Genomic DNA, 105711 nt, shown 5'->3' with positions numbered 1-105711 from the left:
TAATTGAAGTCTGTTATACAGAACACCGTCACAGTAGGCTGTGCTGACTTTTTCTTGGACGTCTTTGTCTCCTTTAAGGTCACCACCCTCTCCGCCTCCCCAACCAAAGTGACCTGGCTGAGAATGTGTTGTCTGTCTCTCCTATTTAGTGTTTCCTTAGTGTCTTACTGTATCAATCTGACTGATACCTAGAGTTTGTGGGGGAAGGTGCTAATTAAAACTGTGATATCAATGCCTCTAGTCACTGCTGCATTTCCCTCCTGTCCCTCCTGAATGTTGTTGTTGTATTCTTAGTTCCACAGTCTCTCATCACCTCCAGTGCCTCACCTGAATGACCACTATTGTGTGAGCCTTGACTGCATCTATGAACCATGTGAATGTCACAGCCTCCACACAAGTGCACTTACACTCTGAACCTTGCAGACTTGTGAGAATCAGTGCTTTGTGAGCAGGGATCAATAACTTGGAAAGGAATAGGACTTGAGCTGTGTTGCTCAACTGCTTCCTGGCTGCACTATGTGAGAGCTCCCAGATGCGTTTTTATAATCCACCCATCTGGATGTAAGGATTACTGTGTTCTGCAATGGTCATGGCTAGTTTTTGCCCCTGGGCTTGACAACTCATATGGGTTTAGCTCTGAATCAGAACTTTGATGGTGCCCTGGACCAGCTAATGGCCATTGGCCATGGAGAGGTTGGATCAGTGTCAGTTGGTAAGCAAATAGCTAACTGCTAAATTTGAACTCTACAATACTGTAGCAAAAGCTCGGATTCTGTGGTTTTTGGATGCCAATGTCAGAAGCAGATTCACATCTGCAGCCACAGAAAGACCTCTCTGTTCCCCTACCTACCGAAGCTCGTATTACTATTGCTCTTCCAGTCATCTTTGTGATCCCTGTGCAGCTGAGCCAATCGTGGTACGATGGACTTGACTAAATGCATCTTTCTGATGCTCTTTCATTGCTGAAATCCTTTTCAAGGTTATATGTTGCAGTACATTCCTGCTCGTCAAAACAAGTTTGCTAATTGTTAGATCTGTTATGTGACCAGAATATCTGATTTTAGGCTTCAACCCAATAATTCCTCTGCTCCATACTGAGTTCCCACAGGAGGTTTAAACCTGATGATGCTGTAAAGCATGGGTATATGCTTCACTGAAAAGACTGCATTTTCTGCAATAATTGAGACAAATGATTTTCTCAATCATTCTTATTCCATTGTTTATTTCTTAGGGTTCTTGTTGAACTCAAAGTTTTCAGATGACAATCTGCTTTATGGACATACATGCAGTTTATTTCATCCGTTTTGGGGGATAAAAAATTCCCATTCAGGAGAGAGTGCATAGGAACAGAAGTAGGTCATTCAGCCTCTTGTTCCTCATCCATTATTCTGTTAAATGGTGGATGGCCTGTATCAACTTCATTTTATCCACCTTGCTCCATAATCCCGTGATATTCTTGCCTCTAAAAGGTAAAAACTACTAATCTCAATTTTTAAAATTTTAATTCACCCCAAGCATTCACTACCTTTCCGGCTGCTCTGTGTAATGTTACCTGTACCAGTTTGCGTTTGCTTTTCCTTGAAAAACGAAGGACTGTTGGAGATCTAAGTTGGCAGCCGTACGTCTCAGTATATTAATGTTGTAACGCTCCATCGATAATAATGCATAAATAAAAAGCTTTGCAAATGTGTCAGAACTTTAGACTAACACTGTACTGCCTCTGCCTTTGACTGCTTAAGGAATAGAACAGGCCTAAGAGGTTGGACTCAAACTCTACAGATCAGTGGAAACAATGGTGGGTTACAATAAAGCACACTGAGACCCCAGGAGTTGCCAATGGATTACAATGCACTCAGCGATAAGAGCATCAGTGAGCTACATGATCCACCAGACCATGCAATTATACTAAAATTGCTTCATTTCCTAGGCCTATCATCAAACTGGATATAAAAGGCTCCTCTAGGTAATTTAGTAGCTATAGCTAGTCCAGTTCACTCCATCCAATCTGTGGCCACTTTCTTGAGGTCTTGACTAAGCACTAGTCCAAAGTATACGGAACGCATATGCATGGAAATTCAGTAACTAGCAGAGTATGCTGCATAGATTGCCCTTAATGGGCCAGGTCAGACAAATCCCAACCTGTTGCAGGATTTTATCTACAAAAGGGATCATACTGAGATGGGGAACTACTGGCAAGCTTCACTTGGTTCTTCAGCTTGTTGCAGCGTGTACACTACCCGTGCAGTCATTGGAAAAGAGCAGGCTGTATTTTGTTCAAATGAGGAATGGGTAGGGCAGGTTTTGTAGAGGATGTATACGAGTGGTGTGAGGCTCAGGAAATGCCTTGCACTATATTTATTCATTTAATTTTAGGATTAGTGCCTTATGCGGTCCTCCTGGATAAAACTGGGAGCACGTGATTAAATTCCAGATTTTATTTGAGACTCCACTTCAGTTCTGAGTAAAGACTCACTGAGCCTCACTCAACAGGTCTGAGACAAAGCTGTCAGTGTCCCTGCCATATTCTGTGCTTGTGATTTGTACGATGGCATCAAATGGGATGTTCTTGCAATGAGGCATTTCTGAAAGAATTATAATGCTCCTTGCAAGTGCTGTGTTGCTGAGATACAATGCGCTCTGAACAATAGGCTAACCTAGGATTGAGTATGTGGGTGTTCCCAAGTACGTAATGGTTTGTATAGCTCGAGGGGAATCTCAAAGGTACCAGGAGAGTCTATCCAGTCGTTGCTTCACAGGAGAAAGGGTTGCAGGGATTGAAGGTTCTGGCCTGTAGTAACCTGCCACAAATACCTGTGGTCAGTTTGGCTCTGAGATGACATGCTTGCTAATGAAGGGTTGGAAATGTCAACCCTATGCAGACAAGACTGCAGTACTCCAGGACAGTGTTGCAATGATTTTAGCCAGTTAAAGAACATACAGCAGTTCTTCATAGACATGAACCTCTCCAAGTATTAGCTTTTGCAACCTGTGCCTATACTTTCTGGGCCTGAGTAAGTGATATGTACTGCAGATCAGTTGAGCAATGCAGTCATTTGGTTTCTACACTTAAGCAGAGCTGCAGTCACCTTTAGAAGTAAAATAAGTGATTCTGGAGCTTGATGAAACTCCCCTAATCTGAAGGAATATTTTAGAATCATAAAGTTTACAGCACAGAAAGAGGCCACTTGGCCCATTCTGTCTGTGCTGGCTACAAAATGAGCCACCCAGCCTAATCCCACTTCCCGGTATTTGGTCCATAGTCCTGCAGATTACAGCACTTGAGGTGCATATCCAGACATCATTTAAATGAGTTGCGGGTTTCTGCCTCTACCACCCTTTGAGGCAGTGCTGTTTTAATCACATCAGAATTGGGTACACTCTTGGTGAAACCCTGGTTACCCTGTGTTGTGTAAAATTCTTCCTTTCCCAAAACTCTGATTGCGCCACTATTTTCCCATTGTGATTATCGAGCACTTTGGTGCTTGCCTGTAATGCAAAATGGCCCGTGGCAGTTTATCAGGCCGATGCTTTTTTGCTTCAGTGCTTGTAGCAGAAAGGTTTTGTGAGTGTCTATCATTGAGCTCAGGCCTCTACCTGAGATGATCCAGCACTTTGCATCTGAGGCAGTGAAGCCTTTTCAACACTTTATAAGGTTACCCTGATCTCTCATCTGAAAGTTCAGTTTCAATTAATTTCTTTTAAAAGGTGTAAATGGATCTAGACTGAGATCAATGTAACTTAAAACTGGGAAGGAGCAAGTGCAATAGTAAAATTGAAAGAGCTTGAGTACTGATGAATCATTCTATATATCGAATACCTGCCAGTTAGGCCAGTAAGTAAGCTGAGAGAATGAGCAACTGTTTGGAAAGGTTGGAGGGAGGGTGGTGGTGGGCCATATCATGAGGTGCTTCACTTCCCTTCCTCTTATTTCTAACTGAATATGAAAGCAGAGTTGCACACAGAGCCGTGGCTGACCATTCAATGGACTGGTGTTTGTGTAATCTTTTTGCAAAAGAGAATTCTGTTGGCGCTAAAGCTAACCTTTTGCACCACTTGACAATCTTTAGCAACCAACTTCACAAATTTCCTTTAGCTTAAGAATTGATGATGCAATAAGGTTCTCTGTCTTTCAGGGGGAGTATTTTAGGTGGTAATGTGGATTTGACATGAATCATTCGTCTCAGGTTATTGGAATATCTGCAGCCACCTTACTGTGATGTTCTGTTCATAGTTTTCTCATCTTCATTTGGCCACAATTTCCTAACTTAAAATCCTCCTGTCCCTATATTTCTATTTAGCTTCTCGAGTCTGTGCCACCATTCATGGTTGAACTGTATTTTAACCCATCCACTCGCTTGGTTCCATATCCTTTCATGCCTTTGTCTAGCAAAAATCTATCAGCCTCAGATATAAAATTATTAATTGAGCTAGTATCTACTGGTTTTTGTGAGTGTGTGTTCCACACTTCTGCCACCCTTTTGCATGAAGAGTGTTTCCTAACTCCTTTCCTGAATGGCCTCCCTCTGACTTTATCAAATCCTCGAATCTCCCAGCTTGCGGAAAAATTATCTTCCTGCCCTATTGTTTCAAAATCCTAAATCATCCCTTAACCATTTATACTTTGATCACCCTTCAACTAAACCACGGAAAATACTGATTTGGAATGTGATTGATTTAGCCTTCAATAGCTTCCCATCCTAGAATTGGCCTTTGGTATTCCATTTTGTTTAAATTTGGTCCTCATAAATTGCAGCAAGGAAACCAACAACCTAGGCAACAAAGTTCTCTGTTAAACAACATGGAGGTGGAGAGTCAGAAGCTAATCATTTTCCAATCTGATGCCACGAAACAAAGTTCTGAATATTTGATCGTGCATGTGTTTGCATGAAACACTTTCGGCCGATTTGGAAACGGATCCATTTTGACCTACAAAGCTGCTCATGAAATTTACCGCCCTTTGAAATTTCACATCCTTTCCAGAGAACCTGGGGCATTGACCTGGATCCAGGATATACTGATTGTTTAGTTGCTGCCTGCTCCCTTAATATTTCTCTGCTCCCCAGTTAAAATATATATATATATTGTTTTTATCATTGTTTATTTAATCTTATTGTACATGACAATAAAAATGCTTCTGATTACCTTACATCAGTGTGGTATTTGGGTATACTCCCACTCCCAGATAGTCATTCTCTGGTTGCCTTACAGTTTAAAATAACTATATTAGATGAATAAGGAAGTTCATTATTGCTGCCCAGTCATAACTAATGGTTTTTCCAAAGTCGGAATTTGAAGAATTTCTTTGGAAGATTTTCCTGACATTCTGGAGTAGTCCCCTTCTGAGACTCCACTGGTAAAGGCTGAGTGAACCCAGCATCAATTAGTGCTGGATGAACTAGAGCATCTACATCATGGTAGAAAGGAGAAAATCAACCAGGACACCTGACTCTTCACTGGTATCTGCTGAAAAACCCCATGGTCAATTGGGTTTTGGCTGCCATCATCCAACTTCCTTTGCTCAGCTCAAGAATGATCTCCTGGACGAGATGCTCAACTCCCTCAGCAGCCAGCTGGGAATAATTTTTTAATGAATTTCTGGAAATCAGTTGTTGATGGATACGGTTTGCATGTTGTGGCTAGTTGTGGTCATGTTGATAGTGGGGAATGGATTAATGTACTGAAGCCCGCTTACCTGTTTAAAACAAAGTGTAGTGCAATGCCAGCACTTGTGTGGAGTTTACCTTTTATAAGCTCGAAGTAAAGATGATTTAATGTGAAGCTTCACTGCGGGTGCCCTGGCACTGAATGGAAATTTACTTGGACTTGGACAATGTACAACAGGTAGCTCAAAGCATTGGAGAAGAACCACCAATGATGCTTTTGCAAGATCCTCAATCTGGTGACAAGAAAGGCTGTCTAATAGCAGCAGCCTCTCCCAAGCCAACAGGTTAAACATCAGGGCGCTAATCACACAAAACCAGCTCCACCAGCATCTTGTTTGTATGCCTGACACCAGACTCCTGAAGTAACTGCTGTACTTGAAACTCAGTTGCGACAATGGGGAGGTGATGGCGTAGTGGCATTGCCGCTGGACTAGTAACCCAGAGACCCAGGATAATGCTCTGGGCACCCAGGTTCAAATCCCACCAAGGCAAATGGTGGAATTTTAATTCAATAAAAATCTGGAATTAAAAGTCTAGTGATGGCCAACTATCATTGTTGTAAAAACCCATCTGGGTCACTAATGTCCGTTAGGGAAGGAAATCTGCCGTCCTTACCTGGCCTGGCCTACATGTGACTCCAGACCCACAGCAACGTGGTTGACTCTTAAATGCCCTCTGAACTAGGGATGGGTAACAAATGCTGGCCTGGCCAGCACTGCTCACGAATGGGCAGTGGAAATAACCCCATCGATTCATGGAAGTCCCTCTTGTGACCAACCAAAATGGAGAAGGTTCATTTGGAAAGACACAAGGCACGTTGAGAGACTTTGTCAGAAATGTGAGGAGGTGAAGTCAAGGTGTCAGAGCACACAAACCTCCAAACAACCCATCTACCCAACCCTTAAATTGCCACCTGCCCAGCCTGTGGCAGAATCTGCAAATCGCACATTGGCTTAGCAGCCGTCTCAACCCATTGAACCAGAGCAGAAGCAAGTCATCCTCGATCCCAAGGAACTGCCTAAGAGTAACAAGAAGGACTCTCAAAAGAACATGAGCAAATATAAATGTACTCAGTGTGATGTGATCATGTATGTTCCTCTAAATCAGCTTTTATATTTAGCATTGCAATTGGTCATTTTGGATGATGTGAAGGTATTCTGAAACTTGCCAAGAAGATTCTATGCTTTTGCAGTCAGTGCACACTACCTATGCTGAATCCCAGTAATCTATCCAGATGATTGTTGGCTTTCAGCTCAGATTATCGGTTTAAGTTCCAGTTTCTGATGCAACACACACTGGGCTAGAATTTGGGATTGAATATTTCAGATCAACTTGTTTCGGAGGCAATTGGGACGGTGGGGGGAGATGTGATGATTCCTGCCCGCACCCATTTTCTGCTCATCCAAGAACGAAAGTAAAATGCTATCTTATCTCTGCTGCTGGAAATCTGAAATAAAGTATTAGAAATACTCAGGTCAGGCAGTGTCTGTTAAGACAAGGACAGTTAACATTTCAGGTCTGTGACCTAAATATTTCCAGCACTTTCTATTTTTATTTCACATGTTGCTTTTGTATTAGTGTTTAATTCATTGGCGCTTCTCTTCCAAGAACACTCACCTTGAAGTTCTCTTGCTCCCTGCAATTTCCATTAGTCACTTTTACCTTGTTCACTTTCATTGCTTTCTCCTTTCCTTCTCATGTTTGATCAGGTAGCTGCAAAAAAACTGCCTTTTACAGCCACGTCTCCTTCCTTAGTAACTGTGTCTCTGCCTCCCAAGTTCTTCCAACTGAAATTCCAGCCTCGTTGTTTTGGATCCACCCACAATGACATGTCTCCTAGACATTCAGAATCCCTCGAACCGCTGTTCTTGCCTCATCGTAAGATCCGCTCAACGTCATGCGGCACATGCAAACTCTCGATCTCTCTCCTAAACAGCACTGACTCACCATCTGTGTTCCAGGTTGACAGTTTCATTTTGTCACTCGCCTAGTTCATCGCTTTAACAAATGTTTTCAACTTCCTTTCAGGTATGAAAGATTGCAAACTTCATGGGCACCCCTATGCCCCTTGATCCTTTCTTCCCCTCACTTCCCTCCGCACCCCATCTTTTCTCTGAATCTCACCCCTTGCCATGTGTTTCACGAAACCCTCCACCCCCCCCCGACCCTATACTGAGCGATCTGTCCTCAAAGGTCTCTGCTTCATTCCTTTACAACCGCATCTCAACAGATTCACTGAGCTCTTCATCATCTTCATCCCACGGCCACTTGGCCAAGAGTCTTCCGTTCAGCTGATCTCTTACCTGGTTCAAGTATTCCCACTCCGCCAGGACCCCTCCCGGTGACCCCTTACCTTCTCTCAAAATAGACGGAAAAGGTCATAGGCCTGAAATGTTAACACTTTTTCTCCCAGCATTTTCTGTTTTTATTACACTTCCCATCTGTGTGCATTTAAACATCATTATCAGAAAAAGAGCCACAGAGTATCTGTAGTTTTGTTTTCTTGTCTCAGCTCATCATCTAGTATTGCTTAATATGAGGTGGTCAGGGCCTAAGGTAAAAGCAAAAAACTGCGGATGCTGGAAATCCAAAACAAAAATAAAAATAGCTGGAAAAACTCAGCAGGTTTGGCAGCATCTGCGGAGAGGAACACAGTTAACGTTTCGAGTCCGTATCACTCTTCAACAGAACTAAGTAAAAATAGAAGAGAGGTGAAATATAAGCTGGTTTAAGGTGGGGTGGGACAGGTAGAGCTGGATAGAGGGCCAGTGATAGGTGGAGATGTCATAGACAAAAGGACAAAGAGCTGTTGAAGGTGGTGATATTATCTAAGGAATGTGCTAATTAAGGGTAGAAAGCAGGACAAGCAAGGTACAGATAGCCCTAGTGGGGGTGGGGTGAAGTAATCGAAGTAGGCTAAAAGGTAAAGATAAAACAATGGATGAAAATACATTTAAAAATAATGGAAATAGGTGGGAAAAGAAAAATATATAAATTATTGGAACTCATTTCTTGCTATCTTAACTCCATTCTCTCTCCCCTTGTTCTGTCTCTTCCCACTTATATCCGTGATTCCTCTGACACCCTACATCATATCAACAATTTCCAGTTCCCTGGCCCCAACCGCCTCCTCTTCACCATGGACGTCCAATCCCTCTACACCTCCATCCCCCACCGGGATGGCCTGATGGCTCTCCGCTTCTTCCTCGAACAGAGGCCCAAACAATCCCCATCCACCACGACTCTCCGTCTGGCTGAACTTGTTCTCACACTGAACAATTTCTCCTTAAACTCCCCTCATTTCGTCCCAATAAAAGGTGTGGCTATGGGTACCCGCATGGGCCCCAGTTATGCCTGTCTGTTTATGGGATATGTGGAACATTCCTTGTTCCAGTCCTACTCCACCCCCTCCCACAACTCTTTCTCCGGTACATCGATGATTGCTTTGGTGCTGCTTCATGCTCTTGTCTGCACCTGGAAAAATTTATTAATTTTGCTTCCAATTTCCACCCCTCCATCATTTTTACATGGTCCATCTCTGACACTTCCCTTCCCTTCCTTGACCTCTCTCTCTCAATTTCTGGTGATAGACTGTCCACCAATATCCACTACAAGCCTACCGACTCCCACAGCTACCTCGACTACAGCTCCTCACACCCCACTTCCTGTAAGGACTCCATCCCATTCTCTCAGTTCCTTCGCCTCCGTCGCATCTGTTCTGATGATGCCACTTTCAAAAACAGTTCCTCTGACATGTCTTCCTTCTTCCTTAACCGAAGTTTTCCACCCACGGTGGTTGACAGGGCCCTCAACCGTGTCCGGCCCATCTCCCGCGCATCCGCCCTCACACCTTCCTCTCCCTCCCAGAAACATGATAGGGTCCCCCTTGTCCTCACTTATCACCCCACCAGCCTCCGCGTTCAAAGGATCATCCTCTGCCATTTCCGCCAACTCCAGCATGATGCCACCACCAAACACATCTTCCCTTCACCCCCCTGGCGGCATTCCGCAGGGATCGTTCCCTCCGGGACACCCTGGTCCACTCCTCCATCACCCCCTACACATCAACCCCCTCCCACGGCACCTTCCCATGCAACCGCAGTAGGTGCAATACCTGCCCCTTTACTTCCCCTCTCCTCACCGTCCAAGGGCCCAAACTCTCCTTTCAAGTGAAGCAGCATTTCACTTGCACTTCCCTCAATTTAGTCTACTGCATTCGTTGCTCCAAATGCGGTTTCCTCTACGTTGGAGAGACCAAATGCAGACTGGGTGTCCGCTTCGCAGAACACCTTCGGTCTGTCCACAAGCATGACCCAGACCTCCCTGTCGCTTACCATTTCAACACTCCACCCTGCTCTCATGCCCACATGTCCGTCCTTGGCTTGCTGCAATGTTCCAGTGAAGCTCAACGCAAACTGGAGGAACAGCACCTCATCTTCTGACTAGGCACTTTACAGCCTTCCAGACTGAATATTGAGTTCAACAATTTTAGATCATGAACTCTCTCCTCCATCCCCACCCCCTTTCCGATCCCCCCTTTTCCAATAATTTATATAGATTTTTCTTTCCCGCCTATTTCCATTATTTTTAAATGTATTTCCATCCATTGTTTTATCTCTACCTTTTAGCCTTTTTCGATTCCTTCACCCCACCCCATCCCCACTAGGGCTATCTGTACCTTGCTTGTCCTGCTTTCTACCCTTAATTAGCACATTCCTTAGATAATATCACCATCTTCAACATCTCTTTGTCCATTTTGTCTATGACATCTTTTGGTTATCTCCACCTATCACTGTCCCTCTATCCAGTTCTACCTGTCCCACTGCCCCCCCCCTTAAACCAGCTTATATTTCACCTCTCTTCTATTTTTACTTAGTTCTGTTGAAGAGTGATAAGGACTCGAAGCGTTAACTGTGTTCCTCCGCAGATGCTGCCAGACCTGCTGAGTTTTTCCAGCTATTTTTATTTTTGTTGCAGTCAGAGGCTAGATTGCCAGTTATTTTCTGACTCCTTTTCCAATCTCGTTCTGCACCAACTGCAGTGACAACCTCACCCCCAGTCTGTGGAAATGTTCCTTCACCCCAAAGTAATGTGGCTCATTTATGTGAGCAGCCAATGTCACCGCTCTGCAGTAATGTTCGTTAATGATTCAATCTGCTCTACCCCAATATTTGAGAATTATTCTGGACTGTGACTATATTGATTATTCACAAAAGGCAGGAAACTGCCAGGAAATTACAATGAAAAAGCTAACTGCTGTAGAAATTAAACCCAGGACAATGGTTGCATTATAATTTTCTTTATTCACACAGGCTTTGTTGCACTAATGCTACATTGTCACAGAAGCAGAAGGGAGCCGATTCAGAGGCTTGTGCCCAGTCTTCTACTCTTCATGCTGAAATAGAAAAGGCTCATTAGTAAACATCAAATATGAGCAGAGTCAAGAATAACAGCTTTCAGAGAGACTGGGGCCTTGGCACAGGCAGGAGGCCTGGCCTGGCATGACTGCAGCTAAAATCAGGAAGCCATTTCTCCATGGACTTGAAGAGGAATCTAAGGATTCCAGTACACATTTAAGTGACAGATGTTTGAAGTATAAAAGAAGTTGACGATGAATCTCTGACATTGGTTAGCTCACACATGAATTTTTGATACTCTGTTACATAAAGGAAATTGGAGCAAAGGAAAAGGTCTGATGTTTTACTGGATTTAATCAGGCATGGGAGGAGTTGGTAATTAATAACAGCCCTTGTGAAACTGAAAAATCATTGACCTGAAACCTTAAGTCTGTTTCTCTCTCCACTGATGCTGCCTGACCTGCTGAGTGTTTCTGTTTTGTTTCTGCAGGTACTGACACAGTCCAGGCTTGCACACAGCAAGACTGGACAGTTTTAAGACTTGGGCTGATAGGTGGCAAGTAAAATTTGTGCCATTCAAATGCAGGGCAATGACGATCTCCAATGAGATATAGAATCTTTTAATCCCTAGATGTTTAAAGGCATTACCATCGCTGAATCTTCCTCCAACATCCTGGGAGCCACCAGAAGTTTAACTGGACTAGCCATATAAATATTTTATTGGCTTAATTGGAATGGGGAGTTGAGTATAAAAGTAGGGAAGTCTTACTACAGCTGAATGAGATTGGCATGACCATACCTGGCGTATTGTGTACAGTTTTGGTCTCCTTGCTTAAGCATATACTTGCTGATTCCTGGGATATGAGAGTTGTCTTATGAGGTAAAGTTGTGCCTATACTCATTGGATTTTAGGGGAATGAGAAATGATGACCTTGAAACATGCAAGATTCTGAGGGGGCTTGACAGGGTGGGTGCTGAGAGGATGTTTCACCTCACGGGGGAATCCAGAACTAGGACATGCAGTTTAAAAATAAGGCATCTCCCTTTTAAGACTGTGATGAGAAGGAATTTCTTCTCTTGAGGGCTGTTAGTCTTTGAAATGCTCTTCCCCAGTGAGCAGCGGAGGCTGGTTCATTGAATATATTCAAGGCTGAGTTAGATTTTTGACTGACTGACAAAAGAGTCAAAGGTTATGTGGGAACAGACAGGAAAGTGGAGATAAGGCCACAGTCGGATCAACCATGATCTTTTTGAATGGAAAGGCAGGATCAGTAGGCCGAATGCCCTACTCATGTCCCTATTTCTTATGATCTTATACTGTGGCTACAAGAGCAGTTCAGATGCTGTAAATTTTGCAGCAAGTATCTCACCTCCTGACTCCCCAAAGCCTGTCCACTATCTACAAGGCACAAATCAGGAGTGTGATGGAATACTCCCCACTTGCCTGGATGAGTGCAGCTCCAGCAATACTCAAGAAGCTCGACACTGTCCAGGACAAAGCAGCCCATCAGTACCACATCCACCACCATAAACATTCACTCCCTCCACCACCGACACACGGTGGCAGCAGCGTGTACCATCTACAAGATGCACTGCAGGAATTCACCAAGGCTCCTTAGACAGCACCTTCCAAACCCACGACCTCTACCACCTAGAAGGATAAGGGCAGCAGATGCATGGGAACACCACTACCTGCAAGGTCCCCTCCAAGCCACTCACTGCCCTGACTTGGAAATATATCCCTGTTCCTTCACTGTTGCTGGGACTGGTACTCCCTCCCTAACACCACTGTGGGTGTACCTACACCACATGGACTGCAGCGGTTCAAGAAGGCATCCTGACCGGCAATCGGGATGGGCAATAAATGCTCACCTAGCCAGCGACGCCCACATCCTATTTACAATTTTTTTTTAAGAAAGCCCTAATGGGAGAGATACTAAATGAGTACTTCTCATCAGTATTCACCAAAGAGAAGGACTTAGCGGTCGATTTGTCCAGGGAAGAGTGTGTAGATATCCTGGATCATGTTCAGATCGAAAAAGAGGTGTTAGGCATCTTGAAGAATATTAAGGTGGATAAGTCCCCAGGGCCAGATGGGATCTATCCCAGAGTGCTGAGGGAGGCAAGGGAGGAGATTGCTGGGGCCTTGACAGAAATCTTTGTATCCTCACTGGCAACGGGTGAGGTCCCAGAGGACTGGAGTATGGCCAATGTTGTTCCATTGTTTAAGAAGGGTAGCAGGGATAATCCAGGAAATTACAGACCGGTGAGCCTTACGTCAGTGGTAGGGAAATTATTGGAGACAATTATTCGTGACAAGGATTTACTACCATTTGGAAGCAAATGGGTGTATTAGTGAGAGGCAGCAAGGTTTTGTGAAGAGGAGGTCGTGTCTCACTAACTTGATCGAGTTTTTCGAGGAAGTGACAAAGATGATCGATGATGGAAGGGCAGTGGATGTTATCTACATGGATTTCAGTAAGGCCTTTGACAAGGTCCCTCATGGCAGACTGGTACAGAAATAAAGTTGCATGGGATCAGAGGTGAGCTGGCAAGATGGATACAGAATTGGCTTGGTCATAGAAGACAGAGGGTAGCAGTGGAAGGGTGCTTTTCTGAATGGAGAGCTGTGACTAGTGGTGTTCCGCAGGGATCAGTGCTGGGCCCTTTGCTGTTTGTAGTATACATAAATGATTTGGAGGAAAATGTAACTGGGCTAATTAGTAAGTTTGCAGACAACACAAAGGTTGGAGGAGTTGCAGATAGTGAAGAGGATTGTCAAAGGATACAACTGGATATAGATCGGTTGGAGACTTGGGCAGAGAAATGTCAGATGGAGTTTAATCCGGACAAATGCGAGGTAATGCATTTTGGAAGGTCTGATACAGGCAGAAATTATACAGTAAATGGCAGAACCCTTAAGTGCATCGACGGGCAGAGGGATCTGGGTGTACAGGTCCACCCTGTGGCAACGCAGGTAGATAAGGTAGTCAGGAAGGCATATGGCATGCTTGCCTTCATTGGCAGGGTATTGAGTATAAAAGCTGGGAAGTCATGCTGCAGCTGTATAGAACCTTGGTTAGGCCACACTTGGAATATTGCATGCAATTCTGGTCACCACATTACCAGAAGGATGTCGAGGCGTTGGAGAGGGTGAGGAGGAGGTTTACCAGGATGCTGCCTGGTCTGAAGGTTATTAGCTATGAGGAGAGGTTGGAGAAACTCCGATTGTTCTCACTAGAGTGACGGAGATTGAGGGGCGACTTGATAGAAGTTTATAAAATTGAGTGGCATGGACAGAGTAGATAGTCAGAAGCTTTTTCCCAGAGTGGAAGAATCAATTACTAGGGGACATAGATTTAAGGTGAGAGGAGAAAACTATAGAGGAGATGTGCGGGGCAAGCTTTTTACGCAGAGGGTAGTGAGTGTCTAGAATTCGCTGCCAGAGGAGGTGGTGGAAGCAGGTACGATAGTGGTGTTTAAGAGGCAGCTTGACAAATACACGAATAGGATGGGAATAGAGGGATACGGACCCCAGAAGTGCAAAATGTTTTAGTTTGACAGGCAATATGATCGGCGCAGGCTTGGAGGGCCAAAGGGCCTGTTCCTGTGCTGTACTTTTCTTTGTTTTTTGTTTGGATTGAGGAGGCCAGGGAAGGACCTGAAAATGGAGATGGGGAGAGAGCAGGAGTCTGGTGTTGAGATAGAGGATCAGCCATGATCATATTGAATGACGGAGCAGGATCGAAGGGCCAAATGACCACCTGTTTTCTAAAAGCAGTTTGCGAATTTTTAATTGCAGTGTTGCTTCCTGGGAGTCAGTGTAAGTCAGTGAGCATGGTGATAAGTGAACAGGATTTGATGTGTTAGGATATGACAGCCCCCTCTCATCGTTTTAAGACAATAATTAAAACCTCTCTCTTTGATCAAACTTTCTTCATCACCTGTCCTAATCTCTTATCCTTCAACCTGATATCAATTCCTGTCTGTGAAACGCTTTGGGAGGTTTTGCTACTTTAAGAGGTGTCATATGCGTTATAATTTTAACCATATGCCTCCTCATTAGCAACCCCCAACAAGTTTATGCAGGTTGGAAGATGGGAGGTTGGCCAAGAGAGTATTGCAATCAAGTGTAGAGGTAGCAAAGTCATGGATGAGGGTTTCAACACCAGATGAACCGAGGTAGGAATAGAGGTGGGTGATGTGGACAACCATATTCTACATTTTGCAATGACTGCAGTTATATCAGGTGATCTAGAAATCTCTGATCTTTCAGTACATTGGGCAAATTAATTCTGTTTGTCTAAAGTGAAGCTGCCTGTCTTTTTCATACCTTAATATCCCTGCTTTTGGCTCTCAGCTTGTTGACTTGAGATTCAGCTATCTCAGCACGTTCCTCAGCATCATTCAGTTCATGCTGCAATGTCCTGTACTTGGTTAGGTTTGTGCTGGCGTTTCCTTCCTGTGATAAAACCACACAGTTTTATTTGCTCAGTAAATTGGGTATTAATGTGACAAACTTTCAGACACGCAGGTAATACTCACAGCCTCTTCAGCCTGTCGCTTGTAACTCTTCACTTTCAGTTGCAGCTTATCAATGAGGTCTTGCATACAAATGATGTTCTTCCTGTCCTCCTCACCCTGGGCAGGGAATTGACAGGTTAATAACAGACCTACAATTTCATGGGTGAACTTTCAAAACCTTCAATTCAGTGGCAAAGGAAATGGGGACATGCTTTGATTCCGCAGTGTCTTAATTTACAGCAAGTTTCATTTCCCCAATCACCTGTTTGCGCTAAGCTACATTGGCCTTAGGTCAAGCAATGCCTCGACTTTTAAAATTCTCATCTTAGTTTTCAAATTCCTTCATGACTTTTCCCCTTTATATCTCTGTAATCTCCTCCAGCCCCACAACCCTCTGAGATCTCTGCGCTCCTCTAATTGAGGTATCTTGTACAAGTCTGATTTTAATCACTCCATCATTGGCGACTGTGCCTTCAGTTGCCTGGGCCCTAAGCTCTGGAATTCCCTCGCTAAACCTCTCTACTTCGATTTCCTCCTTTAAGACGCCCCTTAAAACTTACCTCTTTGACCAGGTTTTTGGCCATTTCCCCTAATACTCTTTGTGGCTTGGTGATATCTGATGTTTTTTAATGCCCTCCCCCCTGAAGCCCCTTGGGATGTTTCATTACATTAAAGGTGCTAAGTCCTTGTTATGGGGAAGGTAATGAGCCTTTCACACAGTTCAGCCTCAAAATGAGTGAAATTGTAGCTTTCTCCAGTGGCTGGTGTGAAAGTGGTAAATAACTTGAAGTGAAGACACTTCTGATAAAAGAATATGAAAGGGTTCGATAGGATAGATGTGGAGAAAATGTTTCTAAATGTGGGAGGAGCTATCAATATAAAATAGTCCCTCCTAAGTCCAATAGGGAATTCAGGAGAAATTTCTTTATACCCAGACAATGTAGAATTCACTACCACATGGAGTAGTTGAAGTAAATAGTATAGATGCATTTAAGGGAATCTAGATAAGTGCATGAAGGGGTAAGGAATAGAAAGATAAGTTGATAGGATAGGATGCACTAACCTAATCGCCACCTAGTGATGCCTGCGGGAAGTGCTGCTGATGGCTGTGTTTCTGTCCAAGTTGGGATGTCAATGGACTTGGGGTCAGGAATGACAGGTGAGTATTATGGAGGTGGGGTAGGAAAGAGTTGGTGGTGGTGAGTGAATGCTCTCCTTTCACATGATTGGAGCAGTGACTGAAGCAGATGAATGGGATGGGGAAGAGATCAAAGAAAATAGCCCCAGGGAGCTGATAAGGCCACATGTAACCAGGAGTACCACCATTTCTTATGTTCTTAAGGTTGGAATCTGGAGCAATGCAGGTTCCTGCTTGAGGAAATGCAGGGAGGGTGAAGAATTCTGTATAACGCGACACTGTTTTACAGGCTCCCCGAGTACTGTACCTGGTAGGTCATCTCCTTGATTCTCCGCTCATACTTTCGAAGGCCTTTCAGGGACTCTGCATTTTTCCTTTGCTCAGCCTCCAGCTCAGACTCCAGCTCCCTCACCTAGAAAACAGTAAAGAAAATTGGTCATTGAAGTAGGGTTTTACTAAAGTGTTTATGCTGCAATTCAGGTCTTGATTTTTTTCAGAGAATGGATTTTAAGAGAAATTTGTGTATTCTCACAAGTTTAAAAATAATTAGAGCCATCATTAAATGAAGTCAGTTGACCCACTCTATGGGTCATGGTGGTGTATTATGTGAAAAAAAAGTTATGTGGACTGAATCGAATCCGATTGGGGTGGGTATTTTGCCTAATTATCATACTGTGAATTTATAATCGTATCTGATTTTCTCTCACCATGTTTCCTCAGCCTGGCTGAGAATTTAAAATACAGGTATAGGGATGTGAATCTGTTTCAGATCCTCAAGGGAGAAATGTTGCATCTTCAACCCCATCATTGTACGTGTACAATGCAGATTGAAGCAGCCTATTATGGGGTTGATTATGGGGTGACTACCGGAGAAGGAAGCCGGGCAGAGTTGTAACTCAAGTTGTATTCGAGGCTGAATTTGTGATGCCATCACCTCTTCCACAACTGAATCTTTGAAACTTCTAAAAAGATTTATTTTCAATTTAGTGATAGGTCACCAGTTATGGTGAGGAAGCTGGACAACATTCTGGACCCTGTGACACAGTGAGAGAGATTCACTGGTGCTAGATATCAGCTCATCCTGCCCCAGCATTGGCCTCGTAATAATTTGCCTGGAAGCAGGACCGGGGCTCACTATTCTTTGCTAGGTGACTATGTGAACACATTTTTTTGATCAACCTCAAAAGTTTATACAGCAAATGCTGGAAGTCAAATAAAAGAAAATGCGGGAAATGCTGGGCAGGTCAGGCTGCATCAATGGAGTGAGTGGAACAGTTAACATTTCAGGTCAATGTCTCTTCAATCAATTACTGACTTGAAACATTAATCCTGTTTCTCTCTCCACAGATGCTGGTTCTCCTGCTGAATGTTTCCAGCATTTGTGTTCTAGGAAGATGCTTAAATTCTTTAGTTTCTTTGAAAGCTGTAAGGAGAAGCTCGAATTCCCCCCAGAAACCAAGGGGAAGTCTTAGACTGGCCCTAGCATAGGTTTCACTCCCTCCTTTGATCCCTCCTAATCTAGACAGACTTGCCTGTCTCCTGCAGCCTTCAGCCTCCTAATATCCCAGTCCCACCTGCCAGCTACTGACTCCTGCTGGGATGCAATGGGAGACTTGCCTAGGAGTCTTTGGCCTCAGGACCTCACTCTAGGTGAGATGCTTCCTTGCACCCCCGCCCGAGCTCCAAGCATAACTTAGGCTGAACAAACACTGGCCCTCCTTTGCCAATGCAACTCACTCTGCTCTCCAGCTTCTGAATCTGTTTCTTGCCTCCTTTCAGTGCAATCTGTTCAGCTTCATTCAGTCGCAGCTGCAAATCTTTAGTTGTCTGTTCCATGTTCTTTTTCATCCTCTCCAGATGTGCACTGGTGTCCTGTTCCTTTTTCAGTTCCTCTGCCATCATTGCAGCCTAAAAACATTAAACCCAATGATCATAAACAGAATACCAATGATGGAAAAGTATTAATAATTCACAAATTGGAGTTCTCTGACTGTATGATTAATTGAAGTCACTTGCTAGGAACTAAGTCCTGGCTGTGTGCTGTCAGTGGCCAGGGTAAAGGCCCATTTTAAGCTGATTACAGCCTTACGCTCCCAATCACTCACCAGACTGTTGGAGAACTGCACACATTAGAAGACTGGTGGGGGAGAGGAGCCCATGCCATGAGAACCAGAAACTTGGGAGTGGGTAGCATCTAGGAGAGGTTACAACTCCACCTACCTGCAAATGCTTTCACACATCTTTATGTATATAGACATAGTAATGCAGACAAGAGGTTGAATTCAAACCTCTTTATGGCAAAGTGTCATCTTGAATCCAGTAAATCTAGTAACTTATGGCTGCTCCAGAGAGAAAAGAGCAGAGCTACCGTATTGTAAAATTGCAACTGTTTTTATTGCTTATCCCTGGTCTATAACATTTCACATGAGGCTCACTTTTCATTACCTTTCGAAGTGAGCAATCACTGGTGAATTGGGCAAGTGCTCTGAGTGCATCAAAACTGGGCAATGAGAGTTGGTACAGTCACTCACCTGGGCATTAAATAAATAGCATGTACATTTCCGAGGTATCTCGACTTACATCTGTTATTGCCTTCTTAGCTTTATCCTCTGCGTTTCGACATTCCTGCACTGCCTCTTCTACCTCAGTACTCAGAGAATTAATGTCGTTCTCCAGCTTCTTTTTCTGATTAATGAGACCTGTATTCTGAACAGATGCAAAAGAATATGATTTATCTTATCCTCATGCAGCAGGGACCTTTTACTATTTACAGTCATGTGTCCACTATCTTTCTGGGTGTACCTGTGAATGCAGCAGGTTCACACGTTCAGTTGCTTCCAGTAATTCCTGCTCAGCTAGTTTCCTGCCTCTCTCTGACTGTTCGAGAACTGCACGCAGCTCCTCAAGTTCCGCCAACAGCAGGTTGCTGTGCCGCTCAGCAGCTGCAATTTGTTCCTTGTAATCATCGTTCTGTCGAATGGTTTCATCAAGTTCCAGTTGGATGTCCTACATAAATTGCACTTTATTTTAGTGTCATTGATGTTTGAGGTTTCCCCGATTGAGAATTTTAAACAACAGGAACTAAATCATCCTACACATGGTAAAGTTAGAGTTGTAGCTAAAGCTTTTTTTCTACCATTTCACTGCCGTGCATCATGTATAATTGCTTTTGAAGCTGTGAATTTGTATCCTGATTTCTTTCTGTTCTACACTCACGCCCGCCCGTGACTGACCTTAAACTGAGCCTGGAGGTTTCGCAACATTTTCAGTGATTCAGCTGCCTGTCTGTTGGCGTGATTCAGCTGCAGTTCCATCTCATTCAGATCTCCCTCCATTTTCTTCTTCAACCTAATGGCTTCATTTCTGGCCTTTGCCTCAGCATCCAGTGCTGCCTGCATCAATTCCACGGTTCGCTGGTGGTTATGCCTGAATGAACATGGCAGATTTAAAATAAATAAACTGGTGTTTATATGACACTTTTTATATTTAACAAAAAAAAAATTCTTTAAAAAAAAGTGCAGTGATTTTGTTGTGGACCAAACACAGCAATTATCGAGCATCAGAGCCACACAGCAATAAAATGGATCACTAGGTTCATCTCATGGTGTTGGCTGAGAAAAGAATGTGATCACTTTCCTGATTCACCTTAACTTGGGCCACAGGCTCTTCACTGATCACCTTTATTATCTGACTATTATGACACAGTCGATGGTAGAAACTGAGTTGTTCAAATCCTAGAGGGAAACTTGAAACAACTGTCATCACCTGTTTTTGCAATTTGTAGGTTTCGTGATGTAGGCTTTGATTTCAGTAGTAACAAGACCACCGAGTCTCGAGAGGTTTTTTTATAAAACTAAATTAAACAATACAAAGATTGTAAACACATACATATGTCTACAAAATTACTACAATAACAACAAAAATCCCCTAATTAATCTGGCTCTCAGTTACACCCCGGTAAGGCAACAGTAAAAAGCACAGATTTAAAGAGACACCTGGCAGAGCATGCTCTGGACAGTCACATTAACAATGAGTTTCTTTTAGCTCTGGGTCCTTGCAGACAGACTTGAGGCTTGCAGGCTGGATGCTTTAGATCTTAGAATCTCTCCTTTTACAAACAGCCTTCTCTTCCTTTATACATATTTTTCTCTTTGAATGCAAATTCTCATTGTCACTAGGTTTTTTTTTTAATTTTAAATCTTCTAACAATAAAACCCTTTCATAAAACCCACTTTACTAGTAAGCTTTAAAAAAAATAAACACGTTGTTTCTGAGCTTCACCTGGTTAGCTGTAATATTTCACCCGCTCTTTTTAATGGTTTCTTTCAAAATGCAAAATGCCCCCTTTACACCTCATCTTTTATTTCCCTATGTTTATCTAATTACCATTTCAAACCTACTTCTCTCCTAAACATCAAAGCCTCTAGACCAGCTGGCTTTAATCCAATGAAGACACACACACACCACTGAACTCTATTTTAAAATAATTTCCAATAACATGATAGACATTATATCTTCTTGACACTGACGTTGGACTGAGTCATGTGGTTATGTTTATCAGCAGCCTTTAGTTTCCTTGAAACAATTGTTTTTACAACTGACTGGGGGATTCAGCAATGGTAATGTCATTGAATGTTGAGGGGGGATGGTCATTGTCTAGCTCTTGTGTAGCATGTATGTTGCTTGACAGCCTGTCTGGATATTGTTCAGGTCTGGTTGCATGCAAGTATGGACTGCTTCATTACCTGAATTGGACAGAATCATCAGCGAACATCCCCACTTCTGACCTTATGATGGAAGGAAGGTCATTGATGAAGCCGCTGAAGATGGTTGGGCCAAGGACACTATCCTGAGGAACTCCTGCAGTGATGTCCTGGAACTGAGATAACTGACCTCCAACAACCACAACCATCTTCCTTTGTGCTATGTGTGACTCCAAGCAGCGGAGAATTTTCTCCCTAATTCCTATTGACTCCAGTTTTGCTAGGGCTCCTTGATGCCACACTCGGTCAAATGCTATCTTGATGTCAAGGGCAGTCACTTTACCTCATGATGGAAGGTGTCCTCAGTGTGAAAATGGGGGACTTTGCACAAAGGACTGTGCTGTGGTCACTCTCACTAATACTGTCACGGACAGATGCATCTACAGCAGGTAAATTGGTGAGGATGAGGTCAAGTAGATTTTTCCCATGTGTTAATATTCTCACCACCTGCCACAAACCCAGTCTGGCGGATATGCCCTTCAGGATTCAGCCAGCTCAGTCAGTAGTGATGCTATCAAACCACATGGTGATGGACATTGTTTTCTGGGTGGGGGACTTCATTCTGCAGCCTTGCTACCTTCAGTGTTTCTTCCAAGTGGAGGAGCACTGATTCATCAGCTGAGGGGCAGTACGTATCTGTTGTTCAGTAGATGCTAATATGATAGCTACACCGACATCTTTGGGGGTTTTTTTATTCATTCATGGAGTGAGAGCATCGCTGGCTGGGCCAGCATTTATTGCCCATCCCTATTTGCCCTTGAGAAGGTGGTGGTGAGCTTGCTTCTTGCACCGCTGCAGTCCATGTGGTGTAGGTACACCCACAGTGCTGTTAGGGAGGAAGTTCCAGGATTTTGACCCAGTGACATGAAGGAACAGCGATATATTTCCAAATCGGGATGGTGAGTGGCTTGGAGGGGAACTTCCAGGTGGTGGTGTTCCCATGTGTCTGCTGCCCTTGTCCTTCTAGGTGGCAGTGGTTATGGGTTTGGAAGGTGCTGTCCAAGTAGCCTTGGTGAATTCCTGCAGTGCATCTTGTAGATGGTACACACTGCTGCTACTGTGTGTCGGTGGTGGAGGGAGTAAATGCTTAAGGTGGTGGATGGGGTGCCAATCAAGCAGATTGCTTTATCCTGGATGGTGTTGAGCTTTTTGAGTGTTGTGGGAGCTGCACTCATCCAGGCAAGTTGTGAGTATTCCATCACACTCCTGACTTGTGCCTTGTAGCTGGTGGACAGGCTTTGGGGAGTCAGGAGGTAAAATTGGATCATCCGCATGGCACTTTAACCAAATGTCTGCGAATACTGGCCTGCTCTCCTGCTAGGCTCCATCATTGTGAGGATTGAGATATTCCTGTTTGAAACAAAGGAGACTGTTGCATTGGTATAATACACATTTTCAACACTTGGAAGCAAATTGTTGATTACAGCAGAGCTCAGATCATAGGGACCAGTAGTCAATCAGGGACCTGGGACTAAGCAGGGGAATTGGGGGAGCTCAACTACCAGGTGAATGTGTGGAATGAACACTAACAGGAAGGGTAAATTGTGCTTGAGTTGTGTCCTGGAGGGAGGAGAGTATAGGTAAGGTAGCTGATTTCTGAGCTGGGGAAAGGTAGACATTTCTGATTAATATTTCTTAACTTTTGACTGACAGATCAATTTGCTTTAATTCTTAGAGTTCCAGAAGATGCATAGTGAAGAATAATATAGCAACAAAACCATTTAGCTCACCGTAGACTATCAATTTCCTCCTCCTTTTCTGCCAGTTTCCGTTCAATTTCAGCTTTGACCTGCGAGAGCTCGAGTTGGATCCTCAGAGTTTTACTTTCCTCATGTTCAAGCGCACCCTGAGCAAGAATGGAAAGTCTGTCAATCAAGGTTTCTCCTTACATACGAACAAGGAGCTGGAGAAGGCCATTCAGCCCCTCGAGCCTGCTCCACCATTTAATAAGACCATGGCTGGTCTGAAAGTAACCTGAAATCTGCATCCCACCCACCCCTGATAACCTATCACCCCCTTGCAAGAATCTATCCACCTCTGTCTTCTTCACGGTGACACTGTCAACTCTGGTTGCTCATTGGCCCAATTCACTGTGATCTTGAGGCAGAAGGTCCTTCTATAGTTCTATATCTTGAATTAATGTTTGGAAACATGGGATGTTTTTAGTCAGTCTTTAAACACTTGCACAGTAAGTTGACTTAAATCAAATTTGACCACACTAAGTTTTTGACCACACATCAAGGTTCTTGCTGTTCTTGAGTTTTGAAATTGATCTTCCTCAACTTTGAACAACTAAGGAAGGGGAGGAACTTTCAGAGCAGGAAATTTGAAATTTCACACCAGCAGAGCTTTCCCTATGATGCACTCTGAAGATAGTATTAGACTTACTGTGGGTGAGGGCTGGTTATCACTGAAAGGAAATCATAAATTATGCCCAGGAGCGAGTCTACCTCCACTTGACCAGGACTTTGAGCTGATTTTACAGCTGTTGACCATTAGCTGGCTCAGGGTGGGACTTCTGTCCCCAGCTGGGAGGATGTCCTGGTTCCAAGAGCTGCTGGCCAATCAAATGGCTGGAAGCTCCCCAGTCCCAGCAGCACCACCAGGAGTGGTGGTCATTGCTGGGACTGCAGTGACGATTGTTGATGATGCTAGATTAGAAGCTAACTGGGGAGGGTTTCGCTAGCACCAGTGTGGTAGACCCCATGAAGTGGGGGGTGGTGTGAGGCCACCATCGGAAGGGCAGGGGGAATAAGCGGGATTGGGGAGGACCACAAGGGTGGGGGCAGCCTCTGTTGGACCTCTCCTGCTACTGTTAAAATACAAGCAGGGATGGGAAGGGGGCTAGTAAAGGTCTCGATTGGCCCAATAGCGGGTGTGCCAACCATCATCTCTTCTGCCACTGGTAAAATACCAATGGAGCTGAGTAGGCAACAGGCTGCCCCCCACCCCCTTCCATGCCACCCAATTTTATACCGCCACACCCCTGTCCCCCCACTCCAGGGGGTGGGCGGAGGTGGTATAAAATTCCAGCCTAGGCAGAATTATAAAGTACTTTCATCACAGAAACACGCCATTCATCCCAACCTATATCCATATCACCATATCCTTCTGTGCCTTTCTCCCATATGTGTTTATCCAGCTTCCCCTCAAATACATCTGTACTGTTCACCTCAACCACTCCCTGTGGTAGCAAGTTCCACATTCTCATAACTCTCTGCATAAAGAAGTTTCTCCTGAATTCCCTATTGGATTTATTAGTGACCATCTTATAAATATGGTCCCTAGTTCTTCTCTCCCCCCCAAGTGAATCATCCTCTCTATGTCCACCCTATCAAACCCTTCATACTTTCAAAGAGCTCTATCAAGACAGCCTCAGCCTTCTCTTTTCCCTGTCGAAGGACCAGCACGTGGTGACAGAGAATGGAACAACTCCATTGAAAGATATTCTTTTAGACGAAGGAGCAGCAAGCGTGTTGGTGCAGTGTTTCTCTCCACAGATGCTGCCTGACCTGCTGAGCTTTACCAGTGTTTTTGTTCATGTGAGTGAGGGTCTCTGGGATGTACAGTCAGACCTGAGATCCTGTAACTTAATGATTCTAACTTTGTGTGGGTTGTGGAGAATCTGACAAGTGTGACATTTCCCCCACTTCAAAAATTTCTTGGATACAAATCCAGGGTAATATAAATTTAAATCTGCTTTTCAGAGGTTTGGTTTGACTAATCATGTCTCAGAATTTTACAAGAATGGAAGACTGATTATAATGAGTGGTAGAAGTGTCTGAAACACAGACACATTCAGGACAAGCAGCATCAGCTTCATTCCAGAAACCAGAACATTGTCAAACAAATTGTAACAAATCAATCTTTCATCACAAGATAGTGCCTTACACAATCATAAGCAGGAGAATTGGCTCTTGTTTCTCACAACTGACCAATCTGTTTACATATTGCTCCCAAAGTCTATAGCTATGTGATTTGGGGCTAGGGTGATTTAGTGATATGTGTAAAGCAGCTCCTCTGCTCCTTTCTCTAGACCTCTTTGCACTTCAGTTGCATATAGGAGCCTCCAATTTACAATTTCAAGTTGTCTAACATCTTCATTGTTTTTCTCTCTCTTGGTCTACATCCCTCTAATTTTCACTCAATCGCCTCCTTCAACAGGTTCTTATGCTTTAGAATATGGCTAATCCAACCTTGTCTTTTCTGATGATATTCACAAACGATCGTTCCTCTTCCACCATCTCGAGAACATCTTCATTGCTCTTGTGCTCTCTCTAACTGACTCACTCCATCCTTCCCCAGGACCACATTTCACAACTTTTTAGTCTTTGGATGTTCACTTTTCTCAAGGTCCATGTTTCAGCCCTGTACCAGACAAGATGAACTCCAGATATTTTTCCTTTCATTTGTATTCTCTAGCTCTCACTCGGACCTACCTCAGCCTCCGCCAATGCTCCCTGCACCTCGCTCTTCTCCTGCTCCAGGCACTTTTTCACTTTCTCCAGCTCGTGGATGGTTTTGCTGCCTTCACTGATCTGGTCGGTCAGGTCTGTGATCTCATCTGTCACCAGAAGAAACAGAATTTAAGTTACCACCTCAGAGACCTGAGCGCGCGATCCAACACTCCAAGTGACACACCACTGAAGGAGTGCTGTAGTGTCAGAGGCACAGTACTGAGGGTGCATCATACTATCCAAGGGGAAGCACTGAGGGCGTGCTGCACTATCATCTCCGAAAATACAGCTCTCCCTCAGTACTGACCCTCTGACAGTGCAGCACTCCCTGAGCACTGACCCACCGACAGTGCAGCGCTCCGTCAGCACTGACCCACCGACAGTGCAGCACTCCCTCAGCACTGACCCTCCGACAGTGCAGCGCTCCCTCAGCACTGACCCTCCGACAGTGCAGCGCTCCCTCAGCACTGACCCACCGACAGTGCAGCGCTCCCTCAGCACTGACCCACCGACAGTGCAGCGCTCCCTCAGCACTGACCCACCGACAGTGCAGCGCTCCCTCAGTACTGACCCACCGACAGTGCAGCGCTCCCTCAGTACTGACCCACCGACAGTGCAGCGCTCCCTCAGTACTGACCCACCGACAGTGCAGCGCTCCCTCAGTACTGACCCTCTGACAGTGCAGCACTCCCTCAGTACTGACCCACCGACAGTGCAGCACTCCCTCAGTACTGACCCACCGACAGTGCAGCGCTCCCTCAGTGCTGACCCACTGACAGTGCAGCGCTCCCTCAGCACTGACCCTCTGACATTGTGGCACTCCCTCAGTACTAACCCACTGACCAAACACTCTAGAAACACATTTCTCAAGAGAAAAACTATAGAAATGATCCCTGAGAGAACAGCACAGCGCACCCTCAGGACGACTGAGTGTCGCACAATGCCCATCTGTGTAAATTATTTCATAAATACAAGAACTAACTTGAACTAAATTTTGCTTCTCGAAAAGGGAACATACAGATGAAAGAATAACAATTGTTTATGGCCAATCACTGCTTCAACAATGGTAAGTTTATAGTAAACATATTATTAAAAAATCTTCTATCTGTTTACACTTCCTGTCTACAGAGCATTGCTTCCTGTTGCAGTCACAATTTTGTATCTACTTTTCCATTATACATTCCCATATCCACGGTAAAATGACAAGCTCAATGTAACTGTCATGCTGTCATCACAGGCTTTTATCACAGGCATTGCACAGAAAATTCTCTGCCCCCACTGGTGTCGAATACCACAGGACCCAAAGACTCCACTTGCTCCCCACATGCACATTGCCATGGTGGAAGGGTGAATGCAGTATTGTGCTCGGTATGTCTGAGCTACAGTAGGTATGTAGCAGGTGAGGCAGTGTTTGATGGGGACATAGAGGGAGCTTTACTCTGTATCTAACCCCGTGCTGTACCTGTCGTGGGAGTGTTTGATGGGGACAGTGTAGAGGGAGCTTTACTCTGTATCTAACCCCGCGCTGTACCTGTCCTGGGAGTGTTTGATGGGGACAGTGTAGAGGGAGCTTTACTCTGTATCTAACCCCGTGCTGTACCTGTCCTGGGAGTGTTTGATGGGGACAGTGTAGAGGGAGCTTTACTCTGTATCTAACCCCGTGCTGTACCTGTCCTGGGAGTGTTTGATGGGGACAGTGTAGAGGGAGCTTTACTCTGTATCTAACCCCGTGCTGTACCTGTCCTGGGAGTGTTTGATGGGGACAGTGTAGAGGGAGCTTTACTCTGTATCTAACCCCGCGCTGTACCTGTCCTGGGAGTGTTTGATGGGGACAGTGTAGAGGGAGCTTTACTCTGTATCTAACCCCGTGCTGTACCTGTCCTGGGAGTGTTTGATGGGGACAGTGTAGAGGGAGCTTTACTCTGTATCTAACCCCGTGCTGTACCTGTCCTGGGAGTGTTTGATGGGGACAGTGTAGAGGGAGCTTTACTCTGTATCTAACCCCGTGCTGTACCTGTCCTGGGAGTGTTTGATGGGGACAGTGTAGAGGGAGCTTTACTCTGTATCTAACCCCGTGCTGTACCTGTCCTGGGAGTGTTTGATGGGGACAGTGTAGAGGGAGCTTTACTCTGTATCTAACCCCGCGCTGTACCTGTCCTGGGAGTGTTTGATGGGGACAGTGTAGAGGGAGCTTTACTCTGTATCTAACCCCGTGCTGTACCTGTCCTGGGAGTGTTTGATGGGGACAGTGTAGAGGGAGCTTTACTCTGTATCTAACCCCGCGCTGTACCTGTCTTGGGAGTGTTTGATGGGGACAGTGTAGAGGGAGCTTTACTCTGTATCTAACCCCGTGCTGTACCTGTCCTGGGAGTGTTTGATGGGGACAGTGTAGAGGGAGCTTTACTCTGTATCTAACCCCGCGCTGTACCTGTCCTGGGAGTGTTTGATGGGGACAGTGTAGAGGGAGCTTTACTCTGTATCTAACCCCGTGCTGTACCTGTCCTGGGAGTGTTTGATGGGGACAGTGTAGAGGGAGCTTTACTCTGTATCTAACCCCGTGCTGTACCTGTCCTGGGAGTGTTTGATGGGGACAGTGTAGAGGGAGCTTTACTCTGTATCTAACCCCGTGCTGTACCTGTCCTGGGAGTGTTTGATGGGGACAGTGTAGAGGGAGCTTTACTCTGTATCTAACCCCGTGCTGTACCTGTCCTGGGAGTGTTTGATGGGGACAGTGTAGAGGGAGCTTTACTCTGTATCTAACCCCGCGCTGTACCTGTCCTGGGAGTGTTTGATGGGGACAGTGTAGAGGGAGCTTTACTCTGTATCTAACCCCGTGCTGTACCTGTCCTGGGAGTGTTTGATGGGGACAGTGTAGAGGGAGCTTTACTCTGTATCTAACCCCGTGCTGTAGCTGTCCTGGGAGTGTTTGATGGGGACAGTGTAGAGGGAGCTTTACTCTGTATCTAACCCCGCGCTGTACCTGTCCTACGCTGAACTTCAGTTTACCTTGAAGGTTCTTGTTCTCTCGTTTGAGAGTCTCCAGTTGGTCTAATGACTCTTCATAGGCATTCTTCAGTTTAAAAAGCTCGGTGCTCAGACTACGAGCTTCCTTCTGCGATGCCTCCAGCTCAGCCTGAGCCTCCTCGAACTTCTGCTTCCAGTCAGCGATTGTCTTGTCGAAGTTGCGTTGCTTTTTGTCAAAAGCGAGGGCGGCTGAATTTGCTCTCTCCAGGTCAATGGTCAAATCCTCGATTTCTGTCTGCAGACGATGCTTTGTCTTGTCCAGGGAGGAGCACTTGGCATTCACTGCTTCCACTGCCTCCTCTGCTTCTTGGAGACGGATCGCCAACTTTTTCCTATTACCAGAAAATCAGGCAAATTTGGTTAGTTCCTGTTGCTTATTAAGGGGACACATCATCTACACTGTCCCCATCAAACTGTCCCAGGACAGGTACAGCACGGGGTTAGATACAGAATAAAGCTCTCCCTACACTGTCCCCATCAAACACTCCCAGGACAGGTACAGCACGGGGTTAGATACAGAGTAAATCTCCCTCTACACTGTCCCCATCAAACACTCCCAGGACAGGTACAGCACGGGGTTAGATACAGAGTAAAGCTCCCTCTACACTGTCCCCATCAAACACTCCCAGGACAGGTACAGCACGGGGTTAGATACAGAGTAAAGCTCCCTCTACACTGTCCCCATCAAACACTCCCAGGACAGGTACAGCACGGGGTTAGATACAGAGTAAAGCTTCCTCTGCACTGTCCCCAACAAACACTCCCAGGACAGGTACAGCACGGGCTTAGGAACAGAGTAATGCTCCCTCTACACTGTCTCTACATTTTGAGGTTTAGTCTCTGCTGGGAGGTGCAGTCACAGAGTGTAATGGTCAGATCATTTTAACTCTTACACTTTTAACAGGTCCAAAGAAAGCCTCAGATTTTGTTGATTTCAGCTCCTATGGTATGACATTAAGAATAGAAAAATAAATCTACTCAAACAGCATAAATAGCATTGTTATTGGGGAAAGTGCAGAGGTGGTTTAATAGAATAATAACCAGGATGAGGGACTTCAGTTATGTAGAGTGACTATGGAAGCTGGGACTATTTTCCTTCGGGCTTAGAAGGTTAAGACTAGATTTGATCAAGATGATCAAAATCAGGGTGGGTTGGAGGAGTAAACAAGGAGACTGTTTCCAGTGGTAGGAGGGTTAGTAACCAGAGGACACAGATTTAAGATGGTTCACAAAAGAACCAGGCAGGAGGGGATCAGAATGCTGCCGAAGTAGCCTTCGTGAATTCCTGCAGTGCATCTTGTAGATGGTGTACACTGCTGCTACTGTGCGTCGGTGGTGGAGGAGTGAATGTTGAAGGTGGTGAATGTGGTGCCAATCAAGCGGGCTGCTTTGTCCTGGATGGTGCCAAGCTTCTCGAGTGTTGTGGGAGCTGCACTCATCCAGGCAAGTGATGAGTATTCCATCACACTCCTGACTTGTGCCTTGCAGATGGTGGACAGGCTTTGGGGAGTCAGGAGGTGAGTTACTCGTCACAGGATTCCTAGCCTCTGACCTGCTCTTGTAGCCGCAGTATTTATATGGCTGGTCCAGTTCAGTTTCTGGTCAATGGTAACCCCAGGATATTGATAGTGGGGGATTCAGCAATGGTAATGCCATTGATTGTCAAGGGGCAGATGGTTAGATTCTTTCTTGTTGGAGATGGTCATTGCCTGGCACTTGTGTGGCACGAATGTTACTTGCCACTTGTCAGTCCTAGCCTGGATATTGTCCAAGTCTTGCTACATATGGACATGGACTGTTTCAGTATCTGAGGAGTTGCAAATGGTGCTGAACATTGTGCAATCATCAGTGAACATTCCCATTTCTGACCTTATGATGGAAGGAAGGTCATTGATGAAGCAGCTGAAGATGGTTGGGCTGAGGACACTACCCTGAGGAACTCCTGCAGTGATGTCCTGGAGCTGAGATGATTGATCTCCAACAACCACAACCATCTTCCTTTGTGCTAGGTATGACTCCAACCAGCGGAGAGTTTTCCCCCGATTCCCATTGACTCCAGTTTTGCTAGTGCTCCTTGATGCCACACTCGGTCAAATGCTGCCTTGATGTCAAGGTCAGTCACTCTCACCTCACCTCGGGAGTTCAGCTCTTTTGTCCATGTTTGAACCAAGGCTGTGTTGAGGTCAGGAGCTGAGTGGCCCTGGTGGAAGCCAAACTGGGTGTCAGTGAGCAGGTTATTGCTAAGCAAGTGCCGCTTGATAGCACTTTTGATGACCCCTTCCATCACTTTACTGATGGGGTGGTAATTGGCCGGGTTGGATTTGTCCTGCTTTTTGTGTACAGGACACACCTGGGTAATTTTCCACATAGCCGGGTAGATGCCAGTGTTGTAGCTGTACTGGAACAGCTTGACTAGGGGCGCGGCAAGTTCTGGAACACAAGGCTTCAGTGCTATTGCCGGAATATTGTCAGGGCCCATAGCCTTTGCAGTATCCAGTGCCTTCAACCGTTTCTTGATATCACGTGGAGTGAATTGAATTGGCTGAAGACTGGCATCTGTGATGCTGGGGACCTCCGGAGGAGGCCGAGGTGGATCATCCACTCGGCGCTGAAGATTGTTGCAAATGCTTCAGCCTTACCTTTTGCACTATGTGCTGGACTCCCCCATCATTGAGGATGGGGATATATGTGGAGCCTCCTCCTCCAGTTAGTTGTTTAATTGTCCATCACCATTCATGACTGGATGTGGCAGGACTGCAGAGCTTAAATCTGATCTGTTGGTTGTGGAATCGCTTAGCTTCCCTTGTTATAGCTTCACCAGGTTGACACCTTATTTTTAGGTATGTCTGGTGCTGCTCCTGGCATGTCCTCCTGCACCCTTCATTGAACCAGTGTTAATCCCCTGGCTTGATGGTAATGGTAGAGTGGGGGATATGCCGGGCCATGAGGTTACAGATTGTGTTTGAGTACAATTCTGCTGCTGCTGATGGCTCACAGCGCCTCATGGATGCCCAGTCTTGAGTTGCCAAATCTGTTTGAAAACTATCCCATTTAGCACTGTGGTAGTGCCACATAACACGATGGAGGGTATCCCCAAAGTGAAGACAGGACTTTGTCTCCACAATGACTGTGTGGTGGTCACTCCTACCGATACTGTCATGAACAGATGCGTCTGCAGCAGGCAGGTTGGTGAGGATGAGGTCAAGTATGTTTTTCCCTCTTGTTGGTTCCCTCATCACCTGCTGCAGACCCAGTCTAGCAGCTATGTCATTTAGGACTCGGCCAGCTCGGTCAGTGGTGGTGCTACCGAGCCACTCTTAGTGATGGACATTGGAGTCCTCCATCCAGAGTGCATTCTGTGCCATTGCCACCCTCAGTGCTTCCTCCAAGTGGTGTTCAACATGGAGAAGCACTGATTCATCAGCTGAGTGCTGATTGGGGTGTTAGTGGTGGTGGGGGTTGTGGTAATCAGCAGGAGGTTTCCTTGCCCATGTTTGATCTGATGCCATGAGACTTCATGGGGTCCGGAGTTGATGTTGAGGACTCCCAGGGCAACTCCCTCCTGACTGTATGCCACTGTGCCGCCACCTCTGCTGGGTCTGTCCAGGCCAGTGAGACAGGACATACCCAGGGATGGTGATGGTGGTGTCTGGGACATTATCTGTAAGGTATGATTCCGTGAGGATGACTATGTCAGGCAGTTGCTTGACTAGTTTGTGAGACAGCTCTCCCAATTTTGGCACTGGCCCCCAGATGTTAGTAAGGAGGATTTTACAGGGTCGACAGGGCTGAGTTTGCCGTTGTCGTTTCCGGTGCCTCGGTCGATGCCGGGTGGTCTGTCCAGTTTCATTCCTTTTTTTACTTTCTAGCAGTTTGATACAACTGAGTGTCCTGCTGGACCATTTCAGAGGGCATGTGAATCAACCACATTCCTGTGGGTCTAGAGTCACATGTAGGCCAGACCAGGTAAGGACGGCAGATTTTTTCCCTAAAGGACATTAATGAGCCAGTTGGGTTTTTACAACAATTGACAATAGTTTCGTGGTCACCATCACTGAGACTAGCTTTTAAATTCAGTTAATAAATCTGGAATTACATTCCACCAGCTGTTGTGGTGAGATTTGAACCTGTGCCCCCAAATCATTAAGATAAAAGCAAAAAACTGCGGATGATGGAAATCTGGAACAAAAACAAAAATACAAAAATAGCTGGAAAAACTCAGCAGGTCTGACAGCATCTGCGGAGAGGAACACAGTTAACGTTTCGAGTCCGTATGACTCTTCAGCAGAACTGTTAAAGACTCATTCGGACTCGAAACGTTAACTGTTCCTCTCCGCAGATGCTGTCAGACCTGCTGAGTTTTTCCAGCTATTTTTGTATTTTTGTTTTTGTCCCCAAATCGTTAGCCTGGGCCTCTGGATTACTCGAGAGGTTATTGTAACAGCTGGAGCTCAGCGAGAAGGATCAGTGATCTCATGTGTTTCTGATCAATGCTATAGATTGTCACCATATTTACTTTGCCTCTTCCAGTTCCTCTGTTCTCTGGATTGCATCAGTTTCATATTTGTTACGCCATTGGGCCACTTCAGCATTGGCCTTGGACAGTGCCCTCTGTAGTTCTGCCTTTGCCTCCTGTTCCTCCTCGTACTGTTCTCTCAGAAGGTCACAATCATGTCGGGAAGCGTGCAGAGCATGAGCCAGAGCATTCTTGGACTTTGATAGAAGCACAAACAAAATTAAACATCATGGGCTGTGCTACAGTTTGTGCTTATCCAGCACACCGTGACTTATCCAGACTGATGTGGCCTTGAGATCAAATGGAGTGTAAGCCAATCAGCTCTCTTGTGACTTCATGCGAATGTCACTATTCAACTGGTACTAAGTCTTAAAGATCAGGAAGATTCTAGACTGAGGGCCAAGTCCAATTTGATCAGATGCTTCAACTGTGAACGATTACAGCTTGTGACAACAGCCATTGACCAGAGTTCCTGGCCCTAATCACTACCCTCTGATTCACAGCTGATGTGAGGCTGTGTAAATTGTTAATGAGGATAGAATGGATCAGTCACCTCAGAGTCAACACATGAAGCTCATTGTACAGGAGCCCTTACAAATTGTTGCTACTTAGTGAAGATTACAAAAGTCTGCCGGCCTCTGGAACTTTGCACTGGCAGCAAGTGTTGTCTCCAGACAATGAGGGGGAAGTTGAAGTGATCTCAAAGAGGCCAAACATCTCCTTTTACATAACACTGCACTTCCAAACTGCCAATTGCTCACTCTTTGATCAGCCATTCACCAGGATCTTCCAGTGGTCAGTCAATCTGCTCAACCACTTCCTCACCTTCACCCTTCTTCCCAGTAAAGCCTCTAATCTCCTCTATTCTGGTCACTCCCCTATACCGTCCTCATCCATCGCTCCCTTATGTCAAAGGGCCACAAACTTGAGCGAACTTGATGGAAAATTTGTTCACTAATCTCCCACACAGGAGATTAGTAAACAAAATTAGTTCACATGGGATTGGGGGTAATATACTGGTTTGGATTGAGAATTGCTTAACAGACAGAAAACGGAATAGGAATAAATGGACCATTCTCAGGATGACATGCTGTTACTAGTGGAGTACAAGTATCAGTGCTGGGGGCACAGCTGTCCACAATCTTTATGAATTATTTGGGTGTGGGGACCAATTGTAATATTTGCAAGTTTGTTGATGACACAGAACTAGGTGGGAATGTGAGGTGGATGTATGGAGGCTTCAAGCAGACTTGGACAGGCTAAGTGAATGGGTAAGAACATGGCAGATGGAATATAATGTGAATCAATGTGAAGCTATCCACTTCTGTAGAAAAAACAGAAATGCTGAGTATTTCTTAAATAGTGAGAGGTTGGGAAGTGTTGATGTCCAAAGGGACCTGGGTGTCCTTGTTCATGTGTCACTAAAAGCTAGCATGCAGGTGCAGCAAGCAATTAGGAAGGCAAATGGTATGTTGGGCTTCATCGCAAAGGGATTTGAGTTCAGGAGTAAAGATGCCTTGCTGCAATTGTATAGAGCCTTGGTGAGACTGCATCTGGAGTATTGTGTACAGTTCTGGTGTCCTTATCTAAAGAAAGATAAACTTGCAATGGAGGTTTACCAGTCTGATCCCTGAGATGGCGGGATTGTTTTATGAGGAGAGATTGAGGAAACTGGGCCTGTATTCTCTAGAGTTTCAAAGAATTAGAGGTGATCTCATTGAAACTTAACAAATTCTTACAGGGTGTGACAGGGTAGATATGGATAGGATGTATCCCCTGGTTGGTGAGTCTAGAATCAGGGGACACAGTCTCAGAATAAGGGGCAGGTCATTGAAGACTGAGGAATTTCTTCACTCAGCGGGTGGTGAATCTTTGGAATTCTCTACCCCAGAGGGCTATGGAAGCTCAATCATTGAGCATGTTCAAGACAGAAATCCATAGATTTCTGGAGACTCATGATATCCAGGGATATGGGGATCATGTGGGAAAATGGCAGTGAGGTAGATGATCAGCCATGGTCTAACTGGTGGAGCCAGCTCGATGGGCTGAAAGGCCTACTCCTCCTATGTTCCTAGCATTCATCGTTAGATCTGGCTGGAACAAAACGAGTTCCATTAGCCATGCTGTGCTCTCCCAAACCACTCACTGTATCAGGATCAACCTAAAGATTAAAAGTACCCCACTTCCTTTAGCCCCTCTCCCCCAACTCCTCCATCTTACCTTCAACAAGCTCATGGATTTCTTGGTCACTATGATTGAGACCATCCATTCCTCTGCCTCTGCCACTTTCCTCACTTCCCTTTACCCAGCCTGCCAAACTACCCAAAAGGTACCCCCTGGACACCAGCCTAGAACCCACATCTGTCTCACCTTATGGCCCCTTTGTGCTTCTCTTATCCATTAAACCTGCCTCCTGCTCTCTCGACCACATTCTCACTAAACTGCAGACCTAGGGAAGAATTTTATGTCCCGGCCATGGTGGGGGTGGGGCTGGAAAGTGCAGTGAGCTGTTCATAAGTCCGTTGACTTTGGTGGGACTGGGAAATCCCACCGGCGGGAGAAGATGTAAAATTCTGCCCCTAGTTTTTGTTCCTGGTCTCCATGTTAGCTAAACAACGTATGGATTTTCCCTTCATATCAAAGCCAAAGTCATAATTACTGAACTCTTTTTTATAAAAAAAACACCTCAAAGTACTTGCAGAATACCACCCTATCTCCAACCTTTGACCTGGTTGACCACACCATCCTCCCCCAGCGCCTCTCTGCTGTGGTCCAGCTGGGTGTGAGTGCTCTCACCTGCTTCCGTTCTTATCTACCCAACCATTACCAGAGAATCACCTGCAATGGTTTCTCTCCCTGCCCCCGCACCGTTACCTCTGCTATCCCCAAGGATCGATTCTTGGCCCCTCCTATTTCTCATCTACCTGCTGCCCCTCGGTGACATCATCCAAAAGCACAGCATTAGTTTTCACGTGTACACTGACAACACCCAGCTCTACCTCACCACCACCACCTCTCTTGACTCCTCCACTGTCTCCAAATTATCAGACTGTTTGTCCAACATCCCGTGCTGGATAAGCAGAAATTTTCTCATTTAAATACAGCCAAAGCCATTGTCTTTGGTTTCACCATGAACTTAATTCCCCAGCTACCAATTGCACCCCTCTCCCTAGTCACAGTCTGAGGCTAAACCAGACTCTTTTCAAGATTAGTTTCCTAGTTGGTCTCCAACTGAGCTCTGACCCCACTTCCTCACCATCATTAAGACCACCCACTTCTAATTCTGTAATAACGTCATCTCAGTTCATCCCCAAGTCCCATTTCCCAATCATCCCTGTGCACACTGTCCTACTTTAGCTCTTGGCTAAGCAAGGCCTTCATTCTTATTTTCAAATCTATCTCTGTAATCTCCTCCAGCCTCACAACATTCCTAAACTCTCGGTCCCTCTGCCCTCTTGTCCATCCCCTAATCTATTTACTCCTCCAGTAGTGGGCCATGTGTTCAGCTGCCTAGGCCCTAAGTCTGAACCCTCTGCCTAAACCTTCCTATCTCACATTCCTCCTTTAAGGCTCGTCTTAAAACCAACTTCTTTGACCAAGCTTTTAGCCATCAGCCCTTGTCTGTAGCCCAGTGTCCATTTTCTCTGACTGTGCTCCTCTGAAGTGCCTCGTGACCTTTCTCTATGGTAGATTTCTGAAGTAAAGAGGTGATGAAGTTACTCACTTTGGTCTCTTCCTCCATCTGTCTCCTCAACTCATCGATACTTTGTGTGAAGGATACCTTTCCACGGCTTAGCTGGTTAATGAGAGCTTCCTTTTCTTCCATTTGTCTGCTGAACTCCCCTGATGGTTATCAAGGAACAATCTTAGAAACCCTTAAACACACAATAAATCAGCTGGCTAAATTTCCCCCTTACTCTTTCTGGCCTTTCCTGATGACACCATCTTTTGCTGGGATATTGGGATATGTTGCATTAAGTGTTGTCAAGTCTTTGGTATCTCCACAGGTCAATACTTTGCACTTCACTGAAGGTGGGATCCCATCTTTTACTTGATGTTACAGGGGTAGAGTAGGAGCAGCCATGTGAAAATTCATCACTACACCCCCTTCTTGAACCTCCCTGGCACCTGCTGTGTCAGGAGCCCTTGTTTTAACCGGTGGTGTGGGTGGTGGTAAGCAGTTAAAACCACCAGGCAGGGAACTTGCTCCTCAGGCCCTGTTCACCCCTCCAGTCCCATGTGTCCCCCATGATGCAAACATAAGAGATACAGGGCAGAGTCCTGTCTCACCGTCTACCCCACCCGCTTCACTCTCACTCCCCAGCCCCTCTCCCCCCGGCCCAGTTCCTTACCGTTTTGACTCTGCAGCTTTGCTTTGTGAGAAGCCAGATCTGCCACTTGACGCTGAAGTTCTCCAACTTTGGTATTCGCTTCATTCAACTGATCTTCATAAGTTCTGCACATCTTCTCTGAACTGGCCTGAAACATCAAAAACACTGAACTCACTTGTTTATTCTTCAGACTTTTATCAGACCACTTAAGGGACAAAGATCTTTTCAGGAAGGATATCCCTATAACTCTGCAAATTTATTTCCATCAAATACCTACTTCATCTCCATTTGAAATCAATGGTCATCTCTGCTTCCACCACCTGCGTGGGCAGCGAGTTTCAGGCCATTACCACTCGCTGCGTAAAAGATCTCTTCCTCACATCGCCCCTGCACCTCTTGCCCAAAACCTTCAATCTGTGTCCCCTAGTCACTACCATCAGCCAATGGGAACAGCTTTTCTTTGTCTACCTTATCCAAAGCTGTCATCATCTTGTCCACTTTGATCAAATCTCGCTTCAGCCTCCTTTACTCCAAGGACAACCTCAGCTTCTCCAACCTTACCTTACAGCTAAAATCGCTCATCCTGGAACCATTCTGGTAAATCTCCTCTGCACCCGCTCAAGGACCCTCACATCCTCCGAAAGTTCCGATATTGTATCCAGTTCTGGGTAACTTACTTGAGGAAAGACCAGGGATGATCCCAGGGACGAGACCACAGAAAATGAAGCTCTTTTCATTAGAAATGGTTAAGAGGAGATGTGATGGAGTAAGTTAGGATGGGTTTCAATAAAGCAAATGAGGAAAAACTATTTCCATGATTAGCGAGTCAGTAACTAGAGAGCAGAAATTGAAGATTAGCACCAAAAGAATGAAGGGGAAGGTTAGGAGAAACTTTAAATAATGGGGGATGTTTAATCAAGGTATGTTATATAACATTGGGAAGCAGAATTCATGATCAGCTTGAAAGGGCAGTGGATAAATATTCAAAAAAGAAAAGATTATAAGGAAACACCAAATAAAAGTTCATTCAGAGAGTCAGCATGAAGACGATTGGCAGAAGGATGCAGTGTCACAGTTAAGCAAAGAAAACAGAAAATTAACATCTGATGTAAAGATACACTGGTTTTAATATGTAAGAAATTTTAAATATTCTTTTAACATCAGGGAGCATTGATGTTTCAAAGTCAGTACATACAGGAATTTCACAGTTTTTTTTACCACTTTCCTCCTTCCACTAGCCCATGGGCCAAAATTCCCTTCAAGTCCCACCCTGCCCTATCCCTGAACTCACATCTTTCTCTAGTTTCTCTCCCATCTCTCTTTTTGCTCAATCTAAGCCTGTCTTGTCCATGAAATCCACCTCCCTCGATCCTATTCCCACTGAACCACTGACTATCCCACTTCCCCTCCTGGTGCCCATGTTAGCTGATATTGTAAAGGATTCTCTCTCTTCAGGTGTCGTCTCTCTCACCTTTAAATCTGTCGTCATCATCCCTCTCCTAAAAAAAATCCATAACTCCACTGTTAATGCAAACTGTCATCCCATCTCCAACCTCCCTTCCCTCTCCAAAGTCCTTGAATGTGTTGTCACCTCCCAAATCCGTTTCCATCTTTCCCAGAACTCCATGTGTGAATCCTGCCAATCAGGTTCCCACCCCATCACAATACTGAAACAGCTCATATCAAAGTCACTAATGACACCCTATGTTACTGTGACAAAGGTAAACTTTCTCTCCTTGTCCTTTTCAACCTATCTACAGCCTTTGACCACAGTTGACAACACCATCCTCCTCCAACCCCTCTCCACTGTCATCCAGCTGGGTGGGACTGTTCTCTCCTGGTTCCATTCTTATCTGTCTAATCATAGCTAGACAATCATTGCAATGGCTTCTCCTCCTGCTCCCTCACCATTACCTCTGTCCACAAGCATCAGAACCAAATGTTGAGTTATCTTTAACAAGTAAAGCTACCTTGCAGAGGCTGAGTGCCAACTCTCAGGCATTTCTTCCTACCTCCCCCTGGACCATGATCCCACCACTAAAGATCAAGCCATTGTTTCCAGATCTTCCCTCCACAGCTTCCAACCTCAGTCTCCCAACCCCACACAGCCCGCTCCTACCTCCTTCCCAAAATCCACACACCAGGACTGTCCCAGTAGACCCATCGTGTCAGCCTGTTCCTGTCCCATGGAACTCATTTCTTGCTATCTTGACTCCATTCTCTCTTCCCTTGTCCAGTCTCTTCCCACCTACATCCGCGATTCCTCTGACACCCTACATCATATCAACAATTTCCAGTTCCCTGGCTCCAACCGCCTCCTCTTCACCATGGACCTCCAATCCCTCTACACCTCCATCCCCCACCAGGATGGTCTGAGGGCTCTCCGCTTCTTCCTTGAACAGAGGCCCGAACAATCCCCATCCACCACGACTCTCCTCCGTCTGGCTGAACTTGTTCTCACACTGAACAATTTCTCCTTAAACTTGTTTCACTTCCTCCAAATAAAAGGTGTGGCTATGGGTACCCGCATGGGCCCCAGTTATGCCAGTCTCTTTATGGGGTATGAGGAACATTCCTTGTTCCAGTCCTACTCAGGCCCCCTCTCACAACTCTTTCTCCGGTACGTTGATGACTGTTTCGGTGCTGCTTCATGCTCTCGTCTGGACCTGGAAAAATTTATTGATTTTGTTTCCAATTTCCACCCCTCTATCACCTTCACTTTTCCATCTCTGACACTTCCCTTCCCTTCCTTGACCTCTCTGTCTCCATTCGTGGTGATAGACTGTCTACTAATATCCATTACAAGCCTACCGACTCCCACAGCTACCTCGACTACAGCTCCTCACACCCCGCTTCCTGTAAGGACTCCATCCCATTCTCTCAGTTCCTTCGCCTCCGTCGCATCTGTTCTGATGATGCCACTTTCCAAAACGACGCTTCTGACATGGTATTCTTTCTTTCTTTGTAACTGAGGTTTCCCCCCTGACTGTGGTTGACAGGGCCCTCAACCGTGTCCGGCCCATCTCCCGCGCCTCTGCCCTAACACCTTCCTCTCCCTCCCAGAACCATGATAGGATCCCCCTCGACCTCACTTTTCACCCCACCAGCCTCCGCATTCAAAGGATCATCCTCCGCCATTTCCGCCAACTCCAGCATGATGCCACCACCAAACACATCTTCCCTTCACCACCCCCCCTGGTGGCATTCCACAGGGATCGTTCCCTCCGGGACACCCTGGTCCACTCCTCCATCACCCCCTACACCTCAACCCCCTCCCACGTCACCGTCCCATGCAACCGCAGAAGGTGCAACACCTGCCCCTTTACTTCCCCCCTCCTCACCGTCCAAGGGCCCAAACACTCCTTTCAGGTGAAGCAGCTTCACTTGCACTTCCCTCAATTTAGTTACTGCATTCGCTGCTCCCAATGCGGTTTCCTCTACATTGGAGAGACCAAACGCAGACTGGGTGACCGCTTTGCGGAACACCTTCGGTCTGTCCACAAGCATGACCCAGACCTCCCTGTCGCTTGCCATTTCAACACTCCGCCCTGCTCTCATGCCCACATGTCCGTCCTTGGCCCGCTGCATTGTTCCAGTGAAGCTCAACGCAAACTGGAGGAACAGCACCTCATCATCCGACTAGGCACTTTACAGCCTTTTGGACTGAATATTGAGTTCAACAATTTTAGATCATGAACTCTCTCCTCCCTCTTGACCCCTTTTTAAAATCCAATTTTTATTTATTTTTATGTATTTATTTTTTACATTTAATTTTATTCTTTTATTTACTTGTTCATTTTTTAAAATCCCTTTTCCCAACCATCACCTCCCCGCACAGGGCCATTGTCACTTGTTTTTATGTTTTTCTCTGATTGCTGACCCTTGTTCTGCTATTAACACATTCTGCTCTTACCTTTACGCCACTATCAGCACCTTCTTTAGTCTTTAATATTTTGCTTTTATATTAAATTTGGTTGTTATTTGTTTGCTCCAAGCCACTCACCATCCTGACTTGGAAATATATCGCCGTTCCTTCACTGTTGCTGGTTCCAAATCCTGGAACTCCCTCCCTAACAGCACTGTGGGTGTACCTACACCACATGGACTGCAGCGGTTCAAGAAGGCAGCTCAGCACCACCTTTTGAAGGGCAACTAGGGATGGGCAATAAATGCTGGCCCAGCCAGCGAAGCCCTCAGCCCATGAAAGCCCAGAAGGAAAAAACAGTAAAAACTGGGAATTAAGAGTACTGGTCCGAACTGTTTTTTCCCACTGAGTGAATAAAAAGAAACATATCTGACATGAATCTGGGCAATTACAGCCCAAATATTCTGCAAGTCGCTCACCTTAAATTTTGTTAATTGTTCAATGCTGGAATTTAAATCATCTGTCTCCATTTTAAGTTCACTCTTTTCTTTCTCCAGCTTCTGCTTAACCCTTTGTAGGTTGTCAATCTGCTCACTCAGCTCTGCCACCGTGTCAGAATGCTTCTTTCGGAGAGCAGCACCAGTTGCTTCATGCTGCAAGGTCGCCTCTTCCAGATCCCGGCGTAGTTTCAGGAACGCGGCTTCTCGTTTCTTATTCATCTCCACCTGTGCTGATGTTGCTCCTCCTGCTTCTTCCAACCTCTCACTCAACTCTTCCAGCTCCCGGGACACATCAGCCCTCTGCTTCTCCACCTTGGCCCTTGCAGTTCGTTCTGCTTCCAACTCCTCCTCAAGCTCTTCAATTCGAGCCTAGTTAGAGGGACAAAAACGATAATCAGGGCTGCAACTTGATTAATCACATGTGGAGAATTTTCCTGTCAAATGGGCTGATTTTCGAGATCGGGTGGGTCCTCTTGTTGATTAGGATAGACTCTTCCCTTTTGGATTGAGGTGTTACTCACAATATCATTTGTGGCTCAACAGCCTTGACCTTTGTGTTCAAGACTTGGAGTGGGACCTGAACCCAGAACCTCAGGGCTCAGAAGAGCTACCAACCAAGCTATGGCTGAGCATTCCCCAATTTTAATTGCTCCACCATTGACAACCATGCCTGCAGATAGCTTGACCCCAAGCAATCCCAAGCTCTGGCATTCCCTCACTGCACCTCTCCACCTCTCCTCCTCTAAGCTGCTCCTTAAAACCTTACTCTCTCTTTGACAAGCTTTTGACCACCTGACCTAATAGCTCCTTATGTGGTTTGGTGTTAAATTTAGTTTACTTACTGCTCCTGTGAGGCACCTTGGGACGTTATACTACTTTAGTGATGCCATATAAATACAGGTTGTTGTTGTTGACATTGTTCATTTCACACCATGGCCCAATGCTCACAAAGAACTGGGCAGAAAGGTTGAAGATTGATTTCATAGGAGCCAGGAAGAAAGAGATGGGACCATTCCCCCCACGGCACGAAGTACATCAATGTACACGGAATGCCGAGGGGGGTACATCAATGTACACGGAATGCCGAGGGGGGTACATCAACGTACACGGAATGCCGAGGGGGGTACATCAACGTACACGGAATGCCGAGGGGGGTACATCAACGTACACGGAATGCCGAGGGGGGTACATCAACGTACACGGAATGCCGAGGGGGGTACATCAACGTACACGGAATGGCGAGGGGGGTACATCAACGTACACGGAATGCCGAGGGGGGTACATCAACGTACACGGAATGCCGAGGGGGGTACATCAACGTACACGGAATGCCGAGGGGGGTACATCAACGTACACGGAATGCCGAGGGGGGTACATCAACGTACACGGAATGCCGAGGGGGGTACATCAATGTACACGGAATGCCGAGGGGGGTACATCAATGTACACGGAATGCCGAGGGGGGTACATCAATGTACACGGAATGCCGAGGGGGGTACATCAATGTACACGGAATGCCGAGGGGGGTACATCAATGTACACGGAATGCCGAGGGGGGTACATCAATGTACACGGAATGCCGAGGGGGGTACATCAATGTACACGGAATGCCGAGGGGGGTACATCAATGTACACGGAATGCCGAGGGGGGTACATCAATGTACACGGAATGCCGAGGGGGGTACATCAATGTACACGGAATGCCGAAGGGGGTACATCAATGTACACGGAATGCCGAGGGGGGTACATCAATGTACACGGAATGCCGAGGGGGGTACATCAATGTACACGGAATGCCGAGGGGGGTACATCAATGTACACGGAATGCCGAGGGGGGTACATCAATGTCCATTGCCACAGAGATGAAAGATCAGCTGCCATTAATAGAATAGATGTGCTGTCCCCATCAGCACCAATGAAAACGTCAATGTTCCAACCACAGTCTCAATGTCCCACTGGAGTGTGAATGAACTAATTGATTTTCTATGATTGAAGATTTTTAGGAGCTTCCTGAGCCTACCTGAAGTTCTTTAATCTTCTTCTGGAGTTGAACAACGAGAGCCCCTTCATCCTCAACCTTTGAATTTAATTGATTTATTTCAAAATCCTTCCTGTGAGCAGAAAAGCAAATGTCCGTTCAAGACACAGTCGGGGCCTGATACATGGAATAAGATTGCTTGTGACTTCATTGCTTATATTTACCAGTATGTGTGGCATGATCAACAGGCAGTCACATGGCAAACATTCATAAAACTGATTGGGATGTGTTTGGCCAATTCCTTATGTATTTGCTGCAGTTTCCTGAGCTACCACTCTCTTGTGTTAACTTGCCTGAGTGCTAATTGTTCATGTGTGAGTCTCACTAGGAGGTATTAGAAGCTGTTTAACAATGGAGGGCATCACATGAGGCCTGCTTTCCTCACGTGAGAGTCACATGTGTGCAGGCCCTGGATAAGCTTCGATACACCAGAGGTTATGATGTGAATTGTACCGTACCCACTGAATGATATCAGGTAACTCAACACACGTTGAAGGTGGAATCAGAACCTTCCTGTGTATTTCAGAATCACAGAACGATACAGGATGTAAAGAAGCCATTTGGCCCATCAGGCCAGTGCAAGCTCTTTAAAAGAGCTATCCAATTAACCCTCTCACCATAGTCCTGCAAATTTCACCTTTTCAAGTATTTATCAAATTTTCTTTTGCAAGTTATTATTGAATGTGCTTCCATTGCTCTTTCAGGCAGTGCCTTCCAGCGCTCATTGTAAAAAAACTCCCCATTTTTCACCTCTGATTCTTTTGCCAATTCTCTTCAATCTGTGCCTCTCTGGTTACTGACCCTCCTGCCACTAGAAACAGTTTCTCTTCATTTACTCTAGCAAAGCCTCCCATGATTTTAAACACCTCTATCAAATCTGCTCAACTTACAACATAAAAGAAAGTACTGCAGATGCTGGAAACCTGAAATAAAAATAGAAAATGCTGGAAGTACTCAGCAGGTCATCAGAAAATTGATTAAACTGAGAAGTTCTGATGAGATGTCATCGACCTAAAACACTAACTTTCTTTCTCTCTCTGCACAAATGCTGCCAGGACCTGCTGAGTTTTTCCAGGTAATTCTGTTTTTGTGCTGCCAGGACCTGCTAGGTTTTCCCAGTATTTTCTGTTTTTATTTTCTCCTCTAAGCTGCTTTGAGGAGAACAATCCCAGCTTCTCCAGTCTCTCCAGGTAACTGAAGTCTCTCATCCCTGGAACCATTCTGGTAAATCTCCACTGCACAAGGACAGTGGAGTTAACAATGGGTTCCTAGGGACTGAAGGAGAATTGTTTTCAGTGTTTGCCTGTTGTACGAGTTTAAAGAGTTCAGTCTGAATGTTCAGTAATCTTGTGAGGGGACCCTGACTCCTTGTAGTGGATCTAACTAGCAAGGTTGAGGGTCACCAATTAAGAGACAGGAAAGACCCAGTAATAGGCTTATGTCATTTTAGTTACAAGGTCATGCTGTGTCATGTCAATTTGAAGGTTTAAAGCCTATTGGAAGCACCAGGTGGTGTTTTACTGTGAATGGATTGTAGAGTCATCGAATGATAACAGGAGGCCATTGTGTCTGTGCCAGCTCTCTGTAAAAGCAATTCAGCTAGTCCCAATCCCCTACCTTTTCCCATAACCCTTCACATTTTTTTCACTTAAACTTTCTTTGGAAGGTCATAATTGAGTGATACAGAAATGTCACAACTCACTTCTTCAGTCTCTCCTCCAGTTGTTGTTTATCGTTCTCTAGATCCATGACAGACTCCTGTGATAGTTTCAAATCTCCCTCCAGTTTCCGCTTGGCTCGTTCCAGATCCATCCGGACTTTTTTCTCTTGTTCCAATGACCCTTCCAGCTGCCAATGGAAATGGAAGGAAGTTAGTTGGAGGCAGACACACAGGAATCAAGCTGCAAACACACTCCAGTTGGAAAGTCATCCCTGCTGATTAGATCTGTACTGCATGAACTGTCAGCACAGAATATTTTCATAATTCATGGAGATATTGAATATAGAAATTTGAAAGTATATAATTTCATGTGACAATGTAACAAAGTTAATTCTCAATTCAAATGAAATTTACATCTCATTTGATTCTGATCTTGTGAATTTTCAGCTCTGTTCAAAAAAAATCATTTCCAGGAAACAGGACCTTTCCCTGGCTAGGTGTGAATGGCACATCACTGCCTTAACCTGCTGATGGTCAATTATGTGTTACAGTAAATGAGAAAGAGTTGTGGAAACTTTGTGAGAGAGTGGGACTGATAATGTGAGCAGGCAGTGAGGAATTGTTGGGGCGTTCCCCAACACCAGCCACCATTTTAACCCCAGTCCAGGGTCAGGATCAGATCTACAGCATCATCACAACTAGAGACAGAGGTAGATATGATTCATCCATCTGACTGGAGGAACAGGTGGACCCTGCACTGAGACCTCAGGCTTTTCTACTGCAGGCATCCAATCACTGCAAGGACATAAGGGCCAAAGCTTTTGATTGGTGCAATTTGTCCTTCAAGCATCAAAAAGGAGGGGTCCAGATACAAGAAGATTTGTTCCATTTTCTGAGAAACTGTGTTGTTGCTTAAAGTGGTTCGGATTTGGAAACAGGATCTCGTCCCAAGACAGATTCCACATCCCCATCCACTCCAAAACTCTCCCCCCCCATCCACCCCAAAACTCAGCCCCCCCATCCACCCCAAAACTCACCCCCCACCATCCACCCCAAAACTCACCCCCCACAATCCACCCCAAAACTCACCCCCCCATCCACCCCAAAACTCATCCCCCCATTCATCCCAAAACTCACCCCCCCATCCACCCCAAAACTCACCCCCCACAATCCACCCCAAAACTCACCCCCCACAATCCACCCCAAAACTCACCCCCCACAATCCACCCCAAAACTCACCCCCCCATCCACCCCAAAACTCAACCCCCCATTCATCCCAAAACTCACCCCCCCATCCACCCCAAAACTCACCCCCCCCATCCATCCCAAAACTAGCCCCCTTCATCCGCCCCCACTCCCCCCACCTCCCCCGTCCATCCTGATAACATCCTGGATGCAGCTGCAAGTTTGGTTCAGGTTTCCATGAAGACTGGGAATATGGAATTGGCTAAATGTCTGGGATAAGCAGTGGGTTCGTATTCGGTCCAGACCCAGGGAAGAATCCCGGGATTCTCACCGTTTCCACTGGAGATTTGTTAACCTTTGTTTGATTATCTCTGTGAAGCATCTTGGGAAGGTGACAAAGGAATCCATCCAAAAGTGAACACTCAGATCATTTAAAACCTCAGGATTCTTAATTAGTCTGGAATTTCAAGGAGCATCTGAAACTTTAATTTTCACTCACATCATCGACTTGTTGTTCTAGTTTGGCCTTGGCTTTGCTCAGCGTGTTAACCTTGTCCTCCTCAGCCTGCAGGTCCTCCAGTGTTTGCTGATGGGCCTCCTGAAGAGCTTTCTTCTCCTTTGTGAGTTTAACAATGATTTCATCAAGAGACGCCATTTCTTCCGTAAGATTTTTGACCTAAAAATTTCACCAAGACATTCAGAATTACAAATAACTCTTCACTGGGTCAGAGGTTATCTGCATCCATCAGGTTATCATCTGCTTACTAACTGACGTAGGTTTGAGAATCTCAGCCTTCAGGAGCAACAAGAATAATCTGCCCGACAGGAATTGCAAGTTAACAATCTATCTCAATCAATGACGTGAGACAAAGGGGTACAGTACTGGTGGAGACAGATCTGTCACTGTATAACACTGGGGTACAGTACTGGTGGGGACAGGTCTGTCACTGTATAACACTGGGGTACAGTACAGGTGGGGGCAGGTCTGTCACTATAACATTGGGGTACAGTATTGGTGGGGACTGGTCTGTCACTGTATAACACTGGGGTACAGCACTGGTGGGGACAGGTCTGTCACGTATAATGCGGGTACGGTACGGGTGGGGACAGGTCTGTCACTGTATAGCACGGGTACAGTATGGGTGGGGACAGGTCTGTCACTGTATAACACGGGTACAGTATGGGTGGGGACAGGTCTGTCACTGTATAACACTGAGGTACAGTACTGATGGGGACGGGTCTGTAACTGTATAATACTGGGGTACAATACTGGTGGGGACGGGTCTGTCACTGTATAACACTGGGGTACAGTATTGTTGGGGACAGGTTTGTCACTGTATAACACTGGGTACAGTACTGGTGGGGACGGGTCTGTCACTGTATAACACTGGGTACAGTACTGGTGGGGACGGGTCTGTAACTGTATAACACTTGGGTACAGTATTGGTGGGGACAGGTCTGTCACTGTATAACACTTGGGTACAGTACTGGTGGGGGCAGGTCTGTCACTGTATAACACGGGTACAGTACTGGTGGGGACAGGTCTGTCACTGTATAACACTGAGGTACAGTACTGGTGGGGACAGGTCTGTCACTGTATAACACTGGGTACAGTACTGGTGGGGACAGGTCTGTCACTGTATAACACTGGGGTACAGTACTGGTGGGGACGGGTCTGTCACTGTATAACACTGGGGTACAGTACTGGTGGGGACGGGTCTGTCACTGTATAACACTGGGGTACAGTACTGGTGGGGACGGGTCTGTCACTGTATAACACTGGGGTACAGTACTGGTGGGGACGGGTCTGTCACTGTATAACACTGGGGTACAGTACTGGTGGGGACAGGTCTGTCACTGTATAACACTGAGGTACAGTATTGGTGGGGGCAGGTCTGTCACTGTATAACACTGGGGTACAGTACTGGTGGGGACAGGTCTGTCACTGTATAACACTGGGGTAAAGTACTGGTGGGGACGGGTCTGTCACTGTGTAACACTGGGGTACAGTACTGGTGGAGGCAGGGTCTGTCACTGTATAACACTGGGGTAAAGTACTGGTGGGGACGGGTCTGTCACTGTATAACACTGGGGTACAGTACTGGTGGGGGCAGGTCTGTCACTGTATAACACTGGGGCACAGTACTGGTGGGGGCAGGTCTGTCACTGTATAACACTGGGTACAGTACTGGTGGGGACAGGTCTGTCACTGTATAACACTGGGGTACAGTACTGGTGGGGACAGGTCTGTCACTGTATAACACTGGGTACAGTACTGGTGGGGGCAGGTCTGTCACTGTATAACACTGTGGGTAGGGGTGGAGAGTGGAATTTGGTGGTGAAGGAGAGGGGAGGGGAAGGGAAGGTGTAGGGAAGTGGGGAGGAGAGTGGGAGGTAAACAGAAAGTGATGAAGAGGAAGGTGTTGGTGTGAGGAGCAGCAATTTCCCCCAACATGGGTGGTGATCCTGTGAGTGTGGCTGTAGCTCGGATCCCGGAGCAGGTTCCTCTCGCATTCAGAGTCTGACTGGAATCTAGAAACAGGGAGGAGGGAAATTGGAATTAATTTTTATTTGTTGTTTAATGTGAACTTTACCTTATTTTCTGTTGCATGTTTCTCCTTTTCCACTTTAGCCAGTGTGATTTCTAGATCATCAATGTCTTTTTTCAGTTCTGCGCACTCATCCTCTAGTTTGCGTTTCTTGGAGGTCAGTTCAGCATTCATCTCCTCTTCATCATCGAGCCGCTCGGTCAGTTCCTTCACCTTTGCCTCCAACTGGATCTTTGCTTTGATGAGAAGGTCACATCTTTCTGCTGCATCAGCGAGAGTGTCTTGTTCCTAGAGACAGAAATCAAACACTGGTTAACATCAGTTCCCAATCTTCCTGAGCTAGTGAGAGTAGGACTGAATGTTAATGTGGAGCATTTCGAGTTGTTAATGTTAAATGAGATGGTCACTGGATGGGTCAAAGCAGTCGCTCCCTCACTGACTCTCCCATGCTCCCACTGACTCAGCCCAGCCAGTGGCAAATGGCCCTGGTCTGATTCTGCCCAGCCCATTGCTCACAGTCAGACCTGAACCACACATGTAGAAGTGATGGACCTGGTATCAAACTCACTGGCCAAAATCTTCCAGTAGCAGGGCTGGAGAGCCATTGAAATCTCCAATCACATCGGCGGGACAGGAAGATTCCACTAGTGCTGGAATATTCCAGCCACTGTCCCTCTCTTCAATCAGTTTGAAACTCTCTGGAGGCATTTTCACTTTTGGGTGATAGCCAATTAGCTGCTCTTTTACACCTCGCCCGATGGAGACAAGTACTCGATTCACTTCATCTTTGCCTCCAACTGGATCTTTGCTTTGATCAGAAAGTTGCGTCTTTCTAATGCATCAGCGAAAGTGGGAGACGGTGGCAATGTCACTGGGCTAGTAATCCAGAACGCTCTGGGGACATGGGTTAAAATCGCACCACAGCAGCTGGTGGAATTGTATTTTTATTCATTCATGGGATGTGGGTGTTGCTGGCCTAGCCAGCATTTATTGCCCTTCCCTAATTACCCTTGTTCAGAGGGCAGTTAAGAGTCAACATGTAGGCCAGACCAGGTAAGGATGGCAGATTTCCTTCCCTAAAGGACATTAGTGAACCAGTTGGGTTTTAACAACAATCGACAATGGTTTCATGGTCATCATCAGACTTTTAATTCCAGATTTTTATTCAATTCCAATTCCACCATCTGCCATGGTGGGATTCGAACCTGGTCCCCAGAGCATTACCCTGGTTCTCTGGATTACTAGTCCAGTGACAATACCACTGCGCCATACAATTAATAAATCTGGAATATAAAGCTAGTCTCAGTAATGATGACAATGAAGCCATTGTCGATTGTTGTAAAAACCCATCTGGTTCACTAATGTCCTTTAGGGAAGGAAATCTGCCGTCCTTACGTGGTCTGGCCTACATGTGACTCCAGACCCTCAGCAATGTGGTTGACTCATAGCTGCCCCTCTGAAATGGCCTAACCAGCCACTCATTTCAAGGGCAATTAGGGATGGGCAGCAAATGCTGGCCTTGCCGGTGACACCCACATCCCATAAAAGAATTAAAAAACACTTGATTCTCACCATTGCTAAAAACATGTTCAGTAAACCAGGCAGAGTTCATTTTCTATGAGATGTGCGGGAATTAGAAGGTCACGTCCAATGAGGGTGGGGCTCTATGTGGGACCATTTCTAGTGCCGATGGGGCTATGGGAGGGGCTATCCCTTGGGTCTTACCGCCTGGAGTTGAAGAGACAGATCATTCTTCTCCTGAATCAAGCTGACTTGCTTCTCTTCCAGCTCCTTGCGTTTGGCCTCAGATTTCACCAGAGCCTCCTTCAACTTCAAGAACTCATCCTTCAGATTTGCCATCTCTTTCTCAGTCTCAGCGCTCTTCAGTAGAGGCTTAATCTTGAAGAAAAGCTTCATCCAGGACCAATTCTTCACAGCGTTGAAAGCACGAATGTTCCATTGAATGACAAGTAATGCATCCCTGGTTCCAAAATAAATTAGAAATGCAAATTAATTTTATTAGCATAACTTTAATCCCCGACCTATATAAATGATTTGGATGTGGGGACCAATTGTAATATTTCCAAATTTGCTGATGACACTGAACTGGGTGGGAACTTAAGTTGTAAGGAGGATGCAAGGAGGCTTCAAGCAGACTTGGACAGGCTAAGTGAATGGGTAAGAACATGGCAGATGGAATATAATGTGAATCAATGTGAAGTTATCCACTTTGGTAGAAAAAACAGAAAGGCAGAGTATTTCTTAAATGATGAGAGGTTGGGAAGTGTTGATATCCAAAGGGACCTGGGTGTCTTTGCTCATGAGTCACTAAAAGCTAACATGCAGGTGCAGCAAGCAATTAGGAAGGCAAATGGTATGTTGGCCTTTATCACCAGAGGATTGGAGTTCAGGAGTAAAGATATCTTTCTGCAGTTGTATAGAGCCTTAGTGAGACTGCATCTGGAGTATTGTGTACAGTTCTGATCCCCTTATCTAAGGAAGGATATGCTTCCTATATAAGGAAGGGCGTGCAATGGAGGTTCACCAGACTAACCCCTGAGATGGCGGGATTGTTTTATGAGGAGAGATTGAGGAGACTGGGTCTGTATTCCCTAGAGTTTTGAAGAATGAGAGGTGATCTCATTGAAACATACAAAATTCTTACATATAATTACAGATTATTCTTAAAGGTAAGATGTTTCCCCTGGTTGGTGAGTCTAGAACCAGGGGACACAGTCTCAGAATAAGGGACAGGCCATTTAAAACTGAGATGAGGAGGAATTTCTTCATTCAGCGGGTGGTGAATCTTTGGAATTCTGTACCTGAGGGCTGTGGAAGCTCAATCATTGAGCATGTTCAAGATAGAAATCAATGGATTTCTGGAGACCAATAACATCCAGGGATATGGGGATATCATGGGAAAGTGACGGTGAGGTAGATGGTCGGCTGTGCTCTAATTGAATGGCAGAGCTGGCTCGATGGGCTGAATGGCCTACTCCTGTTCCTATGTTTCCTACGACTCTTTAATCCATTGACATATTCGATTTATTAATGAGATATGAGCCAGATTTAGATAATAACCTAATGGTGTGTAAACATTTGTCTAAAAGCGATCATAATGTGACTGAGTTCCATGTAGTGTTTGATAGGAAGAAATGTGAAACATCTACTAAGGCTGCATTCAATGTGAGTGTCAAAAAAGGTGGAAAGCTAGGAACTGTGAAGGTGCAAACACTCGTCTGGACCTCCTGAAGGCTGCAGATAAAATGCTGGGTGAGACAAAAGTGGCTGTAAATTTTCCTCTCCTGGCTCCTGTCGAAATGAAAGGAGATATACAGCAGAACTGGCAATTTTTCCACTTGCAATTTCCAAACTACGAGATTGCAACAGATTTAATTAACAAGCTGAAACCAATACGAGTAGCAACACCTTTAACACTGTTGGGGGGAAAGAGTGCTGCAAATTGTATTCCACCCTGATTTTATTTGAAGAACAGAAAGAACAGACTGCAGAAATGTTGAAAGCCTTGAGGGCACACTTTGAACCCCAAATGAATGTAACTTGTGAATGGAATGTGTTCAACATTAGGGCTCAAGGTTAAAAAAAGAGTCCATTGATCAGGATGTGACTGCAGCAAATATGGAGAAACTGTTTTCATTGATGGAAGGATGGAGAACCAGAGGGCACAGATTTAAGGTGAAGAAACAATGGAGACATGAGAACTTCATCATGCAGCGAGTGGTTTGGGTCTGGACTGCCTTGCCTGAGTGTGGGGTGGAGGCAGGTTCAATTGAGGCTTTCAAAAGGGAATTGGATTAGTCAAAATCCTGGAACTCCCTCCCTAACAGCACAGTGGGTGTACCTACCACAGGGACTGCAGCGGTTCAAGAAATCAGCTCACCATCACCTTCTCAAGGGCAAGTAGGGATGGGTAATAAATGCTGGCCCAGCCAGCGATGCCCATACCCCATAAATTAATTATTTTTTTTAATGTGAAAAGGAAGAATCCACAGGACTATGGGGAGAAGATGTGAGTGTGTCACTGGGTGAATTGCTCCTTCAGGGGGCCAGCACAGACACGACAGGCTGAATGGCCTCCTTCAGTGTTGTAACCATTCTAGGATTATACGATTCTAGTGTTCATATTCTGACAGGTTCATGGCCACTTTCATAGTTCCCAACTTTTTAAAGCTGAATTCGATCTCAAGCTGCTCATGGTGGGTTTATAGTCATATTCTTTTGATTGTTAGTTCTGGCTTTAGGATTACTAACCAAGTAACAAAGCACCTACACTTACTCTATCCCCAATAATCACAGAATCTTTACAGTGCAGAAGGAGGCCATTCGGCCTATCGAGTCTGCACTGGGCTCTCTGAAAGAGCATTCTACCTAGTCCCACTCCCCTGCCTTAACCCCATAACCTTGCACATTCTCTCTTTGCAGGTAGCAATCCAATTCCCTTTTGAATACCTTGATCAAACCTGCCTCCACCACCCTTTCAGGAAGTTTGTTCCAGACTCCAACCACCCTCTGGGTGAAAACATTTTTTCCTCACATCACATTTACTCCTTTTGCCAATTATTTTGAATCTGTGCCCTCTAGTTCTTGATGTTCTCCTGAGTGGGAACAGTTTCTCACTATTTACCCTGTCTATACTCCTCAGGATTTTGAATACCTCTATAAAGTCCCCTCTTAGCCTTCTTTTCTCCAAGGAAAACAGTCCCAACCTCTCTAATCTTTCCTCATAGCTACAGTTCTTTATTGCTGGAATCATTCTTGTGAATCTCATCTGTACTCTCTCCAATGCCTTCACATCCTTCCTCAAGTATGGCGCCCAGAACTGGATGCAGTATTCCAGATGAGGCCTAACTAGTGTCTTATACAAGTTCAACATGACCTCCTTACTCTTGTACTTAATACCCCTATTAATAAAGCCTAAGATACTATCTGCGTTATTAACTGCTCTCTCAACATGCCCTGCCGTCTTTAATGACCTATGTACGTACACACCAAGGTGTTTCTGTACCTCCCTTATTTTATACTGTCTCTCCACATTCTTCCTGCCAAAATGAATCACCTTACACTTCTCTGTATTGAACTTCATCTGCCACTTGTCTGTCCAATCCACCAACGTGTCTATGTCCTTTTGAAGTTCAAGACTATCCTCATCACAGTTGACAACATTTCCAATCTTCGTATCATCTGCAAATTTTGAAATCACACCCTGCACACCACAGTCTAGGTCATTAATATATATAAGGAAGAGCAAGGGTCCCAACATTGACCCCTGGGGAACTCCACTACAAACCTTCTTCCAATTTGCAACCATTTATCACTACTCTCTGTTTCCTGTTATTCAGCCAATTTCTTACCCAAGTGCCTACTTTCCCTTTTATTCCAGGACCTAGAATTTTGCTCACAAGTGTGTTGTGTGACAAATGCTTTTTGAAAATCCATTTACACCACATCAAGTGTTATCAGCCTTCTCTGTTACCTCCTCAAAAAACTCCAGCAAGTTAGTTAAACATGATTTTCCCTAAATGAATCCACACTGGCTTTCCTTAATTATCCTGCACTTGTCTAAGTGACTATTGATTTTATCCCATACTATAGTTTCCAGAAGTTTCCCTACCACTGAAGTCAAACTGACTGGTCTGTAGTTGCCGGCTTTATCCGTGCACCCCTTTTTGAACAAGGGTGTAACATTTGCAATTCTCTAGACCTTTGGCATCTACCCTGTGTCTAAGGAAGACTGGAAGATTATCACCAGCGCTTGTGAAATTTCCACTCTCACTTCCCTCAGTACCCTTGGATGCATCTCATCCAGTCCTGGTACCGTATCTATTTAAATAAAGATAGCCTTTCCAACACCACCTTCCTGTCAATTGTAAATTCCTCAAGTATACCAATTACTCCTCTCTCACCTCAGCCTATGTATCATCCTCTTCCTTTGTAAAAACAGATGCAAAGTGCTCATTTAATACCTCCGCTACTTCTCCTGCCTCTACATTCAAGACTCCTCTTTTATCCCTAATTGGCCCTACCCTTTCCTTTACCACCTTTTTATTATTTATATGCTTATAGAAGACCTTGGGATTCCCTTTTATGTTTGCTGCCAGCCTCTTTTCATGCTCTCTCCTTGCTTTTCTTATTAGTTTTTTCACTTCCCCTCTGGCCCTTCTATATTCAGCCTGATTCTCCATTGGATTTTCTACCTGACATCTGTCATATGCGCATTTCTTCCTTTTCATCTTTACCTCTACCTCTCCCGTCATCCAGGACACTCTGGATTTATTTATCCTACCTTTCCCCTTCAGGAGAATATACCTTGACATTTTCTGCAATACGTTTTCTTTGAAGGTGGCCCATTATTCAGCCACTGTCTTTTCTGCCAACATTTGATTCCAACTCACTCGACTCAGATGCATTCCCATCCCATCGAAGTTGGCTTTCCTCCGATTAATTATCCCTGTTCTGGATTGTTCTCTGTCCTTCTCCATGGCCAACCGAAACCTTACGATACAATGGTCTCTGTCTCCTAAAGGGTCTCCCACTGATGTTTGATAATGAAGGGGTTTGACAAAGCTGGTCACTGTAACTAAATGTTCAAGTTCCAAAGACAAGTCACAGATAGTGAAGGATGAAGGATGCCACCAGAAGTAGGTTCAGATTTTCACATCAGGCATGGGATTGAGTGATGACCCATCCTTTCACTTTCATAGTGGTGATTGGGCAGAGCTATTAAATTTCACCCAGTTAGGACTAGAAAGAGTGCAGAGGAGATTTACCAGGATGTTGCCTGGGCTGGAGAGTTTTAGTTATGAGGAGAGATTGGATAGACTGGGGTTATTTTCCCTGGAGCTGAGGAGATTGAGGGGGGACATGACTGAGGTGCATACAATTATGAGGGGCATAGATAGGGTAAACAGGAAGGAACTTTTCCCCTTGGTGGAGGGATCAATAACCGGGGGCATAGATTTAAGGTAAGGGGCAGGAGGTTTAGAGGGGATGTGAGGAAGAATTTGTTCACCCAGAGGGTGGTGGGAATCTGGAACTCTCTGCCTGAAAGGGTGGTAGAGGCAGAAACCCTCATAACATTTAAGAAGTATTTGGATGTGCACTTGCGATGCCATGGCGTACAAGGCTATGGGCCTAGTGCTGGAAAATGGGATTAGAATAGTTAGGTACTTGTTTGACCGGCGCAGACTAAATGGGCCGAAGGGTCTTTTTCTATGACTCTCTGACCATTTGATTGGGGCGAATGACCGATTGTAATTTGTGTTGTGTTATGAATACTAACTGGTAACAGTTAAATGTGAGACAGTCTCACTCTCAACAACTTGCTTGATTGGTACCCAATCCAAAACCTTCAACATTCACTCCCTCCACCACCGACGCACAGTAGCAGCAGTGTGTGTACCATCTACAAGATGCACTGCAGGAATTCACCAAGGCTCCTTAGACAGCACCTTCCAAACCCACGACCACTACCATCTAGAAGGACAAGGGCAGCAGACACATGGGGAACACCACCACCTGGAAGTTCCCCTCCAAGTCACTCACCATCCTGACTTGGAAATATATCGCCGTTCCTTCACTGTCACTGGGTCAAAATCCTGGAACTCCCTCCCTAACAGCACTGTGGGTGTACCTACACCACATGGACTGCAAGAAGGCAGCTCACCACCACCTTCTCAAGAGTAATTAGGGATGGGCAATAAATGCTGGCCCAGCCAGTGACGCCCACATCCCGTGAATGAATAAAAAAAAATTCCCATTGATGGCTGGGATTTACCGTCTGGCGATGATCTTCTGGTACTCGATTCTCATTAAGCGGCCTCGGCTCCGGGCCTGGATCATTGTCAGGATCTTTGCTAAACGTTCATCTCGCATTTCTTCCAGTTGACCCAACAAGCCGGCCTTGAAGAACACCTGGTCACAAAGCAAGCGTCACAGTTCAAGAGCAGACTAGACAGGGCATTTACCTGGTCAGGGTTGGTTTTGATTAGTAGACAGGGCATTTACCTGGTCAGGGTTGGTTTTGATTGGTAGACAGGGCATTTACCTGGTCAGGGTTGGTTTTGATTAGTAGACAGGGCATTTACCTGGTCAGGGTTGGTTTTGATTAGTAGACAGGGCATTTACCTGGTCAGGGTTGGTTTTGATTGGTAGACAGGGCATTTACCTGGTCAGGGTTGGTTTTGATTGGTAGACAGGGCATTTACCTGGTCAGGGTTGGTTTTGATTGGTAGACAGGGCATTTACCTGGTCAGGGTTGGTTTTGATTAGTAGACAGGGCATTTACCTGGTCAGGGTTGGTTTTGATTGGTAGACAGGGCATTTACCTGGTCAGGGTTGGTTTTGATTGGTAGACAGGGCATTTACCTGGTCAGGGTTGGTTTTGATTGGTAGACAGGGCATTTACCTGGTCAGGGTTGGTTTTGATTAGTAGACAGGGCATTTACCTGGTCAGGGTTGGTTTTGATTGGTAGACAGGGCATTTACCTGGTCAGGGTTGGTTTTGATTGGTAGACAGGGCATTTACCTGGTCAGGGTTGGTTTTGATTGGTAGACAGGGCATTTACCTGGTCAGGGTTGGTTTTGATTAGTAGACAGGGCATTTACCTGGTCAGGGTTGGTTTTGATTGGTAGACAGGGCATTTACCTGGTCAGGGTTGGTTTTGATTGGTAGACAGGGCATTTACCTGGTCAGGGTTGGTTTTGATTGGTAGACAGGGCATTTACCTGGTCAGGGTTGGTTTTGATTGGTAGACAGGGCATTTACCTGGTCAGGGTTGGTTTTGATTGGCAGGACTATAATCCTGTGCAGATTTCATTCACTTAATAAAGCTCAAGTCTCACATGTTGCAACTTTTACTGCTTAGGTCTGAAACCTCGGGAAGCTCCTCACAGCATTTCTGTCTCTTTAGTGCATCTCACTCTGTTATAATTAGTGGGATCTTCCTCTGCACTTCTCCATTTAGCTTTGATAGCAGTGTCTTTACTAAACCTCAGTCAAGCTGCAGTATACTCCCTGGAGAAGTTGTTTAGTTTCCCTGATTGCTCAGCGAGTGAATGTGTGGCTCGGTGTAGCAATGCTTGAGCTAAGCTGGAGGTGATCAAGGGATGGGTGGACTGGGGGTACGGTTGAGGGTCTGATTCCATGTCTCTGCTGATGTTGCGGTTCTGAGCTGGTGTCTGGCGGTGTGTATGGTGAAGGGTGGAGTGCACATTTACAACAGCCCCCTCATCCCCACCCTGCTCTGGGTCAGGGAACACAGATAGTGAGAAAGGAGGAAAGAGGAAGATTTCAATTTGAATAATAGATTTCAAAAATGAAAATAATTAAAACAAGGGCAGAAAGAGAATCAGAAGGTAAACATTGCGAGGAGGGGCTCAGATAAATGTTTAATTTTGTTGTCTTTTCTAAAAAGAATTCTCGTTAAGGATTAATATTTGACAAATAATATTTGTGATTTTGGAACTCATCTATTAGTGTAAAATCAGTCCATGAAGATAGGGATATTTTGACCTTGTCAAAGGGCAATGATATAAATACATTCTTACCTTCGTGTGACCAAACCTATACTGAGTATGGTCAATGTCGAGAGACGCCAACAACTTCTCTGTTGATTTTCTGCTGTCGACAAACTTGTCTTCTGGAACAGCCGATGGGTTGAGAATACGATAGCTGTAAATGTAGGAAGGCGAGATCATGAGGATGCGAGTCTAAGCTGGGGGTGTCCTGTTACTCACACCAATCACACTAAACAATCAGATGAAAATAATATAAATCATATCTTTACATTTCCCAGCACTTCACAGAACGTGTGATGGATGGCTGGGCCTAGTTTGGGGGCAGAATGTTCCTCTTTATTCTGCCAATAGGGGCATGGAATCTTTAACACAAAGGGGCAAAGGGGATCTCAGGTCATCTGAGGGCAGGCACATCCTAGAATGCAGCACTCTCAGGTGAACTGCCATCTCAATATGCAAAGAAAATAAGAGAGGGAGAAATTAGAACCTTAGAGAAAACTAGCAAAAAATATAAAAACAAATGGTAATAGCTTCTGTAAGTATATAAAAAGGAAGAGAGTAGCTAAAGTAAACTTTGATCAATAGAGGGCAAGGCTGGGAAATTATGAATGGGAAACAAGGGAATGACAGAGATTTTGAACAAGTGTTTTGTATCTACCTTCACTGTACAAGACACAAACATATCACAAGGATAGTAGAAAATCAAGTGTAAAAAGGAGGGAGCAACTTAAAACAATCACAATCACTAGAGAGAAAATGCCAGGAAAACTAATGAGACTAAAGGCTGACAAGTCCGCTGGACCTGAAGGCCTGCATCCTAGGGTCTTAAAAGAAAAGGCTGCAGAGATAGTGGATGTATCGGTTGTAATCTTCCAAAATTCCCCGGATTCTGAAAAGGTCCCAGCGGGTTGGAAAACTGCAAATGTAACTATTCAAGAAAGGAGGGAGACAGAAAGCAGGAAACTATAGGCCAGTTAGTCCAACATCTGTCATAGGGAAAATCATGAGGGGGCTGGATAAAGTAGATAGGGAGAAACTGTTCCCACTGTAAAAGGATCGAGAACGAGAGAGCACAGATTTAAAGTGATTTGCAAAAGAAGCAAATATGATGCAAGAAAAATCTTTTTCACACAACGAGTGGTTCGGGTCTGGAATACACTGCCTGGAAGAGTGGCAGAGGCAGGTTCAATCGAGGCATTCAAGAGGAAATTAGATAATTATTTAAATAGAAACAATGTGCAAGGGTACAGGGAAAAGGCAGGAGATTAGCACTGAGTCATAATGCTCATTTGGAGAGCCGGTGCAGATGCAATGGGCTGAATGGCCTCCTCCTGCACTGTAACAATCCAGTGATTTTGTGAAATGCTGGAATCTATTATAAAGAGGTATGAGCAGGACATTTAGAAAATCACAATACAATCAGGCAGAGTCAACATGGTTTTGTGAAAGGGAATCATGTTTGACTAATTTATTAGAGTTCTTTGAGGATATAACAAGCAGGGTGGATAAAGGGGAACCAGTAGATGTGTACTTGGATTTCCACAAAGCATAAAATAAGATGCCATTTTAAAAGGTTACTGCACGAGATAAGAGCTCATGGGATTGGGGGTGAAAGTGTCTGCAAACGGATATTGGTAGGTTAGGTGAGTGGGTAAAAATTTGGCAGACGTACAGCACATTGGTGAGACCACACCTGGAGTCCTGTGTACAGTTTTGGTCTCCTTCCTTAAACAGGGATATACTTCAGTGGAGGCAGTTCAGAGAAGGTTCACTCGACTCATTCCTGGGATGAGGGGTTTGAAAATGAGGAAAGGTTGAGCAGGTTGGGCCTCTGCTCATTGGAGTTTAGAAGAATGAGAAGTGACCTCACTGAAACATATAGGATTCGGAGGAGGCTTGACAGGGTCGATGCTGAGAGGATGTTCCTGGGGGAATCGAGAGCTCGGGGACACAGTTTAAAAATAAGGGGTCTCCCATTTAAGACGGAGATGAAGAGGAATTTCTTCACTCAGAGGGCGTTGAATCTATAGAATTCTCTTCCACAGAGAGCAGAGAAGGCTGAGTCATTGAATATATTCAAGGCTGAGTTAGACAGATTTCTGATTGACAAGGGAGTCAAAGGAGGAGGCAGGAAAATGGAGTTAAGGCCACATTCAGATGAGCCACGACCTTAGTGAATGGTGGAGCAGGTTGAAGGGGCTGAATGGCCCCTTGAGGGGGAGGTAATGCCTTAGTGGTATACCTGCTGCACTAGTAATTCAGAGACCCAGGGTAATGCTCTGGGGATCTGGGTTCCAATCCTGACACGGCAGATGGTGGAATTTGAATTTAATAAAACTCTTAAATTAAAAGTCTAATGATGACCATGAAACCATTGTCGATTGTTGTAAAAACCCATCTGGTTCCTTAATGCCCTTTAGGCCCTGTAAAATCCTCCTTAGTAACATCTGGGGGCTAGTGCCAAAATCGGGAGAGCTGTCACACAGACTAGTCAAGCAATAGCCTGACATAGTCATCCTCACAGAATCATACCTTACAGATAATGTCCCAGACACCACCATCACCATCCCTGGATATGTCCTGTCCCACCGGCAGAACAGACCCAGCAGAGGTGGCGGCACAGTGGTATACAGTCAGGAGGGAGTTGCTCTGGGAGTCCTCAACATCGACTCCTGACCCCATGAAGTCTCATGGCATCAGGTCAAACATGGGCAAGGAAACCTCCTGCTGATTACCACATACCGCCATCCCTCAGCTGATGAATCAGTGCTCCTCCATGTTGAACATCACTTGGAGGAAGTACTGAGGGTGGCAAGGGCACAGAATGTAATCTGGGTGGAAGACTTCAATGTCCATCACCAAGAGTGGCTCGGTAGCACCACTACTGACTGAGCTGGCCGAGTCCTAAAGGACATAGCTGCTAGACTGGGTCTGCGGCAGGTGGTGAGGGAACCAACAAGAGGGAAAAACATACTTGACCTCATCCTCACCAACCTGCCTGCCGCAGATGCATCTGTCCATGACAGTATCGGTAGGAGTGACCACCGCACAGTCATTGTAGAGACGAAGCCCCTGCCTTCATATTGAGAATACCCTCCATCGTGTTGTGTGGCATTACCACCATGCTAAATGGGCTAGATTTTGAACAGACCTAGCAACTCAAGAATGGGCATCCATGAGGCGCTGTGGGCCATCAGCAGCAGCAGAATTGTACTCAAACACAATCTGTAACCTCATGATCCAGCATATTCCCCCACTCTACCATTACCATCAAGCCAGGCGATCAACCCTGGTTCAATGAAGAGTGCAGGAGGGCATGCCAGGAGCAGCACCAGGCATACCTAAAAATGAGGTGTCAACCTGGTGAAGCTATAACACAGGACTACTTGCAAAACAAACAGCATAAGCAGCAAGTGATAGACAGAGCTAAGTGATCCCACAACCAACGGATCAGATCTAAGCTCTGCAGTCCTGCCACATCCAGTCGTGAATGGTGGTGGACAATTAAACAACTCACTGGAGGAGGAGGCTCCACAAATATCCCCATCCTCAATGATGGGGGAGCCCAGCACATCAGTGCAGAAGATAAGGCTGAAGCATTTGCAACAATCTTCAGCCAGAAGTGCCGAGTGGATGATCCATCTCGGCCTCCTCCGGAGGTCCCCAGCATCACAGATGCCAGTCTTCAGCCAATTCGATTCACTCCACATGATATCAAGAAATGGGTGAAGGCACTGGATACTGCAAAGGCTATGGGCCCTGACAATATTCCGGCAATAGTACTGAAGACCTGTGCTCCAGAACTTGCCGCGCCCCTAGCCAAGCTGTTCCAGTACAGCTACAACACTGGCATCTACCCGGCTATGTGGAAAATTGCCCAGGTATGTCCTGTACACAAAAAGCAGGACAAATCCAACCCGACCAATTACCACCCCATCAGTCTACTCTCCATCATCAGTAAAGTAATGGAAGGGGTCATCAACAATGCTATCAAGCGGCACTTGCTTAGCAATAACCTGATCGCTGATGCCCAGTTTGGGTTCCGCCAGGGCCACTCAGCTCCTGACCTTTTTACAGCCTTTGTTCAAACATGGGCAAAAGAGCTGAACTCCCGAGGTGAGGTGAGAGTGACTGCCCTTGACATCAAGGCAGCATTTGACCGAGTGTGGCATCAAGGAGCCCTAGCAAAACTGGAGTCAATGGGAATCAGGGGGAAAACTCTCCGCTGGGTTGGAGTCATACCTAGCACAAAGGAGGATGGTTGTGGTTGTTGGAGGTCAGTAATCTCAGTTCCAGGACATCACTGCAGGAGTTCCTCAGGGTAGTGTCCTAGGCCCAACCATCTTCAGCTGCTTCATCAATGACCTTCCTTCCATTAAAAGGTCAGAAGTGGGGATGTTCGCTGATGATTGCATAATGTTCAGCACCATTCGCGACTCCTCAGATACTGAAGCAGTCCATGTCCAAATGCAGCAAGACCTGGACAATATCCAGGCTTGGGCTGACAAGTGGCAAGAAACATTCACACCGCAGAAGTGCCAGGCAATGACCATCTCCAACAAGAGAGAATCTAACCATCACCCCTTGACATTCAACATCCTGGGGGTTACTATTGACCAGAATCTGAACTGAGCTAGCTATTTAAATACTGTGGCTACAAGAGCAGGCTAGAGGCTAGGAATCCTGCAATGAGTAACTCACTGCACAGAATGAGGCCATTCAGCCCATCTAGTCCATGCCAGCTCTCTCTAAGAACAACTCAGCTGGCCCCACACCCCCACCTTTTCCCTGGCGCCCTGAAAATATTTTATCTTCAGGTAATTATACACGTGTCCGCTCATTCCACCAGCCTGTCTATGGCCCTGTGAAGTCTATTATCCTCTTCACAGTTCACAATATTTCCAAGTTTTATATTATCTGTAAATTTTGAAGTTGAACCCATGTACACCCAAGTCTGGGTCATTAATGTAGATCAAGAAAAGCAGAGGTTCTAACACTAACCCCTGGGGACCGCCACTGTAAACCTTCCTCCAGTCTGAAAAACAACCATTCACCACTACTCTCCAACTTCGTATCCATGCTGCTCCTGCCCCTTTTATTCCATGAGCTGTAACTTTGCTCACCAGTCTGTTGTGTGGCACTGCATCAAATGCTTCTTGGAGTCCATGTACACCACATCAACCACATTACCCTCATCAATCATCTCTGTTACCTCTTCAAAAAACTCCAGCAAGTTGAACGCTCCTTGAATGCACAGAGTGTGAAACTGGGAGTTTGATGAGTGAGGGACCATAAGATTTAATCTCTCTCTAAAGTCCAGTTTTTGTTTACATTTACCAATTAATTAAAAATACTGTTTAAATTAAGAAGCAAGTTAAGTTTCTTCTAGTCTGAAACAGGGATATACAAGTTCTCTGTGAGCAGCTGTAGCTAGATAATTAGGTAGCTAGATAATTAGGTAACGAGCTTAAACTGTTTCTGAGCTTTCGCAAAGCTGGTTCATTGTTGTCTTTCAGAGAGTACAAATATAGGGCTCTGTGAATGCTGATCGAGTGCACAGATTGTGAAGCTGGGTGTTTGGTGAGTGAGGGAGTTCAATGAAAAGAGGAATTATAAATTAATTCAGAAAAATCAATTTAATTAACACATGAATGATGGCAGTGCAGGTGATGTGCCATGGCTGCAACATATGGGAGCTCTTGGATGCCACATCTGCAGTAAGTGTCTGCGGCTTAAGGAACTTCAGCCCAGAGTTAATGAGCTGGAGGCCGAACTGCAGACATTGTGACGCATCAGGGAGGGGGATAGTTACCTGGGCACTTTGTTCTAGAAGGCAGTCACAACACTTAGATCATCTGATTTGGTCAGTGGTCAGGGACAGGACGGTGTGACTGAGAGAGACAGGTAAGGGGATCGAGAAGGTGGGAGTGGAGGAGCCTCAGCCTTTGCAATTGAGCAACAAGTTTGAGGTTCTTGCAGCCTGTATGGGTAAGAGTGAGGGCTGCGGTGTGGGTAAGAGTGAGGGCTGCGGTGTGGGTAAGAGCGAGGGCTGCGGTGTGGGTAAGAGTGAGGGCTGCGGTGTGGGTAAGAGTGAGGGCTGCGGTGTGGGTAAGAGTGAGGGCTGCGGTGTGGGTAAGAGTGAGGACTGCGGTGTGGGTAAGAGCGAGGGCTGCGGTGTGGGTAAGAGTGAGGACTGCGGTGTGGGTAAGAGTGAGGGCTGCGGTGTGGGTAAGAGTGAGGGCTGCGGTGTGGGTAAGAGCGAGGGCTGCGGTGTGGGTAAGAGTGAGGACTGCGGTGTGGATAAGAGCGAGGGCTGCGGTGTGGGTAAGAGTGAAGGCTGCGGTGTGGGTAAGAGTGAGGGCTGCGGTGTGGGTAAGAGTGAGGGCTGCGGTGTGGGTAAGAGCGAGGGCTGCGGTGTGGATAAGAGCGAGGGCTGCGGTGTGGGTAAGAGTGAGGGCTGCGGTGTGGATAAGAGCGAGGGCTGCGGTGTGGGTAAGAGTGAGGGCTGCGGTGTGGGTAAGAGTGAGGACTGCGGTGTGGGTAAGAGTGAGGGCTGCGGTGTGGGTAAGAGTGAGGGCTGCGGTGTGGATAAGAGCGAGGGCTGCGGTGTGGGTAAGAGCGAGGGCTGCGGTGTGGGTAAGAGTGAGGGCTGCGGTGTGGGTAAGAGTGAGGGCTGCGGTGTGGGTAAGAGCGAGGGCTGCGGTGTGGGTAAGAGTGAGGGCTGCGGTGTGGGTAAGAGTGAGGGCTGCGGTGTGGGTAAGAGCGAGGACTGCGGTGTGGGTAAGAGTGAGGGCTGCGGTGTGGGTAAGAGTGAGGGCTGCGGTGTGGGTAAGAGCGAGGGCTGCGGTGTGGGTAAGAGCGAGGGCTGCGGTGTGGGTAAGAGTGAGGGCTGCGGTGTGGGTAAGAGCGAAGGCTGCGGTGTGGGTAAGAGTGAGGGCTGCGGTGTGGGTAAGAGTGAGGGCTGCGGTGTGGGTAAGAGCGAGGGCTGCGGTGTGGGTAAGAGTGAGGGCTGCGGTGTGGGTAAGAGTGAGGACTGCGGTGTGGGTAAGAGCGAGGGCTGCGGTGTGGGTAAGAGTGAGGGCTGCGGTGTGGGTAAGAGCGAGGGCTGCGGTGTGGGTAAGAGTGAGGACTGCGGTGTGGATAAGAGTGAGGACTGCGGTGTGGGTAAGAGCGAGGGCTGCGGTGTGGGTAAGAGTGAGGGCTGCGGTGTGGGTAAGAGTGAGGGCTGCGGTGTGGGTAAGAGTGAGGGCTGCGGTGTGGGTAAGAGCGAGGGCTGCGGTGTGGGTAAGAGCGAGGACTGCGGTGTGGGTAAGAGTGAGGACTGCGGTGTGGGTAAGAGTGAGGACTGCGGTGTGGGTAAGAGTGAGGGCTGCGGTGTGGGTAAGAGCGAGGGCTGCGGTGTGGGTAAGAGCGAGGACTGCGGTGTGGATAAGAGTGAGGGCTGCGGTGTGGGTAAGAGTGAGGACTGCGGTGTGGGTAAGAGTGAGGGCTGCGGTGTGGGTAAGAGCGAGGGCTGCGGTGTGGGTAAGAGTGAGGACTGCGGTGTGGGTAAGAGTGAGGACTGCGGTGTGGATAAGAGTGAGGACTGCGGTGTGGGTAAGAGTGAGGGCTGCGGTGTGGGTAAGAGTGAGGACTGCGGTGTGGGTAAGAGTGAGGACTGCGGTGTGGATAAGAGTGAGGACTGCGGTGTGGATAAGAGTGAGGGCTGCGGTGTGGGTAAGAGTGAGGACTGCGGTGTGGGTAAGAGTGAGGGCTGCGGTGTGGGTAAGAGTGAGGGCTGCGGTGTGGGTAAGAGCGAGGGCTGCGGTGTGGGTAAGAGCGAGGGCTGCGGTGTGGGTAAGAGTGAGGGCTGCGGTGTGGGTAAGAGTGAGGGCTGCGGTGTGGGTAAGAGTGAGGACTGCGGTGTGGGTAAGAGTGAGGGCTGCGGTGTGGGTAAGAGCGAGGGCTGCGGTGTGGGTAAGAGCGAGGACTGCGGTGTGGGTAAGAGTGAGGACTGCGGTGTGGGTAAGAGTGAGGACTGCGGTGTGGATAAGAGTGAGGACTGCGGTGTGGATAAGAGTGAGGGCTGCGGTGTGGGTAAGAGTGAGGGCTGCGGTGTGGGTAAGAGCGAGGGCTGCGGTGTGGGTAAGAGTGAGGGCTGCGGTGTGGGTAAGAGCGAGGGCTGCGGTGTGGGTAAGAGCGAGGGCCGCGGTGTGGATGAGCGAACTCCCCACGATACTGTGGTACAGGAAGCCATTCAAGCAGGGCTGTTAAAATGAATGTAGTGGTAATGGGGGACAGTATAGCCAGGCGGATAGACAGTTATTTGCAGTTGAGAGCAGGACTCCAGATCTGCCCGGTGCCAGGGTTTGGGACATCTGCTCAGGGTTGGAGAGGAACGTTCAATGGGAAGGGGAGGATCCAGTTGTCATAGTCCATGTAGGTACCAATGACATAGGTAAGACTAGGAAAGAGGTTCTGCATAGGGAATATGAGGAGCTAGGCATTAAGGTAAAAAGAAGAGTCTCTCTGGATTTTTACCTCAGCCTTGGCATAGGATGAATAAAATTAGGGAGATGAATGCGTGGCTCAAAGACTCATGTGGGTTCTGGTTCATGGGGCACTGGCACCAGTACTGGGGATATTGAGGACTGTACCATTGGGACAAACTTCACCTGAACCGTTCTGGGACCAGAGTCAGCAACAGCAAAGTTTAACTAACAAGAGGGGGGAAGGAATCATGTAGGAGAAGATTAGTAAATTAAGGGAAATGGCAAGGCAATAGATCAAGGTAGCAAGAAAGGTAATGATAATCAGAGTATGACAGGAAGGGACAGTGATTGCAAACCTGTGTGCCAGCAGATAGGGCCAGAGTTTACAAAAACTAAACAAAACCCCCCGAATTCGGGGCTCTGTGTCCGCATACCCACAGCATTCATGATAAAACAGATGAATTGTCAGCTCAAATAGAAATTCATATGCATGACCTGATAGCCATCACAAAGAGATTGCTACAAGGAAACCAAAACTGGGACCTGAATCTCCAAGGGTATGTGACATTCAGGAAGGACAGGAAGCTGGGGAAAGGTGGTGGGGTAGCTCTGTTAAATAAAAAGGGCATTAGTACTGTCGCGAGCGATTACCTTAGTTCTAAAGATCAAGATGTAGAATCAGTTTGGTTGGAACTAAGAAACATAGAAACATAGAAAATAGGAACAGGAGTAGGCCATTTGGCCCTTCGAGCCTGCTCCACCATTCATTATGATCATGGCTGATCATCAAACTCTGCTCCCGCTTTCTCCCCATACCCTTTGATCCCTTTCGCCCCAACAGCTATATCTAACTCCTTCTTGAAAACATACAATGTTTTGGCTTCAACTACTTTCTGTGGTAGCGAATTCCACAGGCTCACCACTCTCTGGGTGAAGAAATTTCTCCTCATCTCAGTTCTAAATGGTCTACCACATATCCTCAGACTATGACCCCAGCACGGAACCATGGGAGCATCCCCTACCATCAGGAATATCCTTCCTGCATATGTCAGTCCCGCCATCCCAGGAATCAGTCTAGTAAACATTCACTGCACTCCCTCTATAGCAAGAACACCCTTCCTCAGATAAGGAGACCAAAACTGCACACAATATTCCAGGTGTGGTCTCACCAAGGCCCTGTACAATTGCAGCAAGACGTCCCTGCTCCTGTACTCGAATCCTCTGGCTAGAGTAAGAGAGAGGCAAAAGTGGATATTGGGCCGCTGGAAAATGACGCTGGAGAAGTAGTAGTGGGGAACAAAGAAATGGTGGAGGAACTGAATAGATACTTTGCGTCAGTCTTCACAGTGGAAGACACGAGTAACATCCCCAAAGTTCAAGAGAGTCGGGGGGCAGAGGTGAATATGGTGGCCATTACTAAGGAGAAGGTGCTAGGAAAACTGAAAGGTCTGAAGGTGGATAAATCACCTGGACCAGATGGATTACACCCCAGAGTTCTGAAGGAGATAGCTGAAGAGATAGTGGAGGCATTAGTTTTGATCTTTCAGGAATCACTGGAGTCAGGGAGGGTCCCAGAGGACTGGAAAATTGCTAATGTAACCTCCTTGTTTAAGAAGGGAGTGAGGCAAAAGACGGGAAATTACAGGCCGGTTAGCCTGACCCCAGTTGTTGGTAAGATTTTAGAGTCCATTATTAAGGATGAGATTTCAGAATACTTGGAAGTGCATGGTAAAATTGGGCAAAGTCAGCATGGTTTCATCAAGGGGAGGTCATGCCTGACAAATCTGTTAGAATTCTTTGAGGCGGTAACGAGTAGGTTAGACAAAGGAGAGCCAATGGATGTTATCTACTTGGACTTCCAGAAGGCCTTTGACAAGGTGCCGCACAGGAGGCTGCTCAGTAAGATAAGAGCCCATGGTGTTAGAGGCAAGGTTCTAGCATGGATAGAAGATTGGCTGTCTGGCAGGAGGCAGGGAGTGGGGATAAGGGGGTCCTTCTCAGGATGGCGGCCGGTGACTAGTGGAGTTCCGCAGGGGTCAGTGTTGGGACCACAACTTTTCACTTTACACATTAATGATCTAGATGAAGGAACTGAGGGCATCCTGGCTAAGTTTGCAGATGATACAAAGATAGGTGGAGGGACAGGTAGTATTGAGGAGGCGGGGAGGCTGCAGAAGGATTTGGACAGGTTAGGAGAACGGGCAAAGAAGTGGCAGGCGGAATACAACGTGGGGAAGTGTGAGGTCATGCACTTTGGTAGGAAGAATAGAGGCATAGACTATTTTCTAAATGGGGAGAGAATTCAGAAATCTGGAGTGCAAAGGGACTTGGGAGTCCTAGTCCAGGATTCTCTTAAGGTTAACTTGCAGGTTGAGTCGGTAGTTAGGAAGGCAAATGCAATGTTGGCATTTATTTCGAGAGGACTAGAATATAAAAGCAGGGATGTGCTGCTGAGGCTTTATAAGGCTCTGGTCAGACCACATTTAGAATATTGTGAACAATTTTGGGCCCCGTATCTCAGGAAGGATGTGCTGACCCTGGAGAGGGTCCAGAGGAGGTTCACGAGAATGATCCCAGGAATGAAAGGCTTAAGATATGAGGAACGTTTGAGGACTCCGGGTCTATACTCGATGGAGTTTAGAAGGATGAGGGGGAATCTGATTGAAACTTACAGAATACTGAAAGGCCTGGATAGAGTGGACATGGGGAAGATGTTTCCAATAGTAGGAGAGACTAGGACCCGAGGGCACAGCCTCAGAGTAAAGGGGAAGATCTTTTAGAACAGAGATGAGGAGAAACTTCTTTAGCCAGAGAGTGGTGAATCTATGCAATTCATTGCCACAGAAGGCTGTGGAGGCCAGGTCATTGAGTATATTTAAGACGGAGATAGATAGGTTCTTGATTGGTAAGGGGATCAAAGGTTACGGGGAGAAGGCGGGAGAATGGGGTTGAGAAACTTATCAGCCATGATTGAATGGCGGAACAGACTCAATGGGCCGAATGGCCTAATTTCTGCTTCTATGTCTTATGGCTTATGGCTTATGGCTATGAAGGCCAACATACCATTTGCCTTCTTTACCGCCTGCTGCACCTGCATGCTTACCTTCAGCGACTGGTGTACGAGGACACCCAGGTCTCGTTGCACATTCCCCTCTCTCAATTTATAGCCATTCAGATAATAATCTGCCTTCCTGTTTTTGCTACCAAAGTGGATAACCTCACATTTATCCACATTATACTGCATCTGCCATGCATTTGCCCACTCACTCAGCTTGTCCAAATCACACTGAAGCATCTCTGCATCCTCCTCACAGTTCACCCTCCCACCCAGCTTAGTGTCATCTGTAAATTTGGAGTGTTAAAAATTTAGTTCCCTCATCTAAATCATTAATATATATTGTGAATAGCTGGGGTCCCAGCACCGATCCCTGTGGTACCCCACTAGTCACTGCCTGTCATTCGGAAAAAGATACATTTATTCCTACTCTTTGTTTCCTGTCTGCCAACCAGTTTTCTATCCATCTCAATGCACTACCCCCAATCCCATGCGCTTTAATTTTACACTCTTATGTGGGACTTTGTCGAAAGCCTTCTGAAAGTCCAAATAAACCACATCCACTGGCTCCCCCAGAAACAGCAAGGGGCAGAAACATTGGTTGGACTTGTTTATAGGCCAAACAGCAGTGGTAATGTAAATCACAGTATAGATCAGGAAACTAGAGGTGCATGTAACAAGGGTAATACTGTAATCATGGGGGATTTCAATCCACATGTAGACTGGGTAAACCTAATTAGTACTCATGTTGTTGAGGATGAATTCTTGGAATATATGCAGGATGGTTTTCTAGAGCAGTATGTTGAGGAACCAACTAAGGGTCAGACAATTTTAGATCAGAATTGTGCAATGAAAAAGGGCTAACTAATAATTTTGTTGTAAAGGAGACTTTAGGAAAGAGTGACCATAATATGATAGAATTTTACATTATGTTTGAAAGTGATATAGTACTAGGGTCTTAAATCTAAACAAAGGAAACTATGATGGAATGAAGGGCAAATTGGCTCTGGTAGATTGCAAAATTATGTTAAAAAGCTATTACAGTAGACAGGCAATGGCTAACACTTAAAGAACTAATACTTAGTTTACAACAAAAATGCGTTCCTTTAAGCATAAAAACCCAGCAAGGACCATGGCCAATGAAAGAAATCAAGGATTGCATTAGATCAAAGGAATAGTTGTCAAAAAAAGGTAAGCCTGAGGATTGGGAGCATTTTAAAATTCTGCAAAGAACAATCAAAAAAAAGATTAAGAAAGAGAAAACAGAATATGAGAGTAAACTAGCGAGAAATGTAAAAATGGACTGTAAAAGTTTCTATAGGTATGTAAAAAGGAAAAGATTAGCAAAAACAATTGTGGGTCTATTACAAGCAGAGCCAGGAGAATGTACTAGAGAAATTAATGGGACTGAAAGTTGATAAATCCCCTGGACCTCATGATCTACATCCCAGAGAGTTGAAAGAGGCGGCTGTAGAGACAGTAGATGCATTGGTGATCATCTTTCAAAATTCCATAGACTCTGGAATGGTTCCTGCAGATCAGAAGATGGCAAATGTAACGCCGCTATTTAAGGAAGAAGGGGGAGAGAAAACAGGGAACTATAGACCTGTTAGTCTTACATCAGTAGTAGGGAAAATGCTAGAATCTATTATAAAAGATGTGATAACAGGACACTTAGAAAATAAAGGTAAGATTGGGCAGAATCAACATGGATTTATGAAAGGGAAACAGTATTTAACAAACCTGTTGGAGTTTTTTGAGGGTGTAACTAGCAGAATTGATGAGGGGGGAAAATGGTGGATGTGGTATATTTAGATTTTCAGAAGGCTTTCAAAAAGGTCCCACACGGGGGGTTAGTAAACATAGTTAGAGCACATGAGATTGGGGATAATATACTGGCATGGATTAAGAACTGGTTAATGGACAGAAAACAGAGAGTAGAAATAAATAGGTCATTTTCAGGTTGGCAGGCTGTGACTAGTGGGGTACCACAAGGATCAGTGCTTGGGTCCCAGCTACTCACAACCTTGTTATGGTACACTGAATGGTAAATTCCAAGCTGCTCAAATTCCAGAGGAAAACTTGAAACAGCTGCCACAACTGTTTTGCAATTTGTATTTTATTTCGAGATGCCTGCCTTGAATTCAGTAGTAATAGGCCTACCAAGGCTTAGAGGCTCTTTACAAACTAAATTAAACATTTATTAATAGAAGAAAAGATTTTAAGCACATACATAGGCCTACAAAACACTACTATAATAACTCCTAAATCTCCTAATTAATCTGACTCTCAGTTATACCTCCGTTAAGGCAGCAGTAAAGCAACATAGATTTCAACAGATCCAGGCAAAACACACGATACCCTGGACAGGGAGATTCACAGTGAGATTTCTCAGCTTCAGTTCCTGTAGACAGCAACTTGATGCACAGAGGCTGGAGGCTTTTCACACTTGTTAGATCTTAGAATTCCTTCTCCCTTACACATAACCATCTCCTTTATACATGTTTCTCCCTTTTAATATACATTCCACTGTTCCAATGTGTCTTTGGAACTTTACTTTTTCCATAGCATAAACCTTCTATAGTACTCATATTATCAGTAACCTTTGGGGAAAATAAACGCACTGTTTGGCTTAACTTGATATGGTTTAGGTGTAACATCCCATCATCCCTTTGAAATTCAAAGTACTCTGGTTTATCTAAAATGCAAATGTTCCTAACACCTCACATTCTAAAACTTCAGCCATGTTTATGTATTTAGCATTTCAAACCTAGCTTCCTTTTTGATAACTCAAAAGCTCCAGACCAGTTGTTGCTAATTCAATTAAATTCATCACACACACATCCACACAGAGAAACCAATCCAAACCCCAATATTAACCTACCTTTACAATAAATCACAATAATATTATGAAAATTATTTCATTTTCATGACAGTCTATATCAATGATTTGGATGTGGGGATTAAATGTAATATTTCCAAGTTTGAAGATGACACAAAACTAGGTGGAAGTGTGAGTTAAGAAGGATGCAAAGATGCTTCAAAGGGTTTTGGAGAGGCTAAGTAAGTGGGCAAAAATTTGGCAGAGGAAATGTAATGTGGAGAAATATGAAATTATCCACTTTGGTGAGAAAAACAGAAATACAGAGTATTTCTTAAATGGTGAGAAACCGGGAAATGTTGAACTTCAGAGGGACTTGGGTGTCCTTGTTCATAAGTCACTGAAAGCTAACAGGCAGGTACAGCAAGCAATTCAGAAGATAAATGGTATGTTGGCCTTTATTACAAAAGGATTTGAGTATAGAGTAAAGATGTCTTGCTGCGATTATATAGAGCCTTGGTGAGACTGCAGCTGGAGTATTGTGTACAGTTTTGGTCTCCTTACCTAAGGAAAGATATACTTGCCACAGGGGGAGTGCAACAAAGGTTCTCCAAACTAATTCCTAGGATGGAGGGATTGTCCTATGAGGAATGATTAAATAGACTGGGCCTTTATTCTCTGGAGTTTAGAAAAATGAGAGGTGATCTCATTGAAACATGCACAATTCTTACAGGGCTCGACAGGGTAGCTGCAGGAAGGATGTTTCCCCAAGCCTGGGGAGGGTCTAGAACCAGGGGACACAGTGTCAGGATAAGGGGCAGGTCATATAGGACTGAGATGAGGAGGAATTTCTTCACTCAGAGGGTGGTGAATCTTTGGAATTCTCTACCCCAGAGGGCGGTGAAGGCTCAGAGGCTGAGTATGTTCAACACAGAAATCGATAGGTTTTTACATATTAAAAACATCCAGGGATATGGGGATAGTGCAGGAAAATGGTGTTTTTTTTATCCACTCACGGGATGTGGGCTTCCCTGGCTGGGCTAGCATTTATTGCCCATCCCCAGTTGCCCTTGAGAAGGTGGTGGTGAGCTGCCTTCTTGAATCACTGCAGTCCATGTGGTGTAGGTACACCCACAGTGCTGTTAGGAAGGGAGTCCCAGGACTTTGACCCAGCGACAGTGAAGGAACGGCGATATATTTCCAAGTCAGGGTGGTGAGTGACTTGGAGGGGAACTTCTAGGTGGTGGTGTTCCCATCTATCTGCTGCCCTTGTCCTTCTAGATGGTAGTGGTCATGGGTTTTGAAGGTGCTGTCAAAGGAGCCTTGGTGAATTCCTGCAGTGCATCTTGTAGATGGTACACACTGCAGCCACTGTGCGACAGTGGTGGAAGGAGTGAATGTTTACGAACATACGAATTAGGAGCAGGAGTAGGCCATTTGGCCCCTACTACGCCATTCAATAAGATCATGGTTGATCTGAATGTAATCTCAACCCCACATTCCTGCCTAATGGGGTGCCAATCAAGCGGGGCTGCTTCGTCCTGGACAGTGTCAAGCTTCTTAAGTGTTGTGGGAGCTACACTCATCCAGGCTAGTGGGGAGTATTCCATCACACTCCTGACTTGTGCCTTGTAGATGGAGGACAGGCTTTGGGGAGTCAGGAGGTGAGTTACTCATCGCAGGATTCCCAACCTCTGATCTACTCTTGTAGCCACAGTATTTATATGGCTGGTCCAGTTCAGTTTCTGGTCAATGGTAACCCCAGGATATTGATAGTGGGGGATTCAGCAATGGTAATGCCATTGATTGTCAAGGGGCAGATGGTTAGATTCTCTCTTGTTGGAGATGGCCATTGCCTGGCACTTCTGCGGTGTGAATGTTTCTTGCCACTTGTCAGCCCAAGCCTGGATATTGTCCAGGTCTTGCTGCATTTGGACATGGATTGCTTCAGTATCTGAGGAGTCGTGAATGGTGCTGAACATTGTGCAATCATCAGCGAACATCCCCACTTCTGACCTTATGATGGAAGGAAGGTCATTGATGAAGCAGCTGAAGATGGTTGGGCTGAGGATACTATCCTGAGGAACTCCTGCAGTGATGTCCTGGAACTGAGATGACTGACCTCCAACAACCACAACCATCTTCCTTTGTGCTAGGCATGACTCCAACCAGCGGAGAGTTTTCCCCCTGATTCCTATTGACTCCAGTTTTGCTAGGGTTCCTAGATGCCACACTCGATCAAACGCTGCCTTGATGTCAAAGGCAGTCACTCTTACCCCTTGAAGTAGAAGATCACGATCTCATTGGATGGCAGAGTGGACTTGATGGACTAAATGGCCTACTCCTGCTCCTATTTCTTATGTTCTTATGTGCTAAGTTAGTTAAACACGATTTTCCTTTAACAAATCTGTGCTGGCTTTCCTTAATTAATCCAAATTTGTGCAGGTGACTGTTAATTTGTTCCAGATTATTGTTTCAAAAAGACTTCCTGCTAATGAGGTTAAACTGACCGGCCTGTCATGGTGTTATGGATAATTCCAACAATAAAGATGTAACATTTCTGATTCTCCAGTCCTCTGACACCACCCATGTGTCCAAGGAGGATTGGAACATTCTGGCCAGAGTATCTGCAATTTACACCCTTACTGCCCTCCGTATCCTCAGACATATGTTATTAACTCTTTAAGTACAGCCAATACCTCCTCTTTTGATGTGCATTGACAGAGTTGGAAAAGCCCTCTTAGCGTACTTAGGAATGAACTCATTGTTTTAGCTCTGCTCTAAATGCCAGCACCTGAAAACTGGGCAATCCTTCACCTCTCAGAATCTCCTTTCCTTTTGTAATTTTCAGGTTTTGTCCCTGTCGCCACTCCTCAAATTATTTCATTTTTGCCGCTACTCCTTTCAGCCCTGGTTGTCACTCTGTGCTGGCATTAAACTCAAGTTTCTCAATTGAACAAGCCTCAATTCTTCATAATGTCTTCTATTCACACTCTACATAACACTCAGATTATTGAAGAGTTTGAGAAGAATAATCAGGATTAATGATCCCTCTTGTTTTGCCTCTGGAATCTGCAGCCATTTCTCTAAACCTGGGAGGTTTACAAAGTTTAGGTTTCAGATATCCACCTGAACTCGGTTGAGGAGTAGCTTGGCTGTGTCACAGGAGCAGGAGTAGGCCATTTAGCCCTTCAGACCTGTTCCAGCATTCACTAAAGTGTCACTCAGTAGATTTCCATCAGGTGCCCAGTTCCGATTAGCTGCATGGATGGGTGATGAGATATAAATCAGCATCACACTCACCATGTGAAATCCCACCTGAAGCAGCATAACTCTGCTCAGAGGATGAGTTTCATGAAATTTCTTGGTGATTTTCTATAGGGCCTTTTGACTCAATGCGATAAGCAAGCTCAAAGTTACAATCAATGTGACTCAGCCAGGCGACCCTTGACTGGATTCCTAGGGCCATGTTTAATGTTGTCAAAGGGCCAAAGGTGAAGAGGATGTGGTGAAATGATGCCCCTCCCTCAGGATTAAGCCTGGCCTTGTGTCGCCAGGATAAAAGGACATATTCTGGTTATGCTCTGGTATCAGATGTGAATACCAAATAGTGGTCAGTGCATGTATAAAAGGCAAACACAATCACTGTGGTATTTCACAGTGTCACTATTTGAGGAGGTCAAAGTGCAGCACATAGACAGACAGACCATTTACTTCCACACAGTCCATCCTTACCGCTGTTTGAAGTCAGCATAGAGTACTCTGTTTGGGAAACCTTTCCGGCAAATACGGATTCCTTCTAGGACACCATTACAGCGCAGCTGGTGAAGAACCATGAAAGGATCCATTGTACCTGGACAATGCACAACAGTCAATTAGCAGCTGCAAGGGCCAAGAACGGAGTGACCAAACCCACCCATCCTTAACAACAGCCTCACCATTAGGACCCCTTCAACTGGGGCCTGTCTGCAGGGACCCCTTTGGCAGTATCGCTACAAGGGACATTTTGAAGAGTGGTCAGATCAGAGTGAAAGATAACACACATGAGCCATTGTTTGATTCAAGTTGTCACAGCGTTAGTGATCTCACTCAGGATTGTGTTTATAAAACACCTTCATGACCTCAGGATGGACCAAAGCACTTTGCATCCAATAGACACTGTTGTAATGTAGAAAACACAGCAGCCAAAATGTGCACAGCAAGCTCCCACAAACATCAATTATCAGATAACCTGTAATGAGATGGACATTGGTAATGACACTGGGGAGAACTTGCCTGATCTAATTTAGGAGAAGGCATAGGGCCAATCTCTGAGGCTGGCCTAGTGAGAACTTTTCAATGTGTTTGATTCATGTCTGACAAGGAGTGGGAAAGGTCATTGTGTGTGGAAAAATGCTCCATTAATCAGTATCTGAGCAAGAGACTTCCCTCGCCTCACTCAAATGTGTCTAAAGGATGGTTGGGGAGCAGACCCAAGTGCAGAAGTGCCTGGGTTGCAATGGAGTAGGGCTCTGAGTTACACATTGACTGAGCTGCACTCTCCACCTGAACATTCAAACTTGGTAAAGCCCCAGAGTGGATGGAGTCAAGTACCTGGAGTCTTGGTTTCATTGGGAATGATACAGCGTACAAAGTGAGGCTGGGTGGATCGCAAGTTGGTCATCAGCTTGTGGAGGTTCTCCTGTAGTGATGAAAGATAAAAACTTGTTACTCCAGACAGCTTCTTAAAGGAGTCACACCCGAACATGTTAGTGACAGAAATTGCTGAACAGTTTTATTGCTAACAACCTGCCCTTCACACCGAACTAAGCCACTAATTAAAAAGTATCCCTTTCCCCCAAAATTTCTCCTAGCCCGAACCCACCCTGACCCCTGTCACTAACTCATGCTGAGGCTGCAGTCACCAGTTCACTGATGTGAGCACAACTGTAGTTTCTTTCTGGTTAATAGAGAATTCCCTCTGGTTAATGGGAATTCTTTTTGGTTAGTGGGGAATGCTCTAGTTAATAGGGAATTCTCTTTCTGGTTAATAGAAGAGTCTTTCTGATTAATAGAAGATCCTCTCTGGTTAATAGGGAATTCTCTCTGGTTAATAGGGAATTCTCTCTGGTTAATAGGGAATTCTCTCTGGTTAATAGGGAGTTTACTGAGTGGTATTGTAATTTTTCCCTGGTCAATGTGCATGATTGTTCAGAAGGATATTAATGTCATGGGAACAGGACAGGCTCAGGATGAGGCTGTGTTTATTGAGACATGATTATAGTATTGCTCATCAGGACTTATCCACCATCACCCTCTTTCCGTACTTACCACATTCTACACTTCAGCAGATAGTGAGTAGAAAGATAGCACAGACTTAAAGTGATGTTCATTCATAAATTAGCTAAACATCACTGCAAGTCTTAACTACCTTGATCTCATTGTCGGTTCAGAAAGCAATCACAAAATTAGTTCGGATGAAGGAGGCTTTTTGGCCATTTTATATCATCCATCCATCCAGAATCCCAATATTCCCACTGAGCCAAGCTGCCTCTGAGAAGCCTTAGCAAGTGGGTAAGAATGGGATCATCTATTCAAAAGTACAATTGTTTTCCACCTGGGAATCCTTGAGTAAGGGCGTCTCTGTTTAAAGTTGTGTATGATCTGCTGACTGAACCAAGATTTACCCGGAGAGTGTTGTTTTATTGATTTTCAACACAAACTCACCAACACTGTAAAGTGATTGGTAATCTAAACAAAGGGCATTTTATGGAAGAATAACAGATTTCCAGGAGAGCTCATCAATACTTTACCAACTACTACATTACATGATGATATACACTACTTCCTGTGATGATGTATATGAAACTATTTACAGATTCAGTAGTATGTTAATCAGTATTAAAGCAATACCACACAGGGAGGGAGATGGGGCTTTAGATTTGACACAGTTTGTTGGTTCAGGGAAATGTGATGATCCTTAGTTATCGAGGGGAAAGGATTGAACTTTAATTGTGAAGAATCTCAATCCCTGTAAACCAGTTGGCGAGGGCACTACACTGTCAGTCCAGCTCAGGGCTTTGGATCCTGAATTCAGGTTTAGGGTGTCTCTGTCTACGGAGAGAATGGGGTTATAAATAAATGCAGTAATTGATGTGAATGCAGAGTTTCACAACTACCTGTAACGCCTCAATTATGAATGAAAATCTCAATTAGACAGGACAGGTGTGGGAAATGAAATAAGTATTGACAGTGCAGTAAAGACCTGCTGCTTGTTAGAGTTTGGTTTAAAGCACATTAAAGGGAGTTTTACTTTGTATCTAATTCTGCTATAGCTGACCTGGCAGTGTCTGGGATACCCAAAGTGTTTCTATTCTCCAATGCCATCATCCTCTGCCTTGATGGGATTAAAATTCAATCAAAGCAAGGACATTTTACCTTGTGATATGTACAAGGAGAGAAGTTTATTGGAATTGACTGCATTATCTGCCACTCTGTCCACGTTTTTTCCTTCATGTTTCTATTTTTAAGGATTGGAAAGTATAAAATATAACCTCATGTGTTCTAAGGTAATAAACCATCAAGTGATTCAATTCCTTATGGTCAAGACACATAGACGCTTGCTATGTTTTTTACCTGTTTCATTAAATTTGAGCAGTTTTTGTACAACAAAATTTTGTTATGACCGATGCAGTTGGTAAAGCTGAGTTATTTTAAAAAATCCCAGAAAGAAACTTTAAACAACTGTCATAACCTATAATTTTAAGTGTTATGTTTGAGATGCAACTCTAAATTCAGGAATCAGACCACCAATTCTCGAGAGGTTTTATATTAAGCTAAATGAAACATTTTATTAACTTACGCAAGTTAAATATATACACATGGCTACAAATTACTATCATCATAACTTCCCAAACTAACCTCCATTAAGGCAACAGCAACCCATTGACTTAACCAGACACCAGGCAAAGTATTTTTTCCTTACGAATTCAACATGAGGTTCTTTTCACTTTGGTTCCTGTGGAGCCAGTTGGAGGTTTACAGCTGCCTTTTGATCTCACATTGCCCCTGCTCTGCACACGCCACACTGCTGAAGTTATTCCTAGCACAGCCCATTGAATGTAAATTCTCATTGTATCACCAGCCCCTTTTAACTCCACCTTTTAACAATAAAACCTCTTTCATAGTACCAATTTTATTAGTAATATAAACATATTGCTTGGTACCTGCTGCTAGGTGATAGTTTTCACCCTGCTTCTCGAATGCACGATTCAAAAAATACAAACGCGCTCTACCTCTCTTACACATCAAAACCAGTACACATCAAAGCACCCAGACTAGCTGGCTTTAATCCAATTAAGACACACCCACAGACTAAACCTCTATTTTAAAAGAAAATATTTTCCAATAATATTATAGACATTAATAGCTTCAGGACAATTTCAACAAGCCAATAATTTGAATGAAGGAAAGTGAATAACAAAGTAACATGGGAATCTAGAGATAAAATATTGGATCATTTCAATCAAGGGACTTTGAATTAAGAGACTGTACAGACAGACTGGGGAAATTTTATCCTCTCCTGGTAGCTGGAAAATCCTTGGGATCAGGCAGAATGCTGGTTTCTATATCCTGTCCGATATCCCTCGTCTTCAATGCAGGGTAAAGTCGGTGGGATTGGGGGACGGGGGGGTGGGGGGTGGTGGTGGGGATGGGGGGTGTGGGGTGGGGGGTGGGGAGCAGTTCTAAATGGACATTGCATCGAATTCTGCCAGTTCTTGACTGGGAGATGGGTTAAAATTGCCCCTATCGTTAAGGGTGCTGAATTTTACAGCCAGTTTGTATCTTTAATATAGAGCTATTAATGATGCTTCACAATTTCAATCAGAAAATTTCTGTCTTTAATTATTTGAGTGAATATTACAATTCAAACTGTCCTATTGTTGGACAGGTCATTTTTCGCCAGTTTAAGATATTCCCAACGAAGCAATCTCCAACAAACACTATAAAATTGTTCATATTGTGCAGGCTATGTCCCAACACAGCCTGAGAGAGAATCTAGATGGGAGGGAGAGACTGGCAACATCTGAGTGGAGCGGGATGTATAAACGAGGCTGGTTTGAGGTTGGATTGTAAACAGAATGGGAACTTACTTTATGTAACTGAGACACAGTCTGGAAAGAGGCAGCCTTCTTCCGCTTTTCCTTTGCACCACTCTTGCTCAGTTCCTGGGCTGGAATGAAAGGACAAGCAATGAATATTTTATTTTTCAATTATGAGAATCTGTGGATACAACTGCTTAAAGCAGGGAGCTTATCCCAGCAAGTCCCAGAATCAGTTTGGATGATGTGAACAGGATATTGAGTTACTGGTTTAAAAGGCAGAAATGTCAAACACTTACTATAGTGAGAATACAGCTTAGAGACTGGTGCCTGAAGCAAATTCCTACCTCCCCCTAGCTCTGAAGACAGACTCGAAACGTTAACTCTGTTTCTTTCTCCACAGATGCTGTCAGACCTGCTGAGTTTTTCTAGCATTTTCTGTTTGTATTTCAGATTTCCAGCATCCGCAGTATTTTGTTTTTATATTACTGAAGTATGTAGTATGTCTTAAAGTTTAATTAAAGTTACTTAATATTGAATGGTGAGGTGGTGGCACAGTGGTATTGTCACTGGACTAGTAATCCAGAGACCCAGGGTTCAAATCCCACCACAGCAGATGATGGAATTTGAATTCAATAAAAATCTGGAATTAAAAGTCTAATGATGACCATGAAATGATGTAAAAACCCATCTGGTTCGCTAATACCCTTTAGGGAAGGAAAACTGCTGTACATAGTCTGGCAAAAGCCCACAGCAATGTGGTTGACTCTTAAATGGCCTCTGAACAAAGGCAATTAGGGATGGGTAAAAAAATTCTGGGCTATTAAAGATATTTAATTAATTCAGGAAATAGTGACTGTGACTTACTCTAATAGCATAACTTTTAGAGTTAGAATCGGGATCAGGGATCAGTGAGTAAGGGTCAAGATTCAGGATTCAGATTTGGGGTCATGATTGAGGTCAGGTTTTGACAAGAAAGGACAAAGGCCATTGTTTAAAGGAAAGTTTCAATCTGAGGCACTCCACTAAATAACAAGTACAGATATTAAGAAGTTCAAAAGAATTTACCTGCTTCAGCACTGACGTAGGATTCGTACAAAGAACCCAACAGCTTGTTAGAGGATTTCTGGAAGATTGCCACCACTGTCTCATTCAGGGGGTCCTTGTTTTTATCGAGCCAGCCAACAATATTGTACGGAACCTATGGGAAGATCCAAATTAATCCAGACCTCGAAACCAGTTGTTAAAATTCTGTTTCTCTCTCTGTAGAGATTGAAATATACTGAAATGGGGCCTGACCAATCTCAGTTAATCCTTACACTTACTGAGTGTTACTTTAAACACACTCTGTCATCTCATTTATATATACACTCATACACAATTGCAGTTGTGCAATGATTTATCTCACTTACCACTCCAGCATAGTGAACTAACTCAAAGTGAGCCTCATATCTGCGTTTCTTATCTGGTCGTGGTTTTTGCAGGTTGGGTGATTTTCCCAGGTGATTGTCATACAACTTCGCTTTGAATGACATATCGGTGGCTTTTGGGAACATGCACTCCTCCTCGAGGATTGAGAGGATACCTAAAGGCTGGATCGAATACAAAATAAATAGACAATCAGAGCTGGGTACAACCTCTTTCTTCCCACCTTGGCCTTTTCCCAAATTGTTGGCTTCTCTTAAAGGTAAGGTTTCAGGCAGCAGTTACTTTCTGGGCTTCATTCTGCTCCTGGATGGAAGGGGGAATATCTCAGTGAGTGTGATTCTATCCATTGTCAATGTCCCCATGCTGGATAGTGATCAGGAGTTAATAACTCAGATTGTTTCTTCCACTGATATTCCAGGGTAAAATGGCAGCTGAGATTAACCAACTGTGTCCAAATTGGGGATTGAACTGGACTCTCGCTGGACTAGTTCAGTCAAAAAAGTGGGTTTTAAGGAGCATCTTAAAGGAGGATAGAAAGACAGAGAGGTTTAAGGAGGGAATTCCAGAGCTCAGGGCCTTAGGCAACTGAAAGCAAAGCCACCAATGGTGGAGCGATTAAAATTGGGGAAGATGAGAGGTGCGCATATATCTCAATGTTGTGAGGCTGGAGGAGATTACAGAGATAGGGAGAAGGTGAGGCAGATTAAAATGAGGCAAAGCCAAGTGGTTTTGTGAGAGGGAAATTATGTTTAACCAATTTATTGGACTTCTTTGAAGAAGTAATATGTTCTGTGCATAAAGGGGAACCGATGGATGTACTGTACTTAGATTTCCAGAAGGCATTTGATAAAGTGCCACATCAAAGGTTATTGCAGAAAATAAAAGCTCATGGTGTAGGGTGTAACATATTGGCATGGATAGAAGACAGGCTGGCTAACAGGAAGCAGAGAATAGGCATAAATGAGTCATTTTCTGGTTGGCAGGATGTGATGGGTGGTGAGCCACAGGAATCAGTGCTGGGGCCTCAACTTATACAATTTAAAAAAATTACTTGGATGGAGGGACCAAAGTATGGTTGTTAAATTTTCTGATGACACAAAGATAGGTAGGTTAGTAAAATGTGAAGAGGACATAAGGAGGGAGCAAAGGAATGTAAATAGGTTAAGTGAGTGGGCAAAGATCTGGCAAATGAAGTAAAATGTGCGAAATTGTGAAACTGTCCATTTTGGCAGGAAAAATAAAAAAGGAGCTTATTATCTAAATGGTGAGAGATTGCAGAGCTCTGAGATTCAGAGGGATCTGGGTGTCTTAGTGCATGAATCACAAAAGGTTAGTATGCAGGTACAGCAGGTAATTAGGAAAGCTAATAGAATGTTATCATTTATTGCGAGGGGAATTGATTAGGCTATGCTTCAGTTATACAGGACACTGGTGAGACCACATCTGGAGTACTATGTACAGTATTGGTCTCCTTATTTAAGGGTTGTAAATGTGTTGGAAGCAGTTCAGAGAAGGTTTACCAGACTAATACCTGGATTGGGTGGATTGTCTTATGAGGAAAGATTGGACAGGTTAGGCTTGTATCCGCTGGAGTTTAGAAGAGTAAGAAGTGACTTGATTGAAACATATATGATCCTGAGGGGTCTTGACAGGATGGATGTGAAGAAGATGATTCCTCTTGTGGGAGAATCTAGAACTAGGGGCCACTGTTTAAAAATTAGGGGTTGCCCATTTAAGACAGATATAAGGAGGAATTTTTTCTCTCAGAGGGTCGAGAGTCTCTGGAACTCTCTTCCTAAAAAAGTGGTGGAAGCAGAGTCTTTGAATATTTTTAAGCCAGAGCTGGATAGATTCTTGATAAGCAAGGGGTGAAAGGTTATCAGGGGTAGGCAGGAATGTGGAGTTGAGGTTAGAATCAGATCACCCATGACCTTATTGAATGTGGAAGCAAAGTGGAGCAGGCTCAAGGGGCCGAGTGGCCTACTCCTGCTGTATTTTCGAGGTGCTGCTTGACTAGGGGAATGGGACTTGGTGAGAGTCAGATTAGATAGGATTACAGACGGTGGGAGGAATAAATTTGTGGAAGGACCTATAAACTAGAACAAATATTTTGAACCAAATGTTCTGAACAGGAATGAAGTCTCATGCCTGTGAATGTCAAATGATATTTATTGCCCAAAAATAAGCTTATATTTTATATCTAATGGAAATGAAGGGTATGTGAAAGTTTCTACCTTCTCAATAAGATCGATACAGGCTTGTAGATCAAGGCCAAAGTCAATGAAGACCCAGTCGATGCCTTCTCTCTTGTACTCTTCCTGTTCCAACACGAACATGTGATGATTGAAAAACTGTTGCAGTTTCTCATTTGTGAAGTTGATGCAGAGCTGCTCAAAGCTGTTGTACTGTAGGACCAGAGACAGACAGAGACAAAAAGAGGGGGCAGGGAGTGAGAAGAAAAGGGGGGCAAGGGGTGAGAGAGAAAAAGAGGGAGGGAAAGACAAAGAGAGTGGGATCCATGACACGAGGGGGGGGGGACAGAGGGGGAGAGAGAGGATTAATAATTAGGCAGTATGTAATGTCTGCAAATTGAAGCTCTTGTGGTGCAGGGAGTGGTGTCCCTGCCTCTGAGCTGGAGACTCTGCGTTCAAGTCCCACTCCAGGACTCGATGGCCATGGAAGGTGTGTTCATAATGCGGTCAAACAGGTAGAGTATTAACTTGTAAATCCTTTCAACAAACTCCTGTGGCAGGTGAGGTTGCTGGTCAGGCAGACTGCAGAAGGAAATGGAAAACCACTGCAGTACTTCACCAAGCATAATCATAGACTAACACAAGTCCATGGTCACCAATGCCCTCTTAGGACATGGTACCCGAAGCGAGAGAGAATCTCTGCAACTGTTGGGCTGAACTATACCATAAAACATAGGAGCAGCAGTAGGCCATTCGGCCCATCGATTCTGCTCCACCATTCAATGAGATCATGGCTGATCTGATAATCCTCAACTCCACTTTCCTGCCTTTTCCCCATAACCCTTGATTCCCTTACTGATTAAAAACCTGTCTATCTCAGCCTTGAATATACTTAATGACCCAGCTTCTACAGGCCTCTGCGGTAAAGGATTCCACAGATTGACTACCCTCTGAGAGAAGAAATTCCTCCTCATCTCCATTTTAAATGGGCGACCCCTTACTCTGAGATTATGCCCTCTGGTCCCAGACTCTCCCACAAGGGGAAACAACCTCTCAGCATCTACCCTGTCAAACCCCCTAAGAATCTTATATGTTTCAATAAGGTCGCCTCTCATTCTTCTAAACTCCAATGAGTACATGCCCAGCTTACTCAACCTCTCCTCATGAGAAAATCCCTCCATACCCGGGATCAACCTAGTGAACCTTCTCTGGACTGCCTCCAATGCCAATATATCTTTCCTTAGATAAGGGGACCAAAACTGTTCTCAGTATTCTAGGTGTGGTCTAACTAATGCCTTGTATAGTTTTAGCAAGACTTCCCTATTTTTATACTCCATTCCCTTTGAAATAAAGGCCAACATCCCATTTGCCTTCCCTATTACCTGTTGAACTTGTATGTTAGCTTTTTGAGATTCATGCACAAGGACCCCCAAATCCCTCTGTGCTGCAGCTTTCTGCAGTCTTTCTCCATTTAAATAATATTCAGCTCCTCTATTCTTCCTGCCAAAGTGCATAACCTCACACTTTCCCACATTATATTCCATCTGCCAAGTTTTTGCCCACTCACTTAACCTGTCTATGTCCCTCTGTAGACTCTTTGTGTCATCCTCACCACTTGCCTTCCCACCTATTTTTATGTCATCTGCAAACTTGGTGATAGTACATTCACTTCCCTCATCTAAGTCATTAATATATATTGTCAATAATTGTCGCCCCAGCACTGATCCCTGTGGCACTCCACTAGTTACAGGTTACCATCCTGAAAATGCCACCTTATCTAAACTCTCTGTCTTCTATTAGTTAGCCAATTCTCTATCCATGCTAATATACTACCCCCAACACCATGGGCTCTTATCTTATTAAGTAGCCTTATGTGCGGTACCTTATCGAATGCCTTTTGGAAATCCAAATACATAACGTTTACTGGTTCCCCTTTATCTTATCCTGCTTGTTATCTCCTCAAAGAATTCTAATAAATTTATCAGGCATGATTTCCCCTTCATGAGGCCATGCTGACTCTGTTTGATTAGATTGTGCATTTCTAAATGCTTTGCTATTACATCCTTTATAATAGACTCCAACATTTTCCCAATGACAGATGTTAAGCTAACTGGCCTATAGTTACCTATTTATTGTCTCCCTCCCTTTTTGAATAAGGATGTTACTTTGGTCGTTCTCCAATCCTCTGGGACTTTTCCAGAATCTAAGGATTCTAGGAAGATTACTACCAGTGCATCCACTATCTCTGTAGCTATTTCCTAATATCCTAGGATGCAACCCATCAGGTTCAGGTGACTTATCAGCCTTTAGCCCCATTAGTTTCCCAAGTATTTTTTCTCTAGTGATAGTTATTGCATTTATTCTGCCCCCACTTTTGCCCCTTGATTATTTAGTATTTTTGGTATGCTATTAGTATCTTCTACCGTGAAGACTGATGCAAAGTATTTATTCAACTCCTCTGCCATTTCCTGGTTCCCCATTATTATTCCCCCAGCCTCATTCTCTAAGGGGCCTATGTTCACTTTGGCCTCTCTCTTCCTTTTTATTTTAAGAAGCTCTTACTGTCCATTTTTATATTACTTGCTAGTTTACCCTCAAAGTTTATTTTCTCCCTCTCTATTGCTTTATTGGCCATCTTTTATTGGTTTTTAAACTTTCCAAATCCTCTGGTTTACACTAATCTTTGCCACATTGTAAGTTTTTTCTTTCAATTTGATACTATCCTTAACTTCCTTGGTTAACCATGGTTGGTTTATCCCCTTCCTTGAATTCTTCTTCCTCACTGGGATATCCCTTTGTTGAGAGTCATGAACTATTTTCTTAAACGTCTGCCTTTGTTCATCAACCATCTTTTCTGCTAAACTCCTTTCCCAGTCCACTCCAGCCAACTCTGCCCTCATTCCTTTGAAATTACCCTTATTTAAGTTTAGCACAGTTGCTTCCGACCCAAGTTTCTCGCTCTCAAACTGAATGCTAAATTCTACCAAGTTATGGTCACTGTTTCCTGGGGGATCCTTTACTCTGAGATCATTTATTAAATCTGCCTTATTACACATTACCAGGTCCAAAATAGCCTGATCCCTGGTTGGATTCATAACACATTGTTCTAGGAAACTGTCCTGAATATGCTTTATGAATTCTTGCTCATGTCCACCTTTGCCTATTTGATTTTCCCAATCCACATGAAGATTAAAGTCACCCATGATTAATGTACTGCCTTTTTTACATGCCCTCATTATCTCCTGATTTATTCTCCGTTCTATTTACTGTCAAGGGGCCTATAGACTACTCCCTCCAATGTCTTCTTCCCCTTGTTATTTCATATCTCCACCCATATGGATTCTACATCACCTGATCCAAGATCATTTCTTGCTATCGTACTTATTCCGTCTCGTACTAACAAAGCTACCCCACCACCCTTTCCTTCCTGCCTGTCCTTTCGAAAAGCCACATACCCCTGAGCATTTACCTCCCAGCTTTGAACTCCTTATAACCACATCTCCATAATGGCTATAAGATCATACCCATTAACCTCTCTCTGTGCAGTTAATTCATTTATTTTGTTCCGAATACTATGTGCATTTAAGTAAAGAGCAATTAATTTTGCCTTTTTTACCATTTTTTTCCCCCTTTGACACTATTTGCTGCTGTTTTTTTATGTTCGGACACTCTGTCCCTTCCTGTCACACTCTGGGTATCATTACCTAAATAGCTGCCCTGCAAGGTTGCCTTATCCTTTAGCTTTGTAAGCCTGCTTATCCCGCCTCCGAACCCTTGCCCCTCTATTTAGTTTAAAGCCCTCTCTACAGCCCTAGTCATTCGATTCACCAGGACACTGGTCCCAGCATGGTTCAAGTGAAGCCCGTCCCACCAGAACAGCTCCCTCCTACCCCAGGACTGATGTCAGTGTCCCATGAGCTGAAACCCATTTCTCTCACACCAATCTTTGAGCCACGCATTTGACCCCTTGACTTCATTTACCCTATACCAGTTTGCCCGTGGCTCAGGTAGTAATCCCGAGATCATTGCCTTGGAGGTTCTGTTTTTTAATTTAGCTCCTAACTGTTCAAATTCTTTCAGCAGAACCTCCTTTCTAGTCCTATCAACGTTGTTGGTACCAACATGGATGACGACAGCTGGATCCCTCCCCTCCCACTGCAAGTTCCTCTCCAGCCCTGAGGAGATGTCCTTAACCCTGGCACTGGGCAGGCAACACAGCCTTTGGGAATCACGCTCACGGAGAACACTATCTATCCCCCTAATTATACTGACCCTACCACTGCTACCTTCCTATTTCCTCCCCCCACTTGAATGGCTCTCACGGTGCCGTGTTCAGTTCCCTCATCCTCCCTGCAGTCCCCGCTCTCGTCCACACAGCTTGCAAGAACCGTGTAACTGTTGGACAGATGCAGGAGCCGAGGCTCCTCAGATGCTATCCCCCTCGGTCCCCATACCTGCCTCACCTGCAGTCACACCCCCCTGTCCCTGATCACAGAACAAATTTGAATTCCCTAATCTGAGGGGTGTGACCGCCTCCTGGAGCAAAGTGTCCAGGTAACTTTCCCCCCCTCCCTGATGTGGCGCAATGTCTGCAGCTCAGACTCCAGCTCCTCAACTCGGATCCGAAGCTCCTCGAACTGCAAACACTTACTACAGATGTGTTCGCCCTGGTCACCTTGGGTGTCCAGCAGTTCCCACATGCTGCAGCAGCAACACCTCACCCGTCCTGCCATCGCCATCCAATTTTATTCAATTTATTAATTAATTCCTTGTGACAAAGTGAGACAATATTTTATAATCTGCTATCTGCTCTTTCCAACATGGTGAGATTCAGAGTGTGACTGTCCTCTAATCCACTCTCAAATGGAGGGGAGTTTTAACCCTCCTATCCCTCACATTCCCCTTCCTTCTACACATTGGTTACCATGTGGAGACAATTAAAATGAAACAGGGTTTACCCATTCCTTTCCTCTTGGTCTGGCTTTGTAAGTGAATGCAGCAATGATCCCTGCCCAATATCCTGAATTCTGAACTGTGGGCCATCTCTTATTGATTAGAATATAGATCCAGTGCATGTAGGTCCCAAAGCACATAGGCCCCAGTGAAGTTTACAGTACAAGGCCATTCAGCCCATTTAGTTCAAGCTGATTCTTTACCAGACATTGAGAACTGTTTTGATATTCTAATGAGGTCACTGCCAAATCTCCTTTCAATTGCGAAGTTCAGTTATTCACAAAGAAGCAGCATTTGTTGAATGTTACAACAGTTAGTTGGATTTTACAACCTGTGCATCCTTGACCTGTTTCTCCTGCATTTTCTATTTCATCAGGAAGTTTTTAAATGGATTACTGTTGTACTTTAGAGGCTCACTTCAAATATTTCAAAGCCTGCAATGTCCAGCACTCCGATGAAGAACTGCCGGGATAACTTAGTGTCCAAGGTCTTATTGATACGGAGAACCAACCACTTAAACATACGATCATAGGTAGCCTTGGCAAGTGCTCCCACAGCGTAGGTAACCTGAAAGAGAAAAAGTTACAGTTCAGGAATGTTGAAACGTCCCTGAAGTTGATAAGTCACTAGGACTGGGGAGGATGCAGCCAAGGATCCTGAGGGAATTGAGGAAGTCATTGGCCATAATTTCCCAATGAGCTAGTGGATAACCTGTTTGACCTCCAACTGTGGAGCCATTGGGAAAGTAAAAAGAGAGAAAAAAAGCAAACATTTATTTTTCACAATGAATAACTAACTCAGTAGATGTCAAATCGAATGAAATTCTTTATGTACCTGAGCCACAGTTTGCCCCTTGGTCACGATTTCATTTCCTACTTTGACCCGGGGATGGAGTAGGGCTTTTATAAGGTCAGCGGAGCTGATGCCCATTAGATAAGCAGCCTTGTCTGCACCTGCAATGTCAAGGGTTAAAATTACTTTGAGAATCAGCACTAGGCCCTGAACAATCCCATTTGAAGCTTAAGGAAATGAATGGTGATCTAGGAATATCCTTTTCCCTGGTGTTCTGATTAAAAACCAACCTGCACTTCACGGGAATAATTCTCAGCGTGTGGGTCTGATGTGAAATTTCCTCGAGCATTCATGGGAATGAGTCGGTGTGGGCCAAAACTGGCTTTATGGCTTTAATAGTTACTGTTAGTAATACTAATAGTTACTGTAATAGTTACTGTTACCAGATGGATGGACAAGGCAATTCCAATCAAACTTGCCCATTAGGAAACTAACAAAACAGGGTGCAACACCACATTCATTTCTCAATGAGCATACTCTCCATTGAGGCTGACAGACATGCAGTAAAAATAACATTCCAGACAAGCCCATCAGCTCTACTCTGTATCTAACCCCGTGCTGTACCTGTCCTGGGAGTGTTTGATGGGGACAGTGTAGAGGGAGCTTTACTCTGTATCTAACCCCGTGCTGTACCTGTCCTGGGAGTGTTTGATGGGGACAGTGTAGAGGGAGCTTTACTCTGTATCTAACCCCGTGCTGTACCTGTCCTGGGAGTGTTTGATGGGGACAGTGTAGAGGGAGCTTTACTCTGTATCTCAGCTGGGCTGTACCTGTCCTGGGAGTGTTTGATGGTGACAGCGTAGAGGGAGATTTACTCTGTATCTAACCCGTGCTGTACCTGTCCTGGGAGTGTTTGATGGGGACAGTGTAGAGGGAGATTTACTCTGTATCTAACCCGTGCTGTACCTGTCCTGGGAGTGTTTGATGGGGACAGTGTAGAGGGAGCTTTACTCTGTATCTAACCCCGTGCTGTACCTGTCCTGGGAGTGTTTGATGGGGACAGTGTAGAGGGAGCTTTACTCTGAATCTAACCCCGTGCTGTACCTGCCCTGGGAGTGTTTGATGGGGATAGTGTAGAGGGTGCTTTACTCTGTATCTAACCCCGTGCTGTACCTGTCCTGGGAGTGTTTGATGGAGACAGCGTAGAGGGAGATTTACTCTGTATCTAACCCGTGCTGTACCTGTCCTGGGAGTGTTTGATGGGGACAGTGTAGAGGGAGATTTACTCTGTATCTAACCCGTGCTGTACCTGTCCTGGGAGTGTTTGATGGGGATAGTGTAGAGGGTGCTTTACTCTGTATCTAACCCCGTGCTGTACCTGTCGTGGGAGTGTTTGATGGGGACAGTGTAGAGGGAGATTTACTCTGTATCTAACCCGTGCTGTACCTGTCCTGGGAGTGTTTGATGGGGATAGTGTAGAGGGTGCTTTACTCTGTATCTAACCCCGTGCTGTACCTGTCGTGGGAGTGTTTGATGGGGACAGTGTAGAGGGAGCTTTACTCTGTATCTAACCCGTGCTGTCCCTGTCCTGGGAGTGTTTGATGGGGACAGTGTAGAGGGAGCTTTACTCTGTATCTAACCCGTGCTGTACCTGTCCTGGGAGTGTTTGATGGGGACAGTGTAGAGGGAGCTTTACTCTGTATCTCAGCTGGGCTGTACCTGTCCTGGGAGTGTTTGATGGAGACAGTGTAGAGGGAGATTTACTCTGTATCTAACCCGTGCTGTACCTGTCCTGGGAGTGTTTGATGGGGACAGTGTAGAGGGTGCTTTACTCTGTATCTAACCCGTGCTGTACCTGTCCTGGGAGTGTTTGATGGGGACAGTGTAGAGGGAGGTTTACTCTGTATCTAACCCCGTGCTGTACCTGTCCTGGGAGTGTTTGATGGGGACAGTGTAGAGGGAGCTTTACTCTGAATCTAACCCCGTGCTGTACCTGCCCTGGGAGTGTTTGATGGGGACAGTGTAGAGGGAGCTTTACTCTGAATCTAACCCCGTCCTGTACCTGTCCTGGGAGTGTTTGATGGGGATAGTGTAGAGGGTGCTTTACTCTGTATCTAACCCCGTGCTGTACCTGTCGTGGGAGTGTTTGATGGGGACAGTGTAGAGGGAGCTTTACTCTGTATCTAACCCGTGCTGTCCCTGTCCTGGGAGTGTTTGATGGGGACAGTGTAGAGGGAGCTTTACTCTGTATCTAACCCGTGCTGTACCTGTCCTGGGAGTGTTTGATGGGGACAGTGTAGAGGGAGCTTTACTCTGTATCTCAGCTGGGCTGTACCTGTCCTGGGAGTGTTTGATGGGGATAGTGTAGAGGGAGCTTTACTCTGTATCTAACCCCGTGCTGTACCTGTCCTGGGAGTGTTTGATGGGGACAGTGTAGAGTGAGTTTTACTCTGTATCTAACCCCGTGCTGTACCTGTCCTGGGAGTGTTTGATGGGGACAGTGACTTACTTTCCGTTCCTTCTGTCTCCGCCTGCTCCTCCCGTTGTTTCTGTTTGAACCTCATGTTTCCAAAGTGCATGATCGATCCTACAATCTTGTAACAGCCATACTTCTCATCAGTTGAGAAGCCCAGGATGTCCATGGCATGCTGTTTAAAGCAGAAACAAGGGCAAATTATTCTCCTTTGTTATATTTAACTCTGTGTCAATATCTGACTGTGTTCAATTGCTCCCTCAGACTGTGACCTGTGTAGACTTTACTAGTCTTAGTGGAGTTGACAGCACTAGGATTGGCAGCGCAGCTTGATAATTGCTACTTCCTCAGCCCAACCATCGTCAGCTGCTTCATCAGTGTATTCCAGAGGTAATGGTGCGAGATCAGGAAGAGAAGCCATTGTGTTAGGAACTAAAGATAGTTTAAGTAAGTTATGTGTATATTTGTATGTGTTAGGAATAAGGCATATCTTTAAGTTTAAGTTTGATTTGTATTTCTGTATTAGGGTGTTAAGAAAGGGGGAACTTGAGTTTTAAAAGATGCCTACATTTTAATTAGATTTTACAACTCTTTAAGGAAGTTAGAACAAACACAATGTCGAAAAAACTGGGCTGTTGCCTAGCAACAGGAGGCTCATATAGAGACAAGGAGAAACAAAAATCAATTTTAGTTCAGTTGAAGCCAAGAACCAGGGGAGGCTGGACAGTGCAGAGGCAACGGCAGAGAGAGTGAATTTCCCATACGAACAAGGAGTAGGAGAAGGCCATTCAGCCCCTCCAGCCTCTTCTGCCATTCAATAAGATCATGCCTGACCTGATATAACCTCAAATCTGCATCCCACCTACCCCCGATAACCTATCACCCCCTGGCTTATCAAGAATCTATCCACCTCTGCACTAAAAATATTCAAAGACTCTGCATCCACCACCTTTTCAGGAAGAGAGTTCCAAAGACTCTTAACCCTCTGAGTGAAAAATTTCACCTCATCTCTGTTTTAAATGAGCGACCCCTTATTTTTAAACAGTGACCTCTAGGTCTAGATTCTCCCACATGAGGAAACATCCTCTCCACATGCACCCTGTCAAAACCCGTCAGGATCTTAAAGGTTTCAATCAAGTTGCCTCTTACTCTTCTAAACTCCAGTGGATACCAGCTTAGCTTGCCCAACCATCCTCATAAGACAACTCACCCCATTCCTGGTATTAGTCTGGTAAACCTTCTCTGAACTGTTTCTAATGCATTTACATCCTTCCTTAAATTATGTGACCAATACTGTACACAATACTCCAGATGTGGTCTCACCAATGCCCTGTACAACTGAAGCATAACCTCCCTACTTTTGTATTCAATTCCCCTCACAATAAATTATAACATTCTGTTAGTTTTCCTAATTACCTGCTGTACCTGCACACTAGCCTTTTGTGATTCATGCACTAAAACTCCTAGATTCCTCTGCAACTCAGAGCTCTGTAATCTCTCACCATTTAGATAATCTGCCTCTCAGGAGAGGGTCCCAGAAATCAGGGAGCAGGTCCTAAAAGAAAAAAATGAAGTCCCAAGAAGACCTTCTAGTTAATGGAAGAAGAACAATCTGGGACAAGACCTTGTTCAGTGAAAGTGAAAGTAAGGTGCAGAGAGGAAGGCTCCACACTTAAAGGGAGAAGGCTGCAGAATGCAGACTTAAAGCAAAATAGGCTTGCGAGAAGCCAGAAGATCCGAGGAGACAGTCAAGGCTGGTGACTCCTTACTCTGGGCATGTGAAGTAGTGGTGTTCTGTTGGCACAGCTGAGCATCTGAGAGAGAGAGTGGGTGGAAGAAAGCTTGAATGCATGTGATAATCCAGGGGGAGGAACATTGGAAGGAGAGTTTGAAACCCTGGAGGTGGAACCTTGCAGAAGGCATCCGAGAGAAAGCGTTGTTTGGGCGAAGATTCCAAAGAGGCTTCCTTGAGAGGGGAGATTGGAAACCTTTGTATGAAAGACAGAGTTCATTGAGACCGGTTGACTCACAATGTGACAAGCGTCTAGGGGTAGTTGAGGAAAGATCCATAGCATCTGTTTGGGGTGCCATTTGTCACTTGGTTTCAGACTGTGGTGTGTCTGACCACAGGCCGCCTATTGGTTTACAGGGACAATGCACTTACTGTGAACATTAGAGTATAAGATAGTTTTTGTAACTTGTGTTATCCTTACAAATCTGTATATATCTGTAAAGGTATAGGTGTGGGTGAAGGAGCATTGTAATATAGTTCATCTTTTCTTGTTTAATAAATGTTTAATTCTTTTGTTAAAAATTCATCAGCTGACTCTTGTGACTCTGCTCAGTAGCCACTCTCCATGTATCTAATCAAAAAGTAAAAGTTAGGATCTATCAAGCTGGGTTCCACCCTGGGATCAGGCTTGTCCAGGGGTAACAATTGCAAGTGTTACTCTGGCAATGGTTGGGTAAATAAGAACGGAAGCAGGTGAGAGCAGTGGCACCCAGCTGGATAACAGCGGAGAGGCACTGGGGGAGGATGGTGTGGTCAACCAGGTCAAAGGATGCAGACAGGTTGTGAAGGATGAGGAGGGAAGGTTTACTTTTGTCACAGTCACACAGGATGTCATTTATAACTTTGATAAGAGCCATTTTGGTACTGTGACAGGGGCTGAAACATGATCTGAGGAATTCAAACATAGACTTCCAGGATATATGGGCACGGATTTGGGATACAACAACATGTTCAGGAACTTTGAAGAGGAAAGGAAGGCTGGAGATGGGGTGATTGTTTGCGAGGGCAATGGGGTCAAGGGTCAAAGAAAAAACTACCGTAACAGGAAATAATTGTGGCTGACCTTTGCAGTTTGACCCTTGCACTATGCTCTGTATCTGAGGAATGCGATATGAAACACTTACATCAGTTGCCATCAGTTCTTCACCATCATCCAGATTGTCCACGGTAACAACCCCTTGTGAGCAGAAACTATAGTCAAAGGGATTGCTGCTCACCAGTAGCATGTCTGTAAAAGAGAAGATTCAAATCAGTGAGAAAGAGGAATTTATATTATCAAACGGAAAAATTTCATTGGTTTTAGACCCAATGTGTTGTTGGTTTGTGCTGAAGAATTGTTTTCATGTCTTGATAAAGTTAATTCTGAGAACCTCTAACATAATTTAATCTGGATGAACTGCATAGCCTTTGTCATAATGATTCCAAGTTCCCAGTGCAAATTGGTCTCGCTCTCTGGAGTTGGCCAAATATGGGAGAATTGGAAAATTGTTGGAGAGCTTGGATTTAAAGGGAATTTGTATTGTAAGGGTGCACCAAGTCACACTTCCTACAGAATAGCTGATTGACAGCACCGCCTGAAGGAGCGTTGGAAAGGAGATCCCAGCAAAACTGGGGAGAAAGGAGATGAAACCCAAGGCCATGTGCTCTTGAGTATAGAAATAAGAGAATACATTGGATGAATACGTAGGAGGGAGGGCTTCAGACTTCTGGGGCATTGGGACCATTTCTGGGGAAGGTGGGATCTGTACAAGCCAGACGGTCTACATCTGCACAGGACCAGGATGAATATCCTTGCTGATGGATTTGCTAGTGCTGTTGGAGAGGGTTTAAACTAGATTGGTAGGGGGATGGGAACCTGAGGGTAGATTCAGATAGGAGAAATTCTGAGCAGGGGACATTAAATTAGTGAGTAACTCTGAAAGACAGAAGAAGAAGCAAAGGTTAAAAAGTGTAAGGCACGGGAATTTGGCAGTTAAAAGGTATATATTTAAATGTAAGGAGTATAGTAAACAGAGCCGATGAGCTGAGGGCACAGATAGACACATGGCAGTGTGATATCATCGCTATAACAGAAATTTGGCCTAATTTGTCAGTCATCCAGTTACTGGATTTTGTATATTCAGTTCTCATTAAACTTAACACAGAAAGTTAAATCTAGTAATTAACTGTGTAAGTACCCTATAACCAAGGTAAGAATAATGAACAAAATCAACCTCTTAATAGAAAGTGAACAATTAAAGTGTGGAATCTCATTCCTCAGGCTGTGAATTGTTGTTGGAGATTTCAAAAATGTCAATGTTTTCATTTTAGTTTGCTTTTTGCTTTACTGAATCTTTTCTCCCTCAATTGATTATGTTTTTCCCTCTCTTTCCTTCCCTTTCTGCTTCAATTTGACTCTAATCCACCCTATTTTCAGCTCTTACACTGTTTATCTGTAAATCCCATTGGTTAAGGAAATAGACTGTTGGTTCTGGCAGTCACTGAGGTCCCAGCTACCCACTGCCCTCACCATGTTGTTATCAGCTCACACTCCCAGCAACTTCCAGGGCAAAGACATGTGAAGCCTGAATATGCAAATGTTGGTCTACCTAACACATGGCTTTACCATGAGATGTCTGTCTCCAGCCAAATCTGGCCCATAATTCTAGCTGAGTGACAGTTCACAGGCAGGATTGGACAACCTTGACAAGTGGCCATTCCTCAGTATGAAGCTGGGCTGTGAGCACGGGCAGAATATTTCACCCTCGATCCCCTTTTCTTGCTGGATGGAAAAGGACCGGTTACAGGAGCTGGTTAACAATTATGACTCACTTGAGGCCACCTTGACATCCAAACCTTCTAGCCTGTGTCTCTCAATACCACTCTCACCCTTTGAGGGTCAGGAGTGAGGACAAATTATTCAACTGGAAAATTCTTTTCCAATTTTCGGATACAAAGTTGTTTTGGGAGAGGTGTTAAATTTGTGTCCATTCACACTCACCAAACAGCTCGCCCTTTTTGCCAGAGAAAATCTGGTAGTAAATGTGGTAACTTCTTTCACCAGGCTGCTGGAAAATTACTCGAGATTTTTCTAGAAGATCTGAAAGTGAAAGATTAGAATTATGAAGGAGCAGTGAGTTCAGCTGTCATCCAATTTACAGTCTGAATTGTCTCGAACACAACAAACCTGGAGAGGGGATAGTGCAACTTGTAACCGTTCTTTAAACTGAGAGTGGCTGTGAAGACATGGTTTGATTGAGAGAATATAGTATAATAATGAGTCACAATTCAGCTCTTCTCTACAGAGGAAATATGGGGTTTGAGCAGAAATTAGTCTCATTTGGAGTTACATAGAATGTGCATTTTTATGGCTCCTAGTTCTGGTCTCTTCCAAAAGGGGAACTATCTACTCTCCAACTACCCTATCAAACCTCTGTATAATTTTAAAGATCTCCAATAGGTCACCCCTCAGTCTTTTCCTTTTGGGTGAGTTTGGAATGTCCACAGAATATCACCGAAGATAGCCAAATTGGGAAATGAATTATTCAGCAGAAGACTATTTGGGACCTTCTGAATTCTCCCCCGCATCCACCAGTAAAAGGGTTCCAAGAATTTTCCTATTTCATATCCAAGTAGAACAGAGCCAATCAGAGTAAAGCTCTCTCCACTCAGCCCAATCCAAATGCACTTTAAACCAAACCCAGGAAGCCTGTTCCTACTGGTCCAATACAGTGAGCTTCTCCTTTCGGTGGCTCTTAGCTTTGCAGTGACATGATAGAGAGCTGATAGTTCCCCAACCAGAACTAGGAACTATAAAAATGTTCACTCTCTGTAACTCCAAATGAGACTAATTTCTCATTATCATAGACTTACAATTGTAAATAGGCCCAAACTCACTCAGCTTTCTAGAACTGCTTCATTCAATCTAGAGTCCTGAGGAGTCAGAGCTGAACCTGACAGGCAATTGGTGCTGGGTGGGGTACACTCAGGGCAGGACACCAGTCACTCACATACACACACTGGGGGACAATTTACCATAGCCAATCCCCCTAACCAGCTCATCCCTGGACAGTGGGAGGGAACTGGAGCACCTGACAGAAACCCACACAGACATGGGGAGAACATGCAAACTCCACACAGGCAGACACCTGAGATCAGGGTTGAACATGGGTCCCTGGAGCTCTGAGGCAGCAGCGCTAACCACTGGGTCACTACACCCCCTCCTTCATAGGCCCAGACTGTTCCTCGTTCCTCCCAATCGAATCATACTTCACAAGCGAGTACAGTTTTAGTGAGTGAGGCTGTCAGTTTAGTATTGGATTGGGACAGTTTGCTGATTCAATGTTAACTGTGAAGAGTTTAGGATTGTTCTAGATCTTTCATACAAGAGCATTAAACCCAGTAGAAAAACATTTTTATCTCATCGGTCTGGCGCATAATGCGCACCTAATATCAAACTGTGCTAACATGCTGCAATCCTCCCCTTCAAGCCACCTTCCCTCCTGTTTCCTTTCCCTCCTCTCCCCTCTCCATTTCCTCCTCTCCCCTACCCTTCCTCTACCCTCCCCCTCCCCTCCTCCTCCTCCCCTCCCCCTCCTCCCCCTCCCCCTCCCTCTCCCTCTCCCTCCCCCCATCCCCTCCCTCCCCTCCCCTCCCCCTCCCCCTCCCCTCTCCCCTCCCTCTCCCCATCCCCTCTCCTCCCTCTCCCCCTCTCTCTCTCCCCCTCTCTCTCTCCCCCTCCCTCCCCTCCCTCCCCTCCCTCCCCCTCTCCCCTCCCCCTCTCCCCCTCCCTCCCTCCCCTCTCCCCCTCCCTCCCCCCCCTCTCCCCTCTCCCCTCCCCCTCTCCCCCTCCCCCTCTCCCTCCCCTCCCCTCCCCCTCCCCTCCCCCTCCCCCTCCCCCTCCCCCTCCCCCTCCCCCTTCCCTCCCTCTTCCCCCCTCTCCCCTCTCCCCTCCCTCCCTCCCCCTCTCCCCTCCCCCCTCCCCCCTCTCCCCCTCCTCCCCTCTCCCTCTCCCCCTTCCCTCCCCTTTCCCCTCCCCCTCTCGCTCCCCCCCTCCCCTCTCCCCCACCCTTTCCCTCTCCCCCTCTCCCCCTCTCTCCCCCTCCCTCCCCTCTCCCCCTCTCCCCCTCCCTCCCCCCTCTCCCCCTCCCTCTCCCTCTGCCCCTTCCCCCAGCCTGTGTCTGTACGCTCGAACAGTTTTCCCTGCACTTACAGATGTCGATATCAGCTGATGCCAGTTTCCCTGTCGGGCCAAAGTGGATCCGAATAAATTTCCCCTACACAAAGAGAAGGAATTCTGGATGAAACGTGATAGCGACAGGACTTCAATCAGAGAGTGTGATTCATTCAAAAATGCTTGAAGATTTTTAAATATGATCAGGTACCAAGTCATCACATGCCTTTGTTTTAATTTCCTCTTATGAAACCTCTTATTGAACAATATTAGAACATAAGATATAGGAACAGGATTAGACCATTCGGCCCCTCGAGCCTGCTCCACCATTCAATAAGATTATGGCTGATCTGTTTGTGTTTCGGTTTCCACATATCTAACCCCGATAACCTTTGATTCCCTTGTCTAACAAGAATCTATCTCTCTCTGCCTTCAAAATATTCAATGACCCCGTCTCCACCACCTTCTGAGGCAGAGAGTTCCAAAGTCGCACAACCCTCTGAGAGAAAAAAATTCTCCTCATCTCTGTCCTAAAAGGGCGACCCCTAATTTTAAAACAGTGTCCCCTAGTTCTGGACTCACCCACAAGAGGAAACATCCTTTCCACGTCCACCTTGTCAAGGCCGTTCAGGATCTTATATACTTCAATCAAGTCACCCCTCACTCTTCTAAACTCCAGTGGAAACAAGCCCAGTCTGTCCAACCTTTCCTCATAACCTTATACTGTCTGGTATTAAGTGTTCAATTATTGGTTAACATGTCAATTGTGAGAGAGAAGATTTCATTAAATACTTACAAAACGGGACGAGTTATCATTTCTTAAGGTCTTGGCGTTACCAAAAGCCTCCATCGCTGGATTTGCCTCAATGATCTGATCCTCTAGAGTTCCCTGGGAATTCAATAAAGTGAATGTGAGGATGAACTGTGTAAATTGTCCTGGTGCTCACTTCAATTAATGATCTACTCTTAAGGAAATAGCCCAAAAATCTCATCCCTTTCTCACAGGCCACCTCCATCTACTGCCCCGCCCAATCTCCTTGACCTTGTGTCTAATAATTATTCCATAGCTCAGCGCTGACCAACCATCTTCACTGTCAGAAATTTCTCATTTCTAACTTGTGCTTCTTAATAATTAACTCAGATCAATTTCATTCAGAATCCTGCTGCATTGACTCAACTTCTAGAACAAGGATGTGGTCAGGGGTTGGGTATCGATCGGGTGGGTTGGGGCCGTGATGTTGAAAGGAGGGGGTGGGATTCACTGCTGGAGATTTACAAAGAACATGTACACAAGCTGACAGCAAGAAACAACAGGCAACACAGCAGAGGCAGCAATCTTACCCCAGTCTTTGTCGCTGGTTGAGACTTGGAGGAAAAAAAAAAGAAAAGAATAAATCCCTTCGGATCAAAACGGTAAACAATTCCTTCACTGAAAAAGATCAGCAGTTTTATTTTGAAAAATCAGAACAGCACAGATATAAAAAAAATTATATTTAAAAAGTTTTGTTTTAAAAACAGACAAAAAAAAGGAAAAATAAGCTCTAAGGGAAAAAGTATTTACTCAGTAAAGTACAATCTGCTGATAAATTACTGAATGTTAAAGCAAACCAGAGGCCAGAACAGTTGTTACAGAAAAAGGCAAAAATGCAAAATAAAAAGTGAAGAAGTTTGAAAGAGTTGATCTTACGCCCTTCTTTCCACCTCCTTCTCCCATGGCAGCAACAATAGCAAAGTACTGAATAACACGTTTAGTGTTGACAGTTTTCCCAGCTCCAGATTCACCACTGGGAACGGACAAAACCCAGGAAAAGAAAAAAGTGAAAAAGTTAAACCCCAAAAAGTAAAAATTAAGCATCAAAATATTCATAATCATTCAAAATATCAAATGCAAAAAAGAGAATCAAGGTTTTTGATATGTTATTCTCAGTGTTAAAAAGGTGCTGTATCTTTTTATGCTGAATGAGTTGTGCCCTGTCTTCAGACGTGATTAATTCATTATAAAAATGATTAGAGATGAAATAATTTTGGGCTATCTGTCTATCTGTGTGTCAGGAAAGAGGGCAGTGGGAGTCAGGACGGGATTGGAGATTGAGTTTGATCTTTGGGATTACTGTGGGTTCACAGAATCACAATTGTTACAGCACAGAAGGGGGCTATTTGGCCCATCATGTATGCACTGGTTCTCCAAATGACCAATTCACCGAGGGCTATTCCCCCACCTTCTCCCTAAGGAATCACTCCTGCACAGCCAGTTCCACATTCAGCAAAGTCTTATGTGTAACAAAGTGCCCTGGTTTCTGCAGGCTGTTGCATGGGGGGTGGAGGCTAGGGAAGCAAACTTGATGGCATAGTGGGAATGTCACTGCATGATTAATCCAGGGGTCCAGGCTAATGCTCTGGGGATATGGGTTCAAATCCCACCACAACAGCTGGTGGAATTGAAATTCAGTTAATAAATCTGGAATATAAAGCTAGCCTCAGTAATGGTGACCATAAAGGTATCAATTGTTGTAAAAACCCATCTGGTTCACTAATGTCCTTTAGGGAAGGAAATCTGCCGTCCTTACCTGGTCTGGCCCACATGTGACTCCAGACTGGTTGACTCTTAACTGCCCTCTGAAATGGCCTAGCAAGCCACTCAGTTTAAGGGCAATTAGGGATGGGCAACAAATGCTGGCCTTGCCAGTGATGCCCACAGCCCATGAAAGAATAAAAGTCCCTTTAATGGCTATATAGACTTGGTTTTCTGAATGGAGGCAGCACTAGCTTTACACAGAGGCTTCAAACAGACACCTGGCCCCAATCTAGATCTGCAAATGATGAAGTCAGTTCCATACCCATTTCATATTTTATGAGTTTATTATATTGTAAGTTTATTCTAGGGGACTATATTCAGATACTTGGGAACCAAAATAGCCACAAACAGTGTTTGAACGTGTATTAGGAGAATCAGTGAATTTATTTTACAAAGTAGGCTTTGATTCATTGATAATTAACAACAACAATTATCACACATTTAACCTCATGGATAATTTGCAGTGACAAAAGCAAAGCTTCTCATTTCATAAATAAACCAGCCAGTGTCTTGGGGCACCCACAAGGAGTCGACATCAAGTGGAATCTTGCAGTGAAGTGACGACAGAAGTTGGACTTGGGGACAAGTCTAATTCAGTCCCTATTTTAAGCTGCTTATTCTGACATATTGCTTTGATTCTTATATTTAATTGGTGAAATCTGCACTGATTTGAAAAGTAGGGAGTGGAGTGGTTAGAGAATAGCACAAGCCAAGAGTGCTAAAGTGCCGTCTCTGGCAGGAGTGTGTAATTACAGTGTGACAAGTTTACATAGAATTTCTTATTATAAGCATGGACAGAAATGTATAAATTTTATAAATTTGGAAAGGGGTGTTATCCACAGTAACACACGGTCTGTTATATATAGGAACACCGCATATAAATACACAATGTTACATGGTCATAGCTCAGCCAAGCAGCCTGGTTAACATCTGGTGAGGCAACATCATCAATAGCAAAATCCAAAAACAAGCAAACCATGAGCAGAAAAGTTGGAAAAGCCTTGATCAAGATTATAATTTGACATGATACTGAGGCTTATTACTGGGCAATGCTAATAAATCACAAGGGGTATCAGCAATATTCGAGAATATTAACAGGGCTGTTAACTCCAAGCTGAAATTCAGTCCTTATCAATGAATTCACTTTCATGTCAATTTTCAATATAAGTGGGAATTAGTTTATAAATATTATTAAAATATGAAAGTTAAGGACTCACGTAATCAGCATTGATTGGTTCTCCCGATCTAGAAAAATTGAGTTATAATTAATGATTCTTCCCAGCCTGTCTCCCTCTCACAACCTCCAGTATAACTCTCACCTGACTGATACAGGAAGTCAATCACTGGTACCTCACAGCCTGCAGTATACCTCACTGCCCACCTGAGACCAGCTAACCCAGTCATGTGCTAATGTTGTGTCTGTGGTTTAGTTTCCCAGTCTCAGGATATGACTTACTGCGGACCATGTCGTTGTACGCATTGTCAGCAATGGAGTAGATGTGAGGTGGAGCCTCAGAGCGTCTCTTTCCCTTGTAGGCAGCAACCACAGGTGCACTGTACACGGGGAGCCATTTGTACGGGTTCACAGTCACACAGAACAGCCCAGAGTAGGTCTGTGAAGAAGGAATACACAGGATGAGAGTTATCAGTTGTCAGTTCATGTGGACCTTGATTAGGAGGCAAGAGAATCGGTTGAACTGATTGACCTTTCACCTCTGGGAAATGGATTTTGCCCAGACGGATGATGTCGAAATGTTCCCTGTTCAGTGGCTGCAAGGATCCAGTGTAAAGTTTGAACTCTTTTTAATCCAGCTTCCAGTGAACCTGACACAACAGGAATCCACCCAAAAGTGGAGTTCAATAGTCTGCCTCTTAAACTGTCTGTCACTCTCTGACAGGCTCAAGCTGAACAACATAGTGTCAGTTTGGATTTCAGACTGAGTGTGACCACAGTGTAGAAGGTGATTATCTTAGACATTGAAGGAATCCAAGAGTGAAGGTGGTAAAAGCAGCTAAATCAGAAAGTGAGGTGATGTGAAATATTAAAGCTGACTGTTTGGAAGGTGGGGTGAAAACTGAGGGAATTGAGTGTCTGACACACTGGAAAATCCATATGCTGCAATCCCAGAGTTTACATCAGAATTGCCCAGATGTGACCCAGTGTGAGGGCACTTCCAGCTGCCTGAACCACACCCAAATCTCCCCGCTCCCACTGCCCCCATGTCCCTGACCCATGGAATCTCTCCTCTGTCCTCTAAATAAATAGGCCAATTCAGATCTCTTTCAAAAAAATTCCCTGTCAGGGGCCCACTGAGCCAACTGCCTGGTTTGGACCCCTTGGGTGGGTCCTATTTATGTCCTTCTGGAGATGGATTATGCACACATTCTCTCATTGTACAAATCTTCAGGGAGGTGGGAACTCTGAGTTTGGGGAGTCACAGCATACACAAAACCACAATCTCAGACTCCAGTCCCAGACCCCTAACCCCTAACCTCCATTTCCAGGACCCAGCTCATTCTCAAAGGGAGGTTATTTGATTTCATTCTCACAATGTGAGGGAATATGTTTCCCATTTAAGTGCCTTAAGTCAGGAATTTTTGGAGGTTGTTGGGGAATGTTTTATCTTTGTCTTTACCTTTAACTTTGCACATTTTCTGCATTGTTTGTGTCTACATGACTTGGTCCTATAGAGGCAGGAGCTTGGATTGTTGCAGGGGTGCTGGGCAAGGTCACAGATTGCCAGATATGACCAGTGACCTCACAAACATCACTGGGATACTCAAGCTTTCCAGCTTAATTCAATGTGAAGCTCAGAACT

General features: G+C 45.1%; 1 protein-coding gene across 2 annotated transcripts; it reads right to left on the bottom strand.

Annotated features, from left to right (window-relative positions):
* Window positions 1–10946: 10946 nt before the first annotated feature.
* On the bottom strand, window positions 10947–104442 carry LOC144673098 (myosin-7-like). 2 transcript variants are annotated; one of them, XM_078535087.1, is made up of 39 exons: window positions 104349–104442; window positions 104110–104137; window positions 102005–102101; window positions 101659–101682; window positions 101114–101206; window positions 100357–100420; window positions 98146–98244; window positions 96290–96393; window positions 93410–93548; window positions 90943–91061; window positions 90526–90675; window positions 85198–85368; window positions 82948–83127; window positions 82604–82736; window positions 81587–81666; window positions 78048–78135; window positions 77190–77307; window positions 59138–59261; window positions 57366–57502; window positions 51296–51551; window positions 49616–49858; window positions 47521–47697; window positions 45879–46024; window positions 44159–44249; window positions 42118–42507; window positions 37795–37921; window positions 37167–37285; window positions 33443–33639; window positions 28909–29258; window positions 25885–26009; window positions 23176–23291; window positions 19916–20108; window positions 19485–19688; window positions 19263–19388; window positions 18420–18590; window positions 16990–17094; window positions 15566–15661; window positions 15354–15482; window positions 10947–11058 (listed from the first exon to the last, which is right to left on the bottom strand). In XM_078535087.1, the coding sequence occupies exons 1-39, from the start codon at window positions 104356–104358 to the stop codon at window positions 11047–11049; spliced, it is 5331 nt and encodes a 1776-aa protein (XP_078391213.1). In that variant the 5' UTR covers window positions 104359–104442; the 3' UTR covers window positions 10947–11046. The 2 variants fall into 2 exon arrangements, with proteins under 2 accessions (XP_078391213.1, XP_078391214.1); XM_078535088.1 differs by lacking the exons at window positions 101659–101682; window positions 102005–102101; window positions 104110–104137 and having other exon boundaries at window positions 104349–104387.
* Window positions 104443–105711: the final 1269 nt, after the last annotated feature.

The sequence above is a fragment of the Cetorhinus maximus genome, unplaced genomic scaffold, assembly GCF_964194155.1.
Source record: "Cetorhinus maximus unplaced genomic scaffold, sCetMax3.hap1.1 HAP1_SCAFFOLD_264, whole genome shotgun sequence".
NCBI lineage: Eukaryota > Metazoa > Chordata > Chondrichthyes > Lamniformes > Cetorhinidae > Cetorhinus > Cetorhinus maximus.
The sequence above is the reverse complement of the archived record's forward strand: the minus strand, read 5'-3'. Positions and strand labels throughout refer to the sequence as shown.

Coding starts and splice junctions, on each gene's coding strand:
- LOC144673098 (XM_078535087.1), bottom strand. Junction 101,207..101,658: donor AACCAGCGACAAAGACTGGG/GTAAGATTGCTG, acceptor TTGAATTCCCAG/GGAACTCTAGAGGATCAGAT. Junction 93,549..96,289: donor AAGAACTGATGGCAACTGAT/GTAAGTGTTTCA, acceptor TGCTTTAAACAG/CATGCCATGGACATCCTGGG.